The 126,703-nt window shown below is 39.2% G+C and overlaps 1 protein-coding gene across 1 annotated transcript; it reads left to right on the top strand.

Moving 5' to 3' along the window:
- The first annotated feature begins 17,754 nt into the window (after positions 1–17,754).
- Positions 17,755–84,457, top strand: BRINP1 (BMP/retinoic acid inducible neural specific 1). The gene is made up of 4 exons (XM_030919881.1): positions 17,755–17,868; positions 42,376–42,612; positions 47,706–47,928; positions 82,862–84,457. Exons 2-4 carry the CDS (start codon positions 42,441–42,443, stop codon positions 84,000–84,002), a joined length of 1,536 nt encoding a protein of 511 aa, XP_030775741.1. The 5' UTR covers positions 17,755–17,868; positions 42,376–42,440; the 3' UTR covers positions 84,003–84,457.
- Positions 84,458–126,703: the final 42,246 nt, after the last annotated feature.

Here is a 126,703-nt window from a genome sequence, read left to right as displayed (position 1 = left end):
AAACAACCAAACAAAAAAAAAAAACAAAAAACAGGCACCATATCCCATGAAGTCAATAAACTATTATCATGGGTAATTATTTAGGTTTTGGCCATCCTGAATGCCTCATTTCTGCACAATCAATGAGATCGACAAGGAATCTAATGGGACAGATTGCTAAATAGACCAAATTGCCACATGGATCATTCATCTCTCACGATTCCATGCTGTGTACTTGGCCACAAGTTTATTTAAAGTATATAGCCCCCACATGGCTCACATATCAAGAAGTAACTCCCTGATACTCCTTCTCCAGCATCAGTTTATACCCCATCAGTTTACCTCTTAGAATTCTTTACTCCTTCTTGCCCAAGTATGAGTCTTTAAGTCCCTCCAGATTCCAGGTTTTGTAGGTCAAAAGCAGTTCTTTTATAGTCATATACTCCTGGATTGCTGCAAAGCCTAGTATCATCTATTCTAGGGTTTTTTTTTTCTTTCCGGTTATAGATCCATTTCAGAATATGAGACATAATTATGGAATCGGTCACCCTACACAGTTGGCCAAGCAATTTCAGGAAAATCACAGACTGTCTAAAGTAAATAGCAGAACCTAGAAAGGTTGGTGCTGGCCATGGAAAGGGCTGTATAATTCTTGATCTAGTAAAAGCCATGACTATTACATATATTGCCCCGAGGTTGGGAAGCAAAATGATGTAGAGTTTAAGGTACCAGCACTGAGTGGATCTGGTTTCAAATTCCTGCTCTACAAGGTATTACTTAACTTTGTGAGCTTCAATTTCAAATCTGAAAAATGGGACTGTGTTGAGGTTTACATGAAATATTGATATAAGAAATGAGCTCTATACCTGGCACATGATAATTATTCACAAGTAATAGCCTGATTATTAGTATTCATATTTTATGAACCCTCTTGGTTTTTAGGTCAGGTGCTTTCTATAGTTTTCTAATAAATGAAGAATAATAGCTCTCAATAATGTGTTCTTATTCCCATTTACAGATTTAAAGACCTAAGGAAGCTCAGAGGCCTAATAAATTAGTCGAAGATCTTATCACCAGCAAATCTTCTCTGCCCATCCTCCTCATTCTATTAGATTTCTGATTGAGTCTTTGATTGATATCTTCAATCCCTTTCTTCTTGAGAAGAATGCTCTCCTCTGATGAGCATAGAACAAGGTGCTCCTATGTTAATAAGTAAAGCAACATTTGGATGCAGCTAGCTGGGTGGAAATCAGTAATCTCTCATTTTTCATGAAGACACTAAAGGCACTGCTCTTTTTCATTGAAAGGACCTCAATCGCAGAGCCACAGGAAGCCAGAAACATAAATTCCCATTAGTGCCTCCCAGGTCCCTGCTAACTGGACAGAGAGGCTGTAGGCATGAGCCATTGCTTGTGACTCTAGACTAATTCCTAACGAGGATGATTCACCCCAAAGCTGCTGCTGAGACCAGGTACTGGCAACAATCACTTAGTGTATCACCCGAGGTTACAATCCCATAAAGTGGTGAGCGTGTGGGAGAGGAGAGGGCTTTAGAAAGGGACCTATTCACTCTCTGTCTTCTCATCCTCTTCGAGCCTCAATTTCCTCATCTGTTAGTGGGGAGCATGATTCCTAACTCTTAGTTGGTGGGGGATGTAATGGGCTAATGGTTATAAGCTCAATGTCTAAGAAGGACAGCATCTCAAAAAAAAATGCTACTTTTAAAACATTTCTCCTACACTTTCTTTTTCTACTACTTGGCAAGATGATTTGAAAAACTAATCTCACTCCATCTGTGATGTCTAGCTACTGAGAATGGGATTATCGACGACACTACTCTTCATCAGACGGCTCCTCTGGTCTCTGCCCTGTCCTCTCCCTCTACCCCTACCCTCTCTTCACTTCCCTCCCCTTTCTCTCTTCCAGTTTCTTTCTCTTCCTTTCTTCTTTCCCCTTCTCCTAATTCCTTCTCTCATTCTCTTCCACTGTCACTCAAAGCACCAATTATATCAAAAACTCAATTCAGCAAATGCATTATGTACATGTATACACACACACCACACACACACACACACACATACACACACATATATATATAATTTCTATGCCCATGGCACTACATTAAGTACTATGAAATGTAAAATTGTCAAGGAAAATCTTTGCCTTTAAAGAGGCCTATATCTAATCATAGAAAGATAAAAACCTAACAAATGAATATGTTGCAAGGTGAGAAAAAAAAAATCGCACTGTAAATGAGGGTAATCAAGAACTATAAAGGGTGAGAGGAGGGAAATTTTTATTCGAGCATGTGTATGTGCATGTGTGCATGCAAGATATCCCATTTTAAATGGCTCCTGAAGACTAAGTAATGTCCAGTGAGTTGAGATGGGATGCAAGGCATCTCTGGAGAGAGGATACGCTGAGCAAAGACAATGGGAAAGAGAGGGTGAGTTGAGGAAAGATAATCTGCATGATTGGGCATGTTGGTTATTATCATTGTCCTTATAAGGAAACTCCCACCTTCATTGTTCCAATGGACTTTAGAATGAAGCTAAAGGGAATTTGGGACCTCACGAACATGGGAAACCATGGAGTGATTTCAGGCAAGCATCAGTCTAATAGGCTATGACTTAGGAGATTAATACAAAGGGTGAACTGATTTGCTGAATAAAATCCATTGAGAAAAATATTAATCACTTGATTGATTCATAAATAAACTGATCAAATTGAGATTATCTTTAAAGTTGCCAAGTATGCTTTTTATGATATGTATTTGGTTTAATCCCCTAGACTGTGATTCTACACTATGACTAACACCAGAGGTTGTTCTTATATTTGGCACACTATAAATACTTGCTGTCGTTTTGTGGATGGGATTTGCTGATTTCCTAACTATGTAAGGAAACCTGCATTTATTTATTCAGCATATATTTAATGAGCACTGTGATACGGCCAAGCACATATGCCATGGAGGATGCAATATAAATAAAGCAAACATTGTGCAAGTAACACATTGATAGAGGTGGTAAAAATATACAACATTGTTTAATGCTTAATCTAAGCCAATATAATGTATATTCTTACATGCATAATACAACAACTATAGGAAGTAAGTGAGTATATAGGCTCAGGCTGCAGTAACTTATCTGAAACCTCTCAGCCAGCAAATGGTAGAACAGTACTGGAACTAAGGTCTGTTTTGACTCCAGGGCCTTTTCTGGATACAATGTAGCCACTATGCTAACATTGTATCTCCTTATATAAAAAGAGTGACAACAGTCATAATGTAGAAGGTCAGAGAAGCAAAAGAAGCCAGGAGGCTTCTCAGAAGAGGTGGCTATTGGAGAATTCAATGGTAGGACCCTGCCTGGAGATGTAACACTCCAACAACAGCAAAAGCACATGCCCTTTTGAAGAATGCTGTGCGTGCAATGCAGCACAGAGAACAGCATACGTAGCCCTCAGGAAATGGTCATTAGGTTGAACTGAATCCGTATTCATGTGGAATAAGAAGTCTAAGGGTTCAAAGAAAAAAACAAGTTCACTATGGGCTAGGTGATTCATCATGTACATTCATACATTATACAGCAAATATCTTTTGAGCAGTGTCTATGTTCAGTCTCAGTATTGCGCCAGAGAGAGAGATGGTTCTACCAACAAGAATCTAGGCCAATTGGAGAGTCAGGTTAATAACAGGATGATATACTATTGGGTGGCAACTCCTAGAGAAGAAGTTGTGCAGACCATCTAATGGTCTGGAGAGGGAGTTATAGAGAAGCTTACCTAGAAAGATGAAAAGTTCAGGAATTGGAGAAAGCGTGTAAAAGTGCAGGCAATAAAAAATAAAAATATAGTTTTCAAAAGATGCTGTAGTGAAATGTAAGAAATGGCATGGGCTTGGAGCATGGATATGGTATATGTTGAGTGATAGTGTAAGGCAAAGCCAAGAAGATTGGCAGGCTTGCATTTGAACCACCTGGTGCTAACTTAAGAAATCTAAACTGTATACCAAAACTTTCATGGAGGCTAGGAAGGGCTGTGAGGGAAGCGAGAATCTGATTTGGCTTTAAGAAGATCACACTGGGTGCTGTGACAACAGATCAACAGAGTAAGATCTGAACAAGGTTGCTTTGACCCTCATTGTACTGATCTGGGGAAGGAGAAATGAAGAAATGAGGACCTGAATCAAGGCAGAGGGTGGAGAAGGAATTCTGATGAAGGGACATTTGTGCTTGGCATTGAGAGATGGGCCACATTCAATAAAAGAGATTGAGGATGTCATTTTAGGCATGAGGAGTATCCAGATGCATAGCGATAGGAAAGCGCCTAGTCAGAAGGAGCTGAGGTTTCAAGCAGAGATACAGAAAAAGAAAAGGTCAAGAGGAGGAAGAAGATGGGAAGAAGAAGGAAAAAAGAGGGATGAAAGGAGGAAAAAATGATTTAAGACCAAGAAACCAGATAGACCATTTGAATTGAAATTTGGAGAAGGCTCTCAGAACACAAGTTCCGGTGGCCCTGTTGGAGGTTGAGCAGAGGTAGACGATACCTCAAGTTAGTGGTCTTGACCCCATCTCCTTCCCTGCCTAGTCTTCCATCCCTAATGAGCTCTATCCTCCTTGCATTCATCTTTACCTTTTGGAATTGAATAAGCTAATGATCTCACTCAATTTTTCAGGGAAATACCTTATGATATTATTCTACAAATCTAGATGATATTTATCGGTAAAACACACCACTGTTTTATGTATACTAAGAAAACAATACCTGCCAATTAAACTAAGACACATCATCAATAATAAAAAGCATTCATTTCAGAGGTGTTAATATCTGAAAAATTATACAATTTAAAATCATGACAGGTAATCAAGAAATAAAGATCAAGAAAATGCCCCCATTACCAAGTCTACAATTGCACTGGCCTCTGATTTCAGGTTCTCCTTTTCCTCTTGCTAAGAATATGTGCTCCTATCTAAGGCAATAATTCCGTTATACCACAGACCCTATTTACTCTTGCCTGCTCCACTTGATTGTAAACCCATTCCTCGCCCTTGCTTGCAGTATCAATTTTTCCCTCTCTACAGAATATTCTCAACATTGGACAAAAGTTTGTTGTTTTTCTATGTTAAAAAGAAAAAGAAAAAATAACCCTTTACTCCTGATCACCGCAAGCTGTTGTGTCATTTACTGTAAACTACTCTGTAGGTTGCTGTCGAATTCATTTGAATCTGCTCCAGAATTTCACCCCAGAATTCCATTGAAAACTCCTTTGTCTCAGTGACCCATGTGTTGCTAAATATCATACTCACTTTAATTATACTATCACAGTATTTGACGCAGTTGCTGCTATCTCTGTTTTGAAAACATTCTTTAGATAACATCCAGATTCTATACTCTCTTGTCTCTCTTCCTACTTTTCTGGCCACTCCCCAGCTTCCTTTTCTTGTTTCCATCATCATCCATCATCAACCTTTTAACATTAATTCTCCATGACTCAATAGCTGAATTTTTTCTCCATCTACACTCTCTCCCAAGTAATCTTGTTCAACTCAGATAATTAAATAGTATTATATCCTAATTTATATTTTCAGTTTTCTCTCTTACCTTCAAATGTCTTCCACTCACCATCTACATTTGGATATTGAATAGACTTGTCAAACTTAGGTTCAAACTCAACTAGGTTTTAACCCAATTTCACATGTCCCATCAAAACTGGTCCTTACCAGTCTCATCATAGCAATGTGACCATTCTACCATTGCAGTTGGCCCAGGCAAAACTTGGGGTCATCCTTGACTTCTCTCTCTCACAAATACTTTTTGAGTTCATTACAAATCATGTCAGGACAACCTTAAATATTCATCCATAAATCCAATCACCTCTCACCACCTTCATTGCAACTATCACGATCTAAGCCACTATGTTCTCTCACCTAGATAAACATGACAGCCTCCTAACAACTGATTCCTGTCATTGTTCTTTGCCCTCTCTGTCTCTTATTCAAAAGCCACAGTTATCTATTTAAAATGTAAGTCGTCACGTTACTTCTCTGCCTAAATTTTCAATTGTTTTCATTGCATCCAGAGTAAAATCTGATCTAAAGTTTTTGCCATGGTCTACAAGTTTCTATATACTCTCCTTCATTATTTCTCTGATTAGAAGTTTAAAAATTTGTTATTGTCTGCTTTTGCCCATACCACACATCAATATAAGCTCAAAATGATTCATTTATCTTATTCACTGCTGTATATCTGGCTTTAAAACCATACCTGACCATATAGTTGGTGCCTGTAAATTACTGAATAAATAAATGAGTAAATGTATGAAAGAACAAATTTCTGTTCATATCCATAATTTCAGCAAAATATTCTCTCTGCATCCCTTTCCCAATCAGTGAGCTACCAGGCACAGCTTTGCTCCCGTATACTTCACCATAGGATACTACATTAAATTACATGACAATGTTGGTAAACATTCAATGGGCTTCTTGGAAAGAGAAGTATGAAAATAAGAATTTATCATTCCATTAGTGTTATTGCCCACTATTTGAGCTGTTACTGCTATGACTACTAATAGCCCTGATCATTCTCATGTATCTTTCTTTCTCTTTCTAATCTCCTCCAATCCTGTTTTCTTTTTTTTTTTTTTCTATTTTGCTTTACCTTTGCCTTGTTTAATAAACATTTCATGAAAACATCACGGTGAAAGTCATTAGAGTGCCATTGCTATTGTTCTCAATCCACCAAAGTAGCCTTCTGCAGAATCCGCCCTCCCACCTCATTCAAGGAATGAGATGAGGAATAGAGAAACATAGAGGAAACACATTTGAAGAAGCTCGAAGTTAGGCTGAGTTAAAACTCTAGCTCAGCCACTTATTAGATCCTCTCTAGGCCCTGGTTTCTTCACACTGCAAAATGGGATGTTATTTACACCTTCTTCATAGGAATCATGTTGAAGATTAAAAATATAATAAGTACAATTATAAAATTAAACCAGTTAAATAAAATGATCATAAATAAGCAAAAATAATCTAATAAAAATAAATTAGCATAATCTCTGGCATATGAGGAAGCACTAAAAAAAATATGTATTGTCATTCCTGGTTCCTCTAACCTCAGTTCATGCAGGCGGTCCTCCAGCTGGGCTGAACCACCTCCCACTTTCCCATGCCTCTGCTTTATTCATGTTCTCTCTTTGCAGAGGATGTCAACATGGACACGTTATTAAATAAACCTAAATAGATACATATGTTATACACAGAAATGTATACATAAAAATAAAGCATGTTGCAGCTTTTTGAATTTTCACAAGCAAACACATCCATGTACTGCCACCATATTAAAAGCAGAATATTACCAATATCCCCAGAAATGTCTCTCACTCCTTCCCACTACCCCATTCCTCTCCCTAAAGGTTAACACTCTCTGGACTTCTAAAACTGTATATTTGCTTTTCCCTTTTTTTTTTCACTTATCTAGGAATAGAATCCCACAGCCTGTACTCATTTACGTCTGACTTGTTTTACTCAATCTGTATTTGTAAGATTCTTCCATATGTTGTATGAAACAGCGGTTTATTCTTCTTATTTCTGTATGGAAGCTCATTGTATGAATTGTATGACATTATTTATCTATTTTCTTGTTGATGGACATTTGGGTTGTTTCCAGCTGCAGTTATTTGAAATAGAGCTGCTGTGGGACATTATGTCTTCTGGTAGCATGTTTTCATAGGAGTTGGAATTGATGGGTCATAGGCCAAGGACACATGCAGTCTTTTGTATACTGCCAAGAGTTTTCTGAAGTGGTTGTCCGAATTTTGTTCCTAAAAGCAATGTGCTTAAGTTCCCATAGCTTCACGTTGTCCCTCCTTGATATTGTCAGTCTTTTTGATTTGAGTCATGCTCATTGCTGTGTTATGATATTAATTGTGACTTTAATTTACACTTTTTTTCCTCACTAGGAGAGTTGACACCTAAGTGTTTATTTGGCATTTTGACACTCTTGTTTTGTGAAGTGCTTGTTCATGTCTTTCATTCATTTTCTTTTCTTACAAGACATTTCCCTTTTTCTTTTGACTTCAGAGTTTTAAAAATATGTATATTCTGTATTCTATAAGTGTTATTTGTCAGGCACATGTATTACAAATATTTTTCTTCCACTCTATGGCTTGTATTCTTATATATGAATAGTATTTTGATGAACATAAATTGTAGTTTTAATGTATCCAATTTATCAGCCTTTTTTTGCATCCTACTGAATAACATGAGCTCACTCAGAAATCATGAAATAATCTGTTTTATATTTTAGAGCACTTTTGTTTTGCCTTTCACTAGAGATATGATGCTTTCTCAGATTTTTTTTTCCTATGACTCCTCTACCTGAACAGACACAATGAATCACTCCCTTTTCTGAATCACATAATGCCATGTCTTATTTTATATGACTATTAGGTTATGTATTATCTTGAATCATAGACTTGCCCATCTATCCTTTCTATCTTGTCCCCACACCATTCACCCCAATTATCTAATTCTTTATGGTCCTTCACTAAATCCTCGTCATAATGCCTCCTAAGAACTCTGGGATTGCTCCATTTCCTTCCATCTCAACTGGTACCCCACATGGTCTAAATCTGTGGCTTTTCCTCTTGAGTTCTATATAGCCCCCAACTGTCACCCACCCTCTAATCTACCCCCTCTAATTAACTGCCCACACAAGTCAGAATGACCTTCTAAAATACAATCTCTTCATGGACTACTTCTTTTTTTAAACCCATTCATAGTATCCATTGCTCTCAAATTAACTTTCAACTCATTAATGTGTTTGCAGAAGCCTTCTAGGACTTGAAAGATTATCTTGTCTTTCTCACCATGATGTTTTTTCTGCTTTAATCTCATAAAGTTTCTTATTTCTTTGAATATCCCTTCATGAAGATCCTCTGTCTGCTCCTCTATCCATGCCTCTGTCCTCCTATTCATCCGTCAGGTCTTATCCTACTTACCTTTTTGGCAGAAAACTTTCCGGCTCCCTGGTACGTTAAGTCCCCATGCTACCCAGTGCCATATAAACCTTATACATTTCTCCATTAAATTTATTACACCTACTCTTGTTTGTTTGAAGCTCATCTTCTCTAATAGAATGTATATTTCCTGGGGCAGAAACAATGTCGTTCTTGTTCTGACTTTATTTTTTGTCTGTCTCATTACCAACAAGAGTTCTTAAAAAATACATTGTTGACTTGACTGATTTATGATTATATGCCCGGGGTCTAGTATTGGTTTTGGCATGTAGTTAGTCTCAATAAAGGTTTTATAATTCATCATTTTCATAAATCCTAGAATCAGTGTTGGGAAGAACTTAAAACCACCTGCTTCAATCACCCAACCTAACTGATGCTTAAATATCTCTATAACATTTGTACCAAATATAATCTACTTATGATATCTGATAACAGGGAGTCACTGCTCCTTCAGCAGATCATTCCAGGTTTGGCCATAAATGTGTACCAGAAAGATCCATTTACACTGAGTTAGAAGCTGGGATCCTTGTAATTTCCCCCTTCCTACTAGATTGGGATTGGTCCATTTTATTATATTAATAGGATTGATTATCTTTTCTGCAAGACAGCCTTTGTAATATCTGCAGTAAGTCATTTTGCTTCAATTAACCTTCTTTTACATTTATTATAGTGAAACACTTTCTCAGGAAAAACTGCAGTTTCTCAACATCCCTCTTGGAGTGTGATGCTCAAACATGGATCCAATCGTCCAGGTGTACTCTACCAATCTAGGGTAGGACAGCAGGCCTGCCACCACCCTTCTTATAGCATCCTTCTAATAATGTTATCATGGCAGACCTAGACTTTGGAGAACATAAGTCTTACAGAATAGTTGTTTGTATTTAAAAAAATTCAAATATGTATGAAACAAGTATGTATTTAGAATGAGAAAGGTGGGCAGTTGGAAGGTGCAGAATCCTTGAACCTTAAGCTTCACTGGCTTCAGGTAAATCAACCTCTAGTGTCCCTAGGATCTCAGTGATTTCCTTGGTAGGAATATGTCATTAATTCCTTCTTTTTTTTGTTTCAATTATAACTCCACAATCTTTCCACCCTCAGTATGCACGCAGTTTCAAACACAGACTGGAGCTTCACTGCCTGGATTCAAATCCTGGCTCACACTTCACGTGGTCTCTATAGGTACTGAATGACCTAACGCACTGAAAATCCTGGCACACATAAGGAAGATCTGTTTTTCCTTATCTACTTTCTTAACAGGCATTAGCAAATCTTTCTGTCTACCTTTTTTCTACTAACCAGGGTAGGGTTATGCTCCATGTATTAAGTTTCTAGTGTGTTGTGTTTGTTATTTAATAGTAAACCACTTTCTTGGCCTGAATTTCCTTGAAGAATTTCATTCACTGCCCTCAAGTGACACTACCAAGCCCTCCATGCATGTTAGAAAACAGAAGATGTTTTCAACCACTTTCTGTAACAGGAGCATGAATCAAAGAGTTGCCAAGAATCAGAATTAAAAGTCACATTAGGCTCTTCTTAGCTTTACCTGCCAATCTCAACCCAACTTCCTCCCACTGACATTCAGAATCACCTTTATCATATACCTTTCTAAAAGGTCACATTTTTAGTCTGCTCAAAGTTAAAGCATGTCATTTTTTTTCTGATTAAAGTTAATATGTGATCATTGTAGAGAAGTTAGAAAAGAAACTAGATGCCTAAAATACACCATCAGCAACTTAAGATCCAAGGTAAGCTATTCTAATACCTAGGCATATTCCTTGCTACATTATTATTATTTTAGGTGGAGTCTTGCTCTGCTGCCCAGGCTGGAGTGCAGTGGCACGATCTTGGCTCACTGCAAGCTCACCTCCTGGATTCATGTCATTCTCCTGCTCATTCTCCCAAGTAGCTGGGACTACAGGCGCCGTTCACCACCGGCTAATTTTTTTGTATTTTTAGTAGAGATGGGGTTTCACCGTGTTAGCCAGGATGTCTCAATCTCCTGACCGCGTGATCTGCCCCCTGGGCCTCCCAAAGTGCTGGGATTACAGGTGTGAGCCACCACGCCCAGCCATTATTATATTATTGAGACAGAGTCTTGCTCTGTCACCTAGGCTGGACTGGCAATGGCGGGATCTCATTCACTGCAGTCTCTGCCTCCCAGGTTCAAACGATTCTCCTGCCTCAGCCTCCTGAGTAGCTGGTACAACACCACCACACCCAGTTATTTTTGTATTTTGTAATTTTGTATTACTAAATATTTAGTAAATTTTGTAGAGACTGGGGTTCACCATATTGGCCAGGCTGGTCTTAAACTCATGACCTCTTGATCCCCCCACCTCGGCCTCCCAAAATGCTCGGATTAAAGCGTAAGCCACTGCACACCAGCCTATTTTTATTTACTCTCTTAAATTATTAAGATCATGCCATCCATTCCATCAGAAATCTTTTATTTATTAACATATATCAAGTTTTTTTACATATTATTGGAAATTCTTTATAAACATCATACCATTTAATATTATGTTTTATTAATGAATATAATCACTTAGTCTTCCATGTGAAAATTGTTTTAAATACTTATGCTTTTAAAAACAGCACTATGTGTACTTAAAGCCTTGTCCAACTCTCCCGGCATCTCCTCTCCTTTTTATGATGTGATTAATAAGGAGAAATTACTATTTAAAGGATATTTTTCTTTAAAATAACGTATATGGAGCCCCAAACATAAACTTGACATATACAGACACCAAAGAAATACAGATTTTATAAATACAAACAAGTTAATTAAAGCTCACATTTCCTTACTTTCTATCTGAAAACTAATTGATAATCATGAATTTAATGTTCTGCATATGATAAAATCTAATATACATGTATACACCTATCATAACTGTCTAATTTCCATATCTGCAGTTTTCTTAGATTTTCCATGCTTCCTCTCTTTGTTCTCCCTTTAACCACCATCCCTCCGATCCCCTGTCCCGCATATCACTCCTGCGGCTTCCCCCAACACTGAACCCACTTTTCCACTGGCTTCCTACTTTGAAGTTGCAGTTTGCTCTCCGTGCTTTGCAGAAGGACGGAACTCACAGAGTCCAATTGTCATAGCTGTTACAGCCCAGAGGCCCAGTGCGTGTCTCTGTGACCTGCATAATATCCAATGAGCAGGTGTGAGACAGGAGTCTTTGTCTAGGACGTACTCCGAAGAGTCATGCCCCACAGAGCCAAGTCAGCAGAAAAGGCCTCCTGGTTTGAGTCCATGGTTACTTTCTGAGCTCCGTGCTTGTGTCTGGAACCAACCACCGCTGTCACTGAGTAGACAGGCTAGCAGGGTGGTCAAGCATACAGAGAGTGCATGCCTGTTCCTACCACTGGTTCTCACTTCACACGTGTGCTGCAATGTATGACATGAACTTAAAAGTTGACGCACTATATTTCAAAAGCATTGACTTTGGAATCAGAAAAATTAGTGTTAAATCCTGGCTAGGCCATTTACTTACCCTGGGACCTAGGGGAACCAATTAACCTCTCTGAGTATCTGCAACCAAAGCTAGTACATCTCTTCCAGAGAGGTTGTGAAACCGTTGCTGGGTCTAAATGCCTGGCACATGGATGTGTTCCATAAGGGTACTTACTACCAAATGGCCGTAAGTTGTAATGAGTACATACATATTATATTAGGCAAGATAAGAAATGATGCCCATTTTCCTAAAGAAGATTTAGCAGAAGCATTGTGCGGCCACAGGGAAATGACCCAATCCGGTGGATGTGCATTTCCAACACATGGTCTTAGAAAGACTTGAGGTTGTGGTAAGACAGCAACAGCTACCAAAAAGATAACCTTGAAATAAGAATGCCTTAGATAAAAGAACCCCTTCTTTATTTGTCTCTGCTTCCCATGATTGGGGTTGTTTTGAAGTTTGCATCCTCTATTAAACACAGCACCCGTTGTAGGGAATAATGACTTGGGAGGCAGCCACACGTACCTTCTCTTGCCCTTTTCCAGCTGTGAAAACCTTGGATCTGTAACTTTCTCTTTCTAAGCCTCAACTTCCCCATCTATAAAATGTTAGTATGCTATTAGTCATCAAAATAGGGTAAAGAGATTATATTTTGAAGTGTTTCACACTTAGTACAGTAATATTTAGTAAATGGGGAATAATTAGGTTTTGTATTTTTTGTTTTGTTTTATAAATAATTTATTTGTGTATACAAATAATAACATTTATTTTGAGAGAGAGTTAAACTTACCATTTTATTTTCCTAAAGATACCTATGGTGGGAAATGTGAATGGGCAAAACTTCTCCATCTGGTTTTAGTGTCGGGTCTTAAACAGACCCAGGCCAGCTGTGGTAGCTCACGACTGTAATCCTAGCACTTTAGGAAGCCAAGGTGGGCAGATCACAAGGTCAAGAGATCAAGACCATCCTGGCCAACATGGTGAAACCCAGTCTCCACTAAAATACAAAAATTAGCTGGGCATGGTGGCGCGCACCTGTAGTCCCCTACTCGAAGGCTGAAGCAGGAGAATCGCTTGAATCCGAGGTGGGAGGTTGCAATGAGCCAAGATCGCACCATTGCACTCCAGCCTAGGTGACAGAGCAAGTTTCCATCTCAAAAAGACAATTACAACCAAAAAAAAAAAAAAAAAAAAAAAAAACAAAACAAAACAAAAACAAACAAACAAACAAACAAAAACAGACCCAATAGTGAGACAAGTTTTAGACAGCTTGGTCTTGAGGTAGTGGCAAGAAATGGTATGAAAAATCCAAGGGCCGAGTTAAGTGCAGAAGACAGTGCCTACCATAAGAAGTGGTTTCTTGAGTGGCCTCTGTGCAATTTCTCTGAGAAATTCCTACTACAGAGGCAGGCTGCACTTCCAGGACACACAAAAAGGGGATATCTTCTGACGAGCTTCAATATCTCAATTCTGCATCCCATCCAGAGGGGAGAGAACCATTTGTGATAATGAAAACCAGGCCTCTGTGGCACTCTAATTCTGATGGCTTCATAAAGATCCATCTCTCTGCGCCGAGTTACCTAACAACATAATCCCCAAATATAGGCGATTCTTTTCAGATAAACGGCCCTTTGTTTGTGGTCTGATGTATTTCTCTACTACTACCTCCCTCCTCAATGACTCTCTCCCTCCCACACTTTTCTCTCTCCTTAGTCAATTTCTGACTCACTTGCCAGCCTGGCAGGTAAGACCCCTTGGCCTTACCCTCACCCTTTTGCCCTACAGATACCTTGGAAAGTCTTAATAAAAGGCTAGGTCGCATTTTTCTTTAGAAGAAATTAAAGATGAGATGTAAAATGCAGGCATAATCTGGTAAAGAACATTTGATATGGAAACATCTGCACTAAAACCCTCAGAGAACAACACTTTACGTGGAGGATGTCCTCCCACATTCTCTTTATGAGGCTGTCTGAATTTGTTGTGTTTAAAACGGAATCTTGTTTAAGTTCCTGTGCTCTAAGGCACTGAGTTGAAAGTCCAGGGCTGCTTTTCTCTCAATGTGACCATTTAATTTTTAATGAGCTAAAATGGAATAAACTTAAACAATGAGCTCCTTGGTAGCCACATTTTAGTGTTCAATAACCCCATGTGACTAGTGGCTACTCTCTCAGCTAGCACAGATACAAGGCCTTTCCACCATCTTAGAAGGTACTAGTGGACAGTGCTGGTGTAGACGAGCATAGATCAGCAAACCACAGAGTGCCTGTTTTGGTAAATGAAGTCATACTGGAACACAGCCATGCCCATTTGTTTACATGTCATCTATGGCTGCTTTTACACTACAACCGCAGAGTTGAGTAATAGCACCACAGGTCATACAGCCCGCCATGCTTAAAATAATTGTTTGGTCTTGTATAGAAAAACTTTTGACAGGCTTGAGCGCTCGAGCTTTTTAGGTTCCTGAAAGTTAGATAACTTACCTCAAAAATGGACTAGAACTCTCTTCAGACCAGGATCACAAAGTTTTCGATACAAGACCAAACAATTATGTTAAGCATGCGGGTGTATGACTGGTGTGGCTATTATCAACTCTGCTTGTTGTAGTGGTAAAAGAGCCAGAGATTGAATGTAAACAAATGGCATGGCGTGTTTCCTATGACTTCCTTTACCAAAACAGGCACTCTGTGGTTTGCTGATCTATGCTCGTCTACACCAGCACTGTCCACTAGTACCTTCTAAGATGGTGGAAAGGCCTTGTATCTGTGCTAGCTGAGAGAGTAGCCACTAGTCACATGGGGTTATTGAACACCTAAAATGTGGCTACCAAGGAGCTCATTGTTTAAGTTTATTCCATTTTAGCTCATTAAAAATTAAATGGTCACATTGAGAAAAGCAGCCCTGGACTTTCAACTCAGTGCCTTAGAGCACAGGAACTTAAACAAGATTCCGTTTTAAACACAACAAATTCAGACAGCCTCTATAAAGAGAATGTGGGAGGACATCCTCCACGTAAAGTGTTTGTTCTTCTGAGGGTTTTAGTGCAGATGTTTCCATATCAAATGTTCTTTAACCAGATTATGCCTGCATTTTACATCTCAGTCTTTAATTTCTTCTAAAGAAAATGCAGACCTAGCCTTTTATTAAGACTTTCCAAGGTATCTGTAGGGCAAAAGGGTGAGGGTAAGGCCAAGGGGTCTTACCCTGCCAAGGCTGGCAAGTGAGTCAGAAATTGACTAAGGAGAGAGAAAAGTGTGGGAGGGAGAGAGTCATTGAGGAGGGAGGTAGTAAGTAGAGAAATACATCAGACCAACAAACAAAGGGCCAGTTTATCTGAAAAGAATCGCCTATATTTGGAGGATTATGTTGTTAGGTAACTCGGCGCAGAGAGATGGATCTTTATGAAGCCATCAGAATTAGAGTGCCACAGAGGCCTGGTTTTCATTATCACCAAATGGTTCTCTCCCCTCTGGATGGGATGCAGAATTGAGATATTGAAGCTCTGTCAGAAGATATCCCCTTTTTGTGTGTCCTGGAAGTGCAGCCTGCCTCTGTAGTAGGAATTTCTCAGAGAAATTGCACAGAGGCCACTCAAGAAACCACTTCTTATGGTAGGCACTGTCTTCTGCACTTAACTCGGCCCTTGGATTTTTCATACCATTTCTTGCCACTACCTCAAGACCAAGCTGTCTAAAACTTGTCTCACTATTGGGTCTGTTTTTTGTTTGTTTGTTTGTTTGTTTTTGTTTTTTGTTTTTTGTTTTTTTTTTTTTTTTTTTTTTTTTTTGGTTGTAATTGTCTTTTTGAGATGGAAACTTGCTCTGTCACCTAGGCTGGAGTGCAATGGTGCGATCTTGGCTCATTGCAACCTCCACCTCCCGGATTCAAGCGATTCTCCTGCTTCAGCCTTCCGAGTAGCTGGGACTACAGGTGCGCGCCACCATGCCCAGCTAATTTTTGTATTTTTAGTGGAGACTGGGTTTCACCATGTTGGCCAGGATGGTCTTGATCTCTTGACCTTGTGATCTGCCCACCTTGGCTTCCTAAAGTGCTAGGATTACAGTCGTGAGCTACCACAGCTGGCCTGGGTCTGTTTAAGACCAGACACTAACCCAGATGGAGAAGTTTTGCCCATTCACCATTCTCCCCACCATAGGTATCTTTAGGAAAATAAAATGGTAAGTTTAACTCTCTCTCAATAATAAATGTTATTATTTTGTATACAAAAATAAATTATTTATAAAACAAAACAAAAAATACAAAACCTAATTATTCCCCATTTACTAAATATTACTGTACCCTAAGTGTGAAACACTTCAAAAATATAATCTCTTTACCCTATTTTGATGACTAATAGCATTACTAACATTTTATAGATGGGGAAGTTGAGGCTTAGAAAGAGAAAGTTACAGATCCAAGGTTTCACAGCTGGAAAAGGGCAGAGAAGGTACGTGTGGCTGCCTCCCAAGTCATTATTCCCTACAACGGGTGCTGTGTTTTAATAGCTGGATGCAAACTTCAAAACAACCCTAAATCATGGGAAGCAGAGACTAAATAAATGAAGGGGCTTCTTTTCATACTAAGCCATTCTTATTTCAAGGTTATCTTTTTGAATAGCTGTTGCTGTCTTATCCACAACCTCAAGTCTTTCTAAGACAATGTGTTGGAAATGCACATCCACAGGATTGGGTCATTTTCTCCTGTGGCCGCACAATGCTTCTGCTAAATCTTCTTTAGGAAAATGGGCATCATTTTCTTATTCTTGCCTAATAATAATATGTATGTACTCATTACAACTTACGGAGCCATTTGGTAGTAAGGTACCCATTATGGAACACATGCCATGTGCCAGGCATTTAGACCCAGCATACCTGGTCTCACAACCTCTCTGGAAGAGATGTACTAGCTTTGGTTTGCAGATACTCAGAGAGGTTAATTGGTTCCCCTAGGTCCCAGGGTAAGTAAATGGCCTAGCCAGGATTTAACACTAATTTTTCTGATTCCAAAGTCAATGCTTTTGAAATATAGTGCGTCAACTTTTAAGTTCATGTCATACTTGCAGCCACCGTGTGAAGTGAGAACCAGTGGTAGGAACAGGCATGCACTCTGTATGCTTGACCACCCTGCTAGCCTGTCTACTCAGTGACAGCGGTGGTTGGTTCCAGACACAAGCACGGAGCTCAGAAAGTAACCATGGACTCAAACCAGGAGGCCTTTTCTGCTGACTTGGCTCTGCTGGGGCATGACTCTTCGGAGTACGTCCTAGACAAAGACTCCTGTCTCACACCTGTCTCATTGGATATCTACTGCAGGTCACAGAGACACGCACTGGGCCTCTGGGCTGTAACAGCTATGACAATCTGGACTCTGTGAGTTCCGTCCTTCTGCAAAGCACGGAGAGCAAACTGCACCTTCAAGGTAGGAAGCCAGTGGAAAAAGTGGGTTCAGTGTTGGGGGAAGCAGCATGGATGTGATATGCGGGACAGGGGATCGGGAGGGATGGTGTAAAGGGAGAACAAAGAAGAGGAAGCATGGAAAATCTAATGAAAACTGCAGATATGGAAATTAGACAGTTATGATAGGTGTATACATGTATATTTAGAATTTTATCATATGCAGAACATTAAATTCATGATTATCAATTAGTTTTCAGATAGAAAGTAAGGAAATGTGAGCTTTAATTAACTTGTTTGTATTTATAAATATCTGTATTTCTTTGGTGTCTGTATATGTCAAGTTTATGTTTGGGGCTCCATATACGTTATTTTAAAGAAAATATATCCTTTAAAATAGTAATTTCATCCTTATTAATTCACATCATAAAAAGGAGAGGAGATTGCCGGGAAGAGTTGGACAAGGCTTTAAGTACACATAGTGCTGTTTTTAAAAAGCATAATGTATTTAAAACAATTTTTCACATGAGAAGACTAAGTGAATTATATTACATTAATACAACATAATATTAAACTGGTACTGATGTTTATAAAGAATTTCCAATAATATGTAAAAAAACTTGATATAATGTTAATAAATAAAAGATTTCTGATGGAATGGATGGCATGATCTTAATAATTTAAAGAGGTAAATAAAAATAGGCTGGGTGCAGTGGCTTACGCCTTTAATCCGAGCATTTTGGGAGGCCGAGGTGGGTGGATCACGAGGTCATGAGTTTAAGACCAGCCTGGCCAATATGGTGAACCCCAGTCTCTACAAAATTTACTAAATATTTAGTAATACAAAATTACAAAATACAAAAATTAACTGGGTGTGGTGGTGTGTAGTCCCAGCTACTCAGGAGGCTGAGGCAGGAGAATCGTTTGAACCTGGGAGGCAGAGACTGCAGTGAATGAGATCCCGCCATTGCCAGTCCAGCCTAGGTGACAGAGCAAGACTCTGTCTCAATAATAATAATAATGGCTGGGCGTGGTGGCTCACACCTGTAATCCCAGCACTTTGGGAGGCCCAGGTGGGCAGATCACGAGGTCAGGAGATTGAGACCATCCTGGCTAACACGGTGAAACCCCATCTCTACTAAAAATACAAAAAAATTAGCCGGTGGTGACAGGCGCCTGTAGTCCCAGCTACTTGGGAGACTGAGACAGGAGAATGACATGAATCCAGGAGGTGGAGCTTGCAGTGAGCCAAGATCGTGCCACTGCACTCCAGCCTGGGCAGCAGAGCAAGACTCCACCTCAAAATAATAATAATGTAGCAAGGAAATATGCCTAGGTATTAGAATAGCTTACCTCTGGATCTCTAAGTTGCTGATGGTGTATTTTAGGCATCTAGTTTCTTTTCTAACTTCTCTACAATGATCACATATTAACTTTATAATCAGAAAAAAAAATGACATGCTTTAACTTTGAGCAGACTAAAAATGTGACCTTTTAGAAAGGTATATGATAAAGGTGATTCTGAATGTCAGTGGGAGGAAGTTGGGTTGAGATTGGCAGGTAAAGCTAAGAAGAGCCTAATGTGACTTTTATATTCTGATTCCTTGGCAACTCTTTGATTCATGCTCCTGTTACAGAAAGTGGTTAGAAAACATCTTCTGTTTTCTAACATGCATGGAGGGCTTGGTAGTGTCACTTGAGGGCAGTGAATGAAAATTCTTCAAGGAAATTCAGGCCAAGAAAGTGGTTTACTATTAAATAACAAAACACAACACACTAGAAACTTAAATACATGGAGCATAACCCTACCCTGGTTAGTAGAAAAAAGAGTAGACAGAAAGATTTGCTAATGCCTGTTAAGAAAGTAGATAAGGAAAAACAGATCTTCCTTATGTGTGCCAGGATTTTCAGTGCGTTAGTTCATTCAGTACCTATAGAGACCACGTGAAGTGTGAGCCAGGATTTGAATCCAGGCAGTGAAGCTCCAGTCTGTGTTTGATCACCCTGCTGTGCATACTGAGGGTGGAAAGATTGTGAGTTATAATTGAAACAAAAAAAAGAAGGAATTAATGACATATTCCTACCAAGGAAATCACTGAGATCTTAGGGACACTTAGAGGTTGATTTACCTGAAGCCAGTGAAGCTTAAGGTTCAAGGATTCTGCACCTTCCAACTGCCCACCTTTTCTCATTCTAAATACATACTTGTTTCATACATAATTTTGAATTTTTTTAAATAAAACAACTATTCTGTAAGACTTATGTTCTCCAAAGTCTAGGTCTGCCATGATAACATTATTAGAAGGATGCTATAAATCGAAAGGGTGGTGGCAGGCCTGCTGTCCTACCCTAGATTGGTTAGAGTACACCTGGACGATTGGATCCATGTTTGAGCATCACACTCCAAGAGGGATGTTGAGAAACTGCAGTTTTTCCTGAGAAAGTGTTTCACTATAATAAATAGTAAAAGAAGGTTAAATTGAAGCAAAAATGACTTACTGCAGATATCTAAAAGGCTGTCTTGCAGAAAAGATAATCAATCCTATTAATATTAATAAAATGGACCAATCCCAATCTAGTAGGAAGGGGGAAATTACAAGGATCCCAGCTTCTAACTCAGTGTAAAATGGATCTTTCTGGTACACATTTATGGCCAAACCTGGAATGATCTGCTGAAGGATGCAGTGACTCCCTGTTATCAGATAATCATAAGTAGATTATATTTGGTACAAATGTTATAGAGATTATTTAAGCATCAGTTAGGTTGGGTGATTGAAGCAGGTGGTTTTAAGTTCTTCCCAACACTGATTCTAGGATTTTATGAAAATGATGAATTATAAAACCTTTATTGAGACTAACTACATGCCAAAACCAATACTAGACCCCGGGCATATAATCATAAATCAGTTCAAGTCAACAAATGTATTTTTTAAAGAACTCTTGTTGGTAATGAGACAGACAAAAAAATAAAGTCATGAACAAGACCGACATTGTTTCTGCCCCAAGGAAATATACATTCTATTAGAGAAGATGAGCTTCAAACAAACAAGAGTAGGTGTAATAAATTTTAATGGAGAAAATGTATAAGGTTTATATGGCACTGGGTAGCATGGGGACTTAACGTACCAGGGAGCCAGGAAAGTTTTCTGCCAAAAAGATAAGTAGGATAAGACCTGAAGGATGAATAGGAGGACAGAGGCATGGATAGAGAGGCAGACAGAGGATCTTCATGAAGGGATATTCAAAGAAATAAGAAACTCTTATGAGATTAAAGCAGAAACATCAATGGTGAGAAAGACAAGATAATCTTTCAAGTCCTAGAAGGCTTCTGCAACACATTAATGAGTTGAAAGTTAATTTGAGAGCAATGGATACTATGGAATGGTTTTTAAAAAAAGAAGTAGTCCATGAAGAGATTGATATTTTAGAAGGTCATTCTGACTCTTGTGTGGGCAGTTAATTAGAGGGGGTAGATTAGAGGGTGGTGACAGTTAGGGGGCTACTATAGAACTCAAGAGGAAATGCCACAGATTTAGACCATGGGGGTACCAGTTGAGATGGAAGGAAATGGAGCAATCCCAGAGTTACTTAGGAGGCATTATGACGAGGATTTAGTGAAAGGACCATAAAGAATTTAGATAATTGGGTGAATGGCTTGTGGGGACAAGATAGAAAGGATAGATGGGCAAGTCTATGATTCAAGATAATACATAACCTAATAGTCATAATAAAATAAGACATGGCATTATGGTGATTCAGAAAAGGGAGTGATTCATTGTGTCTGTTCAGGTAGAGGAGTCATAGGAAAAAAAAAAATCTGAGAAAGCATCATATTCTCCTAGTGAAAGGCAAAACAAAAGTGCTCTAAAATATAAAACAGATTATCTCATGATTTCTGAGTGAGCTCATGTTTATTCAGTAGGATGCAAAAAAAGGCTGATAAATTGGATACATTAAAACTACAATTTATGTTCATCAAAATACTATTAATATTATAAGAATACAAGCCATAGAGTGGAAGAAAATATTTGTAATACATGTGCCTGACAAATAACACTTATAGAATACAGAATATACATATTTTTAAAACTCCTGAAGTCAAAAAGAAAAAGGGAAATAGTCTTGTAAGAAAAGAAAATGAATGAAAGACATGAACAAGCACTTCACAAACAAGAGTGTCAAAATGCCAAATAAACACTTAGGTGTTCAACTCTCCTAGTGAGGAAAAAAAGTGTAAATTAAAGTCACAATTTAATATCATAACACAGCAATGAGCATGACTCAAATCAAAAAGACTGACAATATCAAGGAGGGACAACGTGAAGCTATGGGAACTTAAGCACATTGCTTTTAGGAACACAAATTCGTACAACCACTTCAGAAAACTCTTGGCAGTATCTACAAAAGACTGCATGTGTCCTTGGCCTATGACCCATCAATTCCAACTCCTATGAAAACATGCTCACCAGAAGACATAAATGTCCACAGCAGCTCTATTTCAAATAACTGCAGCTGGAAACAACCCAAATGTCCATCAACAAGAAAATAGATAAATAAATTGTCATACATTCATACAATGAGCTTCCATACAGAAATAAGAAAGAATAAACCGCTGTTTCATACAACAATATGGAAGAATCTTACAAATACAGCATTGAGTAAAACAAGTCAGACGTAAATGAGTACAGGCTGTGGGATTCTATTCCTAGATAAGTGAAAAAAAAAGGGAAAAGCAAATATACAGTTTTAGAAGTCCAGAGAGTGTTAACCTTTAGGGAGAGGAATGGGGTAGTGGCTGAAGGAGTGAGAGACATTTCTGGGGATATTGGTAATATTCTGCTTTTTAATCTGGTTGGCAGTACATGGATGTGTTTGCTTTGTGAAAATTCAAAAAGCTGCACATGCTTTATTTTTATGTATACATTTCTGTGTATAACATATGTATCTATTTAGGTTTTATTTAATAACGTGTCCCATGTTGACATCCTCTGCAAAGAGAGAACATGAATAAAGCAGAGGCATGGGAAAGTGGGAGGTGGTTCAGCCCAGCTGGAGGACAGCCTGCATGAACTGAGGTTAGAGGAACCAGGAATGACAATACATATTTTTTTTTAGTGCTTCCTCATATGCCAGAGATTATGCTAATTTATTTTTATTAGATTTATTTTTGCTTATTTATGTATATTTTTATTTTAACTTGTTTTAATTTTATAATTGTACTTATTATATTTTTAATCTTCAACATGATTCCTATGAAGAAGGTGTAAATAACATTCCCATTTTTGCAGGTGAAGAAACCAGGGCCTAGAGAGGTTATCTAATAAGTGGCTGAGCTAGAGTTTTAACTCAGCCTAACTTCGAGCTTCTTCAAATGTGTTTCCTCTATGTTTCTCTATTCCTCATCTCATTCCTTTGAATGAGGCTGGGAGGGCGGATTCTGCAGAAGGCTACTTTGGTGGATTGAGAACAATAGCAATGGCACTCTAATGACTTTCACCTTGTGATGTTTCATGAAATGTTTATTAAACAAGGCAAAGGTAAAGCAAAATAGAAAAAAAAAAAAGAAAACAGGATTGGAGGAGATTAGAAATGAGAAAGAAAGCATCATGAGAATGATCAGAGGCTATTAGTAGTCATAGCAGTAACAGCTCAAATAGTGGCAATAACACTAATGGAATAATGATAACTTCTTATTTTCATACTTCTCTTTCCAAGAAGCCCATTGAATGTTTTACCAACATTGTCATGTAATTTAATGTAGTATCCATATGGTGAAGTATACAGGGAGCAAAGCTGTGCCTCGGTAGCTCACTGATGTGGAAAGGGATGCAGAGAGAATATTTTGCTGAAATCTATGGATGATACAGAAATTTGTTCTTTCATACATTTACTCATTTATTTATTCAGTAATATTTACAGAGCACCAACTATATGGTCAGGTATGGTTTTAAAGCCAGATATACAGCAGTGAATAAGATAAATGAATCATTTTTGAGCTTATAATTGATGTGTGGGTATGGCAAAAGCAGACAATAAACAAATTTTTAAACTTCTTTATAATCAGAGAAATAATGAAGGAGTAGGTCATATAGAAACTTGTAGACCATGGCAAAAACTTTAGATCAGATTTTACTCTGGATGCAATGAAAAGCAATTGAAAATTTAGGCAGAGAAGTAACTTGACCTGACTTACATTTTAAATAGATAACTGTGGCTTTTGAATAAGAAAGACAGTAGAGGGCAAGAACAATGACAGGATATCAGTTGTTAGGAGGCTGTCATGTTTATCTAGGTGAGAGAACATAGTGGCTTAGATCGTGATAGTTGCAATGAAGGTGGTGAGAGGTGATTGGATTTATGGATGAATATTTAAGGTTGTCCTGACATGATTTGGTAATGAACTCAAAAGTATTTGTGAGAGAGAGAAGTCAAGGATGACCCCAAAGTTTTGCCTGGGCAACTGCAATGGTAGAATGGTCACATTGCTATGATGAGACTGGTAAGGACCAGTTTTGATGGGACATGTGAAATTGGGTTCAAACCTAGTTGAGTTTGAACCTAAGTTTGACAAGTCTATTCAATATCCAAATGTAGATGTTGAGTGGAAGACATTTGAAAGGTAAGAGGAGAAAACTGAAAATATAAATTAGGATATAAATACTATTTAATTATCTGAGATTGAACAAGATTACTTTGGGAGAGAGTGTAGATGGAGAAAAAAATTCAGCTATTGAGTCATGGAGAAATTAATGTTAAAAGGTTGTGATGATGGAATGATGATGAGAAACAAGAAAAGGAAGCTGGGGAGTGGCCAGAAAAGTAGGAAGAGAGACAAGAGAGTATAGAATCTTGGATGTTATCTAAAGAATGTTTTTCAAAACAGAGATAGCAGCAACTGCGTCAAATACTGTTGATAGTATAATTAAAGTGAGTATGATATTTAGCAACACATGGGTCACTGATGACAAAGGATGTTTTCAATGGAATTCTGGGGGTGAAATTCTGGAGCAGATTCAAATGAAATTCGACAGCAAACTCTACAGAGTAGTGTTACAGTAAATGACACAACAGCTTGCGGTGATCAGGAGTAAAGGGTTATTTTTTCTTTTCTTTTTAACATAGAAACAACAAAACTTTTGTCCAATGTTGAGAATTATTCTGTAGAGAGGGAAAAATTGATACTGCAAGCAAGGGAGGAATGGGTTTACAATCAAAGTGGAGCAGGCAAGAGTAAATAGGGTCTTGTGCATAACTGGAATTATTTGCCTTAGATAGGAGCACATATTCTTAGCAGAGAGGAAAAGGAGAACCTGAAATCAGAGGCCAGTGCAATTTGTAGACTTGGTAATGGGGGCATTTTCTTGATCTTTATTTCTTGATTACCTGTCATAGATTTTAAATTGTATAATTTTTCAGATATTAACACCTCTGAAATTAGAATGCTTTTTATTATTGATGATGTGTCTTAGTTTAATTTGGCAGGGTATTGTTTTCTTAGTATACATAAAACAGTGGTGTGTTTTACAGTAAATATCATCTTAGATTTGTAGAATCAATATCATAAGGTATTTCCCCTGAAAAATTGAGTGAGATCATTAGCTTATTCCCAATTTCCAAAAGGTAAAGATGAATGCAAGGAGGATAGAGATCATTAGGAGATGGAAGACTAGGCCAGGGAAGGGAGATGGGGTCAAAGACCACTAACTTGAGGTATCGTCTACCCTCTGCCTCAACCTCCAACAGGGCCACCTGAGACTTGTGTTCTGAGAGCCTTCTCCAAATCTTCACATTCAAATGGTCTATCTGGTTTCTTGGTCTTAAATCATTTCTCTTCCTCCTCTTCATCCTCCTCTTTTTTCCTTCTTCTTCCCATCTTCTTCCTCCTCTTTGACCTTTTCTTTTTCTGTATCTCTGCTTGAAACCTCAGCTCCTTCTAGACTAGGCGCTTTCCTATCGCTCATGCATCTGGACTCTCCTCATGCCTAAAATGACATCCTCACTCTCTTTTATTGAATGTGGCCCATCTCTCAATGCCAAGCACAAATGTCCCTTCATCAGAATCATTCCTTCTCCACCCTCTGCCTTGATTCAGGTCCTCATTTCATCATTTCTCCCTTCCCCAGATCAGTACAATGAGGGTCAAAGCAACCTTGTTCAGATCTTACTCCTGTTGATCTGTTGCCTCACAGCACCCAGTGTGATCTTCTTAAAGCCAAATCAGATTCTCGCTTCCCTCCTCACAGCCCTTCATAGCCTCCATGAAAGTTTTGGTATACAGTTTAGATTTCTTAAGTTAGCACCAGGCTGTTCAAATGCAAGCCTTGCCAATCTTCTTGGCTTTGCCTTACACTATCACTCAACATATACCATATCCATGCTCCAAGCCCATGCCATTTCTTACATTTCACTACAAGCATCTTTTGAAAACTATTATTTTTATTTTTTTATTGCCCTGCACTTTTACACAGCCTTTCTCCAATTCCTGAACTTTTCATCTCTCTCAGGTAAGCTTCTCTAAACTCCCCTCTCCAGACCATTAGATGGTCTGCACAACTTCTTCTCTAGGAGTTGCCACACAATAGTATTATCATCCTGTTATTAACCTGACTCTCCAATTGGCCTAGATTCTTGTTTGGTAAGAACCATCTCTCTCTCTGGCGCAATACATAGAGACTGATACATAGACACTGCTCAAAAGATATTTGCTGTATGAATGTATGAATGAATACATGAATGAATCACCTAGCCCATAGTGAACTCTGTTTTTTTCTTTGAACCCTTAGACTTCTTATTCCACATGATACTGGATTCAGTTCAACCTAATGACCATTTCCTGAGGGCCTACTGTATGCTGTTCTCTGTGCTGCATTGCACGCACAGCATTCTTCAAAAGGGCATGTGCTTTTGCTGTTGCTTTGGATGTTACATCTTCCAGGCAGGGTCCTACCATTGAATTCTCCAATAGCCACCTCTTCTGAGAAGCCTCCTGGCTTCTTTTGCTTCTCTGACCTTCTACATTATGACTGTTGTCACTCTCTTTCTTATATAAGGAGATACAATGTAGCATAGTGGCTACATTGTATCCAGAAAAGGCCCTGGAGTCAAACAGACCTTAGTTCCAGTACTAGTTCTACCATTTGCTGGCTGAGAGGTTTCAGATAAGTTACTGCAGCCTCTGAGCCTCTATTACTCACTTACTTCCTATAGTTGTTGTATTATGCATGTAAGAATATACATTATATCTGGCTTAGATTAAGCATTAAACAATGTTAGGTATTATTTTTACCACCTCTATCAATGTGTTACTTGCACAATGTTTGCTTTATTTATATTTGCATCCTCCATGGCATATGTGCTTGGCCAGTATCAAGTGCTCATTAAATATATGCTGAATAAATAAATGCAGTGTTCCTTACATAGTTAGGAACTCAGCAAATCCATCCACAAAAACGACAGCAAGTATTTATAGTGTGCCAAATATTAAGAACAACCTCTGTGTTAGTCATAGTGTAGAATCACAGTCTAGGGGATTAAACCAAATACATATACATAAAAAGCATACTTGGCAACTTTAAAGATAATCTCAATTTGATCAGTTTATTTATGAATCAATCAAGTGATTAATATTTTTCTCAATGGATTTTATTCAGCATACATCAGTTCACCCCTTTGTATTAATCTTCCTAAGTCATAGCCTATTAGGACTGATGCTTGCCTGAAATCACTCCATGGTTTCCCCATGTTCGTGAGGTCCCAAATTCCCTTTCTAGCTTCATTTCTAAAGTCCATTGGAACAATGAAGGTGGGAGTTTCCTATAAGAGACAATGATAATAACCAACATGCCCAATCATGCAGATTATCTTTCCTCCAACTCACCCTCTTCTTTCCCATTTGTCTTTGCTCAGCTGTATCCTCTCCCAGAGATGCCTTGCATTCCCATCTCAACTCACTGGCATTCTACTTAGTCTTCAGGAGCCATTTAAAATGGTATCTTGCATGCACACATGCACATACACATGACTGAATAAAAATTTCCCTCCTCTCACCCCTTTATAGTTCTTTGATTACCCCTCATTTACAGTGCGATTTTTTTTTTTCTCACCTTGCAACATATTCATTTATGTTTAGGTTTTTATCTTTTCTATTAGATTAGAGTATAGGCCTCTTTAAAGGCAAAGATTTTTCCTTGACAATTTTACATTTCATAGTACTTAATGTAGTGCCATGGGCATAGAAATTAGATTATATATGTGTGTGTATGTGTGTGTGTGTGTGTGTGTGTGTGTGTGTGTATACATGTACATAAATGCATTTGCTGAATTGAGTTTTTGAATATAATTGGTGCTAGAGTGACAGTGGAAGATAATGAGAGAAGGAAGATTAGGAGGAAGGGGAAAAGAAAGAAAGGAAGAGAAAGAAGACTGGAAAGAGAGAAAGGGGAGGGGAAGTGAAGAAGAGGGTAGAGGGAGAGGACAGGGCAGAGCAAGAGGAGCCGTCTGATGAAGAGTAGTGTCGATAATCCCATTTCTCAGTAGCTAGACATCACAGATGGAGTGAAGATTAGTATTTTCAAAATCATCTTGCAACAAGTAGTAGAAAAAGAAAGTGTAGGAGAAATGTTTAAAAGTAGCATTTTTTTTTGAGATGCTGTCCTTCTTAGACATTGAGCTTATAACCATTAGCCCATTTATCCATCCCACCAACTAAGAGTTAGGAATCATGCTCCCCACTATACAGATGAGGAAATTGAGGCTCGAAGAGGATGAGAAGACAGAGAGTGAATAGGTCTCCTTTTCTAAAGCCCTCTCCTCTCCCACACGCTCACCACTTTATGTGGACTTGTAACCTCAGGGTGATACACTAAGTGATTGTTGCCAGTACCTGGTCTCAGCAGCAGCTTTGGGGTGAATCATCCTCGTTAGGAATTAGTCTAGAGTCACAAGCAATGGCTCATGCCTACAGCCTCTCTTGTCCAGTTAGCAGGGACCTGGAGGCACTAATGGGAATTTATGTTTCTGGCTTCCTGTGGCTCTGCTGATGAGGTCCTTTCAATGAAAGAGCAGTGCCTTTAGTGTCTTCATGAAAAATGAGATTACTGATTTCCACCCAGCTAGCTGCATCCAAATGTTGCTTTTACTTTATGAACATAGGAGCACCTTGTTCTATGCTCATCAGAGGAGAAGCATTCTTCTCAAGAAGAAAGGGATTGAAGATATCAATCAAAGACTCAATCAGAAATCTAATAGAATGAGGAGGATGGGCAGAGAAGATTTGCTGGTGATAAAGATCTTCGACTAATTTATTAGGCCTCTGAGCTTCCTTAGGTCTTTAAATCTGTAAAATGGGAATAAGAACACATGTATCTGAGAGCTATTATTCTTCATTTATTTAGAAAACATATAGAAAGCACCTGACCTAAAAACCAAGAGGGTTCATAAAATATGAATACTAATAATCAAGGCTATTACTTGTGAATAATTATCATGTGCCAGGTATAGAGCTCATTTCTTTATATCAATATTTCATGTAAACCTCAACACAGTCCCATTTTTCAGATTTTGAAATTGAAGCTCACAAAAGTTAAGTAACTACCTTGTAGAGCAGGAATTTGAACCCAGATCCACTCAGTGCTGGTACTCTTAAACTCTACATCATTTTGCTTCCCAACCTGGGGCATATATGTAATAGTCATGGCTTTTACTAGATCAAGAATTTATACAGCCCTTTCCATGTGCCAGCACCATAACCTTTCTAGGTTCTGCTATTTACTTTAGACAGTCTGTGATTTTCCTGAAATTGCTTGCCAACTTGTGTAGGTGTGACCGATTTCCATAATTATTCTCATATTCTGAAATGGATCTATAACCGGAAAAGACAAAAAAAACCCTAGAATAGATGATACTAGGCTTTGCAGCAATCCAGGAGTATATGACTATAAAAAGAACTGCTTTTGACCTACAGAAACCTGGAATCTGGAGGGAACTTAAAGACTCATACTTGGGCAAGAAGGAGTAAAGAATTCTAAGCAGGTACAAACTGATGGGGTATAAACTGATGCTGGGAGAAGGAGTATCAGGGAGTTACTTCTTGATATGTAGCCATGTGGGGCTATATACCTTTCAAATAAACTTGTGGCCAAGTACACAGCATGGAAATCGTGAGAGATGAATGATCCATGTGGCAATTTGGTCTATTTAGCAATCATGTCCCATTAGATTCCTTGTCGATCTCATTGATTGTGCAGAAATGAGGCATCAGGATGGCCAAAACCTAAATAAGTTACCCATGATAATTAGTTTATTGACTTCATGGAGATATGGTGCCTGTTTTTTGTTTTTTTTTTTTGTTTGTTTGTTTGTTTTTGTTTTTTTAAAGATGATTGGGTCAGTTCTTACCTTCTTCCTAACAACTTACCTTAGAATTAAGCTCTCCTTTTGCACTGTCAACAAAGCATTTTTAATATGCCTCTATTATATTCCAGAGACATTCTGTCTTGTCTTATGTGTACCATTGTACACATCTGCCACTAAATTGTAACTGAGATCGCTGAGAGGAGAAACCACATGCTTTTTCATTTGTTCATTATTTTCTTCTCTTTCTTATAGAGTTTAGCTCATAATAGGTGCTCAATAAATGTTTACTAATTTAAAGTTATTTGAGCTGTCAAATCTATTTGTTTTGACTCATATTTGTTTATTGTTGCAGAATATACACAACATAAAATTTAACACTTTAAAATGATTAAAATTTAGTGACAGTACATTCACAATGTTGTGCAAATATTCTTACTATTTCTACTTTTTCACAATCCCCAAAACAAATTCTTTACCCCCTAATTAGTTATTCCCTATTTCCCCTTCCCTTCAGACCCTGATAACTACTTATCTGCTTTCTGCAGATTAGTATAGATTTGCCTATTCTGGGTGCAGTCTGCCCTCTATACTCTTGAGTTCCATGTCTGTTGGGTTCTGGATCTGTGGCTTCAACCAACCAGATAGAGAAAATTTAAAAATTAATAATAATAATAATAATACAATAAAAAGTACAAAAAGTCAGTACAGTGTAACAACAGTTACATAGCATTTACATTGTATTAAATATCACAAGTAATCTAGGAATTATTTAAAGTATAAAAAAGGATATGTGGAGGGTATCTGCAAATACTATGCTATTTTATATAAGGGACTTGAGCATTCATGGATTTTGGTATCGGGGGTGGTAGGAGGGTGGAATTCTAGGACCAATCCCCTGCAGATACCAAGGGATAACTGTATTTCAAATCAATGGAATCATACAATATGTGGCATTTTGTGTCTGGCTTCCTCCATTTTACATTTTCAAGGTTCGTCTATGTTGTAGCATGTATCAGTACTTCATTCTGTTTTATGGCAAAATTAATACTTCATTGTATAAATATACTACATTTTGGTTTTTCATTCATCAGTCAATGGACATTTAGGTTGTTTCCACCTTTGACTACTATGAATAGTGCTGCTATGAACATTCATTTACAAGTTTTTGTTTGAATGCTTGTTTACAGTTCTTTTGAATATATACTTAAGGTAAAATTGCTGAATCATATGGTAATTAAGTTAAAAAAAGATTTGGTGTAAAAAATACATGTATTTTGTGGCAGATTTCATTATTACATTATTGTGCATTTCCTCCAAGAGGATTATATACATACAGTGCATTTCCATGTGACTGGCAACACTGCACTGTGGGAGGCTCTGTGACTTTCCATTTTAGTGGCATTGGTCTTGGCCATGTGATTTGCTTTGGACAATGGAATGTGAGAGGACACGGTACATGCCACATTTGGGCAAGACACTTTAGGAGGCATTGTCTGGCATAGCTTTTGCTCTTTTCCGTTTATCATGAGAATGGCATATTCCTGAAAAAGCCTGCACCTTCAGCCTACATCTGAAATGAAGAAGACATCTGGAGCAGAGCCAAAGCACAGCTTGACACAAAATATGAGCAACAAATCAACCTTTGTGGTTATGAGCCACTGGGATTTTGAGGTTATATGTTACCACACAGTAATGTAGCAAAAACGCCCTAATATTAAAACACTGGATTAAATAACATAAACCACATTTATTTACTGCAGGACTTCTCGGTGCCTTGACTGTGCTAATGTGTATTATGAATCTAAAGAGGTGAATTAAGTACAGAGTTTTCTGAATGTATTTGGGTCTGGGCATATTTGCAGATTTGTGATTCTGTGGTATACAACTTGGCAAATGCTGGACCATATATACTATTCACGTTCAATCCTGTACAAAATAACTTTCCCAAACTCCTCTATTCTTATAAAAGTTAGAGACATCTTCTTTTTTGTTCCTATGCAAACTCGTGCATATGTATGCGTATATTTTATTGTCATTGTACATTGATAAATCTTTTTTCTAGATTTATAGAAAAAGAGCCCCATGAAGGGCTAGTTTTTTATAGAAACTAGAGCCCCATGAGGCCATAAACCATGTCATCTTCACTTTTTGTATCTCTATCATCCAGTATAAAATTGGCTCAATAAAGTGGTAAATGAAAGGACTTTCTTAATCGATTCTCAATTGAGTACTTTTATTTTTACATACCTACTATGATCTAGCACTGGGCTTGTTACCTTGGAAAGGCTGCAAAAAAAAAAAAATAAAAGATACAGTTATTGTCCTCAAGAATCATAACTTATAGCAATGGATCCATAACAAATTATGTGCTGAAGTTAGTGGTCAAGTCTTTTAGCACCATTGTTCTCTTAAGAATATTTTTGTGTCTATGTATTTTTTTTACTCAGATCTTTCTGAGCACTTGTCTGTAACTACTGAGATGAAATTTAAAAAGCCTCAAGTCTCAAGCTGTAATATTGTGAAAGAAGATACAGGTTTTGTTAATGAGGGATGGCTGTAGAGATGGGGCATGCTAAACATAGAAGACAGAACCACAGTCCTCTCTGAAACACATTCTGTCTAAATTTACCTTCATTCAAACATGTACTCTGGGTACTCAATAATGTGCTAGATGATGGGGAAATGGTAGATGAATGAGCTGTGTTTTGCATTCAAGAAGCTTATAGAGTAGGAGAGACATGAACATGAGCACACATATGATACTGTAAGTGTCCCATTGGGATTTGAAATATGTGCAAGGTGCTTTTGGTTGCCAGCAGAGAGGCTACCTGAGACCACATAAGACATTCCAGAGAAAGCAATAGAAAACAGGGCAAGGTCAGAAAATGATGTCACTTAAACAACTACCCTATACTAAGAGCTCCACATGTGCAGTTTATGTGATTTTATTTTCAGGTTCATTGACATATAATTTACATACAACCAAATATACCCTTTTGAGGTGTACTCTTCTATGAATTTGATGAGCGTATTCAGTTATGTAACTCCCACCACAATCAAGATATAAAATATCTCATTTAATTTTTACACTAGCTTTATGAAAGAAGCTCTGATAAGAAAACTGGGGATCAGAGAAGGTAAGCCTCTCAGCTTCTTCAAGGTCAAATAGTTAGTGAGAGCCGAAGGCAAAATATGAACAGGAGAGAACTTGGCATGCTTGGAGAACAGAGACAATGGTACGGCAGGATATAGATTTAGAAATATATATATTTCTAAATCTAGAAAAAAGATTTATAGAGAGCCGAAGGCAAAATATGAACAGGAGAGAACTTGGCATGCTTGGAGAACAGAGACAATGGTATGGCAGGATATAGCAAGAAAAAGAAGGGAGGTGGGTAAGAGAAGAATTTGAAGACATCAGCTGATCCAGGGATCAGGTAGCACAGACCCTTACAGGTATCAGATTTGGTTTGTATCATGACTGCTATGAAGAAGCTTATATTTAAATTGAACCAACCTCTTCTTAAAGATTCAAGAACATGTTCATGTTGAAATTTTATGAAATCGAAAAAAAAAGTATGCTGGCCTCCTTATCCTTGGTGATTTCGTAAATTAAACTATATTATCTTTTTTTGAAGTTAAAAATTCTCATTTAGAAGTCCCCCTGGCCCAACCCCTCTAATCAGTGTAAATCCTTTTCTATTTTCATTTATTTATTTGTTGTCTACTCTCCCTCCCTGCAAGGTAGGTTACATGACAGCAAGGATTGTGTCCTTGCCTTTCCTCGTTCCTTGTCTTTTCTCTAGAACCTAGAATAGTGTCTGCACATGACAGATGCTTTATTGATCTTTGCTTGACAAATGAATGAACAACAGCACAGAACAGAATCATAGAAAAGTCAGGTTGGAAAAAATCTTTATGGTCATCTAGTAGAAGGGTTGGTAAACTTTTTCTGTTAGGAGCCAGGTAATAAATATTTTAGGCTTTGCGGGCCACATGTTCTCTGTAGCAACTACTCAACTCTTTTATCTGCATGACTGTGTTCCACTAAAATCTGTTTATAAAAATAGACTGCAGGTCAATTTGACCATAGTTTGTCAACTCCTATATCTGTTAATATAAGCTAGGTTATGTTGTGCTAGCAAACAATTCCTGAATCTCAGTGGTTTGCCAAAGTGAATGCTTATTTATTCCTTATGCTACATGGTGGTCACAGTTCTACTGTGATTCTGCTCCTCCAATGGCCCCTATCTGGAACATCTTTGGACTTGTGAAAAGAGAGATTGATGAGGTCATATGTTGTTTTCTATAGCTTTGTTTGGAAAAGACACACATCACTCACATCCATATTTCATTGGCCAAAACATGTCATGTGAACCCATTTAAGTTTGGAGAGTGGGGATGTGTAGTTATCTTGAAGAGGGGACATTATAAGAAGGAGCATTGAATGTGGGTCAATGATAACTCACCCTACCACCTGCCATCTGAATCTTTGGTGGAACCAAGATTTGTTTCTGCCATGTCACCTTTCAAACTCTGCTTCCACACTTCCAGTGTTGGGGAGTTCTCTGCTACCAAAGCAACCTGCTTCATCCTTTAAAACATCTGATTGCTGAAAAGGTGATTTTATCATGCTGAATTCCATATACCTGCGTCTTTCACCTAAGGATTCCAAATCTTCTTAAGATCCTGCAGAACAGATGATTTTATTTATAAACACAAAAGATTACTCTAACCAGGAGGGGGCATTTCCTAATTCTTATATCAAGGAAGCAGGAACCCACTCACCAACCCCCAGGTAGCTGCCTTTCTTCAAATTCCAGAGTGTAAATGACCCATCACGGAGACAGGGCTGAACTTCTGAATGAGATCATAGCCTTTTCGCCCTTTCTGCACAGTTTCACCCGGTGAATTATTGTCTTATTTTCATTCCACTCCAATGAGCTGTCAGCGATGGATACTGTAATTCACAGCAATAGAAACACAAACAGATGGGTAATTGACCTGCATGCCTTCATTACACTGGAGTTCAACATGGCTGTTGGAGCCGTAAAGTCCTTTATCTGCCAGTCTGAAATCCCTGGGCTTTCACAAGGAAGGGGATCAGGCTGACTTTTTACAAAAGGTACAGTCCTTGTTGTTGTTCTCCTCACCTTGTGCATTTCAGAAATGGACAGAATTTGACAAGCAGAACTTAGCGGTACAAGACAACAGCTGGGGCTCCTATAAAGCTCAGAGTTATCTACAGGGGGTACATTCTGATACAAGAACAGGATAGAAAAATATTTATATTCAACTAAAATACAGCCTGTGTTTTTTTCCTTCTTCCCTCGGCACTGTAAGAAATCGTGTATTTAATATCTAATGAAATAGGTCAGAAAAGAGCAAATCCATAAAAAATACTACTGTATTAGATAATTAGGATATAGAATAAAAAAAAATAAAGCTCACCAAAAGCAACCTATGACAATGCATGGTCTTTGCCTTGAATAAGAAAGACTTAGATTGACCCAAATTATGCCCTCTGCTATGTATGGCATACTGAGTTGACTTTCTTTATCTATTCAGACCATGCTCATGTTTCAAGATTCAACACACATCCCACAGCCATTACAAAGTCTTCCATATTCATTATTTCCAGGCCTATTTTCTTTCATCTTCATAATAGATCACTGACTTATTCAATATTTGACATACATTTATAAAAACCTACTATGTGCCAGACACAATACTACTTTTAATGTTTTAATAATCAATCAAGGACTGTCTTTCCCATTCTTGAATTTTTTTTGCTTTAGTTTTGAATATCTGAGTAACCTCTCTGTTTCCTTAGGAGGTAGGAAGCATGCATTAAACCTCTTCCTTATTTCCTCCAACAATTCCTAATGTACTACTTGTTAAAAGAAGGAGAAACAGGCTGAGTTCCTGTCAGTAGAAGAGCAGAATCAAAGTCAGTGATGAAGATTGGGCTGTAATCTTCAGGTCTTAGGTTCACCTTCAGCTTCTGTTGATTGGATCTTCTTTTCCAGATGTCTTTTCCAGATATTCTTCTTTCCCCAGCCTCACAGAGCATCGTCAGTTGAACCAAGTGCCTGTGCTAGCAATATCATCAATGTTGTTGAAGCTCTCCAGAAATCCAACTTGAGGGTCCCCTGAAAGTTCTTCTGTTACTTGAGTACTCCCAGTGGTTGAAACTCATCAACACAGTGAGCCCCATTTTTTCCTGAGTCTCAGAATCCCTTCTTGTAATGAATAAAGATCTTTCTTGTACTATAAGAAATGCTATTTCCTCTAAGGAGCTCACAGATTTCTGCTCTGTGTCATCCTTCCCTTCAGAATTTTGATCCCTCGTGTGCAAGAACTCTCTCTTCTTTTCTAGGGAACTTGTAAGCAAACAAACAAAAGAAGATGAACCTTAGTCAGAAAGAAATGTGAAGGCCAAGTTGATTGTCAGCTGGAAGGAGTTCTATACCCGTGGCCTTTTCCGTGTTCTTCCCGCTGTCTAGACTACTCTTTCTGTGGATCCCTCATCCCCTAGCGTCTGTGTATCCATTAGGTCTCAGCTTAAATGCTACCCCTAGGAGAGTAGTGGAGAGTGCTTTTAACACCCCTAATCCATTCCATGCTGAGTTAGTTGTTCTTTCCCTGTGTTCCCTGAAAAACTTTACTTCTCGTAGAATACTGGTTTCATTGCACCCAAGCATCTCTCTCTCTCTCTCTCTCTCTCTCTCTCTCTCTCTCTCTGTCTCTCTCCCTCTTTCTTTCTCTCTCTCTCTCTTTCTCTGTCATTTTCTCTCACTAAACAGTAAGACCTACAACAAGAGGGAGTTGTCTGCCTCATTCACCCTAGTATCCACAGCACAGCTGCCTGGCACATAGTAGGGCTTCAGGAATATGTGTGAAAGAAGGGAATCAGAAAGATGGGAAGAAAGGAAGGAAAGATAAATGGGAAGAAGGAAGGATGGAAGAAAGGGAAGGAAGGAAGGAAGGAAGGAAGGAAGGAAGGAAGGAAGGAAGGAAGGAAGGAAGGAAGGAAGGAAGGAAAATTCATAGAAGAAAAATGATGGAGTAATTAAAAACAAGGACCAGTAATAATTATTTTAATGCTGATATGAGAAAATGCATTCTTGGCATGTTTTATACTGTCTCAAATGGTGCTATTCAAGGAGGATTTTTCAAGAAGGGTTCAAGTTTGGTCCAGGTAATGAATGTGATCTGATATCTGGTGAAATGTGGGGAACGTAACATTTGTTGAACACTTAATTATGACAGTGTCTTGGTCTGCTCAGACTGCTGTAACAAAATTTCACAAACTGGGTGGCTTACACAAAAGGAAATTATTTGTCCCAGGTTCTGGATGCTGGGAAGTCTAAGATCAAGTACCAGCAGATATGGTGCCTGGTGAGGGAGGGACTGATTCCTGGCTTGTAGACAGCTACAAGCTGTCTCTTCTCCCATCTCTTCCTCTTCTTATAAGGGCACTAGTCCCATCACAAGGGCACCACCCACATGACCTCATCTAAACCTAATGACTTGCCAAAGTTTTCGGCTCCTTATACCATGGCATTGCAAGTGAGGGTTTTGGCATATGAATGTGTGTATGCAGGGGATGGGGAGCACAAACATTCAGTCCATGGCAGCCGGGTTGTGGCTTAATTTTATGCCTTTTTTCTCTTCATTAGTATACAAGGAGATTGGGATTTCAACCTCACAGGCAAAAAAAAAAAAAAAAAAAAAAAAAATCCCTGAGTTCCAGGGGGTATAAAACATTGCCAGAGGTCACACTGCTGGAGCCACCACAAGGGTTGTAAGCCAGGTCATCCTCGAGTGTGTCAGAACTCAAGTTGAATTCCTAGATTGGAGTCCTGTTTCTGTTACCTTAGTTGTGAGACTTTGGCCAGGTCACCTGATTTTTAAATTCTAACACCCCAGAACCCTCATGAGGCACCTTTCTTTTCATCTTGGAGAAGGAAGTGTTTAAAATTCAAAGTCAACACTTCCTCCTTGCAGGAGGAAGTGTTTGAAGTTCAAAGTTCCTTTGACTGTCAGGGTGCAGTTACTCATGCCTGTAATCCCAGCACTTTGGGAGTCCGAGGTGGGTGGATCACAAGGTCAAGAGCTCAAAACCATCCTGGCCAGCATGTTGAAACCCTACTGGGGAGGCTGAGGCAGGAGAATTGCTTGAACCCGGGAGGTGGAGGTTGCAGTAAGCCGAGACTGCGCCACTGCACTCCAGCCTGGTGACAGAGTGAGACTCCATCTCAAAAAAAAAAAAAAAAAAAAGTTTCTTTGATCAACAAATGAGTGCCTGGAGCCTATGCTGGGCTTGAGCTTAGTTTGGTCCCTTCTTCCCTAGAGCCTACTCTCTAATGGGGATGATAGAAAAAATATTAAAAATAAAACAAATTCAAAAGATAGTTTCAGCCAGGAATTAATCCTATGAAAAAAATTGAAGATGCCTTTTAATGTGAGTCTGGGAGAGTCTGGATTACAGGACAAGGGATCAAGCAGAAACCTGAGGAGAGAATATTTGGTGCACAGGGAAAGGCAAGTGCAAAGATTATGGGAGTAACAATATTGATGTATGTATTGCAGGTACTGAAAAAAGGGCAGGGTTTTTCTGATGTGTTCTGAGTACAGAAGAGAATATTAGGAGATAAGAGGAAGGAGGGAGGCAAGGAAATAGAGATATCCCATCACGTGACACAGAGAAAGAGAAATAATATCTCAGCACACAAAGGCTGTATACAAACTACAAAAAATATTGTGAGATACACCTGTCGAAGGTGAATTGAAAGGAAAAAGAATGGGGCACAAATCAGGAAAAGAGAAGGGAGACATCTTGGGTGTTCCCACATATACAATGCCCACACACTCTGCAGAACAGTGAAACATTCCATTTTAAATTATAACAAGTTTTTTTAATATATAAAAAGATTGGGAGAAAAATATTCCATATGTTCAGTGTGGGTGAGTTGATGTTCAAATAAAACTCTCAACTATTGCCTGCCTAGGTTTTCTGAGGCAAAATTTATATGCTTGGCAATAACAGTAGCCCTTTTCTCTCTCATTTTCTCAGTTTTCTTTTCTCTCTCTGTGTGTGTGTGTGTGTGTGTGTCTGTGTGTGTGTGTGCATGTGTGTTGTGTCTTTGGGAACTGTGGGGACAGAATATTTTACCCCAGCCAGCAGCTGTATATCTTTCAAACAGTGGTTTCACAAGCCAAATCACCCTCCAAATTATTTATGACTCCCATTGAAGCAGGCAGGATTCAGGCGCCCACGTAGGAGGTCAGCACTGGGCCTCTTTGTTGGACACAGGCCATCAGGAGACGACTCTGGCTGTGACTGCTGTGTGAACCTCCGCTGCCGTAGAAATGGTTACGTAACTTTAAACAGTAATGACATTTTGCAGAAAAGTGCTTTTTAATTGCTATGTCTTCATTATTCTCTTTCGAAATTGCCCAGGAGATTCTGCCTCCAAGACAGCTCGGCATGTTCTGAGTTTCCATTTTTAAAGAGCAGCCAGTTTTGTATTTTAGCTGCTCCCAGAAAACCCCCAACCCCAAACTTCATCTGTTTTCAGTTGCATTAAATGGGGTAGGTAATACTGCCTTTTGGATCCTTGCCAAATGGAAAAATGATTTGACGCAATTTTCTATAAATGCTCTCCCCAAATTCCTTTTGAGCTGGGACCAAGAATAGAATATTTTATCCCCTACAGAAGGAAGAAAGAAAATGATGAGCAAGCTAGAAAAATAGAACTGAGAATATAGTCTGTAGAGTTCCTTTAAGCAACAGAAACTTAACCCCGATCCATACACCCAGTTGCCTATGGGGGATTGGGATCAGCTAAAAATAAATTTGGCTCTAGAAGAGAAAATGGTGATATAGATAAAATGACTCAATAATGCACACTCTGAAAGAATCATAGACTCAGTTCAGAAGGGACTTTATCGCTTGATTTGTTTTACCTCATGTGTGTTTTGGTATGTATGTTATGCCTTTGTACAGTAGCCCTCCCAAACAGTCACTCAAACCCATATGGACTCATTGCTCATCAATGTGGAGCTCACTCAGTCTCACAGCAGCCCGTTGTTAACTGTATAGCTTAATCTGCTAGAATCCCTTCCGTGCATATTGACATATACACCTTTCTCAACAGCCCTGTCACCAATGCTGGTTCAACAGGCACAGAATTGTAAATGCTGCTGCTTATCAAAGCTCTGCAAATATGTGAAGACTGGCTTTTGATTATACACCCACACCTGTTTTTCCTTTATTAATCCTGAAGGTTCTGTTAAACCTTTAACCACTTTAATCAGAGGAGTGGCATCATCATCAATATTGTCATCGTCGTCACATCAAAAATAAGAATAGACAACATTTATTGGTTGCTTTCTATGTGCCAGGAGCTTTTCCAGATAATTTGCAGGCATCCTTTCATGTAGTCCTCTCAGTAATCCTTGTACGTAGATACTAAATGGAACCTTACAGACAGGCTGAATATTTTGCTTTAAATGACTTAGGTAGTAAGTAGAGGAGCCAGTGCAGCCATGCCCGGGTTTTTACTACAGCGTGTGGTTTCCTGCCATAAGGCATGCTGGAGGGATCATCTTCTTCTTTTCCACAATGTCCCTCTGAAAATATTCTCCTGTAGCTGCCATGTGAAGACAGGTTGAAAGGATGGGGCTTATTTAAGTATATATAAAACCTGAAGAAAATGGAAAAAAGATAAAAATCTAGAAACAACTGTGAGTAGAAAATGGAAGAAGTGCTGACCTTGTTCAGCAAATCCCTGGTGGGTAGAATTAAGGAGAGTCCCTGAAGCATAAATGAGAAAAAAATAATCCAAATAAGAATACAGTTCTCTTTTACACAGTGAGTAGTAGAACTACTACCTCATATTGGAAGCTAAAACTGCAGCTCCAAATGAGGTGGAGAGAAATGTCCTAAGTGAAAATGCCCTAATGAATTAAGTTAGCCCAGATCTGTCCTTTTCTCTGGGCACCACAGACAATAGTGATTTTTCATAGGTACCAGAGTAGTGCTCATGCCCAGATAAATCCTTCTCTATCGCTGGCTCTCTGTATTAAGACTTTGAATATTCAAGTGTAAAGAGAAGATCATGAGATGTAATCCAGAGTGTTCATCCTATAGCCATGGGCTGGTCACTTCCTATTGGTGGACCATGGCTTCCTCACTGTTAGAGCAAATTATCTAATGATGCTTGTGTCTAGTGATGTGTTAGTTTTTATGCTACAGTGGTCCTAGTAAATTATATCACTCTGATTATGTTACTCATACCCTTCAAAACTACCAATGTGCACCTATGATCCACAGAATAATATCCAAATTCCTTGGTGTATAATAAAGCCCTTTGCACACTGGCCTCTGTCCCTCTCTATAGCTATTTTCTACAGCATGAGCACATCCATTCATCCAAGTTCATTTCTTCACTAGGAATTTTCAGACACATGATGCCTTTCCTCTTTTAAGAATGTCATTCTTGTTCTTCTTTTAACCTAGTGATCTCTTACTTGCTTTTCAACCAGCCCAAATTCTGTCTCTTCTATGAAGATTTCCCTGCTATCTAAACAATGTTATTTGTAGTCTTCTGCTGTTCAGTTGCTTCATATGGCTGTCTCTGCTATAGGTCTATAAAGCCATGTTATGATGATGTGTGTCCATGTCTATGCCTGCTGATTATATTGTAAACTCCCCAAGGGCAAAGATTGTGTCTTTTTTTAAATCTCTATAGGCCTAGTACCTAGCTCAAGACTTGTGTTTCATAAATAGGGTTTACAAATACTTAAGGAAAGCAATTGAGGAAATAAAGAATAATAAACAATGATGTTATATTTTCAATAGGAGTTTTCTCCACAAATGGAAAAGGTATATGCCATATGTGGCTCTAGCCTCAGTCCTACCATAACAGAATAGAGTGCGCCTTTCAGAGATAGCCAAAGCCATGACCTGAGAAGTTTAAGTAAAAGTGATGCAACTGGAAGCCTCACTGATAATGCCCTGTCTGGATCTAGGTTAGCTCAGAAATATATTGGTTCCAATACAGAGGGAGAAATGTAGCAGCTTCAGATTCCTATGTATCACCTTTGGAAACTGTTAATGAAACACCTTTTTTTAACCTTTCTGTTTTCCCTTCTTGCTATTCTCACACAGGTCTTCAGATAATCTTTCCTCAGTATCTGCAAGAGAAGTTTGTCCAGTCGGCCTTGAGCTATATCATGTGCAATGGGGAGGGGGAATACCTGTGCCAGAACAGCCAGTGTCGATGCCAATGTGCCGAAGAGTTTCCACAGTGCAACTGCCCCATCACGGACATCCAGATCATGGAGTACACGCTGGCCAACATGGCCAAGTCTTGGGCTGAAGGTTATAAGGACCTGGAGAATTCAGGTAGAGAGTCTCACTCCGTGCCACTGCATGAGTGGCCTTGAGCCAAGTCTGAAAGGGAGCTAATCTAACTGGAATTAGGACTGCTGTAAAGGAAAGTTCAGTGACCCTGACTCTTTCACTTTGGAGGGTCCAGATGCAAGTATAATAGTTGTCACAGAGCAGGCACTCAATAAATCTCCACTGAATAAAATTAATGAATAGCATAATCCACTTTGTGGTCATATGATGTATTGTTTCTGTTGTACCCAGAAGACAGAAAGAATAAATCTGCATAGGCAGCCTCTGGAGAGGGAAGAGTCAGAGGTAGTTGTATTGATTCCTTGGGCTGCGTATGTGTGTGTGGATATTTGTGTGTGTGTGTATATGTGTGTGTGTGTGCACCCACATGCTTCTGTCCATCTCTATAAATAGATAAACATATCTCTATGTGTGTATATATATATATGTGTGTGCATATACATAGATATAGATTTCCAAAGAATCTGCAGACTATCAAAGCTCAAAGTCACTTTTTTGCTAACTTGTTATTTTCTGCCTTTCATAGTTCAGAAAAATGAGTTTCAGGGGAGGAGAGACAGTCACCCAAGCTCCTAAAGTGGATAAAGTCCAAAGTAGGATCTCTGCCTTCATGGATGTTTGAGTTTTGTTGGAAAGCCAGGCATTAATTATGTAACCATGCCAGTGATTAGGTAATGTCAAGGATACATCTGTAAAGAGGGAGGAACTGCTGTGAACAAATGATGTAGAGTTGGGGGTCAATGTAGTTAAGGAAGACTACCTTAAAAAAGAGCGGAAATGGAAGTATCTGACTATGGTGCAGATATGAGAAGGTGATTGCAGGTAGACCAATGGGAGGCACAAAGGGCCTAGGAGAGAGATGACCATGACGTGGGTTAAGGAGATGTTACAAGTTGTAAAAACAGGAAATGTGCAGATATGCCAAGATATTTAGAAGGAAAAAATGGCAGAGCTTGATGTTAGATTGTCTACAAAGTTGAAGAGAAAAGGGATATTGAGGTGATATTCAGAAACCTCCTTTACATAGGCATGTTAGACAACTTGATAGATGTTGATATCCTTCATTGAGCTAGAATACCCTGAAAGATTTGGAAAGAAGACCATGTGCTCACTTTTCTATAGGATAAGCTTGAGAATCCTTGAGACTTCCAAGAAGAGATACCAAGCAGGTACTTAACATATAATATATGCTCAAGTACCTGTTAAATAAATGGACTCATGCATAGAGCATTACTGTCTTTACAACAACATTATATTTCTTAAATCTGTTATAATAACCACCTTAAAGGAAATGGTAATGTTTCTGTATAACAGAGAAGGGAACACCTCTTCTATAATCCTCCTTCAAGACCCAGTGTTTTCCTTAGGGTTGCACAGTTAGTAAATGGCAGGATTGGAAATGGAATTTCTGATTCCAAATCTAGTGCTCACAGCAGCTTTGGTAACTTAATTTTACTTTGTCCCCCAGGCCTGAGGTGCCCTCATCTGATAAATGAGAAGACATGTTTGTGTTTTTAATATTTGAATATATTCAAGTCTTTAGACAAGAAATTATTTGATCAAGCAAAATCTTACCTAGGAGCCACTGTGTACCACAGATAAAAGCAGAGTTCTATGGAATAGCATTTGAAAATAACTGGTTTCCATGAACTCTAAGTCCTAACCCAGCTCTGGGAGCCCAGAACGCATCAGGAATCCTGCCCTTACAGTGCTGTACAACTCAGATGGAGCTGTGGATGCCTTATAACGACACCCATTAGTGCACTGAAAATCCTGGGAGCCCATAAAAGCGAAAAGTTCATGATGGCAATGTAGTATGATGATTATTTGGCGCTAAACAAAGGAAGCATTTGATAAAATGCTTTTTCAAAAAGATTTCACTGATTACTAAAAAAAAAAAAAAAAAAAAAAAAAAACACACACACACACACACAGAAGGAATTTAGGCTATATGCACAAGGGGTAAGACTCTTTAGCATACAATCCTTATTCCCAAGGAAAAGAAACCACTTTAAGTGGGTGTGTGAGGAAACACAGAAAACTGAGATGCTGCTAAATAAGCTGAACAGGCCAAGAAAATGATTTATGTCACACTTTATCCCCAAAAGGCATACACTCCCTCTAGATTTCCTGTGCTTCTCTCTTTGAAATGGTTTTACCCTTTAAGACAAATCCATTCATCCATATGTGCATCAGTCTTGTGCATATGAGTTTTCCTTTGGTCCATTTTTAGCCCTTAACCTTCACTACTCAGCCCACGTGATTTGGAGAGATTAATGACCAGCCCAAAGTAAAAGGCATTGGTTCCTTGATGGCTATGGAGTGTGGGTGGCCAAATAGGACCTAGTTTCCTACACAAATGGCAGTCTACATCTCCTTGCTGGGGGATTGGTTGGAGTACCTCTACTTTTATTCAAGAAAGTTGGCCGGGCGCAGTGCTTCACTCCTGTAATCCCAGCACTTTGGGAGACCAAGGTGGGCGGATTACGGAGGTCAGGAGTTTGAGACCAGCCTGACCAATATGGTGAAACCCTGTCTCTACTAAAAATACAAAATTAGCCGGGCATGGCGGCACATGCCTGTAATCCCAGCTACTCGGGAGGCTGAGGCAGGAGAATCACTTGAACCTGGGAGACAGAGATAGGAAGGAAGGAAGGAAGGAAGGAAGGAAGGAAGGAAGGAAGGAAGGAAGGAAGGAAGGAAGGAAGGAGGGAAGGAGGGAAGGAGGGAAGGAGGGAAGGAGGGAAGGAGGGAAGGAGGGAAGGAGGGAAGGAGGGAAGGAGGGAAGGAGGGAGGGAGGGAGGGAAGGAGGGGAAAGGAAAAGAAAAAGAAAAGAAAAAAAAGGAAGTTAATGTATTTAACTCTTAAATCTATTTTCTTATCAGAACCAAATTTGGGTTCATTGGAAAGCCTGTGTTCCCCTTTGGCATCCACAGAGCCCTCTGCAAGATAAGCTTTATGTTTTCCATGGGAGAAGAGTCCAGCTGTCCCAAACAGAACAGAGTCATCAGGGCCTATCTCCTGTCTTCAGCCAGCTCACTGAGTCAATCAATCAGTGCAGAGTCTTGTGTCACTCTGTCAATCTCATGCTACCATCAGTCGAGTATTTTTTATGTCTTAGGAACTAGTTAGGTAGATGCAGTCCTATGCCACTATGTCATTCTCAGCATTTGATTAGATACTATTATTCCTGTTAGCATATGGGGAAGCTGAGAGAATAAGGGTCCACAGCTGTTCAGCACTCAAGATGTGACTCCAACTCTTGCCTGGCTGTCTATAATGAAGTGCCTGAGGTTTTTGTAGGAGTCAGAGACTTCTATATTTTTTAATCACCTTTTATTTACTATTTTCTCCCAATGTACTGAGCCTCAGGATTGCCTTTTTTATATGTCAAGAGAAAATATAATATACTAAGTAAGAACACAGGATTTGGAGCGAGACTCAAGTCTTAATTCTCCTATCTACTGGCCATTTGACCTTGGGCAGGTTCGCTAACTTCTCTGTGCCCTAGTTTCTTTAAAATGGGGGCGCTAAAATACCTGCCTCATAGGTTTGCTATAAAATGTGTATGTTAGGTGATTAGCACTGTGCCTGGTGCCTGTCAAGAGCTATGTAAGCATTTTTAAAAATAAAATGAAAGCATAAATGCATAGTGTACCTAAAATGTCCTTGGAGGTTTTATAACATGAAGTGAAAGTGTTAGGCTGAAGACTTATAATATTTATATAAATCCAACCATTGGCCTTTTTTCCTACAAAATGATCAACCCCTTGATATTTTTAATTTTCCAGGGATGGGGTGATAGGGATTAGAATTACAGCGGATTGGATTATTAGATTGGAAAACAAAAACTCAGGACACAGGCTTGGATCCTGTCATGTATCAGCCACGTTACCTTTAAAAAATCATCTTCCCATTTTGGGCTTTGGTTTTCCTATTCGTAGAACAAGAAAGCTGAGCTAGATAATTTCTATGGATGTACTAAGTTGACATTCTGAAACTCAGCATCACAAACTGAGGCAGAAACCTTTACCCGGGAGACCCAAGAGTTTGTCACCATCTCTTCAGCTGGAGTTTTTTGAAATGTGAGATGATGCTAGATGGGGCACATATACAACTTCCAACAACACTGGATCACCGGGTGGGGAAGTTGGTCCATTTCAGTTCTCTGTCAAACCTGCAGATTACATCAAAGAGAAGGTTTCAGTTTGGTGCTAGCATGCCTTTAACACCTCTCTAACACTTGCTGATTTCCTGCATTTCAACGTGAGAGCAGGCATGGAAGTTTGATCATTTAGCAGGCAACAGTGTCTGACTAGAATTTATTAACATTGTCTTCATCATATTTATTTTTACAGCTACCATCTTCTGAAGGCATGCAATAGTAATTTTCATTGAAGATTCGATAAACATTTTGTTTTCGATTTTTTTTTTTTTTTTTTTTTTTTTTTGAGACGGAGTCTCGCTCTGTTGCCCAGACTGGAGTGCAATGATGCAATCTCAGCTCACTGCACATCTGCCTCCCATTTTCAAGCAATTCTCCTGCCTTAGCCTCCCAAGTAGCTGGGATTACAGGCACCTGCCACCACCCCCGGCTAATTTTTACATTTTTAGTAGAAACGGTTTAGCCATGTTGGCCAGGCTGGTCTAGAACTCCTGACCTGTTATCCACCCGCCTCGGCCTCCCAAAGTCCTTGGATTACAGGTGTGAGCCACTGCACCCAGCCTTGTTTCTGAGTTTTAAGTAAAAAACAATGACTTGATTCAAATAACATGTTAAGTAAATGTAATAATATGTGAACATTACTATAAGGTTGATATTCCGATGCCAGAAGTTTGGGAAGCCCTGTCTTAAACAAGAATGCAGTATGCAGATTCCCTTCATAAGATAGCATAGTAGCTTTTGCCCTTTCTAGCAGGGGCAGGACAGACTAATGCAATGTTCTATGGCCCTCAGGAAAAAAAATGATGTTTGTAGGACTGGTTTATTGGAAAGTGAGACTAAGCATTCGAGGCAACTTTAGATGGTTGCTATCATGCTTAGCCCTTCTCTCTCGGCCTTTGTCTCTCATTAGATGAGTTTAAATCATTTATGAAGCGCCTCCCCAGCAACCACTTCCTGACCATCGGGAGCATCCATCAGCACTGGGGCAATGACTGGGACCTGCAGAACCGCTACAAGCTCCTGCAGAGTGCCACAGAGGCACAGAGACAAAAGATCCAACGCACTGCCCGCAAGCTTTTCGGCCTCAGTGTACGCTGTCGCCACAATCCCAACCACCAGCTGCCTAGAGAGAGGTAAGTGCTGCCACCACCTCCACATCCGCAGGCACCTACCTGGCGTGAGCTACATTATCTTGCTGCAGAGTGAAATGCAATGCAGATGGTGCATTTGCGGGGTGGCAAGCAGGACCCTGCATGGTCCAGACCAACAATTTTCTGGATCGCCTCTGGGTCCTCACCTACTGGCTCCACATTGTTTCAGATTCCACATTGTTTCCTGAATGTACCATGAATTTTCAGCATCTGTGTTCTGTCTGATTTACCTGACTGAGGAGGGGAATTACCACTAGCCCTGATAGCTATATGGCATTATCCTGTTTAAAATATATTTTCTTTTTAATTTTAAAATTACTGAGCAAAGCCAATTTTAGCATCCCCGTCTTAATGGTGAAGAAACTGGATTAACTAATTAATCATTCACCACCTTATTTATGACATCCTTTGAGCAGAGCCTGGAGTGAGCGACACAAATAAGGTACCTGTAGAACAAAATGTCAGGAGACACTCACTTGCAGGGTCATGGAGTGCAGGGTCCTCACCTGAGAGAGTGTCACCTTCAGTGCCTGGCGACCTTGCTTTCCCCGCTAGCCCCAGCCCTGTCCTGGATATACCAGGTATTCTGCTAGATGGTGGCGAATACAGAGATTGACAAGACAGGGCCCATGCCTCCACAGAATTAGGGTTTATTACTCTCTTAGGGACACACAAGGAAGGAGCCAGGATGTGAATCCAGGTTTTGCAGACTCTATTCTTCCAGAGCATTTCTGATCTACAGCTGGTAGTTCCTACTGTAGCGGGGCCTCCAGGGTTTCTAAAAGGGCATCACAGGACAGCAAAAAGGGTAGGTTGGGGCTCTCTCTCCACCCTGCTTCAGACAGAGCAGCTCTGCTCTTATTTGTTGCATATTTGGGGGTTCTACCTTCAATTTAGTTCTAAGAAAAAAGATCCACTCTTAAAAGAGTAAGTCCATTCACATTCACCTAGCATACTCTGTGTCAGTCACATATTTATATATATGATTGCTACCCTGTTGTACAAATCCGGAAATGGAAACAGAGAGGTCAAGTAATTTGTCCAAAGCTACAGTGTAAATCAGTGGTTCTCACTTGGGGGTGACGTTTTCCCCAGAGGACATTTGAAAATATCTCAAGACAATTTTGATTATCATAATAGGGGTTAGGGGTATTCGTGCACAGAGAGTTCTCACAACGAAGAAATATCTGACTTCAAAACTTACTGGTGCTCAGGCTTTAGCAATTCTGATGTAAGAGAGACAAGATGCCACTTATTTTAGGTTGATGCGAAAGTCATCGTGGTTTTTGCCATTTTTTTTAAGTTTTATCATTACTTTTAAGTAACGGCAAAAACCGCGATGATTTTTGAACTAACCTAAATAAATCTATAAATCAAAATCTTATCCTCCTAGCCAGCCTATTCTACTAGCACTTAACAACAATGGCCGTCTTCTACAGCAGTTCATCCACCTAATTACCCCGATGGGGCGCACCCTTTCTTCTCTTGTTTTCCTTGAGTCAGAGCTAATGCTGTTGTTCCCTCCATGAAGTCTTTCTGGACTGTACTAGTCAATATAGAAGGTTTCTCATTCTAGATTCCTACTCATCTAAAATCCTTTCCTTGGTCAGCGTATTTCTGTCTCTTTCCCGCCTTATGAAACCTCCTCCTTGTACAGACATTCACGCTCATCTCTGTTTTCCCCATTCCCTCCAAATTTGAGCCCACTGCTTTGCATCTAGCTTGTGATAATTATATTATTTTGCAGATCAAATAGAATTTCTTTTGCTAGTTTCTTGTTGCAATGCTGCTGAAGCAGGGATTAGAAAAGGTCACAAACTTGCTTTCTTGTCAAGCACAACAGATGCTCAGGCTGCTACCACGAACAAGTCTCTGAAGAAGCTTCCTTTTAGATCCATCGCACATCTGCCGTGAGACCCGCATTGAGCACTGTGGGAAATTCAGAAATGCACACAGGGAACAGTGCTGTGGAAGATGTCTTGTAGAGCAGGAGTGGGGAGGGGTTCTTTTGTCAATCAGACCCCATATGTATTAGTTTATGACAGTTGCCATAACTAAGTACCATGGACTCAGTTGCTTAAACAATAGAAATTTATTTTCTCATAGTTCTGGAGGCCAGAAGTCCAAGATCAAGGTGTCAGCAGGCTTGGTTTCTTCTGAGGCCCCTTTTTCTGGCTTGTGGATGGTTGTCTTTTTCTCCCTGTGTTTCCATGTGTGTATCTGTGTCCTAATATCCTCTCTCTCTCTCTTTTTTTTTTTTTTTTTTTTTTTTTTTTTTGAGATGGAGTCTCGCTTTTTCACGCAGGCTGGAGTGCAGTGTAGCGATCTTGGCTCACTGCAACCTCCACCTCCCAGGTTCAAGCGATTCTCCTGCTCAGCCTCCCCTTCCGAGTAGCTGGGATTACAGCCGTGCACCCCCACACCCAGCTAATTTTTGTATTTTTAGTAGAGATGGAGTTTTGGCATATGGGCCAGGCTGGTCTCAAACTCTTGGCCTCAGGTGATCCACCCACCTCGGCCTCCCAAAGTGCTGGGAATGTAGGTATGAGCCACCATGCCACCTCTCTTAAGAGGATACAGTCATATTGGATTAGAACTGACCTAAATGGCCTCATGTTAACTTAATTACCACTTTAAAGACCCTGTCTCCAAACACAGTCACAGTTTGAGGTCCTGGGGGCTAGGACTTTAACATATAAGTTTGGAGGGGTATGTAATTCAGCCCAGAATATTATAGGAGGTAGCTTTTGATCAGATCTTAAGTGAAGAAGCTGTGCATCCCAAGGAGCAATGAAGCTTGATGCAAATCTGGTTGAGGAGGGCAACGTTTCACCATTATGAGAATAAGATCCAAAGGTCCAAAGACATTGGGCAGGCATATTTATTAAAGGTGAGTGAAATCTCCAGAGCACCAAGCATCATCAGATATGCTAAGTTCAGGGAAGACTCGAGAGGATTTTAGAAGGAGGATAGCTGGACAGGCATTACAAGGGAAGAAGGAGGGACAAAGCTGGGTAATAGGAGTACTACTGGGAAAAGTCAAGGAGTCTGGATTTATATCCCACCATTAGTAAGCTGTGTGTCCTGGGGCAAGTCACTTCACCATGCTCAGTGCAGGTGTCTGCATCTTTGAATAAGTCTCTGCTCTCCTTTTGCAAGTTGTCAGGTGTAGATAGCTAAAAATGTTCTATCATCACTGGGTCCTTCAAAGAAAGAGCTCACAGTGTTGCTCTCTCTCTTCCTAAGGAGGAGAAAACCTGCCCTAATCATAATATTCTTCTCACCTGGAGAGGACGCCTGGCATTCCACCATTGGTGGGTAACTCAATTATATTAATTTGAGGAGTTTTGAATGCTTGGTACCGAGGGGTGGGAGCACACAGACTCTAGGCTCTGTGGCCGATTCCTCTGAAGCCTTCCCAGGAGAGATGAACTTCCTTGGCCTGGCTGTGGGCTGCTTCCTGACATCTGAATGTGAGGCTTTAATGAGCATTTCTCACACTGCAGGGCACCTCTGTGGCACAGAGCAGTGTCAGGTAGAGGTGCTAACACTGGGAACCTTGGGCCACCTCTAGCTGAGCAAGCTGGTATTTGCAAATGAGCTGATTGCACGGTTTCAATGTGTCTGCTTGCTGAAGTCTGTGGAAGATGAGCGTGCTGAGCAGGTGCCATTACTGCAGCAGGTGCCACAGAGATGTTTACTTATCTCACAAACAGGTGGCATTGTTAAGGTGAGGTGGGAGAGGGAAAGAAGGAACAAGCACAGGGCCTTAGCCACACATGGACTGGTCCGAATCCTGGCTTCATCACTTACCAGACACAGAATTTTATGTAAGGCCCTGCACCTAATTTGTGAAAGGGGATAATAACACTTGCCTTCAGGTTAAGTATGATGATTAAGATTTTAAAATTTAAATAGCCTTGGTAAAGTGCCTAAATCAGTTAAAAGGAAGGGAGGAAGGGAGAGAGTAAGAGACAGAAGGGAAGGAGCTGTCACTTAGTGTATGTATTCTAAAGGTCAGGCACTGTTCTTTAGCATCTTATATGAGATTAACTAATTTCCTCCTCACTTACCATTCCTATTTTACAGATAAAGGAACTGAGGCACAGAAAGGTTAATAATGTACACAAGGTCAATAAATGTTAATTTATTGTTACTTCAAAGAAATGTTAAGATTTAGATTTAGTGAGAGGTCAATTACAGCTAATTGAAACTTGGCTTCAGTACTTGCTAGAAACTTAGTGTTAGCTGGAAGACAAAAGGGATATTTTGGCTATCAATTGTTGTAAAACAATTCACCCCAAAATTTAGTGGCTCAAAACAACAGTATGTTATTTTCTACTATGAATCTGTATGTTGACTTGGTACAGCTGAGGGTATCTCTAGTTGGCTGGGGTTCTTGTCGTCTGGGGGCTTGACTGGGCTGCATCTCCACAATGACACACTCTCAGAGCCAGTTGATGCTGACTGTCAGCTGGGGGCTCAGCTGGGGCTGTCGCTGGAGTACCCACACAGGACCTCTCCACGGGGACTGGATTCTTGCAGCATGGCAGCTGAGCTCAGAGAGGGAGCGTTCTGAGACCAAGTGGAAGCTGTAAGACTTATTCACAACTTAGCCTTCAAAGTCAGAGAGCATTCTTTCCACCACATTCTGTTGGCCAAAAGCCTAACCTCACTTCAAGGGTATGAGTATTGGGAGGTGCTGTTCATTATGGGGGGGAGGGGACATATATTTTGGAGATGAGGTACAATCGAAATTGAGTAGAATTGGAGCTAGAGGTGAGTATCAGATGTAGGGAACATAAGATTAATAATAATAACAGCAATAATGAAGCAATAACAGCTACTTACTGAGCAGCTATTATAACAAGCAATAGAGTTGGCCATGTGTAAAGATTCTGGAGTTAGATTGCCTTGGTTGAAATTCCAACTTTGTCACCTGGTTACATTGTAAGTCTGGAGGAAGTTACTGAAACCTTGGAGCCTCAATTTTCTTGTCTGTAAAATGGAGCTAATTATAGTGCCCACATCATAAGGTTGTTTTCAGGATTAAATGCTTTAATCTACATAAATTGCTTAGGACCTTGAGTAGCACATGGATAGCACTCAATACATGTTAGGTATTGTTCTTATTTTTTTTTTCCCCAAGCACTGGTATTTGGCATATACATTTCTTAGCACTCAGTAATTAGTTACCCAATGAAATTGAGCTTTGGTGACATATATTTTTTATCTAATACTCATGCCATCTCTGTGAAGTAGATGCTCTTGGATCATTTATGGGTTAGGGAACTGATAAGGCAGATGTGATTAATTTATCCAAGGTCACTTGGGCAGGTAAGGAGCAGATGAGATTTATTTTGCTGACTTTCCTGTTGGACTTGATGGTCAAGATCACTGTGCAGAGCAGCAAGAACCCATGTTGTCTAAGCAGTGTGCAGTGGCAGATAGGTGACTGTATTCGGTTTGGGGCGCCCTGGTTTAGCATGTGGTAAAGCCAAAGGCAGGGTTTGCTGATCAAGGTTGAGGGTAGTAGACCAGCATTGAAATATATAGACTCTAATGTGCTGAGATGCAGGAAATGGCTCTGAACATGGAGCTCTGAATTAACTCTCAAGCCCAAGCAGAAACCCAGAAAGACATATTCCCTGTAGGTAACCAGAAGAGGCCGGGTTCAGTGCAGTCCAACTCAGCATATATTTCCTGAAAGCTTACTGTATGCCAGGCTTTGGAAGCATGAGCATAAGTAAGATTCATCCCACCCCAAGTCCCAGTGCTTGTTGAGAGGACAGCAGCCAGAGAATTCCAGACCACACCTGTTGATGCGGACCAGAATAGGCCGACCAGATATTTATTGGGTAATCATTATGTATTAGGTTCTGTTTGAGGATCTGGGGATACTGTGATAGATTTCTGTTAGCCTGCAGGAGAGTTGGCCCTAGAGTCAGACTGCAGCTGGACATATCAAGGAAAGGCAGGGATCCACAGTAAGATTCCTGTGGCTTGTCTTGCCACCAGGAGATCCTTACCCTGTGCAGTTAAAAAGGGAAAGATGGGCTTTAAGTTTGGTCTCAGCTATTACTGGACACTGAGACTTTTTAAGCCTTGGCTTTATCACCTGTAAAATGGGTATAATAATTTCTGATTGCCTACCTCAGAGGGTCACTATGGAGCTCACCAGGGGTAGTGTATAAATTTGTGAATTCTGAATGCTGTAGAAAGGCGGCTATGCAATTGGGGTGAAGTTGAAGCCAAACACATCAGGAAGGGAATGGGAATGGGGCTGAGTTCAGGTTCATGGCAACATTTAATAGTTAACACTTCCAAAGCATTTACCATGCACCAGCCACTGTCTTATGGCTTTCATCTTATTTAATCACTGTAATAACCCTATGAGGTAGCACTAATTTATCCCACTTTATGAATAGAGAAATTAAGGCATAGAAATGTTAAATGACTTGCTGATTATTAAATAGCAGGTAGAAGACAGGATTCAAGCCCACCAGAATCCCTTCTTGTTACTCCTCTGCTATTCTACCAATCCCGGAGGCAAGATGATCCAAGGTGTTTAAATGACCTGCCAAGACTAAAAACTGCATTGCATAGTGGTGGAAATTGCCTGTCATGGCAAAAGGGAGATGAAGGAAGGAAGGAAGGGAGGGATGGAGGAGAGAAAAGGAAGAAAAAAAAAGAAGAGAGAGGGGGAATAAGGTAGAAAGGGAGGGAGGGAGGAAGAAAAGAAGCGCAAAGTCATCTTGGGCAATGCTGAATTTAGCCAGTTCCTGTGCAATTACATAAATGTTTACTAACCACCTTATCTTCCAATCTTGTGTCAGCCACTGGAAGGCATTTAAAGATACAAGCAACTGTGCCTTGGTCCTCCAACCATCATTACCTAGCCTCTAGGTGTATGAAAATGCATTGTTTCGTGAAGCCAGAGACCTGAGTTCAAGTCCTGTTCTGCCCTGTGTGGGCTGGACTAAACCTATAACTGATACTCTGGAGAGCACTGGGTAGAGAAATCGTGACTTGCAGAGGTGGAATGAAGGCTGAGCAGTGAACAATTGTACCTCACCTTAAACTAGAGCAGTTCTTTAGCGGTTTTCTTTATCGAAATTCTGAATTAAAATTCATTCGAGAACATAAGGTGATCTTTCTTTCTTTCTTTCTCTTTCTTTCTTTCTTTCTTTCTTTCTTTCTTTCTTTCTTTCTTTCTTTCTTTCTTTCTTTCTTTCTTTCTTTCTTTCTCTCTCTTTCTTTTTTTCTTTCTTTCTCTCTTTCTCTCTCTCTCTCTCTCCCTTCCTTCCTTCCTTCCTTCCTTCCTTCCTTCCTTCCTTCCTTCCTTCCTTCCTTCCTTCCTTCCTTCCTTCCTTTTTGCTAAAACAAAAACAAGACTCAATTATCTCTGAGGTCCTTCCCAACTCTAAGAGACATAACGTTTACAGAGAATGAGAATAATAGTTCAATTCGAGAATATTGGGAGAAGGTCATTAATTGAATCTTTGAGCAGCATTGCTTTCAGATGATGCTAATTAGTTCATTTTAATGAGTAGCTTATAGTTCAAACTAAAATCTTCTTTTGCCTGAAATTACAATGGCCTTTTAACTAAGTCTCCCAGAGTCCACTCTAGTCACTTTCCAATCTATGTTCCATGGCAGTCAGAATGATTACTTAAGAAGCAAATTCAATCTTGTCACATCCCTGTTTAAAACTTTTTGGTTACTACTTACTGCTTTTAGGAGAAAGAACAAAATCCTGAGGTGGCCAATAGATCGGCCATGATCTGGTTCCCACCTACCCCTTGGCTGGGTTCCATAGCATTTCTTGACTCTCTCAGCGACAGGACAGTTCTGCTAATTTTCTTTGAGTTAACTAAATGCCTAATTCAACCCCCTCCCCATAGCCCTTCATTTCAAATGCTTCACTCGGGCTGTTCCTTCTGCTTGAATGTGCTTCCTTTTGTTTCTTTTGTTCTTCACTATGGTAGCTTCTACCTGCCCTTCAGATCTCAGGCTCAAAGATTCCTTCCTCAAGAACATGGTCCCTGCATTGAAAGTCTGTTTCAGGACTTATTTTATATGCTTCCTTATCATTATAATTTTCTAATTGAACCCAAGTTCCAGTTTACCATCCAATGTACCAGTATATCTTTTTTCTTTTCTTTTTCTTTTTTTTGGTGTTGTTTTTGAGACAGTCTTGCCCTGTCACTTCAGGCCGAAGTGCAGTGCTATGATCATAGCTCACTGTAGTCTCGAACTCCTGAGCTTAAGTGATCCTTCAGCCTCAGCCTCCCAAGAATCTGGAACTACAGGTGTGCACCACCATACCTGGCTAGCTTGTCTAATTTTTCATATAGCTGGAACCTCAGTTTATGTTGCCCATGCTGGTCTCAAACTTCTGGACTGAAGCGATAGTCCCTTCTTGGCCTCTCAAAGTGCTAGGATTACAGACCTGAGCCACTGCACCTGACTCCCATTTTCCCTTTTTAAATCTATTTATTAATGCCTATCTCTCCCATGAGACTATCAGCTTACTCATATATCTTTTCCTATATTCTTCATAACTTTGTTCTTATAGCTTTCTACCACACGACCTGTCACACAGTAGCCATTCAAAAAACTTTGTTCAATGAATGGACACATAGATTATTTGCTTCTCTGAATGTGCCACAAAGGCATGTTGACATAATCTTCTGCAAATTGAGTTCCATGTTCATATATAAAGTGTATGTACTTTCTACATATGTTGAATACATTTAGATTATCTTCCTCATTCACAAATGAAGAAACTAAGATCAAAGGGAGGTAAGTGAGTTTTCCAGGGTCACTCAGGGAATTTGGGAACAGATCATAACTAAAATTCAGGCCAGTAGACTGACAGTCCATTGTGGTAAAATCAAAACTGCAAATGGTGATTGTCTTCAACTGACCTGAATCCAAATCCTAAAGTTATTTCTTGTTATGTCTATTACTTTGGAAAAACAGATACTATTCAATTCCATGAAATGAAGTAAAACTCCTAGCATCAAGTAGGTGCTTAAGGTCAGTGTGATTTGATATTTCTTCCTTACATCTGGCTATCACCTGGTTATTTTTAAAGATTAGAGTATTGTGAGGCAAATAAGATCCATGGAAGCTTAACTTGAGGGCAGACAGTAGAACTATTAGCATTTTCTGATGATGCTTGGTCTTTGATTTATTTTTGCTTCTCAAATTCATGTGGCCTTGACCCAGCAGTCCGAGCTTTAGCCAAGCACAATGTAATTATCCATTGTTGAGATGAAAATCTCTTGGGGGCATCAACTTCAGGCTCAGATGCTGGGGCCATAGCTTCTGAACCCATGTCAGCTTTTAACATATTTCCTTCTCCATACAGTGTTTAATTGGTGTCTATAGAAAGACTCTGGCTACCAAGATAATCGTTATCTCTATTCTGACGACCCTCAATATTCACACTGATTTTGATTCTTCTCTGTGAACCCTGTACTTACTTGCCTCTGGATTTCATCTCCATAGACTCCTGCAGTGGGGCAGAGGGATATGGATTCTTATATTTTATTGAACTCAAGTCAGTTTCAGTTTATTAGACTGACAGTCCCGGCTCTGTCATTTATTAGATGTGTGACCTCCAAAAGTCTCCAAACCTGAGCCCTCTGTTTCCCCATCTGTATGGTTAGGATAATAAGAATAGCTACCCCACGGAGTTGATGTCCTAGTCAATTTATATGATATATGTAAAAATTATTCATATTTGTAAAGAAATATACAGATATAATATTAATATATTCAAGGCTGGGCATGGTGGCTCATGCCTATAATCCCAGCAGTTTTGGAGGCTGATGCTAGTAGATCACTTGAGGCCAGGAGTTCAAGACCAGTCTAGCCAACATGGAGAAGCCCCGTCTCTACTAAACAATACAAAAATTAGCCTGGCATGGTGGTGCACACCTGTAATCCCAGCTACTCAGGAGGCTGAGGCATGAGAATTGCTTGAGCCTGGGAGGCGGAGGTTGCAATGAGCCAAGATCGCACTACTGCACTCAAGTCTGGGCAATAGAGCAAGACTCTGTCTCAAAATAATAATAATATTTTCAAGAGCACAGCAGTAGTAGACCCTAGATATTTGATGACAACACTTTCTATTTCCAAGAAGTAGATGTTTCTGTTGCATAAAATAAAGCATGAACCTAACAAACAAAATGTAATCAAGAGAAACAGAAGAACTTAAGAACCTTAGGACTTCAGACTCTCTAGTCTGACAAACCAAAGTGTGTGACTATCATTTACTATTAATAGTACTTGGCATAGTATTAAGGCATTCAAACTTCAATTTTCTACATAGCATGATGGAGAGAAAAATAGTAGCCAGCCTTGGAAAGCCAATAATAGAACACAGATGCCAGGGTTAGCACATAGTAAAATGGCAAAGCATGAGGCTCTTTATTGGACAGAATTGGAGACCAATAGTTTGTTGGTTAATTGAAAAAGTGAAGTTACACTAGGAAATCCTAAAATGTATACATGCTATACATATATGAACCATTTTATTTTAACTTAAAAACATATAAATGCACATTTCTTGGTCAGCCTCTTGAAGTAAAACCAAAATCTTGTTTGAGGGTGGTGGTATATTTTATTTAACATTCTACCAGTGTTCCTGCATAAACCATACCATAATTGCATAACATTTCAAATTTCGGTCTATTCAAAGTGGAGCAACAGCTTAGACTCTTAAAAAACAGCTTAAATGTTTGTGGATTTTTGTTATTTCACCTTTATTTAAATCGATGGTCACTTTTGTCAATAACTCATCTTTATAGAATTTCCCACTGAATTCAAATTAGTTTCCACAGAAAAAAGCAATTCACATTTCATTGATTTATTTTAGTTTTAATTTAGTTATTGTATAAGTTTTTAGCTATATTATAAGACATAATAGTAGCAACTACAACAGGCATAAACAGGTTTGGGAATAAGTGAAACTGACTTTCAGGTTGTGTGCTTGTTACTTGGTGGAAATAGAAGCATGTGGAAGTGTAACCGACCAGACAAAAGTGTTCAGTGCACCATCAGCTTCGCACACCGCATCTATCTGATGGGAGGAAGAGCCATTTCCCCAAAGTTACTTCATGGAGGTCAATTAGGAGAGCTTGTCCCACTTGACAGAGAAGCTCTGATTCCTAGTAACTTGCCACTCTTAGTGGAACAACTTGCTCAAGATCACCTATTACAGTAAGAAAAAAATGATGGTAATAATAGCTAACACACATGGAACATTTATTACATACCAGATACAATTGTCGATGCCTTACATATATTAAAGTGTGTAATCCTTACGACAGCCCTATCAAAAAGGTTCTACTCTGCTTCCCATATTATAGACAGACAGTTTGAGTAGCCAAGGGAAATGCTGCAGAGAGGAGGAGTGTGAGAGAAATGCATTCCTCCTGGGGAGACTAGAAAAAAATACTTTCCTCTGTCTGGATTACTTTATTCATCCTTTAATTTTCAGATTCATCCCTGATTTCTTAGGAATATTTGGTCTTACTCAGTGGACCAAGTTGCACCATCCTATTAAATGCCTTTACTGCATCTTCTGTTTCATTTTTTCTAGCACTGGCCATATTTGCAATGCTGTGTTTAAGCCCAGATTTCCCCTACTTGACCACAAATTCGGTAAAGGCAGATAACTTGTTTTCCTTGCTAACCAATGTTTCCTCAGTGATGGGTAAAGTGCCTAGAACATCACAACATAGCCTTTGCTGCACTGAAGTGAGGGGACATTTCACACGGGAGCTGAGGGATGATTATGCTTTGTACTTGCAGTGAAAAGAATGATTTTCCGTTAAAGAAAACAATACGTACCTATGAAGAATAGAGTGTGGGATTAATTTTATTCAAAAATGTCAAATCAGAAACCAGAAACAGGATATAAGTCAGGATTAAGTACCTGGGCTTTGGAACCAGAGGACTGAGGTTAAATCTTGGCAAGCAATGTGCTCAGTGTCCTCTGGCCCTGAATGTCCTCATTTGTAAAATGAGGATAATATCTCCTCCACAGGGTTATTGAGAGGATCACCCAAGATACGTATTTACTATTCCTAGCATGTAGTAAATGGTCAACAAATATTAGCACTTAGGGAAATTGTCCTTATTGTTATTGAATAAGGTTAGACCTTTATGTTGGGAAATTATGGAAGGATTGAATACCTAGTAGTAGAGTTTGTATCTTATCATTAAGGTGATGTGAAGCCAGTGGGAAAAATAATAGAAGGGATGCTGTGGTTTAGTGAATGTTCTCTGATAGCTATTAGAAAGATGAACCAGAGAATCAATGGGATCTCTCTTTTGGGTGTAAGAGGATTCAGTATTTCTTCTCTGTGCTGACATGATCTGTGGATCAAAACACTGCTTCCCAAACTGGAATTGGCATCACAGTCACCCAGAGTACTTTCTGAACATACATTCCTGGGCCTTGTGTCCAGGGTTTTTGATTCAGTAGAACTGAGGTAGGTCCTGGGTGATACTGATGCCACTGGTCTAAGCGCTATACCAGACTTGGATCTCTTCACTGCCTTAAATATGGTCTCACCTCTTTCTATGCACTTCATAGAAACTAAGCAAAAATGAGTTCCCCTAAGTGAATCTTACAGGACTTTGAAAAGGAGGAAAATATGGAAGTGGTATCTGTGTTTGAATAAGTTTAGAAAATGTTGAATTTTTAAAAATGCTAACTAAGGCCGGGCGCGGTGGCTCACACCTGTAATCCCAGCACTCTGGGAGGCTGAGGCGGGCGGATCACAAGGTCAGGAGATCGAGACCATCCTGGCTAACGTGGTAAAACCCTGTCTCTATAAAAATACAAAAAATTAGCCGGGCACGGTGACGGGCGCCTGTAGTCCCAGCTACTCGGGAGGCTGAGGCAGGAGAATGGCGTTAACCCAGAGGCGGAGCTTGCAGTGAGCTGAGATCGCGCCACTGCACTCCAGCCTGGGCAACAGAGCAAGACTCTGTCTCAAAAAAAAAAAAAAAAAATGCTAAATAAAGAAGAGGTCAAGTTGGCATATTTTTTCAAATTTATTTGGCCATAGAATCTTTCTTTTTGAGTTTTTTCAAGAGATTGGGCTCCTCAAAACACAGCTTTGGAAAAAAAATGGTTTACACCAGATTAAGAAGCAATGACCCAGATTATTTGGTGTGATACCACAGGCTGTCATATTCCCTTGTTGCCAGTAGAGATCGTCATCTTTCAGTAAGTCTTCATTGAGTTGAGTTTCTAACACCTTCTCCTTAAGCAGATGCTAATGGCTTTGTCTCCTTGCAGGTACCACCTCTTCTGAGAGGTGGCAAGACTGCTAAGCAGCAGCTGCAGAAGTAACAGCAGGAAGGTGCTCCATTTCTGGTATAATTAGGAAATAAATTTACCCCATGTGGCTTAGGGACATTCCTAACCTTAAAAAGTAAACTATCACCAAGATAAATACCTTATGTATAGGTTACTTTAAAGTCTGCAGAGGGCTTTCACACTGATGATGTTATGTGATCGGAATAACCAGTGGGTGAGCTAGAGTCAGGATCAGTGGATCTCCCCGTTTACAGAGGAGAAAACTAAGACTCACAGAAATGAATGACTTGCCCAAGATTATAAAGTAATACTCATTATTCTGTTGCCATCCTACATAGGCATAGGCCTCTTTTCTTGTCAAATGATATTTACATTAATATTTATACTGAATCTTCATTTATTCATTCATTCATTTATTCATTCAACAAATATTTAGTGAATACTCATTAGGTGCCAGGCAGGATACAAGGGGAAGGGGGTGAGCAAGACAATGAGTGCCCCTGTTCACAAAGAGCTTGAGATCTAGAAGATAGACTACCCAGAAGATAAAACTGGCCCAGAATTGGTTTTGCAACCATGTTTTACTTTAGAAACCTGAGGCTCAGGAAGGCTAAATGACCTAATATTATGAAATCATAAAATTTTGTACCTGAAAGAAACTTAAAAGATTGTCCAATCTATTCTTACCATTTTATTAAGGAGTAAAATGAAACAGAGTGTTTTGTCCTGAATTACTATGTTAATTTTTATTATGTAGCAAATTACTGTAAATTAAGAGACTTCATGTACATTTATTATGTCATAGTTTCCAGGGGTCAGGAGTTTAGGTATGGTATGGCTGGGTCTTCACTTTATGCTTCACAGGCTGAAATCAAGGCGTTGCACAGACCAGGCTCTTACCAGTGGGCTCTGGGGAAGAATCCAAGTCCAAGCTCCTTCAAGGTGTTGGCAGAATTTAGTTCCTTGTGGTTGTAGGACTGAGGTTATTTTGCCTAGAGGCCCTTCTCCAGGACTTGCACAAGGTCCTTTTCATCTTCAAAAGAATAAAGGTGCATGGAGTCCTTCTCACACTTCAGACTTTTCTGAGTTCTGCCAAAGCGAGAGAAAACTCTCTGCTTCTAAAGGGACACATCTGATTGGATTAGGTCCACTAAGATAATCTTCCTCTGTAGGTCAACTGTGTTATGTAAAAGAACACAGTCACCAGAGTGCTATCTTATCACAGTCACAGGTCCTGGGGACTAGAGCCTGGAACCCTGGGGAGGAGGAAGGCATTTTTAGAACATTCTCTAGTACAGTAGCATAGTTCTGGAATAATAGAATGAAAAAGAGATAACCTGAGTTCTCTTTGGAGCTCATAAAATACAGTGTTCTGAATATATATTGCTGTATAACAAATTGACCGAAATTTAGGGGCTTAAAATGCCAATTATTATATTATGCTCCTGATCTGTGGGTCAGGAATTCATGCTGGAAGTTGCTGGGCAATTATGTTCTATGTGGAGTTGATTGCAATCACTTGTTGGTGTTTAGCTGGCAGCGAAGCTGGCCTGGAAGTCCCCAGAAGGCTTCCCTCACATGTCTGAAGCAGAGACGGCCAGAAGGCCGGCCTCAGCTGGGCAGTTCTTCCTTTCCAAGATCTCTCTGTGTAGTCCTACAGCAGAGTGGCCAGATTGCTTAAAATGGATCTCAGAGGTACAAAAGGGAGTTTTCCAAGAGATAGGAGGTGAAAGCGGCCAGTCTCTTCAGGCCTATACCTATAAACTGTGTGAATCACTTATTACATTGGTCAAAGCTATGGTAGGATCTTCCCAGATTCAAGGGAATAAACCTGCTGTCTTTATGGGAGGAATAGCAAAGGATTTGTGGCTACCTGATACATAGAGTAGGTTTTTCATTTGTTCATTTTTTCCAGTGTAAAACATTAATTTTTTTTGCAAGCACTTTATTTTTTGAAAACAAATTTTATTGTGTTTATTTGAGGTTTACAACATGCTGTTATGAGATACATATGGACAGCAAAATGGTTACTATAGTGAAGCAGAATAGCATAGCTATCATCTCACCTAGTTTCTGTTAGAAAAGGCAGCTAAAATCTATTTAACAACAATCCCCAATGCTGTATTAATTCTGTAAATGTGTTCATCCTACTTATTTGCTATTTTGTATCCTTTGACCTACATTTCTCCATTTTCTCTCCCCCTACAAGCACAGTAACTACTATTTCCATTATCTATTTCTCTACCTCTGTGTATTTGAGCTCTTTTTTTCTTTTCCTTCTGCATTTAAGTGAAATCATGCAATATTTTTATTTCTGTGTCTGGATTATTTCACTTAGAATAACGTTGTGTAGATCTATCTATGTTGTAACAAACAGTAGGATATTATTCTTTTGAAGCTGAATAATATTATATTGTATACATATAGTCAGCCTTCCATACCTGTGGGTTCCACATCCATGAACGCAACCAACTATGGATAAAAAATTTTTAATAAAATAACAATGCAATAATAAAAATAATACGAATTTAAAAAATATAGCATTATAACCATGTCATAGTATTTACATTGCATTAGGTAATACAGGTAATCTATAAATGTTTTAAAGTATATAGGAAGACATGGGTAGGTTATGTGTTTAGGTTATGCAAATACTATCCCATAAAAGAGACTTGGACATCATCAGATTTTGGTATTTTGGGGGGGTTGAGGAGCCAGTTCCCAGTAGATATGGAGAAACAACTGCATATCACATTTTCTTTATACATTTATTTGTTGATAGGTATTTAGGTTCTTCCCTTATCTTGGCTATTGTGAATAATATTGCAGTTAATATGGGAGTGCAGATATCTTTATCTGTGCTGATTTCATCTCCTTTGGGAATATACCCAGAAAAGGGATTTCTGTGTTGTGTGGTAGTTCTATTTTTAATTTCTTTAGGAACCTCTATATTATTTTCATAATGGCTGTACCAATCTACATTCCCACCAACAGTATACAAAGGTTTCCTTTTCTTCACACCTTCACCAACATTTGCTATCTCTTGTCTTTTTTATAATAGCCATCCTTATGGGAGCAAGGCGATATCGTATAGTGGTTTTAATTTGCACTTCTCTGATCATTAGTGCTGTTGAGTACCTTTTCATATTCCTGTTAGCCATTTTTATGTCTTCTTTGGAGAAATGTCTGTTCAGGTCCTTTCTTCATTTTTTAAATTGGGTTATTTGTTTTTCTGCTATTGAGTTGTAAGAGTTCTTTATAAATTTTGATTATTAATCTCTTATCAAGTATGTGGTTTGCAAATACATTTTCCCAGTCTGTAGGTTGCCTTTTCAATTTGTTAAATATTTCCTTTGCTGTGAAGAAGTTTTTAGTTTGCTATAGACTCATTTATATTTGTTTTTGTAGCCTGGCTTTTCGTATGATATCAAAAAAATCATTGTTAAGGCCAATGTTGAGGAATTTTCTACCTGTGTTCTCTTCTAGGAGTTTTTTGGGTTTCAGGTCTTCCAATGAGACCTTTTTTCCATTCTGAATTGATTTTTGTGTATGGTGTAACATAAGAGTTCAATTTCATTGTTCTGCATGTGGAAATCTAGTTTTCCCAGCACCATTTATTGAAGAGACTATCCTTTTCCCATAGTATTCTCTTGGTGCCCTTGTTGAAAATTAGTTCACCAGTTATGATTGGATTTATTTCTGGACTCTCTATTCTGTTCCATTGGTCTATGCTTCTGTTTTTTATGCCAGTTCTATATTGTAGTATAATTTTAAATCAGGAAGCATGATGCCTCCTACTTTGTTCTGCTTTCTCAGTATTGCTTTGGCTATGTGAGTTTTGGTATCTTTGGGATTGCTTTTTCTATTTCTGTGAAGATTGACATCGACATTTTTATAGGGATTATGTTAAATCATTATATTGCTTTGAATAGTGTGAATATGTTGATAATATTAATGTTCCCCATCCATGAACACAGTATCTTTTCATTTATTTGCATCTTCTTTAATTTCTTTAATGTTTTATAGTTTTCAGTGCACAAATCTTTAACTACCTTGGTCAAATTTATTCCTAAGTATTTTTTTTTTTTTTTGTAAATGAGATACTTTTTACATTTCTTTTTCAACTAAGTTATTTGTGTGTAGAAGTGCTACTCATTTTTGTATGTTGATTTTGTGTAATTCAACTTTACTTAATTGATTTATTAGTTCTAATAGATTTTTGTGGGGGAATCTTCGGGGTTTTCTGCATATAGAATTATGACACTTGCAAACAGAGTTTATTCTGCTTCTTCCTTTCTGATTTGGATGCTTTTTTATTTCTTTTTCTTGTCTGATTGCTCTTGCTAGTACTTCCAGTACTGTATTGACTAGAAGTGGTAAGAGTGTACATTCTTGCCTTGAATCGAATGTTAGTGGAAAAGCTTTCAGCTGTTTCCTGTTGATTATGATGTTAGTTGTGGGTTTTTCATAAATGCCCTTTATTATATTGACAAACTTTTACTCTATAGCTAAGTTTATGAGTTTTAATAAGAAAAGTTTTTTAACTTTGTCAAATACTTTTTTCTGCATCAGTTGCGGTAATCTTATGATTTTAATCTTTTATTCTGTTAATGTGATATATGACACTTATTGATTTGTATATATTATACCAGCCTTGAGTTCCTGGGATAAATTCCACTTGGTTTAGATATGTTGTTAAATTCAGCTTGCTGATATTTTATTGAGGATTTTTGCATCAATGTTCATTAAAGACATTGGTCTGAAGTTTTCTTTTTTTTGCAGTGTCTTTGTCTGACTTAGGTATCAAGGTGATGCTGGCCTCATAACATGTGTTTGGAAGTATTCCCTCTAGCTCTAGTTTTTGGAAGAGTTTAGGAAGTATTGGTAACAATTATTTTTTGAATATTTGGTAGAATTGAGCCATGAAGTCATCTGGTCCTGGGCTTTTCCTTGGTGGAAGGTTTTTAAATACTGCTTCACTTCAATCTCTTTGTTAATGGTCTGTTCAGGTTTTCTTTTTCTTCCTGATTCAGCCTTCGTAGGTTGCATTTTCCAGGAATTTATCCATTTCCTCCAGGTTATCCAATTTGTTGGCATATAATTGTTCATAATAGTCCCTTATGTTCCTTTTTATTTCTGAGACATCTGTTGTAGTGTCTCCACTTTCATTTCTGATTTTATTTATTTGAGTTTCCTCTTTTTTTTTAGTCTAGCTAGAGGTTTGCTGATTTTGCTTAGTTTTTCAATGAACCAACTCTTGGGTTTATTGATTTTTTTCCATGACTTTTGTATCCTCTATTTGATTTATTTCTGTTCTGATCGTCATTATTTCCTTCCTTCTGCTAAATTACAGTTTAGTTTCCTCTTCTTTTACTAACTCCTTACTTTATTTGGGATCTTTCTTCTTGTTTATTATTTATTGCTGTAAACTTCCCTCTGATAACTTCTTTTGATGCATCCTGTACATTTTCATATGTCATGTTTCTACTGTTATTTGTCTCAAGATATTTTTCAGTTTCCCTTTTGATTTCTTCGTTGACCCATTGGTTGTTGAGGAGCATGTTCTTTTATGTCCACATACTAGGGAATATTTCAAGATTTCTCTTGTTACTGATTCTAGTTTCATACCATTGTGGTTGGAAATAATACTAGATATAATTGTAATATTATTGAATTTGCTAAAACTTGTTTTGAGACCTAACATATGATCTATCCTGGAGAATGTGCCATGTGCTCTAGAAATGAATGTATAGTCTGCTGATGTTGAATGAAATGTTTTGCATATGTCTGTTAGGTCCATTTGGTCTAAAGTGCAGTTCATTTTCAGCATATTTTGGTTATTTTTCTGTCTGCTTGATCTATTCATTGTTGAAAGCAGGGTATTGATGTCCTCTACTATTATTACATAGATATTTATTTATTCCTTCAGGTTCATTAATATTTACTTTATATATTTAAGTGCTCCAATGTTGGGTCCATATATATATTTATATTTGCTATGTCCTTTTGATGAACTGATGCTTTTATTGTTATACAATGGCCATCTTTTTTTCTTGAAATACTTTTTTTACTTGAAGTCTATTTTATCTAATGTAAGCATAGCAACCTCTGTTCTCTTTTGACTACTCTTTGCAAGAAATGTCTTCTTGCATCCCTTCACTTTTAGCTGTGTGTCCTTTAAACTAAAATGGGTCTCTTATAGGTAGCCCATAGTTGAATATTTTCTTTCGTCAATCTACTCAGCCACTCTGTCTTTTGATTGGATATTTACAGTCAATGTCATTATTGATAGGGAAGAATTTACTCCTGGTATTTGTTAATTGTTTCCTGGTGGTTTAATAGATCCTTTTTTTCCCTTTCTTCTTTGTTTACCTTTGTGGTGTGGTGATTTTCTGTAGTGCTAATCTTTGGTTTCTTTCTCTTTCTCATTTATGTATCTCTGTAGTATTTTCTTTTTTCTTTGTAGTTACTGTGAGGCTTGCATCAAATATTTTATAGTTATAATAGACCATTTTAAGCTGATAACTTAAATTTGGTGGCATATACCTTTTACCTTTACCCTCCCCCTAATTATTTATATTTTTGTTGCCACAATTTATATGTTTTATACTGTGCATTCCTTAAGAAGTTACTATGGCTACAGTCATTTTTGGTCATTTTAACTTTTAACTTTCATACTAGAGATTTGATAGATTTGTATATCACTATTACAGTCATGGGATAGTCTGAATTTAATTATGAATTTACCTCTACCAGTGTGTTTTATGCTTTCATATATTTTCTTGGTAGTAATTATCATCCTTTCACTTTTAGCTGAAGTACTCCCCATTTTTTTTTAAAGATGGGACTGTTACTCTGTTGCCCTGGCTGAAGTGCAGTGGCATGATCATAACTCACTGTAGCCTCAAACTCCTGGGTTCCAGTGATCCTCCTACCTCAGCCTCCCAAGTAGGTAGGATGACAGGCACATGCCATCATGCTTGGCTAATTGTAATTTTTTTATGATTATTTTTAAAACTTTTGTAGAGATGGGGTCTCACTATGTTGGCAAGGCTGCTCTTAAACTCTTGGTCTCAGCCTCCACAGTCTTTGAGGTTACAGATGTGAGCCACCATACCTGGCTCTAAACATTTTTTCTAAGGCTGATCTAGTGGCGATGAATTTTCTCAGCTTTTCTTTGTCTGGGAAATCCTTTATTTCCTTTTCATTTCTTTGCTAGGTGTAATATTCTTGATTGAAAGTTTTTTTATTTTTTTCTTTCAGTGTTTGAACTGTATCATCCTATTATTTCCTGGACTTTTAAAATCATTTCTATGATGTCATTGATATTTTTATTATAATGTGCCTTGTGGAGGACTTCCTTGGGTTGAACCTTTTGGGAACCTATGAGCTTCATTAATCTGGATGCTCATATCTCTTCCGAGACTTGGGAAATGTTTAACAATTATATCGTTAAATAAGCTCTCTATGCCTTTCTTCATCTCTTATTCCTCTTACACTCTCATCATGTAAGTATGTGTTTGCTTACTGGTGTCCCATAGTCTCACACACTTTATTCACTCTTTTTAATTTATTCAATTTTTAAATTCCCCCTTTAGTGGGTTATTTTAAAAGACTTATTTTCAAGTCCAGAATTTCTTTCTTTTACTTGATGTAGTCAGCTATTGAAGATCTTAATTGTGTTTTTTAATTCATTCATTGAATTATTCAGCTTTAAGATTTCTCTTTGGTTCTTTTTAATGATATCTTTTTAATGATATCTTTTTGTTGAATTTCTCTCAGATCATGAAGTTTTATTAATTTTATTGAATTACCTGTCGACATTCCCTTGTATCTCAATGAGTTTTGCTTTTAAAGATCATTGTCTTGAATTCCTTTTTAGTCAATTCACAATTTCCATTTTGGAGGACTTGTTATTGGATAATTATTTTGTTCTTTTGGTGGTGTCATGTTTCCTTGTTTTTTCATGTTCCTTGTGTCCTCATGTTTATATCTGTGCATTTAGTGGACAATCACCATTTATAATTTTATAGAGTAGCTCTCATAGTAAAAGACATTCCTCTGCAGGTGAATTCTATAGTGTCAGTTGGGTAAGGTGCATTAATTCTGATTCTGGGTGGGTGCACTGGTTGTAGCCATCATGCAACTTCTTCAGTTATAATCAATGTCAGAAATTTCTGTAAATACCTTAATAGCCTAGTCTACAAGACTTTGTGGCAGTGGTGGTGATAAGGTAGATTGTTAAGGTTATTGGCAATAAGGGCTTCAGGGATTCTGTTGTTCTCATTTTTTCCCACAGTGCGAAGACTTAGCTGAATTGAATTCCTTTTGGAGTTGGGTATAATATAGGTAACAGGCAGCCACAGTGGCGCTGTTTTCAAGGACACAGGTGCTTCGAGTGGCAATGGAACTGGGGTCCTATGATCAGTGTCTTGTTGAATACTGTGGCCCATGTGACATGGGTGCAGGTTTACTTTCTTAGCTTTCGCACCAAGCAGAGGATTGCGATTCCAAGGCACTTCAGTAGCTCAGGCCCAGATGGCAGGGATGTAACAGTGACTCTGATCCTGCATATTGGGACACAGCACTGGTATGCTGTAGGGACGAAGGGGTGTTCCAGAGGCTCAGGCTCTGGGGAGCAGGATACAACTGCAATTTGGTTTGGAGAGCCAACAGGGCACAAAGAAAACTTGGGCATCGGGAGAGAGGGTACTGCTTAGTGGTGACTCTGGACCCTGGAATGGTGGGACATAGCAGCTACCCAAATCCTGTGAGGCTGGGTGTATAAAAGCAAGAACCAAGAATGGCAAGGCATGGCTATGGCTTGGGCTCTAGGGTTCAAATAGCAGTGCAATGTTGGCTTTACTATGCATTGGACGTAGGGCCCCTCAGTCGTGCATACTCCAGAGGGCTGATCCAGATCTAGAGAATTGGGGTGCTGCAGCAGTTTGACATAGTGGACAAGGTGATACAGATCAGCCATGGCTGTGCTTCCCTGGGGGTCAGGTACCATGTGGACTCAAGCACCAGGGTTGTGGCTGCTCCCTGGGCCAAAGCTCCATTTACCTGAGACTAGGTGGTTCAGGGTCTAAGTGTGCAAGGCTGCTTTGCCAGCTTAGGCGTGGCTTTTCTGCTGGGCTGGAGCACCTGGTCTCCAAGGGGTAGAACACCACCAGGGCTTAGACACTGAGGTCATGGCTGCTTGCATGTGTCAAAGCTTCAGTTTCCTGGGGCCAGGGTACAGGTTGATTCAGGCATCCAGAAAGTGAGGCCTCTCTCCTGACTTGGGTGTGGCTTCTCTCCTGGGCCAGAGTACCTGGTCGTGGAGGGGCAGGGTGCCAAACTGCAGCTGTTCCCTGGCCAAAGCTTCATTTCCCTGGGGCTGGGGCAACAGACTGGTTTAGGCACTGAGGGGACACAGCTGCCTTACCTTCCCAGACATAGTTTCTCCACTGGGACAGACTGCCTATTCCTCAGGGGGCAGGGCACTGCCTGGGCTTGGGTGCCAGGGTCACAGCTGCTCCACTGAGCCTAGGGTGTGACCCTGGCATCTGAGCCCATGCAGTGCCCTGGGCTCGGGTGCCAGGAGCAGGGCACAGCAACAAATGAAATGGGGGAGATGGAGTGCCTCCCAGGCCGCTTGTTCCCCATGGATAAGGAACTGCAGCAGCTTGGCTGGGGAATGGAGCATTACTGTGTATGATCGTAGTGCAATGATGTCAGTGCCTCAGGGATGGAGAAGTGCAGTGGCTACTGGCCACTAGAGAAAAACACACTCTAGCAGGGGCTCTGGTTTCAAAATGTCACAGTGCAGTAACATGTCGAATAAAAGGGTTGGGGGTAGGATACAACATGGGCTTCTTTTCTGGAGTAGTACAGCCGTGCAAACTCCAGGCAGTTCCCTAAACTGGGCTCAGGGCCCATGAAAACTTTTCCCTGCAAGGAGAGGGTTCACCTGGTTCTGAGCTAATCCAGACTGGGGAGAGGAGGTAGCAGAGACAAGATGTTTTGTTTCCTTCTCTATAGAGTCATCCTGCTTTTCTGTGCCTCACAGGGTTTTCACCACCCCCTCACTGTACTTCAGTGCTGTCCATTAGTCACTTTGGTCAAAATTTAGTTGTTTGTTCCTTGTTTTGGTCCTTTTATGTGTTGGGGAACAAGTGTTAGCCACCTCTAGTCAGTCATCTTGCTGACCACAAGCCTGTGATACATTTTATTACAAAGGGGAATGTACTCTTCAGAGATGTTGTGAGGAAATATTTTGTAATGCAAGATTGTCCTTTAAAATCTAGTCAATCAAGATTGTTGTTTAGTGGATTTATCTTAAGGTTTCAGCCCCTGTCTAGGTGCATATTTTGTTGTTGTGTGTTGTCATTGTTCTTGTTATTGTTTTCTTGGTCTTCTTGAAAGCTGGTTTAAGTGGGGGCAAATGTCCCATAAAATACTATTATTCTATTATTTGGAGAGGTATATAGATACTGTGGGTACTGAACGAGGGAAGGGGAGGGATCCTACCAGTTGGTGGGTATTCCAGTTATGACATAATCCCCAATGTGCATTCTACAACTGGGGAACTACCACAGGAAGTATCCACTGATTCACTGTGAGATGGACCTGAGCTAAAACTGCATTCATCACCTGACTTCTGAAAACTCTTATTCTGACTGATAGACCACAGTGATATTTTGCATCTCCTGGAATTAATGTCAGTTTAGAGCCAGTGTGCAAAAGTCTTTGGAAAGCATTTTTATTTCCTTTTCTCACTCAGTACAGTCACCCGGGTAAGATGTTATAGGCCTCTTTAGAGAAGGCTGGGAGGAAGATAAACGGTATAAATTTTGGGAAGTGTGCAGCTCCTTCCTCAAGAGGAATATTCTGGTTCTGGGCTTCCAGGTACTACTTGTGTGACCGCAAGCAGGTTACTTAATGTCCCTGGACTCTATTTCTCATCTGCCACAGGGACCAGGCCTTGCCTAAGTGTTATTTAGCTTTAAGGTTCTGGAACTGTCACTATAAACTCACAGGCAACTCCCCCCAGGAGAGGTTGCTACTTTGATAGCCCCTGGCTACTGATTTTTGTGTGCATGCCTATGTGGAGTGGAGAGCAGGGGGTACAATTTGAGCATCCAAGACTTAATCTGAGTGTATATTAAATTGTCCTATAAATAAGAGGCACAAGCCCACAGGTGAATTCAGGCTAGCTCAGGGCATCTGGCTGTTGATCACAAGTGCTTAAAAGTGTCCTTCTAACTATGTGGCAATGAAGCTTTTAGCTGAGAATATCTTTGAAACTTTTTTTCTATTTATGGGCAGAAAAAAAAAAGGTAGTGAGGTGCAAAATGATGGCAACCGAGAGTGTACAGTCTAGGTGAGGAGCAGGGAGATGTGTGGCAGTGGCTGAGCTTCGCTGCGAGCGCTGTCCTGGGTTTATTTAAGACAACACTAGTAGGAATCTCTCCATTTTCATCCATGCTTGTCATTCTGCATTTGTAGCAAGTAGGGCAATTGACTCACTTGGCTGACGCAAGGCAAGAAACTAAGCATCTCCAGTTCCTTTCTGTTGTTTTTGGTTTTTTTCTTTCTTTCTTTTTCCCCCCCTGTGGCTGGGAAGTAGCTTCCTGTTTGGAATAGAATCTGTAAGCTCGGGGGATTTAGTCAAAAATAGACATAAGTCTTATAATTTCTATGGATAGCTCTTTTTAATCCTCTGTCAGAGCCGTCACCCAATTCTCCTGCCTGCCTCCACCCTCCAAGTCCTGCCAACAAACTCACGCATGGGTGAGTTTTAGTCCCAGTGATGTGACAAGTCACTAGTGACCATCAGGAAGTTACTTCTCTTCTCTGAGCCTCAGTTTTTTTGTATCTTAAAAATGAAATTTTAATGATATGAATGAAATGATACTCTCTCAAGGCAGCCTGGGACACAGATAAATTGTGAGGATCAAAATTAGAGAACAAACAGAAGAGCTTTAGAAAGTTTGAAAGTGATATGAAAATGTCATGTTTTTCTGCCTTATTAACATCATTCTGATTGTTTTAAAGGACAGTCTTTTCAGTAAATGTTTTACTAAAGTATTACGTACATACAGAAAGTGGAAACCACATAAATGTGCAGGAAGATGAATCTTTACAAAGTGAATTCACACATATGACCAGCACCAGATCAAAAACTAAGGCATTCTCTGCACTGTACAGCCCCCCTGTGTCTTCTTCTAAGCCTTACCAACCTTCTCCCCAAGGGAATTATTTTTTCCACTGCTTCATCCAGTGTAGGTCAGTTTTGCTTTATATATGAAATGAACTCTTTGTGTCTAGTTTCTTTCACCTTTTCCTCTTTCTATGAGATATTCCTCCATTTTGTTTTGTTTTGTGTAGTTGTGGCTCATTCATTCTCAAAAATATTTTATTGTGTGTGTAGAATTCTTTTCTACTGCTCATAGTCATTTGACTAGTTTGGCATTATTCCAAATAGTACTGTAATCTTACACATGTCTTTATATATGCTTTTTGGTTGAGTGCATATTAGGCATGGAATTGCTGGGATGTACTGTATTCCTATGTTCAACTTAGTGGATACTTTAATGCATACTTCCAGTTTTCTGAATTTGTTGAAGCAAGTTTTGTTCCTAGCAGTAGCCTAGGAGAGTTTCAGTTGTTCCACAACCTTGATGACTTAGTACTTACCTTCTTTTTAATTTTATATTCTAATTTTATTTTGCCATCCTGCTGAGTAATATATCATTGCTAGTTTAATTTGCATTTTTCTGATAGTGAATGAAGTGGAGATTCATTGCATATTGACCTTTTGAATATTCTTTTTGATGAAGTGCCTGTCCATATCATTTGCCTGTTTTCCCTTTTGGTTATCTGAATTTTCCTCACTGATTTGTAGTTGTTTATGTATTATCTTAGTCTGTTCAGGCTGCTATAATGAAATACCAAAGACTGGGTAGCATATAAGTAGCATAAATTTATTTCTCACAGCTCTGAAGGTTGGGAAGTCCGAGATCAAGGCACTGGTAGATTTGCTGTCTGGTAAGGGTTTTGGGTTCACCTTCTAACTGTGTCTTCACTTGTTGGAAGAGACAAGGAGTCTCTCTTATGTCTCATTTATGAGAACACTAATTCCACTCATGAGAGCTCCACTTTCATGACCTAATTAGTTCCCAAAGGCACCACCTTCTAGTATCATTACCTTGGAAATTGAAATTTCAACATACAAATTTGGGGGAGGGGATACACAAACTTTCAAACCTTAGCACGTCTTATACATACAATCTCTTGTTGGCTAGAGGCATTGCAAATATATTCTGTCATTGAAAGTTGTCTTTTCATTCTATGGTATCTTTTGATGAATCTGTTTTAATTTTTGTATAGTCCTGTTATTCAATTATCTTCTTTTGTGGTGAGCACTTTTAAGAAATCTTTGCCTACTGTCATAAAGATGCTCCCCTATATTTTCTCCTAAAAGTTGTTTTGTTGCTGTTGTTGTTTTCCTTTTTTTCATTTAGATCTGCAAACTATCTGTTTTGATTTAGGAGTACAGAGGAAGTTAAGTGTCAAGATTTATGTTGTTTAATATGGATATTCAACTGATCCAGCAGCATTTGTTGAATTCTTTCCCACTCTGAGTTTTTAAATCTATAATTACTGATTTCAAAGGGATCATTTACTATGTGAGCTCAAGAGAAACATAGTTTGTTTGCATGAGAGACAGTGTGTACCTAATATATGTTAGAAACTTAATGCACATCATCTTATCTGAGCCTTGGAACAACCTTGCAAGCATTGTATTATTATTATTCCATTCTGTAGTTGAGAAAACTGAAGCTTAGAAAGGACAAGCAATTAACTCAAGGTTAAATAATGAGTAGCAGAGCTATGACTCAATTTTTTTTATTATTATTATTTTTGGATTCCAAAGCTCATGTTAGCTCTTTCTTCTTCAAGTATGTTGGTGACAGCATTCATTAGAACTATGGAGACTGAATAACCAATGAGTTGAAGATATTAGGCTATAATCAACTCAGCTGTTTTAGTAACCAAGAGGAATAATTTTACTGAAGACATTTATAAAGCATAGTTTTTCCTTGCCCTCAGTAACAATCATGGTTAGTAATGGTCAGTCATTACTTCTTTTCACTGGAAGTCTCTCTAGATCTTTGCATATTCCACCCTAGCTCTTAAGACAAAGTGAAAAGTAAATATTACCTTCCCCATTTGACAGATAAGAATATTGAAGGTCAAAGAGGCCAGGTGACTTATTTAATAAGCAAGGCCAAATATCCAAATATCCAAATAGCAAGGTCAAATAGGGGTAGAGAAGGGCCCAGCACTTATTTAATTACTTCCTCACCTATGATCACCCCTTCCCACTGCCAAGATCATAGATCTAGATGACCATTATTGTACTTCAGGGTTAAGGCCCATTAGACCCTGGGTAGCCCCCTCATATTTCATAGCTTTTTGGTTGGAGTCTGTTATTATCCAGTCTAACTACTGCTCAAGAAGAATAAACCACTCTTATAGCCCTCCACCAGGGAGTTTCCTGCTGTTTTTAGCCTTTCTGTCACCGTTGAGAGGCTCCGGGCGCCTTCCTTCACTTGTCTTCCACACATTCATGCCCCAAAGCAAAATGCTGAATTTGAATATGCAGCTGATGTTGCCTGTCACCTCCTTCCCAGACACAGAACTGTGTAATTGCAAAACTTGTTTCATAATCCTCCTCAATTAAACTCCTGACAACCTAATTTTAAAGACCCTATTGGATTTTTTACATTGATGCTCTTCTCCTTCTTCCTTCTTCCCTCTTCCTCTGCGCTCTCTAGTAAGACGTATATTACCTTTACTCCACAATTGAAAATTAGAAAATAGCTTCAGCATGACAAGGGGCTATAACATTTTCTTTTGGTATTTCTTCCTTATTATTATGAGCTACTCAAGGAGGCTGTGACACCATGTGAAGAACTGAGAGAAAGAAAAACATGTTATTAAAGCAATGTTAGAAACTCAAAGAGGGTAATGATTAAAAGCTAAATATTTATCGGGGAAAAATAGTGAACAGAGTGAGTCTGATGGCCAGTTATAATTCATACTAGCACATCCATACTATTTCTGAGGCTCCTTTCAGTGGAATCTCAAGCATTCTGACACCATTGAGTTGATGTATTCATCTCTTATAAATACCACTTCTTTAACACACACACACACACACACACACACACAGTCACACACAGCACAACTAAAGAACAGTGCATCATCAGAAACATAAAAAAAAACAGCTGTTTGTCTTCTCACTTTAGTCTGTGGTCTGTGGAATATACGTTTTGTGAAGTCACAGAATTACTCAGACACCCAATACAATGTCAAAGAAATGCCAAGGAGAAAGCAAAAGGCATAAATAAAAGAATAATGCAGAACTCCAATTTCATTTTTTTCATTTCCTCTGTACTTTTAAATACACACTCCTGGTAGGCAAATGGGAGTTATGGATTATAGCTATCTATTTTAACCTAGATCTGTTTTTCTTCCTCTCTCCTTGGCACTCGATTTGTATGATCTCCCTTAAAATGCCACTGGCCCCACACTGTATTCCCATCTTAGGCAAAACCTCCAATTAAAATCAGCAGGGAGTTTGCTTGAATTAGGAACCCCAGCCTGAGCTCCCCATCCAGGGGGTTCTGAAAGGGAGATGTGTACCTTTGAAAGCACTGATGGAAAGCCCTGGGTGGTGGAGGCTGTCCTCGAAATGACGAGCGAATCCATGCTGTGTCGCCAGGAGACCTGTCAGGTTGCCAGAAATTCCTGGCGGAGGCAAAGACAGAGCCTGCAGGGGGTCAGCTGAGGTGTTTCCATGGTCCAGAGCCTCTTTCTCCTCCAGTCGGGGGTTTAGAGGGCAGGGAATAGAGAGCATGGGCATTGAGGGAGTATTGGGTTTGGATCCAGGAATCCTGAACTTTGCTCTGCTACTCCCATGCTGTGTGACCAAGGTGAGTCACAGTCTCTCTGTGGCCTTCAATGCCCTGATCATTGGGATAAAAATCACAATGGAATCCTATCTCATGGGGCTGATGTGAGAATAAAGGGGTAACTGCCACAATGTAGAAAACACTTAAGAAACACTGATTTTTTTCGACCTCAGCAACCAAGTCTCTGAGTTCAGGCCTGAACATGAGAAAGACGAGGATTTCCAAGGTTTCTTCTTGAAGGTTCCCTGCTTCTAATGGTCAAAACTGCTTTATTCAGAGCCAGTGTGAGTACCTATCAATCAGGCTCCAGGGTTTTCCTGTTTAGAAATGAAAATTCAGCTTTCTTCTTTCTCCTACTTCCTCCTTCCTTCTCTCCTCTCAGCCCCCTATCAGAATGAATTGAAATCCCATCCAACAGAAAGATGCTGATTTGGATGTATTGCATCTCAGCTTTGGCTGCAGATGGAAGATGCTTTGGATCCTTAGGGACAGAGTAAAGCACTTTAAAACCTGCTCCTCCCTGCCTCACACTGACTGGCTTTCAGTGAGGCTGTGTCAGCCTTTGTGAGACCCTCCCTTCTGGAGCAGCCTATTAAGCTGCTTCTCTGTTGCCAGGGTTGAGGCAGGCTGTCATCAACTAGCCTGGGAAATGGTATATGTAGATCTCAGTCCCTCCTATCCCTGATCCCCAGCGTCTCCCTGTGCACTTGTCGGGAGCCCCAATTATCTGTGAGTGGAGGAGAGGGACCCTGGCAGATCCAGAGGAAGCAAGGAATGTGATAATAGGCCCTTCACAGGTGTAAACTTTCAGTATTTTTCCATTATTTCAATATATTTCTTTTTTTGTGTCTTGCTTTCTTCTTATTGCTCACCTTATCATTATAATTTTACATTATGATACCTAGAAGAAAGTGCACTGATGCCAGAGGTAGAGAGTTTGGTATTTGAATGTGGGAAGTACCTTTGTGATCTCAGACAAGTTATCTCACTTCTCAAGGACTCATTTTTCTTTGTCTGTAATATGGAGGTGGTTTCATGTGCTATTCAGGGAGACAGTATGAAGAGCCTCCAGCACTATGCCTGGTATACAGTGAGAACTCAATAGTTGTAAGTCACAGATGCCCTCAGCTGGTTTAGGGCACTGCCTGCAATTGAACCTTGCAGAGTTTATGACTATCCATGATAACTACTGAGAGAACTGGCTGGAGATGGAGAAGGTATAGGAGATTGATTTGATTGAGGCTTTTTCCTCATTATTGCAATTTGCTTGTATTCAAAAGAAACACACACACATACAGACACACACACACACAATGAAATAAGCTTTTTTTGGTTCTAATCTAAAAATGAAATATTGAAAAGCAAAAGAAAGTTTGTTGACCTTGGGGATCAGGACTCACTGGTAACATTGCTTTACCTCTCTGCCCCCACTGTCTCTGCAATTGGCCTCTCTAGAAAAGGAGAAGAATGGACAACTAGCCCACCCTCAAGTGGCCCATCTAATAGTTGAATTAGGACCCCCCAGCCTGGGCTCTTCCCCATATCTGTGAGTTAACACAGATGATGCCTTGGCTGCGTCTCTGTTTCTATCCGACCCACTCTAATTTCACTCCATCTCATCTTCCCTGTCCAGTGTCTCCTCCATAGCCTGTCTCTGCTCATTTGCTCCACATTTCCCCACCATCTCCAACACCAAGTCCTTTTCTCCACTTATCACCCTTCCCCACTCTCCACCTTTCCCCTCTGTTTTCTTTCCTCTTTCCCTCAGCCTCGTGCTCCCTGCTCCCCGTGAACACCACCTGCTTTCTAAGTCCTCTTGCTGTATCATTAATGCCTTCTTTGATACAGCCCACAACTTCATGATTATTCTGAGGTCAGGAGATGCAGGTGCCATGCAGCTCGCGAATGTATCTCAGAGGCCCTCTGTCCCCAATTCCTCCTGCCTGACAGGGCTGGAATCCTAATTTGCCATTAGCCCCGTTGCTTATTGCAGCATCACCAGGAACTTTCATCTTTTTATTTCCCTCACCGAGGATTCTGAGAGTTCAGCTACAATGAAGCATTGATTCAAGGAGTGGGGGCTGTGGTCCTTACAAAGGGTCCCAATGATGAGACACGAGAAAGGGGGCGCTCTACGGGGTTATAGAATGCCTTGCAGATGGGAACAGAGGAACTCTAAATGGGGTACTGTCCTGTCACTTGGAGAGGGAGTGACAGGGGCAAGTGTAGGCCATGTGAAAGAGGCATTTTGAAATGACACTCTCGTCAGATGGAACCACGCAATCAGGGCCGTGTGGAGGGCCCCTGCAGCTCACAAAAATATCAGATGACTCATACCCAATATTCAGTCAATGTTCTGGTTTGGGAGGTGGGAGCCACAGAGCTCATTATTATTCTAGCTCCGTTTCCTGAAGGCTGGGCCTGCTGCTGTTCTCCAGGCTGTAATAGGATTGGTCTCACGAAGCAGAAACTGGGGAGGCCTGGAGCTGTGTGGGTGGATGGTACGGAAAACGAATACTGCAGTCCTGAGGGGAGACGGAGAAGTTTGTTTTTCCTTTTTTAAATGAAAACTAACAAGAAAAATATGAATATTCTTTATGCATTCATTCATCAAACATTGATTCACTCAGCAAGTATTTGTAGAGCCAGGCCCTGGGCTAGGTGCTCGGAGAAGGAGGGACCTCTCCTCTCCAGCCTAAGAGCCTGGAGGAGAAACTGACAAAGAAACGAGGGGTTTCAATACAGTGTTTTTGATACTGTCAGGGAGGTTTTATCGCCAGGGCCGGGTAGTTCTGTGGATTTGAAAAGGAGAGGGTTTCAAGGAGCCCACTAATTATTCCGCCATTTTCTCCCAACTGATAAGCAACTCATTGAAAGCAAAGCATGCTGGGAAGCCATTTCAACAGTATCCATTTTCAAATGGATATAACAAAATGGTTTTCCTCAAACTCCAAAGCGATAGTGAAATCCCTGAGAGTGTCTCAATACCTTCAAAGGAAGAGCTTATTCTCTGGGATAAGAGTACTTTTTATTATTACCTTTTCCATAATTGCTCTGTGCCAGGCTCTTTTAAGCACTTTAAATATATTATCTCACTGAATCCTCTCACCAGCTGCCTAAGATGAGCTTTATTATCCTCATTTTAGATATTGATACTGAGGCTTAAAGAGATGAAGTGACTCGATCCTGGTTATAGAATGCAGCTTTGAACTCAGCTCTGCTTGGGCCAACAACCATGCTTCTCAACATTAGGCTCTACTGCCTAATTAGGCTCTTGGTGTTTGTGGTTTGGGGATTGTGGCTCATCAGTGGAAGTGATAGAATAGATGGATTGTTAGCATTTCCTACCACAGAGAGTACAATGCAAATTAGCTTCTGTTTCTACTTTTATAAAATGGAGATCAGGAACCACTGAGAACATCATTATCATCATCATCATCATCATCACCATCACCATCACCATCACCATCACCATCTCCACAGCACACGACAGCCTGAAGAAGAGTGCTCTTGACTCTCGCTTGACCAACAATGCAAACAGCCACAGCTGTGAGCCAGGAGACTACTCTCTGATTGTTTGACTCTGAGTCCATCCTTTCACCTCTGAGCTTCCATTGCCATGTCTATGAAATATTGCTGACAGTCCCTTTGCAGGAATAACAACTGCTAACTTTTATTGAGCTCTTAATAAATACCAAGTTTGAGGCTAAGCCTTCACATAAAAATTCATATAATCCTCACATAGCTCTGTGTGGTAGGAATGATTAGGAAGGTGAAGAAAACTGTCCAGCATTACCTCAGCTTGCAGGTGGAGAAGTCGGGATTTTGAGCTGTGTCTGACTGACCTCAAGTCCCAAGGTATTTTTAGGGTGTTGCTGTGAGGCTCAAGCAAGAAAATGGGAGTGAATATACCCTGTGCAGGGTAAAAAGTGCTAGACACACAAGGGATTATTGGTAGCATGGAAGACAGCCAAAGGGTGACTTGCAAAGGAAAAAAGGAAAGATGAGAGGCCTTTAAGCTGACTGCCTTGCATATTTGTTCGTCCTCTGATGCTGCTTCTTATCTGATGGAATATCTGTCTTCATTAGAACGTTTCAGTGGCTGAAATCAGGTTATAGACTTTGGTATCATTTATAGTGTTGAGGGCCTGTGAGGAGGGGCCCAGAGGCTGCAATAGAAATGCAACTGAATGGAGAGTTTGGAGCTCTGGAAAAATGCAGGGAAATAACCCCTTTCTTTTCTTTTCTTTTCTTTCTTTCTTTCTTTCTTTCTTTCTTTCTTTCTTTCTTTCTTTCTTTCTTTCTTTCTTTCTTTCTTTCTTTCTTTCTTTCTTTTTTTTTTTTATTATACTTTAAGTTCTGAGATACATGAGCAGAATGTGCAGATTTGTTACATAGGTATACATGTGCCATGGTGGTTTGCTGCACCCATCAACCCGTCATCTACATTAGGTATTTCTCCTAATGCTATCCCTCCCCTAACTCCCCAACCCCCAACAGGCCCCGGTGTGTGATGTTCCCCTCCCCGTGTCCATGTGTTCTCATTGTTCAACTCCCACTTATTAGTGAGAACATGCAGTGTTTCGTATTCTGTTCTTACATTAGTTTGCTGAGTATGATGGTTTCCAGCTTCATCCATGTCCATGCAAAGGACATGAACTCATCCATTTTTATGGGTGCATAGTATTCCATGGTGTATATGTGCCACATTTTCTTTATCCAGTCTATCATTAATGGGCATTTGTGTTGGTTCCAAGTCTTTGCTATTGTGAACAGTGCTGCAATAAATATATGTGTACATGTGTCTTTATAGTAGAATGATTTATAATCCTTTGGGTATATACCCAGTAATGGGATTGCTGGGTCAAATGATATTTCTGGTTCTAGATCCTTGAGGAATCGTCACACTGTCTTCCACAATGGTTGAACTAACTTATACTCCCACCAACATTGTAAAAGTGTTCCTGTTTCTCCACACCCTCTCCAGCATCTGTTGGGAAATAACCCCTTTCCAACATGTTCTGAAAAACCACCATGAGAATCATGTAAGACCATCAGTAGGGAAGCACTACATGATTTCTAGAGTATGATAAAATATAATTTGTTTTTGTTGAAGTTGTTAGATGTTACACACCCTCATGGGACAAATCAGTAATGGGGGTTGAAACATGTGGTTTCAGTTAAACAAAATAATCCCTAAGGTCTTTTTCATTGCTGATTGTTTACAATATGTTGTCATCCAGAAGGGGTATTTGAGTCTAGACACTTTCATTTCCTGAATCACACTTCTTTGGGACTAGTGTATAACGGAATCACAGAACTGGAAGGACCCCAAAGAACATTTACTCCACTCTGTTCACTTTGCAGATGAGGACATCGAACATTAGGAAGGTAAAGTACCAGGTCATGCAGCTGGTTTGTGGCCTTATGAGGAGCTACAATGTAGTTCTTACGTTTATATTCGATGCCCTTGCTATTGTTGCTGCTCTGTCCAGTCCTTTCATCCTTTGGGCAGCTCCAGTTCGCATTATCAGTTGGATAACTGTAACTCACAGACCCACTCATGGTGGTTAACCTTCTCCATTTTTCCTCTATTTCCCAGGACAATTCAGCAGTGGCTTGCAAGGGTCCAGTCGCTCCTCTACTGTAATGAGAATGGGTTTTGGGGAACCTTCCTGGAGAGCCAGCGGAGCTGCGTGTGCCACGGCAGCACCACGCTGTGCCAGCGCCCCATCCCCTGCGTGATAGGCGGGAACAACAGCTGCGCCATGTGCAGCCTGGCCAACATCTCCCTCTGTGGCTCCTGCAACAAGGGCTACAAGCTGTACCGAGGCCGCTGCGAACCACAGAACGTGGACTCGGAGCGCAGCGAGCAGTTCATCAGCTTTGAGACCGACCTGGACTTCCAGGACCTGGAGCTGAAGTACCTGCTGCAGAAGATGGACTCGCGCCTCTACGTCCACACCACCTTCATCAGCAACGAGATCCGCCTCGACACCTTCTTTGACCCTCGGTGGCGCAAGCGCATGTCCCTCACTCTCAAGAGCAACAAGAACCGCATGGACTTCATCCACATGGTGATCGGCATGTCCATGCGCATCTGCCAGATGCGCAACAGCAGCCTGGACCCCATGTTCTTTGTCTATGTCAACCCTTTTAGCGGGAGCCATTCAGAGGGCTGGAACATGCCCTTCGGGGAATTTGGCTACCCACGCTGGGAGAAGATCCGTCTCCAAAACAGCCAGTGCTACAACTGGACTCTTTTGCTGGGCAATCGGTGGAAAACATTTTTCGAGACGGTCCACATCTACCTACGTAGTCGGACTCGGCTACCTACCCTACTGCGAAATGAGACTGGCCAGGGCCCCGTGGACCTGTCCGATCCCTCCAAGAGGCAGTTCTACATCAAGATCTCGGATGTGCAGGTGTTCGGGTATAGCCTGAGGTTCAACGCGGACCTCCTGCGCAGCGCGGTGCAGCAGGTCAACCAGTCCTACACACAGGGAGGCCAGTTCTATTCCTCTTCGTCGGTGATGCTCCTCTTGTTGGATATTCGGGACCGAATTAATCGCCTGGCCCCTCCTGTGGCCCCGGGGAAACCCCAGCTGGACTTGTTCTCCTGTATGCTGAAACACCGCCTGAAACTGACCAACAGTGAGATCATCAGGGTGAACCACGCCTTGGACCTGTACAACACGGAGATCCTCAAACAGTCGGACCAGATGACAGCCAAACTCTGCTAACCCGGGACTCCTTGCCATCGACTTTCCCTGTTGTTGTGCACACACAACAGAACAAAATGAAGCAAAACAAAACAAAACAAAAAAACCCACAAAAATTTGTAAAATGTAATTAATATTCAAAGAAAAGGAGAAAAATCTTCATTTGTTGGAAATGAAAACGTTCTAGCAACTGTATAAAACCGTTGGGCATGTTTGTTATTTCTATACTCTGTCATGAAGAAGGGTCTCAGCCTTTTTTGGAGCATTGAGGGAGTTGCTTCTTAGGCCTCAGGTGCTGTATTGAGGGGGGAGAAAGGAGAAAGCATATGCAATGAATTGTAAAGATCTCTGCTGTGCAGGTGCTAAGATTAAACACTAAAAAGAAAGAGAGATATATGTAATGTACAACTGACACTGCCATTTTTCCTTTTTGGAGGAAATGGACATAGATAAAGAAGATATTTCTTCGGTTAAGATTTCTTCCCTCTTTATGCTTAATTCCGTGTGTGTGTGTGTGTGTGTGTGTGTGTGTGTGTGTGTGTGTTTTCTCTTCTTTTTGACTCTTTCTCACACAGGGGTGGGGATACAGTGACACTGCAATCTTATCCATAGGGCATCTTTCATTCTGAATACACTAAAACTAATGGAAGCTGGCCAGTAGGTGGGATTACGAAGGGGTCCATTCACATAATCACAGGACAATAAGTAGTTTTGGATATCAGCTCATCAAACTCCTTAGTTTGAGAAATAGGCTCAGAGAGGAATGACATGCCCATCATTATACCTAGAGTTACTGCCTGAATGAGGGCTTGAACCTCACTTTCTGACTCCCTTGGCAATGCACCTTCTTCCAAATTACACTGGCTGCTTTTGTATTTTCTCCTTCAACGTAGTTGCCAAGGGATTATTTTTTTTCGGTCTGAGGTTGTTTAGAGAGAGAGAGAGAATGTGTGTGTGTGTGTGTGTGCTTGAAGAAATTTCTCCCCTCCTGCTTTCTAAGAAAAAAAAAAAAAAAATTGTTAGATTTCCCAGAAATTCTTTCTATATTAAAGGTAAAGTTTTAGTTTAAATAAAATCAGTGACCAAAAAACAGGGTAAGTTTTAGTATTGCGTTGGTTTGCCAGACAGACTTCCCTAAGAAATATATATATATATATATATATCTGTCTCCTTTGATAATACACATGCGCATCTACCACCTACACCCACTCCCCTTCCCCACACACAGAAATATAAACACTGCCGCTTCCTTGGCATCTGTGAAATGGTGAGAGGCCTTATGAGGGTTAAATTAGGATGATAGACTAAGAAAGACAGCTTTAACTTGGGGGTTACATCAGTTTGAAAGACTAACAAAGACAGCTCATTTGAAAGTAGTTCTGTAAAGGATTTGATCAGACATCACTTCTTAGTCTCCAGAAACTCTGAGTTCATCTTTTTGTTAAGGTGGTACTTGCAAGAGGTGCTTCCTGAGCACCTGGATCCTCGTTTCTGCATTGGCAGAGAAATGCAGAATCACAAAATTTCAAGGTTGGAAGAGAAAATAGAAATACTGTGATCTAAACTTCTTCCAGTGCAAATCTCTTCATCATTGGGAAATCACCACTATTCACTGACTAGATCATACCAGGGACAGGCAGCTAGCTAATTAGCTGTGTCTTCCACTTTCTTTGAATTATTAACATTATTTCATGGAAGAAGAGTAATAGCTCCCATTCCAGCTTGTGTTATAGACCAGATCTAATTGGAATATCCTTCCATACTTTGACCAGCTTTGCATACTTTCACCCACTGGCTCCAGTTCTGCAATGTGCATTTCCTTCTTATGGTAATGTCCTCCTAGGTAAAATACAAAGACCTATCTCAGAGGTTATTGAAGTCTGTGTTAGCAGGACACAAAGTGAAGACCATCCCTAGTGTAGCTTATTTTAAGATGAAATAATAGGAGGGTTTCAATGCATAGAGGCAAAGAATTATCTACTTTGTCTAAGTGTGTCTGGGAAGAAGATTTTTTTTTTTTAAGAATGGTAAATTCCAACTTTAATATTTCAGTTTTTAGTATGAATTAGCATATGTTCTATACCAACTTTCAGAGTGTGGCATGCACCTTACACTGACATAGGTATTTAGCCTCAGATTTTGAGAAAGTTCAATGCTCGTTTAGGTTGAAAATCCTTTATGCCAGAGGTCACATCACAGCTTATCCATCAAGCATGAAATTTACAAGAAGGCCAGTCAATGAGGAAACATTTCTTAAACACCTAACAGGTGAATGGGACATGTCAGAAATACATAGATTTGAAAGGAAATCATTCATATTTTTGTGCCAGTCATACACTAATGAAAAAGACAGACACATAAACCAATTTAAGAAACAATAGTAATTATAGTTTACCATGATCAGTGCTTTCATGCAGTCAGGCACACAGAGGGGAACACTGAAGGAGGTATTAACTCTTTGTGGGGTTGGAAAAGCCTTTCGATAAAGGACTTCCTCATTCTAAGTGTTGAAAAATGATCAGGAGTTGGGCAAGTAGAAAAGAATAGAGTGACCAAAGGAACAGTGGATGCAAAAACAATTATAAAGTATAAATATGCATTGCATATTATATATATATAAAGTATAAATATGCATTGCATATTTAAGGGTCAGTTCCAATAGTGATTTTAACAGGTGTTACTTGAAATAGTAAACCTACCAAAGAGAGTGAGGATTTTGACTCTATATGAGAAGTGGAAACAATTATCCATAATCTTTACCATTTAAAGAATGAATTTAAGACTGATGGTTCCTCAGTTCCCTCCCTTTCTTTTCTCCTTCATCTATACCTTCCAGGCACTTCCAAAGACTCCTAATGTAAAAATCCCTTGTATTTACACTGCACTTTACAGATTGCTAAGCAATCTTCATATGCAGTGTGCTACTTAATCCTTATCACAATTCAATTAGGACCTTCAATCTGAGTTCTTTTCCAGACTTCACCCACTGCAGGTGTGGGAAAAATTATTCCCTTCACCTTGAAAATATTAACTCAGTCACTTCATTTTACAGAAAGAATACAGCATTGTCTAATGACTAGAAAGGTCAGAGAAATAGAACAATTTTCAAGGAGCGAGAAGGATTTAGACATCAAAATATTTATTCTATGGTGACAAAAAAAATAATTTGCTATGAAAGGACAAAAAGTTGTGTGGATTTCCAAATGTTTCCTGCTTGGGTCTGGCTGGCCCTTTGAGCTAATAAGGTTCCCCTCTAGCTGGAAGAGAAGCCTGAAGCCTCCAAGTGATATTTTAATTCAATTAGTGTCTTACCAATTTGATGCAGCAACCAAGGACCTATGGTGTCTGATTAATATGCTGATGCTAAGACACAAGAGTGAACAGAATGCCCATTTGGATAAGGCCTGGCAGCAAAGCATGGCATTGCTATGGAAACCACAGAAGGACATTAATTAGCTATCAAATAAAATCATTGGAAAATTCTGGACCCTGGCACATCTGCCCCCTTCAAAGAGAAGGGCAAGAAGAGGTCACACTAACAGCAAAGCTCCCTTAAGTGATTAAAATCAGAGTTACACAGAGACTACATGTTGCAAAGAGGAAGAAAGGTGGGGGAGCAAAACAGATGAACACAATAGGAATGAGTCTTAGGGATTATTCAAGTCCAAGAATATAATTTGGAATGTGGAGTATCTTGTTGGGTTGTCTGTACTGATAAAATGATCCAAATGATGAATATGTTATCCTATACTCTGTTCTGTAGAAAGAAAATGATAATAATGATATGGATCCATCCACTAGATGGTGATAAATGATCCGGGGTAGAGACCATAGAGTCCAAGACTGAGGAGTGATTAACCCCTAATATACTAGATGCAGATCCTGTAACTTTTAAGTTAATAGAGAAAAAAAATTGAAAAGAAGGCAATAAAAGACAACAAAAGAATCATTAAAATAGCTTGACACATACAAACAGGTACAATAACAAAATTTACTATACAGATAATCACAATAAATGTAATTGGATAAAACTTGTCAGTAAAAAACCAGAGACTACGAGTTATAAATTTAAAATTAGATAAAGGCTGAAAATAAAAGAATTGACAAAAACGTGTTAGACACATATTGACTAAAAGAAAGCTAATGTAGCACTATTCATGGCAGTCAAGATAGATTTTTAGGAAAACTACTTTATTAGAGTTACAGAGGATTAATTTACCAGGACAAATGGAGAGAAGGCTGGACAGGTGGAATTACAGACTTTTAGGGCTAAAGAAGATGTTACAGATCTTTAAAACTCTAACTTTTTAAATTATATAACTTATATAAATAATTTATATAAAGAGATATTTATACCAAAAGTTATTCTTCAAGTTTGAACACTGACCATGAGTTTAGTCCTCTTTTTACTGTCTAGAAGTAAAAGGTTTTCTAGTCTAATCTTCTAGTTAGTGTAAGAATTAAGGATCAACCCCATGATATTTATACTAATGGGTTACTAAACACTCTTTCTCTCTTCATATCTATATAGATATACACACATATATATGCTGCCAGATCATATATATATATATATATATATATATATATATATATGAACATATAATTTCTTGTTACCAAAATTTTATACATAGACAATTTTCCAACTGAGAATCAACTAAATCCTTGGATGTTCATAATAATCTTAGGCTGAGTGGAGGTCAGTCTCTTCTTTAGAACTGCATATCAGTGACTCCAGCCTTAGCAACTCTGAAAACATAAAAGGAGGAGGCTGCCTGAGTAAACTCTTGTCAGTATTCCTTCTCTCTCTAAATTGTTATCAGGACCTGCAGTTACACGTGTGATGCCATTCCTTACTTTTCAGTATTGGATCTAATTGTCGGCATTTGCAGTCAAGTCACATAGTATATTCTCTCACTACTTTCTCTTGGAATCCTCCCCTCTCAGCAAACTCACAAATTGACATGGATGCAAGGAATGCAATGGGATATATTTGAACCAATGAGTGGGAAATAACGTCACGTTTATTACATAAACTTGTCACCTAGTCAATTTGGGGGAAATTACAAGTCTCTTTGATTTTAATTAATTTGAGGAAAGTTACAGATTTCTTTGAGATATCTGAAAGCTCTAGGCTCCTTCCCAATAAAAATGTACCTTCACATACACTTTTGAATAATATTTCACAGATCCCTTAATAACTTTTCTTGCACATTCTGGAATGCTACCAGTCTTGGGTGAGTACCTCTGATCTAGTCTAAGCCACGAGTTTAGTTCCCTTTTCAGTATTTCATGCATAGTTTGAACTAGGATCACTTACCAAGTTAATATAGCTTGCGTAGCACCCTCCTGCCCATCAGAGGAGGCAGTCTTTATATAAAGATAAACATCTTCATAGGAATGGTAGTTATGGTCACTTTAACAAAACCCTGAAATATATCATAGAAGCACATATATTAAGTAGATATATTATTTGTAAGCATTAACAGAAAGGAAGAGGCTTCTAAACTGGCAAGTAAAGAGTTAGGCTAAAGGATGAAGAGGAACGCCTTGATATATATGGTATAATCAGTAGACAGAATCCAGATCACTGAACCTGGGATAATGGTGGGCATGAGGCTTGAAGGAGACATTGTGAAATCAGTAAAAGAAGAATATCTGCCAAGTAGCTTGGAATAAACAAATAGGTTTCATGAATCATAAGTCGAGTTGCTCTCTGATCGAATATTTGACCTCCACTCCCAACATCCCTTGCTTAGTAGGTGTCTCCCGAAACTGTGTTGATTCTACTCAAGAGCCAATCTCTCCCTAAGAGTGGTCAATGAGCCTTTTTAACAGTTCAGGCTTCATAGTCTTCATGAAACTTCTAAATGGAGATATTTATCCCAGGCCAGGAAGAAAATGGCCTGGATAAAAATTTTAAACAAAAGCTACAGAGCTGATGATGGGGAGAAAGAAGGGAAGCCCACACTGAAAGTCTGCATTTTGTGCTGATGTCACCAGAGATGACTGTGCTTTCCCTGTCTAGTGATTCCCACAAGCTTTAACCAGGGAACAGAGATTGTACTGACTTTGCCACAGGCCTGAATACATAAGGAGATTGTAATGCTGTTATAAATTAGGGATGATTATAAACACTGCCAAGGGTTTGTTAATTATATGGTGTTAATTGTGTAACACATAATTATAAATTAATAATAATGTCACCTCACATTTTCTGAGTGCACAAAAGTATTCTGAGCTTAGAGACTAGACCCAGGTTCTGGGTTTTTCCTGAATTTTCAGGCACCTACAGAACCAGAATTAGAACTCAAATTTTCTAATTCTGGGTTAGTGATTTCACCATTACGCTCAACCTTATTCCTGACATGAGAAAATAACAGGCAGCATACGGCTGTGGCTAAGAGCACACATTTCAAGACAGGAAACAGGACATAGAACTTGGCCATATACCAGCTGTGTGACTTGACTGAGATATTTAATCTCTTTTGCTTCAAATGTTTCTTCCGTAAAAAGGAGATTCTTAATAGGTCCTGCCTAAGATGGGTGTTATAAGAATTAGGTACTTTTTAAAAACCTAGAACAGTGTCTGTCATGTAAGGAGCCTAGCTATTTGTTAAATAAATGGCACAAATAAAAAATATAATTTTGGTAAACAGATAGACAAATTAATCTTAATAATAAACTAAAATCAGTTGAGCTCATGGCACTAGGGAGAGCCAAGCACTATAGTAAGAATTTGATGCAAGTTATTTTATATGCTATGACAAAATACTTAGACTGAGTAATTTATAGGCAATAAAAATGTATTTTTCACAATTCTAGGTGCTGGAAAATCTAAGATTAAGGCATCAGCAGATTCAGTGTCTGATGAGGGCCCGTTCCTCATAGATGGCCCCTTCTTGCTTTGTTCTCCTCATATGGTGGAAGGGGCAAGGGAGCTTGAGCTTGTTACAAGGTCACTAATCCAATTAATGTGAATGTGGGGTCATGACTTAATCACTTCCCAAAGGCCCCACCTCTTAAAACTATAATACCCTAAAACTTGGGTATTAGGTTCCAAGACATTACTTTTGGAGGAGAATAACCAACGTTCAGATCATAACATCTTATTTAACTTCATGGCAACCCAGTGAGATGGGTCTAATTAACACTTCAGTTCACACACGAAGAAACTGAGACTTAGAAAAGTGATGTAATTTGACTATGGCCATGCAGCCAAGTAATCTGACAGGCGGCCATGATGGAATTATGATTTGTCAGTCTCCATAAAGAGGTCTTCTAACTATGCCACATGCGATTTCCTCAATAGATACAAATAAATCCTCTAGAAAGTTATCTACAAGGCTAGCTCAGACTCTAAATGCATCTGGCACCACAACTTTAACACAGAACCGTGAAATCCCTCCATGAGCCAGAGTCAAGTGTATCTGGATAGTGTTAAATGTACTGACACCTGGAATCACAGAGCTTCTGCCTGTTCTGGAGGGCAGGTTTTCCATCTGGAAGAGTGTGGTCTGACTCAGAGCACTGATGCATTTCTTACTCCTTCTCAAACACCTCAGGGAAGTCTACTGGCTCCAGGTAGGGCTGCCAGCTCTCTCTGGCAAAGCAGTGTTGACTATGCATCACTCTTGTCTGGGAAAGAGTGGTACTAAGACAGTGAAATGGGCAGACACTGAGCAGTGGCATGGGTAATTGAGACCAGGAGATGAAAACTGTAGTCTGTTCCCCAACACTAAGGCACATAATGAAGGCCCTTGATCTCCATCTGAGCTAGTTCCCACATTTCATCATAGTGGGTAGAGCGGGAAAACAGTCTGGTCCAAGCCCCCTGAAAACCTTTCTGAGGTACATTCAATGTAGACCGACATAGCTTGAGGAGATTTTTAGAATGAATGAGGAGGAAGAATGACTTCTGTAGACAGGAAGTGGGGCCCTGTGAAGACATCATTGTCCTTGTTTAGCATCCTCTACTTTCTCGTATTATTTGTGTCTCTCTGATCCCAAAATTCCCAGAATTTTTATCCTTGACCATAACATGTGAACCAATTTCCCGTCTCTTGCAGTGGCACTGAAATTTTTGACGGGCAGAATGAAGACACTGTATCATGAGAAAATTTAAGTGTTTATGAAAGCATTACTTCTACAAGTGATGTCTCCTGAAAAGGGAAATATAAATGCCATTTTCTGCCCTTCTAGGTTCAGTCAGGTCTTAGGATTCAGCACAAATTGATAGAAGAGGAAAAGAAGGCATATAATTTTTACTGAGCTTCTGTGATGTCCCAGGTATTTAAAATGTATATTATTTAATCTTACAAATCTCTAAGACAGAGTTGTTATTATTTCCATCATACAGATGAGGAAACCAAGGCACCAGAAAGGGCTGGTAACTTCAGTTTTGCAATTACTGATTTAGCACAAGTGGTAAGACATGAGGATGATATGGAGTGGTTAGCAGCAGGGGGCCAAAGGCCTGAAGGGGTTTACTTCTTGGTTCTGGTCTTCATAAACTATGTGGCCGTGGAAAGTTACTAAATCTCTGTAGCCTCAGTCTCTTCATCTGTCATGTAGGTAGAATAACTCCTACTTCATCTTGTTGGCATGAGGACACATCTTTTGCCAGGGAGTCATCGCTTACATGAGTTAGTGCAGTTAAGGCCCTGTCTATAACTTCCTGGCACCTAGTAAGCATTCAACTGAAGTTAGCTTTCATTATTCCCTTGAGCCAGGCATGGCTCAAGACCAAGACTTGGAATCATTGTCTCTTGAAGTTCCTTGGCTTTCCCTATTCTATATGTGTCTCCTCTGAAATCCTCTCCAGTATAGGAACTGAGTGGAAGAGTTAGAGATAAATCTCTGCCTTGCAGAAGTTCACAAGTGACCAATGACAAAAAATGTACTTTAAACTCAAAATGGCAGCAGGGTACCATCAGAGGAGACATCATTTTTAAATAATAACAATTGAATCTGGGATGAGCGCAGTGGCTCACGCCTGTAATCTCAGTACCTTGGGAGGCCAAGGTAGGTGGATTACCTAACGCCAACCAGTGAAACCCCGTCTCTACTAAAAATGCAAACATTAGCCTAGTATGGTGGCACATGCCTGTAATCCCAGCTACTCAGAAGGCTGAGGCAGAAGAATTGCTTGAGCCCAGGAGACAGGGGTTGTAGTGAGCTGAGATCACGCCACTGCTCTCCAGGCTGGCCGACAGAGTGAGACTCAAAAAAAAAAAAAAAAAAAAAAAAAAAAAAAAGAAAAAAGGAAAAAAAGAAAGGGGACCTGGAAACGAGAATGAAAGACTAAATTTGTAAGGGAAGGAGCTCCCAGTGACTGTTCCCAGTGTCCTCTCCCCTGACAAAGCTTCCTATAGCCTCAACCCATTTCAAGGCAATCAGGGATGTTGCTTGGCAACCCCACCAGGAACAGTGGAGTGAGTTCTGTCCTAGTAGCATTAAGGGTTGCTACTGCAGTCCTGAAAAGGCCCAAACTTTCCTTTAAAACCCCTCCTCCAACACAAGGGACACCAGCAAATTGGAGGCACCTGGGAAGAGAGTCCTCTGAGGGGTAAGGTTGAAAATAAGGCAGATAAAGGGGAAAATAATCCATCTAAATTAGTGGAAAAATGTAGAGAAAATATTATTTTTATTTTTTTCAAGCACTGCAAAAACTTGGTGGGTTAAGAGAGATTTGCCGAGCCAAGAACATGGTGAGTCAGCTTCATTGAATTTTGATGTGTCAATTGAGGCCAGCAGGACATGCCCAGTGTATTAGTTCATTTTCACACTGCTGATGAAGACATACCCGAGACTGGGAAGAAAAAGAGGTTTAATTGGACTTACAATTCCACATGACTGGGGAGTCCTCAGAATCATGATGGGAGGTGAAAGGCACTTCTTACATGGCAGTGGCAAGAGAAAAATGAAGAGGGAGCAAAAGTGGAAACCCCTGATAAACCCATCAGATCTCGTGAGACTTACTCACTATCAAGAGAATACCACGGGAAAGACCATGATTCAATTACCTCCCCTGGATCCCTCCCATACATGTGGGAATTTGGGGAGAAACAATTCAAGTTGAGATTTGGGGGGCGGCACAGCCAAACCATATCACACAGTTGCCAGCTGAGGTAGGCAATCACTCCCAATAGCTGCAGCTTCTTGGTTACCACCCACAAGTTCAATCTCAAAGTAAGATATGGAGAAAATATTACCCCTAGTCGGTAGAGACTGAAGGTGTTAAAGTTCAACTCTATGTTCATTCATTCAACACATTTTTTTTGAGGTGTGTAGTTCAGATTGGCAGTTGGGCATTAGTTTTTAAACGTGATACATGTTAAGGAGAGGGAAGTTTAAGATGCTACTGGAGTGCATAACATGGACTCTTAACCTAGACTAGACAAGGAGGGGAAGGTTGCAGAAAGCACGAGAGGATCTGATGTTTAATAGGAGTCTTGAATGATAAGTCAAATTGAATGAAAAGAGCAAAGGAAGCATTTTTCCATGGGGAGTACACAGCTTAGGCAGTGGTCCAGTCCAGCTGGAAATGAGAGAAGTGGATGAACTGGGGATGGGGACACAGAGTATTAGTAGCAGAAGATAAGGGTATTATGCAGTCATATGATGAAGTCTTGCAAGTCATATGAGGATTCTGGACTTTATCCTAAGAGCTACTGGCAGCCATTGTAAAATTTCCAGCATGACAAAATATAATCAAATGTACCCAGCATCCAGTCAGCCTTTCTGCTATCCCATCCTACTCTATTCTTGTACCCAGTATTTGGATCCCTGCTCCAGTCTCTTGAACTCCTTGATTTCCTTCTTAGTTTCCCTGTCCCTGAAGTAAGGGAAGTTTGCTAGTTTTTTGCCATATCCCCACTCGTTCTTTGATGTATAGAGTCCTGCTCTTGCACATGAGCTTATAGCATCCATTTACCTTTCATTTCTTCTGTCGTTGCCTGTTACAAGACTATCAGTTATAGGGTTTATCCCTGTCACCCATTTCCAAGCACTATTATGGCTGCCCCTGATGCTGTTTGATTGGATGACCTTTCTGTTACTCACTATTATCTTCATCCTCCCTACACTAGGTAAAACCCACTGAAGTAGTTATCTTCCCACACACTGTAGCAGCTGTGTGTGAACCCACTACTTGCCTGGGAACTGATCCACTCCAAAAGACCTGTCTCATTTTGAGTTCTGTCCAGAACAGTGATGACCCAAAATATTCATCCTAACCATTCATCTTTTTAGAATAGTGGCTAAGCACACTGCTTCTGGAGTCAATTTCCCTTGTGAGTGAATCTTGGCTTGCACTATGACTTACTGGGTGAACTTCGACAAGTCAGTTCATCTCTCTGAGACTAATTTTATTATTCTTACATGAAGATATTGTTGCCCACCTTTTGGGGTTGTGGTGAAGATTAAAAGAGACCTTGAAGAGAAAATATCTGGAATAGCACCTTGCACTAGTAGGAACAAAATAAATACTGGTTCCTCTTCACCCTTCCTCTGAAAGCACATTATCTGCACATATTTCTGGTTTTGATCCTTACAATGCCTTTCTAAAATTGGAGGATCAAAGGAGATTCTGTATATAAAGCACAGACATATAGTAAAAACAAAATAAATACAGCTAATATTATTCATTATTATTATTAATGAAACAGCATACCCCAATTGAGAGATTAACTGTGTCTTATTTTCTTGAATACAGGCTCGTGATTAATGAACAAGAGGTAACCCTCCATCATGACAATTCCTTTCTGTGTATTCACATGTACCATGCACATACTGCAGTATTTGTGTTCTAAGTTCTCTTTTCCATCTTTGAGAAGGACCAGCAGCCTCTAAAACCTTCCTCTTAGTTTCAGAGGCTGTCCTGAAAAAACAACAACAACAACAAACCTTCCTTTTAGTTTCAGAGACTGTCCTGAAAACAACAACAACACAACAACAATAACAACTCCCTCTGAGAGATTAACAGAATAGCTGAATTGCAAATCTTCATGGCTGCCATTCTTATCCCAGTTTAGAAAAATGGCATCCCATGCAGCAGTAGATAGTGATGATTACTATTATGGGCTGAATCGTATACTGCTAAAAGTCATGTGTTTTAAGTCTGAACCCTCAGTACTTCTAAATATGACTATATTTTGAGATAGGACATTTAGAGAGTTGATTACAGTAAAATGAGGCTTTAGAGTGAGTTCTCATTCAGTCTGACTAGAATCCTTATAGAAAGAGACAAATTGGACCCATAAAGAAACACCAGGGTTGTGAGTCCACAGAGAAAAGGCTCTGTGAGTACATCGCAAGAAGACGGTCATCAACAGACCAAGGAAAGTGGCCTCAGAAGATTCTGAAACTGCTGACACTTTGATTTTAGAACTGCTGGCCTCCCAAACTTTGAGAAAATACATGTATGTTGTTTAAGTAACCCAATGGTATTTTGTTATGGAAGCTCTAGCAAATGAATATAGTGGCACATTAAAAATTAGGCATTCATTATAGAGGTAGGGAGAGGCCAGGTGGAGAGAGACAAGTGTTTGAATCAAAAGAGAGATGGTTGTTTGGGCAACCCTGGCTCAGATGTCCTGAGAATGGGTGGATAGAGACCTGTACTTTGCTTTCCTACGGAGAACTGGATCAGTGCAACTGCCGCCCTAGGTCGGCTTGGAAAATGGATGCCTGATGTGTGCCCTTGAGGCCAGCATCTAGGTCCTCTTGTGAAGACTGTAAGACCATTAAGAGGACACTACAAGTGGCCTTAGTGTGACTCTGCATGGAATCAGCACCCTCAAAGGATGCCTTCACAGCATTTCCAGAGACTGATTGCAAGGCAGTGGTTTGACCATTAACCAGACCTCTGCCTCATTTTCCTGGGGCCGTATGTGCAGAATTGATGCAATCTCCAAAAGGAGGTTCCAGGGAGCTTCATTAATGAGTGCAATGGTCATCCTGCTAATCAGGTGGGTAGCCATTCAGAACCAGAAATAATATATCTTAAAAAGAAAGACATGTAACATTTCTAGCATCTGTGTGTTGTAGAATAAACTAATATCCATCATATATCCATCATATATAAACAGAGCAACTATAAGTCACATTGTGTATTAAGGTAAGAGGAATACTTATTTTGATCTCTGTTGCATTCCTACTGCAAGCACTGTGTCTGGCACCAGTATGTGCTCAGTAAGCATTTGTTGAATGAAAAAAAAAAGAAGCATTCATATGTTATTTCCTTCATTTCAGAGATGCACGAACAGAGGCCCAAGCAGTAAAGAGACCTCACCAAGGTCATGCTGTGAGTCAATTGCAGAGTCAAGGCAAGACTGAAAACATTTGACTCCAATTCCAATGCTCTGCTGAAAGCCCATGTAGATATTTAACATCTTTTCTGCCTGGGCCAGAATGCGCAGAATTATCTAGTGTGACAAATCCTCTTTTCCTCTGTCCCTGTGCAAAGGGAATTGCCATCTTCTGTGATCATCAAGCTGGCAACATCAATCTGGAAGTTTGTTAATGACACTGACCTAAATCTGTCACGTTGCAAGAAACTCTTCACAGCAGCTGGGATTTGCTCCCATATAACAGCTTTATGGTGTGTGGAACTCTCTAATAAGCTGATTAAAAAATAAAATGTTTGAAACCTTAGTATGTACTTTTCAGACATCTGATAATAAGGAAAGTGAGTGGAAACCTCACGCTGAGTGTAAAAAAAGCAGGGATCCTGTTGTATGAGAAGATGCACATCCTTGGGTTGAGGCACATTTCTCACAGTTATCAGAGCAAAGATCTGGCATGACCATATCCTTGTTTAAACCTTTCTTGGTGGTTTGTTTTATTGGCAGTTCAGCACATGCAGGATAAAGTCATAGGTAAGCAGTGGACTTTCTTAGGATGAATTGACTTCTGACTGTGGCTGTGAAATAGGAACATTTTATCACTTATGTGCCTGACACTGAGGTGTACATCTATCTCTCTAATTCTCTAAAAGACTCTGAAGGCAAGATAGACATGGCCACCCTCATTTTACTGAATAGGAAACCGATTCTCAACAAGTGTGTTTGGTCTTGAAACTTTGGAGTGGCAGGATTCACACAAGCTCTGTCTGACACCCACACTCATATTATTAAGCCATTTTTTCCTCCTTTCAAATCAACCAAAGATGAGCACCTACCATGTGCTTGGTACTGCAGTTAAATGGCTTGCTACCTCAAAGCAAAGGAAAATGTGCTAGAAATCTTTCTCAATTCAGAAAGTTTTTACACTGTGCTTGAGTATAGCAAACTTCTGGTTGAAATGTAGACCTCATTATTATCAGCACTTTTCTATTATAGTAGGAAACCTAATCTCATAGATGAGTATTTTATAATTCAACATTGGGCAGAAAACAAAAGTTAATTTAGCAAACTGGGTTACTTAAACCATGCACATTCCCAAGCAAGATTTGTCTTCAGGGCTGGTCTTTGGCCAACTTCTAGGAGATGAGTTCTGAGCCTTGGTTCATTCTGCTTGACAAGAGTATTTTTGTATTCTTAGGGCCATGGGCCATGCTGTACCAGTTTGACCAGATAGCTTCTGCTAATAAGTGTTGTTTATGGTGAAGCCCTGTTTTTGCTCTGGAGACCTGGAATCAAAATAGTTGAGATCAGCTACACAGCTGTTGCATGTCTATGTAACCAGTCCCTGCTAAAAATCCTGGACATCAAGACTCAGGTGAGCTTCCCTATGAGTCAACACTTCACATATATTATCACACATTGTTGCTCAGAGAATTAAAGTGGCCATGTCACTCCACAAGCACTGGACACCTGGAAGCTTGCACAAGCAGTTTCGCTTGTACTTCACCCTATACAACTTTTCCCTTTGCTGATTTTAGTTTGTGTTTTTTTTGCTGTAATACTCTTTAACAGTTAATATAAAAATTTCTGTGAGTTCTTCCAGTAAATTGTCAAGCCTCAGGGTAGTCGTGGGCACCCCTATATAGCTATCTGCTTCCCTACTCATCATCTTCTTTATTCCTCTTCACACTCCTGAGAGCAACTGAGCTGGCATATCCATTCTGTGAATAAGGATTCCTAGGCTCACTAAGGTAAAGTGTCTTCTTTGATAGTGTTTTAGGGGGTCCAAAGTCACTTGTAGTCTAAATCAGCTAACCTTGAGAATGGTTAAACAGTTGCATATCTATGTTGTGCCTGTCACACTGAAAAATGAGAGGACTGTGGATGTGGCTTAGGCGCATACCATAAAGGCTCTCTATGACTACACCCCAGAATTATGGGTATACCCGACCAGTCACAAACGGCCCTGGATGACTACAGTCCTCTGTGAGGAATGAGTTTCACTCCCAAGCTTATAGCATGTTAGGGAGAAGACTGATGCACTGCTTTGCAAAGAGACACAGCCTAGAAAGTCACTTGATCTCTCAAACACAACCATCAGAACACTCACTGCATTCTTACGTGAGGAATAAGTGAGGAAGAGAGATGCATGAAACATGCTTCTGATTAATAGTTGCCCTTCTATGCAGACTCAGTGATAGAGAGGAAAGAAAATTGCTTGGATATTTCAGGAAGTCAGCAGTGCTGCCAGAACTAGAACTCCCAGTGTTCCTGGAGGCCAGGACATGTCCTCCGACAACATTCTACATTGACCTCATGGCAAACACTGTGAGTTTTACTGTTGACTTCCAACTCTGAGGGTCTCCATGACATAAGATACTGCCAATGCTTAAAATGCAAAAAAAAAAAGAAAGAAAAAAAAAGCAATAAATAACCTTCATTGAACTCAATTAGCACCATGTAGTTGAAGAAAATAACCCCCCTTCCTACAGACCCAGGACTATTTCTGAAAGACTGTGCCTGAAATATAAGATAAGCATAAATCTTTAGTCTTCTCAAGCTGTTTTGCCTCTATCAGAATGCGGCCAGATATTCAGACCTGGCCCCATCAGCCACTTCTTAGTCCTGTCTCAACTGTCTCCCCTTTAATACACTTAAAAAAAAAAAAAATAAGCTGTTGTGAAACACTAGGGTTCTGTGTCTCAGCTTCATTCATTCATTTGTTCATTTATTGAGCACTCATTAAGCATAAGCTATGTATTAAATGTTGCTCTATGTTTTGGGGCTACAAGAACAATTAAGTCCTTACCACAAAGGGTTTACCCTCAGTTTTAGGAAGTAGAGCATGCTGATGAAACATAGAAACATGCATCCCCACACCAAAGACAGACTCATTTGCAGGATACAGTCAAGATATAGATGAGAGAGGTAAATCTCTTATTTGCACTCAAAAACACCTGCTTCAGATCTGTCATTCACATCAGCTCCCCATTTTCTCCCCAACCTCCAATTACCTCTTTTTGCCCGATTCTTCAGTTATTCCCAACACCCACTCATGATTTGACTAAGTGCCCTCAGTACCTATATCCCTCACCCATGTTGGTTTGGACCAGATGCTCTATTGAGCCTAGTGCTCAATCTGTACCAGTTCAATTGCCATTCAGATTTGGACCTTGCAGCCTGCCTTGGCAACTTCTTCTGCAAGACTTTTGCCGGCAGAACTCAAATTGCACCTCCAGAGACCTAGAGGTTGTGTTGTACTTTCTATGGTAAGCCTATGACCTGGAATTGCTTATCCAAGCTGAAACACAATCTACTCACCTCCTGGTTTGTGGGCGTGATTTAAAGCCTTAATGGTGTCTCATCGATTTTTTAAGGTATGCTCAGAACTGGCACTCTGCTCTTGCATATTTTAATCGTTATTGTTTTATTCTTGCATCCTGAGGTGATTTTATTGGAAGAATACATGCTTGAAGAAGTTGAATTAAATACAGGTAAATCTCATTAATTCAGGCTCCACTAATTCAGGCTATACTCAAACATAACTTTGTGTTACCCAGAAGTAAAAAAAAGATTTTCTAAATAAATTAATGGTGGAAATAAGACCTCAGGGGGAAGAGAATGTTTCACCTGTTTAAAAGGCAGTGCTTCCAGACACTGTAGGGATTTCACAAAAGCCATCAACATATAAACAATTTCCTTTGTGTTTGTTTATTAAGGCTAAAGACTTATTCATCAAATACAAATTTCCTGTTTGGCAAACCTTTCCTTTAGTTTGTTATTTTGTAGAGTTGGAAAAAAATAAGGCAACACATCTTTTAAAATAGTCACCAAACCTAATCCTCTCCATAATGCTAAATATATTAGAGATATATTGTATCTACACATAAATACATGTGTGTATGGATTAAAAATACAATGAAAACCTCTTAAACTGAAGTGGCATATTTATGGTGAGTAGGAGAAAAGGTGATTTTTATATTCTACTTTATATTTGTAAGTATTTTCTGTAAAGAATTCTTATTTTTATCATCAACATAAACATGTAAAAAATCACTAATGTTTTTGAATACCTAGCAGGTCTTTCTTCCCTCCAAATAGTATATATTAAGTAAAGCTGAGTCATAGTCAGCATTTATGAATGAAAAGACTTGGCAAGTAGTATGAGAAGCTGTTGTACCACAATTCCAAAATTTATCTCTAGGCCACCCTTGTTGGAAGCAATCAATCAGGCAGTCCATTCAGTTTAGAATATGAAGGGAGCCTTGACTACCTCTTACTTTGCATCAGCAATCACCTCTTATTATCTTCTCATGGCAGGATTGTGGGAGAAGTCGAGGAGGATGTTGATTCTACCTTTGTATGTGTTCCACAGAAGTTCAGAGGTGTCTTGGTCAAACTGAGGCAGCTCACACCCAGCACAGTAACTATGTGGTTACTGAATACCTTATAAGCCATTAGGAGTGCTAAACATCTCCCATAAAACTTCTCCAAATCCTATTGGTTACCATTACAATGATTACATTACAATGACTGCAGGTGAATTGAATATCTTATTTGTTCCAGGTAATTTTCCATGCACTTTAAAGATAGAATTTACTTTTTCACCACAAATAATCACAGACTGATGCTCAGGGATAGGGAAGAAATTGCCCAGGTTTCCACAGCTGGTGCACTACAGAGGTGATACTCAAAGCCAAAGTCAGCCAAAAGAAAGTCTCTACCCTCGACACAACACAGCACTGAGTGCCACAGCCTAATAGCCACACGGCATTCCAGCTGTTGCAAATATCCATCCAGGCAGGGCACCGGGAACTTTAATTTTACAATTCAATTTATTCTTAGCTTTTAAATAAAAATCCATCTGATTCCGTGTTAATCTCATATCAGTATTGCTTTACTACTACTTTTGAGTCTTTTTTTTTTTTATTATTATACTTTAAGTTCTAGGGTACATGTGCATAACGTGCAGGTTTGTTACATATGTATACTTATGCCATGTTGGTGTGCTGCACCCATCAACTCGTCAGCACCCATCAATTCATCATTTATATCATGTATAACTCCCAATGCAATCCCTCCCTCCTCCCCCCTCCCCATAATAGGCCCCAGTGCGTGATGTTCCCCTTCCCGAGTCCAAGTGATCTCATTGTTCAGTTCCCACCTATGAGTGAGAACATGCGGTGTTTGGTTTTCTCTTCTTGTGATAGTTTGCTAAGAATGATGGTTTCCAGCTGCATCCATGTCCCTACAAAGGACGCAAACTCATCCTTTTTTATGGCTGCATAGTATTCCATGGTGTATATGTACCACATTTTCTTAATCCAGTCTGTCACAGATGGACATTTGGGTTGATTCCAAGTCTTTGCTATTGTGAATAGTGCCGCAATAAACATACGTGTGCATGTGTCTTTGTAGTAGAATAATTTATAATCCTTTGGGTATATACCCAGTAGTGGGATGGCTGGGTCATATGGTACATCTAGTTCTAGATCCTTGAGGAATTGCCATACTGTTTTCCATAATGGTTGAACTAGTTTACAATCCCACCAACAGTGTAAAAGTGTTCCTATTTCTCCACATCCTCTCCAACACCTGTTGTTTCCTGACTTCTTAATGATTGCCATTCTAACTGGTGTGAGATGGTATCTCATTGTGGTTTTGATTTGCATTTCTCTGATGGCGAGTGATGATGAGCATTTTTTCATGTGTCTGTTGGCTGTATGAATATCTTCTTTTGAGAAATGTCTGTTCATATCCTTTCCCCACTTTTTGATGGGGTTGTTTGTTTTTTTTCTCTCGTATATTTCTTTGAGTTCTTTGTAGATTCTGGATATTAGCCCTTTGTCAGATGAGTAGGTTGCAAAAATTTTCTCCCATTCTGTAGGTTGCCTGTTCACTCTGATGGTAGTTTCTTTTGCTGTGCAAAAGCTCTTTAGTTTAATTAGATCCCATTTGTCAATTTTTGCTTTTGCTGCCGTTGCTTTTGGTGTTTTAGACATGAAGTCCTTGCCCATGCCTATGTCCTGAATGGTACTACCTAGATTTTCTTCTAGGGTTTTTATGGTATTAGGTCTAACATTTAAGTCTCTAATCCATCTTGAATTAATCTTCGTATAAGGGGTAAGGAAAGGATCCAGTTTCAGCTTTCTACTTATGGTTAGCCAATTTTCCCAGCACCATTTATTAAATAGGGAATCCTTTCCCCATTTCTTGTTTCTCTCAGGTTTGTCAAAGACCAGATGGCTGTAGATGTGCGGTATCATTTCTGAGGACTCTGTTCTGTTCCATTGGTCTATATCTCTGTTTTGGTACCAGTACCATGCTGTTTTGGTTACTGTAGCCTTGTAGTATAGTTTGAAGTCAGGTAGCGTGACGCCTCCAGCTTTGTCCTTTTGACTTAGGATTGTCTTGGCAATGCGGGCTCTTTTTTGGTTCCATATGAACTTTAAAGCAGTTTTTTCCAATTCTGTGAAGAAACTCATTGGTAGATTGATGGGGATGGCATTGAATCTATAAATAACCTTGGGCAGTATGGCCATTTTCACGATATTGATTCTTCCTATCCATGAGCATGGTATGTTCTTCCATTTGTTTGTGTCCTCTTTTATTTCACTGAGCAGTGGTGTGTAGTTCTCCTTGAAGAGGTCCTTTACATCCCTTGTAAGCTGGATTCCAAGGTATTTGATTCTCTTTGAAGCAATTGTGAATGGAAGTTCATTCCTGATTTGGCTCTCTGCTTGTCTGTTACTGGTGTACAAGAATGCTTGTGATTTTTGCACATTAATTTTGTATCCTGAGACTTTGCTGAAGTTGCTTATCAGCTTAAGGAGATTTTGGGCTGAGACGATGGGGTTTTCTAAATATACAATCATGTCATCTGCAAACAGGGACAATTTGACTTCTTCTTTTCCTAACTGGATACCCTTGATTTCTTTCTCTTGCCTGATTGCCCTAGCCAGAACTTCCAACACTATGTTGAATAGGAGTGGGCACCGGGAACTTTAAAGGGCCTTGGTGTTTGCTGGTCACTCTTGAATTTGGATGTTTGATCTTGAGATAAACATGAGGTTGGACTGACTAGATAACTCTCTTGAAACTGGAACATATTTATAGGCTCAGAGAAAGCACATTGTAAAGAAAGAGCACTGGATTAGGGGTCAGACAGTTTGAGTTTTAACCTCTGCTTCGTCCCCTAATTAAATATATGATCTTAGCTTTGTATTTCACCTCTCTAAACCTCAACTTTTTAAACTGATCAGCATATACACCAATGAGGAGACAAAATGAGATAAAGTATTTTATAATGGCTTGAAACTTTCTTTTATTAATATAATTTTAATTAATGACATCTTCATCTTCGCAATCAACTGTCCTCAATGATCTAAGCATGCAATTTAGAATTGTCTGAACTAGATAGTGCACATAAGTTTTTGTTTAACATAGACTTCAGTAGGTCTTTCTGTAAGTAAAGAGTGCCATTTTAAACAAGAACATGAGTCCAGTCTGCAATCAGGCAGGTGTTAGTAATTTCTATTTTTCTTGCCTGCCCTAACCTTCTAAAACCCAAATCATGAACTTAGATATTTTATTATTGATAAAATAGATGTCAAATGGCTCGATAAATAACCAGTTAGGAAGGTTGTTCTTGCTGTAATAATCACAAAATCTCAGTGTCATAACATTATAAAATTCTCTCTCTCCATATCATGGTCCAATGTCAATTGGGTGGCTCGTCTTGGTGTCTCCTCTGTAAGTAGAAACTTGAAGATCCAGGTGCCTTTTTCCTTGCAATGTTTGCCTGTTAACTATGTGTCCTCCAGGGATTATTGCAGAAGAGAGGGAGGGTCTTACTGAAGATTTTGGAAAACAGACCTGAATATGTTGTGTATTCCTTTAGGCCACAGAATGAGTCATATGATTTCAGCTTACTGCAAGCCTTACTGTGTGTCCAGGAAGTGTAGATGGAATCTGTGAATATGGTGGTTTCTTTTCTGGACACGGGGCTGAAACGCAGCCACTGTGCATCAGTATGCTGAGAGTCTGTTCTCACTGGCTGGTGTCTTTGCTGTTCCAGTTGTTCAGTATTATGCTGGCTGAAATTGCTTGTTATAGTGATTAAGGGCAGTGTTGAAATAGGTTTATGTTTTGTTTCATTTCATTTTATTCCATTCCCTTCCATTTTACTTTATTTTATGAAGAGAGTGTAATTTTATTGCCACAAATTACCATCCCATATGTCTTGTAATTGGAGTCATAGAATATGTAGCCTTTCAGATCGAGGTTTTCACTTAGCAGTATGCATTTAATGTTCATCCATGTTTTCGATAGCTTGATAACTTACTTTTTTTAATTGCTTTGTTGAACTGGTGTACCACAGTTTGTTTATCCATTCACGTACTGAAGGACTTGGTTGCTTCCAGCTCTTGGCATTTATAATACAGCTGCTATACATATTCATGTGCAGATTTTATGTATATATAAAGTTTCAAATCAGTTGGGTAGATACCTAGGACACAAGTGTTGGATTGCATGGCAAGACAATGTTTGATTTTGTAAGAGACTGGCAAAGTGTGCAAAATGTACCATTTTGCATTCCCAGCAGCAATGAATAAGAGTTCCTGTTGCTCCGTGTTCTCACCAGCAATTGGTACTGTCAGCTTTTTAAAAATTTGTCATTCTAGCAGAATTGTAGTTGTTAGACATCCTTTCAAAGCTTCAAATATTCTGGGACCAATATAAACACAACCAGACAGTGGCCTAGAAAATTCTCTTGACATTGACATTATTCATTCTGCGTGGGTGACTGGATAGGTGATGATGTAAAGGAAGATATAATTTTCCCCATGCAGATTGGATAAGCAATTGCACACGGTTAAGCTATATAAAATACTCATTCATTAGAGGGCTGAATGATCAGCTGGTAAAATCTCTGATTTGACCCATCTCTTGGGCACAGTGACAGTGCCCCTTCCAGTGGTTTTCTCTAAATCCATCTCCTTCACACCTTCTTGGAACATAGGTTTGTTGCTAGAGCATCTCTGTAATCTATTTTCCATGGCAGAATTAGCTGAGAGATAAACAGATTTAAATCATCACTTAAATTATATAGAAAATCCCGACTCTAGGGCTTAAGGGAAATACAGAGACTTGTTCTTAGAGAAACCAAGAAATTGATTTCTAAGGAAAAGAATGCCTCCAGGGAAGAGGACACAGTGATATGATAAGAAAGAATCTTGAGTCCATACCTCAGAAACTAAGCTTCCAGCTATTCAACTTTCTCTTCTCTTTACACAAAGCAAATAGCTAGTGTGAAAGAATAGCCTCCAGTCAAAGATAATTGATAACATCATAAGATTCAGTATTTTACCTATGTACGATAGATAAGAGCAAAAACATGTGAGAGTACCTATATGAACAAACCTTCACCCCATACTCAGAGGGAAATATATTACTGAAACCAGGCAAGAAAGAATATAAAATGTACAATCAGAAGAATAAGCGAAACCATAAATTATTTAAAAGTATTCAGAAAAAAATATCTCATTGTCTGGAAAGAAAAAATTTAATTTCAGTAAAGAAAGAAGTCCATAATGTATTATAAAAGAAGAAAACAAGATGATAGAGTATAGACATAAAAAGTGAACTAAATTAATTTTTAAAAATTTAGAGGAGAATAATAAAACCACTAGAGAAACTGAATCATCATTAGAAGAAAAAAAAAGTAGAGTTAAAACTTTACCGAACATCAAAATTTGTGAAGGACAAGTTTAGAAAAATAAGATAAAGTAACAAGAAATTGGAAAACAGTAAAAGTGATCCAAAATATATAGCTAGGATTATAGAAGAAAACAACCATAAAAATGATTCATGTTTCTGAAAAAGAGAACAAATTGGGTAGAAAACAATATTTATAATGTAACAGAAAAACACTGAATTAAAAAAATACATACACAAAGTGAAAGTGTGTACAAAGTCTTCAAAATTTTGATTTAGCAGAAAACCATACCAAATGTGAGACATAGCTGTATAAGTTATTGTTTCTAAGATAAAAAATGACTCCTAAAGTCATTCAAACACACACACACACACACACACACACACACACACACACACACACACTCCCCTACAGAGAGGGGAATGAGCAATAGACTAGTTTCTGCTGTTTTTCTGTTTTTTGTTTTTTTCTAGGCAACAGTTAATGCTAGCAGACAGTGAAGTGATGTACACAGGCAAGGTGTACCCTGCTCTAAGGGAAGGGAAGTGTGACCCAAGGACTTCATGCCATGCCAAATTGGTGTTCAAGAATAAAGGCAATCAAAAGCCATTTTTATACATGGTAGAGCTCAGAGCAAATGTCACCCATGAGCCTTTCTTGAAAAAAGATGTGGTCATAAAGTCCAGTCAACCAAGAAATGAAGCAAAATAAAATGCATAGAAATGGAGGAACTATGGTAACAAAGTTCTATGTACTGAATTTATTTTAATTTGAACTAACTTTAAAGAAAGTTTGGAATTTTGGTTAATATGCAAAATGTTGAGTATTATAAACCATGAAAATTTTATGAAAATGAAACTAACACAAATTAGAAGGGAGAAACAGGGTGGTGAATGGAAGTTTGTGTATGTGTGTGTATTTGTATGTGCACACATGCTAATTTTTAAAAGTTTTCATTGTGGTTGGATAATTTTATAAATATTACTTATATCTGAGAAAGCAAAAATTTAAAGATATCATTAATAAAAATGAATATAGCAAATAGGGTTTTACTTTTATTGTTAAAGAAACTTCTAACTTATCAGAAGGAAATCAGAAATATAAAAGGAAACAGCAAAACACATGCCCAAAAGCAAAACATAGAAAATATAATGGCACAAAAATCAGAGGCACAAAAAAATAAAATAAAATGATGGAATGAAATCAAAACCAGACAGGTTCAATTATAATGAGATGAACTCATATATTACTTTTAAAACTCGTCATATTGATTCAGAAAACAATATGGAGTTAGAAGGAATTAAAACAAGTGTCTTCAAACAATTGTAAAATACTAAATAGAGGCATACTATTCTAACAAAAATAAATCAGAAATTAAGTAACAAGCATAAGATAAAATTAAAATTAGAGTTAAAATAATTAAAAGAAGAGCACTTTCGAATGATTAAACAATGGAGGTCTCATTGTCATGAATTTTTATGTTTCTAATATCATAGCATTGATATTTTTAAAAATGTAAGGTGGGCGCGGTGGCTGACGTCTGTAGTCCTAGCACTTTGGGAGGCCAAGGTGGGCAGATTACTTGAGGTCAGGAGTTCCCTTTTTTTTTTTTTTTTTTGAGACGGAGTCTTGCTCTGCCTCCCAGGCTGGAGTGCAGTGGCCGGCTCTCAGCTCACTGCAAGCTCCGCCTCCCGGCTTCACGCCATTCTCCTGTCTCAGCCTCCCGAGTAGCTGGGACTACAGGCGCCCGCCTCGTCGCCCGGCTAGTTTTTTGTATTTTTTAGTAGAGACGGGGTTTCACCGTATTAGCCAGGATGGTCTCGATCTCCTGACCTCGTGATCCGCCCGTCTCGGCCTCCCAAAGTGCTGGGATTACAGGCTTGAGCCACCGCGCCCGGCCGAGGTCAGGAGTTCCTGACTAGCCTGGCCAACATGGTGAAACCCCATTTCTACTAAAAATACAAAAAACAAAAATTAACTGGGCATGGTGGCAGGTGCGTATAGTCCCAGCTACTCAGGAGGCTGAGGCAGGAGAATCACTGGAATCTGGGAGGCAGAGGTTACAGTGAACCAAGATCACATCACAGACTCCAACCTGGGCAGCAGAGTGAGACTCTGTCTCAAAAAATAAAAAATAAAAAATAAAAAAATGTCAAAATTAGCACATACAAACAGCATTGGTGAGGCTTTCCAATAAAACTCTCAGTTGAAGAAAAATAAATCAAGTAGAAGAAAAAAATTAGATGCAAAGATATTATGTAAATAACATAACTAATAAGGCACATATTATGAATTTTATACCAGAGAACAGCATATTCTTTACAAATGCCCATGAAACATTTACATATCCCAATCTTGTGTTGATTTACTTCAAACTTGGAAACTTCAAAGTTAGAAACAAGAAATTACATAATGATATTTCTGCTCACAATGAAATCAAAATGAGATTGTGAAGGCAAGATCAGAAACTCCATTTATCCCACAATCCAAATGATTCTTTGAACAAAAAGAAAATTACGACTAAAATTATTGAATATCTAGAAAATAATGATAAAGAAAATACCAAAGATCAGGCTATATGTCATAGAGTTATAATTATGCTTAGAGAATTCATAGCTATTAAAGTATTTGCATATAAAAAAGCGTGAAAATAAATTATTCATCTAAAAATTTTAGAAAATGAAAATCAAAGTAAACATAGGGAAGACAAAAGGTGGGAATTAATGAGCAAAATCCAAAATTAATTATTTTGAAAACAGAAACAGTAGAATTAAAAAATACAAAGACCATAGTCAAAGGTTGTAGCTTTGGAAAAAAAATATTCTTTAACTATCTAATTTTCTAAAAAGTGTATGCATGTTTGTATGTGTTAAGGGTGGCGTATGTGACTAGGCAATGACAATATCAATGCTAAATCCAGATAACTGGAACAAAATAGAAAAATACAATATGTCACATCTCTCGATGTTGTTATAAAACTCTAAAGTCTTAGCAAATAGACTCCATCTTTATATGAATAAGTAGGTAAGCACATTATAATCCAGTCGTTTTCTTTTTTCTGGGAAGGAAAGAACTATTCAAGATTAAGTATTACATTAATATTATTCAATATCTTAATAAAGCAAAGGAAAAAAGACTCAGCATGTGGTTATCTTAATACATAGTCAAACAAACCCACGATAAAATGTACCTAATTTAATTTGTATATGGTTAATAAAATAATGGAATATAACTTCTTTTTTTCTTTTCTTTTCTTTTTTTTTTTTTTTGAGACTAAGTATTGCTCTGTCACCAGGCCCCGGCTGGAGTGCAGTGGCATGATCTTGGCTCACTGCAACCTCTGCCTCCCTGGTTCAAGCGATTCTCCTGCCTCAGCCTCCCGAGTAGCTGGGACTGCAGGTGCGTGCCACCACACCCAGTTAATTGTTGTATTTTTAGTAGAGACGGGGTTTCACCATGTTGGCCAGGATAGTCTCGATCTCTTGACCTCGTGATCCACCCACCTCAGCTCCCAAAGTGCTGGGATTACAGGCGTGAGCCACCGTGCCTGGCCAGAATAGAACTTCTTTAACCCTGTGTAAAACAAAAAGTTGTTAATTTTGAGACGGTAGATGTATTTATTTTTTTAAGTCAAGAACAATGCAAAGAAAATACTGTGTAGGCTATTAGGAGAGTTCACAGTAGTGTTCTTTGGGTTGTGGACTTTTCAGAGAGACTGATTTTTGCATGATTTTACCATTTAAACCAAATGTTTACCATATGAATGCATTTCTTTATAGTAAAGTACCTAAAGGAGGTATTTTGTCTAAAGGAGACAAAATGGCCATACTTTCCATTGAATAAGTAAGAGCTATATGATATTATTTGTAAAGGATATTTTATAGTTTATATCAATTAATTTACAAATAAATAAAATATATTCTATCTTGAATAAAAGGAGCTAATAGATGATTGATAAATTGTAACATAGCGGTTAAAAGATTAGTTAGTCCATGGAGGCATGCAGGCTTAGCTGGAGTCATCACCCTGTCACTAAAACATGTGTAATCTCTAGTCTTCTATTCAACAAGCAACTATGCTGTACGCAGTTTGCTTATTTTCTATGAACCTCAATTTCACGTTAAGGTGTGGATAATAATAGTAATAATAATAGTGATAATTACATTAATACCTATCTTATAAAACTATTATAAGGATTAAATAAGCAAATGACCGTAAAGCTTTTAGCGCAATTTCTGACACAGTAATTACTTAAAGTATATTAGCTATAATCAAAAAGAGTAGAAAAAATATGCCAGCCAGTCACCCTCTCACTTTAGTATTACCTATTAATATATAAAATGGAGCGAGAGAGAGAAAGAAAGAGCGAGAGAGAGAGAGAGAGAGAGGAGGGAGAGAGAGAGATCTGTGACAGACACCTTTGTAAAATAGACACACCATTTATCTTATTTATCTTCTAAACAAAGTGGCATTCATCTAGTTTGAAAGCCTGATTTTACTCATTAGCAATGTATTGCCAATATCTTTCCATTGCAATAAGCACACTTTTGTCTCTGCTGCCATGCCTTGATTCAAGCCACCACATTTTCTTGCCTGAATCTTTGCAACAGCTCCTAACCTATCTCCTTGCCTCTATTCTATTTATTGTTCATGGTCATGTTTCTCAAATTCTTCAAACTTGTCAGCATTCCCCACTGCCCACAGGACCCAAGCTCCATTATATGGCATAGGAGGCACTGGATGGTATAGTATTTGTTTATTTGCAGGGCTTTTTATTTCATCACATTCCTCCACAAACTTTAGGCTCTTGTCACACCTTACTCAGCAGAGCACTTACTAGCACTTACTCTTGTCACACCCTACTAGCACTTGCCTTTCTAGGAGGCAGAACAGTGGAACTTGGACATGCAAAGCACATGGACTTTGGATCCAGACCAACTTGCGTTTCTAATCTTGGTTCCAACACCAAGTGTGATGTGTGATGTGTGGCCATAGGAAATTCATTTGATCTTATTTGCTAAGAAAACTTGCTTTTGATGAGAAAACCTTTTCTTGTTTAAACATCTAAATAATTGTTGGGCTTACAAACCAGAATACAGCAGTAACTTGCAAAAAGTACAGTGTTTCCCAGATAGCAATAATTGACTTTTTCCCCCCTTACAACAGAGGCAGTCTTTCTAATAGCTGGAATTTTCTTTAATTTCCACTATCAGTACCTTAGTTCCCTTAGTCATTCTTACCTGGATTATGATAACAGCTTTCTAAACTGGTCTCCAAATCTCAATTCGGTCCCTCCTCCTATTCTTTCTTTCAGATTCATCTTTGTAAACATTTCTCTGATCATGTCTTTCTGCTGTTTAAGAATCTTCAATGATTTCCCATGACCCCAAACTAAGCTCCTACCTCCTAACAATCAATATGCTTTTCCAGGCATGGTATCACATTCCCCTGCCTTTGTCTATGCTCCAGCATTCTCTAGATCTTTCCCATCTCTGTGTCTGTGCTCAAATTTTTCCTGTTTCCAGAATGTTCTACTCTAAACACTGCCTTTGGGGATATTACTCCTCCTTTGTGCCCACATTGCTAACACTTCCATGAAGCTTTCTTGGACACAAGTGGGTTTCACTTCTTCATATTGGTACCACATTGTTGGGATGATTCTCACATGTATATATTTTTACGTTATAAAATCTTTTTTAAACCCCCAGTAGATTGGGAGTTCCCTATGAACAAGGGAGATAACATTCATCTTTATACTTCCATCATCTGGAACCATAGTTGGAACACTATGGTAATTTAAAAGAACACTCACTAAATTAAGTGAGTGAATAAATGGCTCGGGAGCGTAACTTTACCTCTACCTCACTACCAACATTGTGTGGTTGAAGTTCAGTTGAATAATGATTTTAGTGCTGTGCCATTGTATGGAAGGCTTACCAACAATAATGCCTACATTTTTTGGCATGCTAATTTTTGAAAAATTAACATATACATATATAAATATATATACATATATACAAATAATATGTATGTGTGTATATGCATTTGTATATATGGATATACATATATGTGTGTGTGTATGTGTGTATATATGTATTTCATTTTATGCACATGGGGCCATCTGGAAAAAGACATCAATTTTATCCTGGGCACTGTAGTAGTTATTTTATATTTTGGTGACATTTCATTCTAACATCCTAACAAGACCCATTTCATTATCCCTACTTTACAGATGAGATAACTGAGATCCAGAGATGAAAACCTAACGTACTTGACTCTGGCATTATACGTTTTCCTGTTATGCTACATAACCTATAGAAATACAGTTCCTTTTTCATGGCATAACAATGACGTGCCAGCTTCTGTGTTTGGCCCCTTACATATTCTTATGAATATGCCCTTTTGTAGGACATGAGATTCCAGAGGTTAAATGATTTTCTCAAGGCCATTCACCAATAAAAAAAAAATTAAATCTGCTATCTGTTTGGCTTTTAAACTCCTATGCCCTAGATTAGACTCCATTGCTGCCTTGAAAGACAGGCCACAAACTATTTCATTCTACTGAATGAGATATGATGTAATAACTAATTTGTTAGGCTGGTTCATGAGGTTCATACAGGAGCAAGAGACAAAGTGTATAAGAATCAGATCACCAGGGACTTTGCATGCCATATGGTGCAATTTGGACTCTCTCCAGCAGGCAAAGAGAAAACACTAACTTTAGCAGAGGATACACAGGCGGAAGAGATACCTATTGGGAATCTTGATAGTGGCTAAAGCACAGGTGATGAAGAGGAGTGGACTGAATTGAAAAAATATATTTGGAAGGTTGTCTATTTAACACCTCTGACAATTGCCTCTTAAGCAAACTTTGCAACAGTATGAAGTTCATTTCAGCCTCTAATGTAACTGTTAACACTAAAGTGAAATTTGTGGTTACTATTGCCCATAGGCCTCTGTCACCATTAGTGGGGATAAGATACTCTCCAACAAGAAAAATGATCATTTTACTTCACAACATCATTACATCATTTTAGGAGATGGCAAGATACTGCCCTCAGTTTGGTGTACAAGTCTGTCTTTCCTTTGTAAAAGAATCAATAGCTGTTCTACCAGCAATGGCTACAAAGCACCTTTTAAAACTAATAATTGTGGAAAGGCTGAATCCTTCATAATAAAAATCTTTAAAACCTTTATAAAATCTCTCAGTAAAGCCACTTTCCTGGGGAGACCTATAATTATTGAAAGACAAGATGAGAGCATCAGCCCATTTCACATAAACATGGGCAGTGTGAGCCTCAGCCGGGAAGGCTGAGGGCAGGGAAATAAAACTCAGATCTGAGAAAATGAACCAGGATCAATTTTTCTTCCCAATGTATTTTATTATATACAAACGATAAAGCATAAACAGCTTCTGATTTCCCACCAGACTCTGCTGATTTTTTTTTTTCTAAAAAAGCTGTGTACTAACATTAAATCTCAAATCCTATCATTCCAATATACACACCACATTCAAGCTCCATGTATTCTGCTGAAGTTAACCCTATTTTCATGTGACTGCTGCTTATTATACTTGAATTTTAAATTCAGGTGTTTAGTTAACATTTAAAATCTTCTCTGGGAGCAGTGGCTCATGCCTATAATCCCAGCACTTTGGGAGGCCAAGGCAGGCGGATCACCTGAGGTTGGGAGTTCGAGACCAGCCTGACCAACAGGGAGCAACCCCGTCTCTCCTAGAAATACAAAATTAGCCAGGCATGGTGGTGCATGCCTGTAATCCCAGCTACTTGGGAGGCTGAGGCAGGAGAATCGCTTAAACCCGGGAGGCGAAGGTTGCAGTGAGCCGAGATCGCATCATTGCACTCAAGCCTAAGCAACAAGAGCAAAATTCCATCTTAAAAAAAAAAAAAAAAAACAAATCACAGTGGTGGGGTTAATCTACCCCTTCAATCTCTGCTCAATATACTGGATTAGCTGTTTTTAAAAAGGCAATGAGAAGAGAACCTGGTTAAAGTCAAGTTCACCCCAACTGCCCCTCCAAGCAATACTTCTGTTTTTAGCAACCTTTTTCAAGGTGTTGTTTCCGACAAAGTCTTGTGGGACTTAGACAAATCTTCTTATTTTATATTGCATGGGCAGAAGAAAAAACAGAAGGCCAAGAAACCAAAACTCTATGTGGTGTTGGTGATCTATTTCATCTCAGTTTATTTGGCTCTAAAATGAGGGTGTTGGGCCATTGCTTTGAGGATACATGGTTTTAATCTCTTGGACCAATTCTTATCAATCAATAGTGACTGCCTCAAGCGTTGCCTGGATTCTGAAGTGGACTCTAGCCTCAGGAGGGGAGGATATCATGATTGATTAGAGGTGTCTACCAAAAGTGCAGGATGTGGTAGCAACAGCATAAATGCCAATTTTTTAATATTCTTGAAATATGGTACTTTCAGTTCTTGTGTGATTCCTGTTATCATTAGAAAAGAGGAGAAAGGCTATATACCTTGGACTAAGCATGTGGATTCAAGAGTTGTTGGAAGAGGAATTCAATATTCCAGAAAATGATGACAAAACAAGTATTAAAAACAGATTCCAGAGGCAAGTTATTGATCATGAAATAAGAAAATCAGGGAGATGAAAGTGGAGACAAATATGCACAGGCATATAAATGGGCTGACAATTGAGATAAGACCTGTTGTGTGCAGTTGGTTCTCCCTGGCGTGATGCTTGAGGTTTAGCTGTGTATAATGGTACCCTTCCCTTACCTGAAGGACATATGGAAACGTCCCAAGACATTTTTGATTGACATGACCAGAGAGGAGTGCTACTGGCATCTGGTGGATGGAGGCCAGGAATGCCACTGAACATTCTACAATGCACAGGACAGTCCTGTAGAAATAGTTATCCAGCCCCAAATTCAATGGTGTCAAGATCAAGAATTTCTGTATTAAAAGAATAAATCAAAAATAAATAATTTAAATCCCTATTCTGTATGTAGTCTACCATGCCAGGGACTCCAGTGTTCATCCACATGCTTGAACTCCTCTTCTTCTTTAACCCACATCTGGACCATGTTTTCCATCCGTTCTTTAAAGTCAGCTATGACCATATGATAGAGTTTGGTTCAATGAGATGGGAATGAAAGTTACATATGACGCTTCAGGGACTGACCCTTTAATAAGCCTTCCAATCTCTCTTTTTCTTCTTGCAACAGCCGAATGGAGAGGACTCTCTCACCTAGAGTAAGAAAAGTCACAAAATGAAGAGAGTGTGGGCCTTGAATTACTGTGCAGAGAACAGCATCCCCTCAATCCTTAATTCCTCACATTGGATTGTGTCATGCAGGAAATACAAACTTTAAACTTTTATTTCATCAAACCCTTGAAAGGTAATGGTGATATATGACAGGAATTTGGCTATTTGAGTAAACGATTTAAAATCTGACCAATTGGACTGTCTTAGTCCATTCAGGCTGCTAAAACAAAATACCTTAGATGAGGTAATTTATAAAGAAGACAAATTTATTTCCTATAACTCTAGAGTCTGGAAAGTCCACTGGATTTGGTGGATTTGGTGGATTTGGTGTCTGGTGAGAGCTGTTCTCGGCTTCCATGATGGCTCTTTGCTGCTATGTCTTCACATGGTGGAAGAGCAGAAGGGCAAACTCACGCCCTTAAGTTTTTTTTATAAGGACATGAATCCCATCCATGAGGTTGGACCCTCATGGCCTAATTGCCCCTCAAAGGGTCCACCTCTTAATTCCATCACCTTAGAGTTTAAGTCCCAACATATAAATTTTGGAGCGACACATGCAATCAAACCATAGCATGGACTGAAAATTATTCCCTAGCAGGATCAGAAAATCAGCATTTTTTCCAGCCTATGTCAATAGTCAGTTTGTTTCTATTTCTCTCTTTCAACTATGTTGTACATAGATGCAAGTTTTGTTAACTTCCCCTTTATGCTCTTTATTATCAGTGTATACTTCTCCATTCTTAGGAACTCATTGTGCATCTTTTTTCTTTCTTTCCAAGCATGTTGACAATCTGCCTTAGTAGCTACAATGTCTCACAAGCAGGAACGAGGGGATAAGTGCCCCCCCCTTTCTTATATCAGGATTTCCGAGATCCCTGAGGCATCTTGACTTCACAACAGATTACAGGCACCTTGGATGATTTTATTTTTTTTAATATAAAGTACTATATTAGGCTCTATGGATGACATAAGTGTGTTTTATATGATCCTTGTCTTCAAAGAATTTATATTCTGGTAAAATAAATGTAAAAATACAAGGAAAGCTAAGATAAGTACATTATAAGAATTTTAAAATGTCCCAGAGGACTTCACAGAATATCACATGTGGTCAGAAATTTCATAAAAGGATGAAGTGAAGCACTGTCCTTTAAGGGTCGGGAATGGGTAGAATTTTGAAGGTAGTGTTTTGATGGTAGTATTTTTTTGATGGTAATATTTTGATGGTAGTGTTTTGATGGTAGAATTATATGGTAGTATTTTGATGGTAGTTTTTTATGGTAGTATTTTGACGGTAGAATTTTGATGGTAGTATTTTGATGATAGTATTTCGATAGTAGAATTTTGATGGTAGTATTTTGATGGTAGTATTTTTTGATGGTAGTATTTTGATGGTAGTATTTTTTTGATGGTAGTGTTTTGTTGCTAATATTTTGATGGGGCTATAAGGTGCCAATTATACTAGGGGGCAGCAGAAAGCATTATTGTGTAGTTTAGAGCAGTAATATCCAATAAAAATGTGAGTCACAAATGAAAACCAGATAAGAATTTTAATTTTTCAAGTAGCCACATCACAAAAACAAAGTACAGGTAAAAATAATTTAAACAGTTAATTTTAACTCAATATATCAAAAATATCATTTTTCAACATATAACAAATACAAAAATATTAATAAAATATTTTACTTTTTTCATTTGGAATATTTGAATTCTGCATTATATTTCACACTTCTGTCACACCTCAATTTGGACTCGTCACCTTTTAAATGCTCATTCATCTCCCATGTGCCTTGTAGCTATCGTATTGGATGGTACAAGACTAGAGAACATGTAGGTTCAAGGACTTTATCCTTTTAAAAATTATCTGCATTGTCCAGAGCACAAATATTTTTACAGTAGAGCTCAATGCGATCTGTTAGGAAGAGTTGTTTTAATATGCACTTCCACGGAGACACAGGCTTATGAAGCTTCTAAGACAGACTTTTCTGTTGTGTTATAGAAAGAGCTATTTCACTACGGAAGAAAGTTTTAATTGGTTACCCCCCATCACCTTTCTGAATGCCAGTCTCTGATATTTGACTTTGACATTTTAATGCCTATCTTTCTGTCTCGGCTACAAGAGGCTTGTTGCAGTGAAGTCACCAACATCACCCTGGGACAGCAGGCTTTAATATTCTCAGACTTGTCAGCAACATCACCAGCTTTAGTCCCTGAACCATGTCTGGGTCTTCCAGAGCTAATGCTGTGGTTCTGAGGGTTGCTCAAAATCACTTTTAAAACTTTTGGGCATTCTGGATTTAAAAAATAATTAAACCTGATGTCTGCATTTTCTGTTTTTTAAATTTTCTATTTTGTGTCTACGGTCATTTTACCCCCTTTGAACCCATGCTTGTCTAATCACCCTTATCTTCTTAAATTCTCTGCGAAAGTGTTTAATGTGCATAATGGAACTCTCCCCCCATCCAGAGGACATATGGAAATATCTGAAGACATTTTTGATTGACATGACTAGAGAAGAGTGCTACTGGCATCTAGTGGGTAGAGGCTAGGAATGGGTAGCATTTTGATGGAGGAGTGAAGGCCAAGGCATTTTTCTTGTTCATATACTCACTGCTTACTTGATTTCAATACCCTTCAAATTGACCTCTGACTTAAGTCTCATCCCCCTCCATCAATTCTCCACACTGTTGCTTGAGTAGTACTTCCAAACAAAATTGGGGCGTGTTCTTACTCAAAAGAGTACCACTACTTCTGCAGTGCTCTCGAATTATAGGTCTCAAATTAGAGGCTGCTTTTGGAGTTTTATTTAGCCATCAACTGTGTATAATAAGAGTCATAAAACATAATACCTTCAGGTGCACTGCTGAGTTCACCTCTTTACTGCAACTGCCTGGAATTTCCTTCTTAGTGCACTTAGCCTCCTTTTTGTGAATCAAAAACCCTAGGTTTATGGAACCAAGTCCAAACTTCCCACATTGATTGGCTAATCAGTGCAGTCTCAGATTACCTTTTACAAACTTACACAAATTTCTGGATGCTTCTTATATTTGTTGTTCCTGAATGCAAGGAGTAAGAGCTGAATAAAATTTCAGTGACTGTTACGTGCCAGGCACTGTGCTTGAAATGCAAGGGTTGCTTCAATTCTCAGTACAATCCAATGAGACAGATGACATTTTCTAGAGTCAGAAATCAGGGCTATGAACTGAATGAGGGTCACAGAGCTACTACATACGAGAGTGAGATTTCAACTATAAGTACTATCAGATACTAAAGTCCAGCAGTTAACTACTCAGGCCTTCTATCACCCTAGTGAACCCCTCACTCCAAACTCCAGGTGACAATACCTTTCTTATTTAATTAGGCACAGACTAATTTCACCCTTCGTCATCTTTTTTTTTTTTTTTTTTTTTTTTTAATTTTGAGACGGAGTCTTGCTCTGCCGCCCAGGCTGGAGTGCAGTGGCCGGCTCTCAGCTCACTGCAAGCTCCGCCTCCCGGGTTCACGCCATTCTCCTGTCTCAGCCTCCCGAGTAGCTGGGACTACAGGCGCCCGCCTCGTCACCCGGCTAGTTTTTTATATATATATTTTTTTTAGTAGAGACGGGGTTTCACCGTATTAGCCAGGATGGTCTCGATCTCCTGACCTCGTGATCCGCCAGTCTCGGCCTCCCAAAGTGCTGGGATTACAGGCTTGAGCCACCGCGCCCGGCCTCACCCTTCGTCATCTATGAAGCCTTCTCTGACATGTCCTGATAAATCATCTTATCCCTTCATTTGTACAGAAGGATTTGGTAAATACTTCATTAATACTGTCCTTTACATTGGTAGCTCGTTCAAAGTAATTCACCTACTGGCTCTTAATAAGTCACGATTTCTTGTACCTCAATTCCCTTTTCTTGACATGTATGTTCTAACAGTACATGTCTCATCGTGTGGTTGTGAGAAATAATTGCCAATGAGATAATTCTCACAGAATCTTTAAAACGGGGACAGGAACATAGGAAATTATCAATATTAGTTAACAGCTTTGCTATTATTAATTATCCTTACCATTATTACCATTAGACTGTGTATAAAGTAATTTGGTTTAGGTATTTCTATACCCCCTGTGCCTAGCATCACATCTTTGACACAGTAAGTGTTTCCTAAATGTCTGGTGAGCTGAATCATAGTGAACTGCTATTTCTTCCATGTTTCTTGGACTTCTACTCTGCAGAGTCTCTTATATCTATCAGCTTTTTGCTTTCAATAATTAATTCAGTCAGTATCTCTAATAGATCAGAACTCTCTCCTCTCCCTCCTGACTCCTCCCATTTTCCCCTCTTCCTCCTCATTCTTATTACCATATTACTGTTATTATACAACAGAATTATGCAGTTTTTATCATGTAATATTCAATCTGTGTTCAATATTTCTACATTATATAGCTTTTACTCCCAAATCAGAATCTGAACTGAACAAGATCTACACATTTACTATATTTGATATGCTTATTAAGTCTACTTCAATCAGTAACAGTTCTCACTCCCTCTTTATATTAGTTAACTCAAATGTTTTTGGTTTAGAGTTTACTGAAGCAAATCCTAAGTCTACATATCAGTACTTTTTACATAGCCATGTCTGTAGAAGTATATGCATGCTCCTTAGACCACACAGATTATGAGCCAGATGATGTCTAGCCATATGCTCCTTTGAGCTTATATGCCCCCTGTAAAGAACCACCATTCTGTTCTTTATAGTATAACTTACTTGTGCCTGTTTTTGAACTAGGCATAAAAGGAATTTCTTTTCTCTCTTACAGAATTAACATTATTTTTACTTTAGAGAAAAAAGCTGGGTTATCTGTCATGCAGAATTTCCCACGTTATGTATCTTATCTGATTGCATCTTTATAGTGTTATTATATGTCCCCTTATCATGTGTACTTCCTAAAATCTGAAAGTTAGGTCTAGAGGATTGATTAGATTCAGGTTAGTAGATAGTAATGGGGGTTTCCTATTGCATTCCAGGGACACACGGCCTGGTGGCCACTCTTTAAATCACATTAAGGCTAGTGGGTTGTGAATTATTTTCCCCTCTATATTGAGATCTCCTTCGGGCTGGGTCAGTACCTAATATATTCGCGAAAGTTAAACACCTTGCTTTTTGCCTGACAGAGAGGAAGCACTGAATCAGTAATAATGGAGGGAAGAAATGACAAGTGGAAAACAAAAGTTTAAAAAGAAGGAAGGAAAAAGGAACGAAGAGGGAAGAAACGAAGGGAAAAAGGAAGAAAATGATGAAAAAAGGAAGGAAGGAAGAAAGATAGGGAGGAGAAAAGGATGAAGGAATGGGTTAAGGAAGTGATATGGATGATCTTTTTTACCAGATGGAGTTTCTTAAGATGAGGGTGATTTTCCTGTTCATTTTTGTATCTCTAGTCCTTACCAAAAAGTAGTAACTATAAAAATAGTAATAATAAGTCCAACAAAAACACATTATCATAAGGTCACTCTTATTTGCAAACATTTCATTGTATTCACAATTCACAGAAACATTTAAAATTGAATACTTTTTCTAAACCTTTTTTTTTTTTCCAGATGAATAAAATGAGGATCAAAGAAATGAAGTCATGTGCTCCTGGGCATTTAAAATGCCAGAACCAGGATTTTTTTTTTTTTCCTGCCAGTTTCCATAACACTTTCTTTGGCACAAAAGGCAGATAATGTTTGTTGAATGAGTGAATGAAGTTATAACTCAAGTGACTGGAACATAGTAATGGCTTATATCATGTCAGCCAATCTCATCATTAATTTTCTACTCATTTTTAGGGTCTTTATAAAAGGCCTCCTTCTCAGTAAGACATCCCATGTTACCAACATATATGGATCCTGCAATTGTTCATACTCACAACTTATTCACTAAATAGTTCATACATTGCTGTCTTGTCTTTTAGACTCAGTGAAAAGCACCTTGTGTGCAGAAACAGCCTCTAAAAGGTTGCTATGTCTGTCACTGTTTTAACTCCAGTGCCAGCTAAACAGTAGGCACTCTATAAATGCCTCTAGATGGATTGGTTGAAGTTTAATCTGGAAGCAGCTATGTGCAGAAGGAACATGAGATTGACTGGTGAAGGCTCCAATTCTGGCTCAATTACTGGCTGTACAGGATGAGGGGGCCACAGGAAAGCCAATTAAGTTCTCTGTGCTTTGACTTCCCAACTATAAAATTGAAAGGATAGTCTCTATCCCCATAACTCTCAGGTGTATGGTGAGGTTCAAATAGGATAATGCAAACTGTAAATTTCAGTGGCGTACAAGGTTTTATTATCCCAGTTACATTATAACCCTCTCTGTCTACTTGCTGCATATTACCACCTTCTCACTTAGGTGAACACTCAATATTCACCAAACGATTTTACCTAAATCAATAATATAAACAAAGAAAACAAGATGATCTAGTAAAAGAGGCTCAGGAAATTGACTCTCAGAGTGTATGTACAGTATTCTCTTGGAAAGGGAGGCTGATATAATATGCCACTAACTCTCTAAGTCAGAGAAGAATTTAACAGAAAGCTTGCAAGTAAATGCATTTTACACCATTCACTCTAGCACAGCAATTCTAGGTAGATAACACCATTAATACTCCATTTCAAATTAAAAAACATATGCTTTTTCCTCTTTTTTTAAAGAAGCGAGGGAACATGTCCCATTTTCTTCCCTTTACAAAAACAAAAGCTTTTAAAATGATAAAAATTGCCTCTGCTTGATAAAACAGCCATCTGTATCTGATTTAGTTAAGCATTATTCCTGTATCTTTTTATATTATTATTATTATTATTGCTGGTTGGGGAAAAATACATACATACAAAGAGAGGTCTTTGGAAAGGTCACACTATTTCTAGTTCAATCATCCCTGAAACTTCACCTCACTTTCAGATTGACCTTAAAATTGAATCCTAACCCTCAATAGAAAATTTCGAAATAAAGCTTGAGAAAATGTTGCTCATTTTTTATGTAGGATGTCTTACCTTCTCCCTCCCATACTTTTATGATGTTGGTGGAGAAGAGATTAAGAAACTTTAGAATAAAGAATCCTTATTGCATTTGGCATTTATATGACCCTCTATTATTGTAATCATTTTTATTAGTTATATCTCATGTCAGCTCTGGGAGAGAGACTGGATAAGCTTAGTATTCAGAGTGGGTGAGTTCCCCATATGCTGTTAACTCCAGTATGATGGTCATAAACACCAAATGGCATGCCATATGAAGCAAGCACAGGGCAGGTTTTCCAAATATGCAATTAAGATAAGGAGAGATGCCATCTCCTATACAAATGCTACAACGGCTTCAGAATTAATCTCACGGAAATAATTCCTTTGAGTTTAGAACAAAGAGAGCATGAGAGAAGGTTTGTTGATAATGTCCTTAAATGGACTACATTGATATTACCAGCAGAACTCTGAAGATAAAGTAGCTGTGAGAAATGGGGCTGGGTGTGGTTTCGAATGTACGTGTTTATGCTTCGATTAAGAGGTGGAAATGGTATTACATCAGATGAAGAATTAGAAAATCTGAAGACATGGATTCTGGTGGCCTGCTCTGCAACCTACAGACTTCATGACTCAAATCCTGTTTCTCACATTTTTGTCATCTGTAGAATGGGTATAATGACTCTAGCATGTCAGCATGTAAAAAGTTGGATTGTCAAAACAGGGCAACCTAGATAAGCAGAGTTATCAGAACATTCTAAGCAAAATGAGCAAAGACACAGAGGGGAACAGTCTCCATGTGTGATGCAAGAGGCTCAGTGTAATGGCATCTGATAGAGCAGTGGGATCTAAGATGAGACCAGATCATGGGAGAGTGGGGACATTATGCCAGAAATTGTGCATAATGAGCTGAGAAGTCATGGCTTGGTTGCTTTTTATTATAGTTCTTGGTTGGTTTGTATGTTTATTTTTTAGCAAAGAAGGGAAATGTTAAGTCTTTCCGAAAAATAAAAAATTAATTCAATTAAGTAAAATGGATTGGGAGAGGAAGAGAAAAGGCAGGGAGGCCAGTTAAGAGACTTCTGAAAAATTTGGTTCAAATCCGGGCAATTGGAAAAGGAATGGAAGGCAGTGGAGAGCTGCAAGGAACAGAGTTAGAATTCTGCACGCAGCCCTTTCTGCATGACAGATCTATACAGGCAGGATGTGATATCCGTTATAATTTCCTCTGCTGGGCTGTCCTTCGCCATTAGGAGATGACCCCTCTGATGATGATGACTGTGTTGTGTGCAGCTGTGGCTGAAGACAGTGACTTGAGGGAGCAGGATTTATCACACAAGTCAGAAGGCAGCCTTGTAGAGATGAGTCTGTAAGGAAGAGCAGGCGTTTGCTCCCCTGACCTCCCTTTTCTTTCAGAGCTCTCCCAACCTCCTCTCACTCCGTGTACCCAGGATCCCTGTCTTCATAATGATAGAATCCTACATAGTTAGAGCTCTGAGGGATGGACTCATAAAAGAAGAGGTGATAATATTGATACATATTGGCAGGTGTTGGACTATAAGATAGTGAATTTGGAAGGGCAGGATGTTAGATTCAAATTGTGTTTCTATGGCATCTCCATAGTTTGCTGTTCTATAATGTATATGTACTATATATATGTTATATATGTGTATATATAACATATTGTGTATATTTACTATAATGCATAAATGCAGTAGTTTCTGAGCTTAGGCAAAGATAAAGCATCTCTTAGCCTCTGTTTCCTCACTTGTAAAGTGGATATACAAATGCTTGAATTACTTGTATTATTGTAGATTAAATGAGATAATGCATGTAAAACATTCAACACAGTGTCCTATGAACACAGTGTTTATGGAACGAAAGCCAAGAAAAAAAAAAGGTAACTATTCTTTTTTTTTGAGACGGAGTCTCAGTCTGTCACCCAGGCTGGAGTGCAGTGGCATGATCTCAGCTCACCGCAATCTCCGCCTTCTGGGTTCAAGCAATTCTCCTGCCTCAGCCTCCTGAGTAGCTGGGACTACAGGCATGCACCAGCACGCCTGGCTAATTTTTGTATTTTTAGTAGAGATGGGGTTTCACCATGTTGGCCAGGATGCTCTTGATCTCCTGACCTCGTGATCCACCTGCCTCAGCCTCCCAAAGTGCTGGGATTACAGGCATGAGTCACTGTGCCCAGCCAAAAATAAGTTAACTATTCTAATGAGTAGGAATAACATTGTTTGCTACCCATGTCACATTTTCCCCCCTTCATTTTCTTTTCTTTCTCCATTTTCCTCTCTTTCTCTCAATGACAGTGAATATCCCCAAACAGGTTTTGCTCTCCTCAGAGAGCACCTTTTGGGATACTGAAAAGGCACCATACTGGAGGCTAGCATGGTTAGTATGAAGCAAAACCAGGATGATGTTTAGATGACATGCAGCCAGTGCACACTCTACATTCTGACATTTTTAAAGCAAACATCAACAAGACCTGTTACTGTGCAATAGTCTTGGTATACTTTGATAAAGACCTTGTAAGTAAAATGGACATTTTAAAATAAAACTTACAACTTAAAAAGTTTATTTTTTTAAAGGTGAAAATTAGTCAAGAGAGGGATTGTTAATTATAGTGGACATGATGATTGATTCTCAAATGTTCAAGTTTATCGGTCCTATCCAGTGGTTCTCAACCCAGGGACAACTTTACCCCCAAGAGAACATATGGCAACGTTTGGAGATGTTTTTTCTTTGTCATAATTGGGGAGGAGTGCTATTGTCATCTAGCAAGCTAGGGATAATGCTTCTTCAATGTTCAGACTAGCATCCCCAGGACCAAGAATTGACTGGTTCCTAAATGTCAATAGTGCCATGGTTGAGAAATCTTGGTCTTAGTAAATCATGCTAACTCTTCTCTCTTTACCATTGGTGGGTTCAGGGACCCAACAAGCCCATGAGTGTATCCCATTGTGTTTGTGCCTCTTATTCATCAAAAGGTAGGCACATATTCCAAATAGGCTAAAGGAAGAAGCACATTTCAAGATGGCAAATTTTGTTCCCTGCTCAATGTACATAAAGAAAAACAACATCCCATTTGCCCCATCTCCTGAACTTTAAGAAATGAGTCTGAGATTAAAGCTTGTAATTCAAAAGTAATAAGAGAGGAGAGATGGAAAAGATTCAGCTTTTTGAAGACACTGAATCTATTTGCACTGAAGTCTACCCTACATTCAGAAATTTCATAATGTGCATAATAAATACTATCATTGCATAAGTTAGTTTACATTAGAGCTTTTCTTTTTTACTTGCAAATATAATTATACCAACTAACACTCTGCACAGGTGATTTCATACTTTTCCAGGAGTTTTGTTTCCTTCTGCGGTTTCCTGTTGGAGTGCAATAATTTCCAAGCAATATACTCCTCCAGTACAATGCTTTGGCC

This window comes from Rhinopithecus roxellana, chromosome 16 (assembly GCF_007565055.1).
Source record: "Rhinopithecus roxellana isolate Shanxi Qingling chromosome 16, ASM756505v1, whole genome shotgun sequence".
NCBI lineage: Eukaryota > Metazoa > Chordata > Mammalia > Primates > Cercopithecidae > Rhinopithecus > Rhinopithecus roxellana.
The sequence above is the reverse complement of the archived record's forward strand: the minus strand, read 5'-3'. Positions and strand labels throughout refer to the sequence as shown.

Bases quoted from the DNA above. Each gene is read 5' to 3' on its own strand.
- BRINP1 (XM_030919881.1), top strand. From the start codon at position 42,441: ATGTGCAATGGGGAGGGGGAATACCTGTGCCAGAACAGCCAGTGTCGA. The intron at 42,613-47,705 runs GTAGAGAGTCTC...GTCTCTCATTAG, and splicing joins TAAGGACCTGGAGAATTCAG to ATGAGTTTAAATCATTTATG. The intron at 47,929-82,861 runs GTAAGTGCTGCC...TCTATTTCCCAG, and splicing joins CACCAGCTGCCTAGAGAGAG to GACAATTCAGCAGTGGCTTG.